Raw genomic sequence first — 140,067 nt, forward strand, 5'->3', positions numbered from 1 at the left:
TAGTGAAAACATGTTAAATGTACTAAAAAAAAACTATTACAATTTAAACATGATATACATATAATCAGAATGATTAAACAAATAATCCGTAAAATTGTTTCTTTTATTTTTGAATGGCGCTAACACACAACCTATTATATGCTATTAACTTGCTTATCACTCTGATACAGTATTGTACTTAACTAATAATAATAATAATAATAATAATAATAATAATAATAATAATAATAATAATAATAATAATAATAATAATAATCCGACATCCACACCGGTTAGTAAATGCGCGAACTGGTTCCTTTGAAATCTGCTACCAGGTTCTGCACCGAATGTCAAGGATCCGATTCCAGTGACATTATGCTTTTAATGAAAATGATTATTAAAAACAAAAAACCATTAGAATGATCAAATACTTTTTAATTTCTGTCAAAAACATATTTGATAACTATAATTGGCACGTTTATACATAGGTAAAAAAAGCACGCATTTAGCTAGACTATATATTTGCGTTTTGTTGTCCTTGTTTTGGACTACTGACTGATCGCGCTTATTTTAGTTTACTTATGTTTTGCTCTGTGATTGTTGTGGCCTTTGGTGTTCATGCTGAGTTATAAACTGTAGCACTGGTGTTTGTTTATATGTATATAAGATGCCCCCCCCCCCCCCCCCCTCCCACTGACATAAGGACATGTTTTCTAAATAGTTTAGGAACCGGAATCGGACTGAAAATAGCCGGTTACAAATACAGATACCCGGTTCGGACCCGATTCCAAAAATCTCCTCAAATGCTCATGATTACCGATTACCACGTCGAAAAGAGCAACGTCACCTTCGAAGCAGCATTTATAGAAGCATTTTAGCAGCATTTTATCACAGAGATAACAAAGGTTGCCTGGGCGTCCTGGCAGTGGCACGTGTGGAAACAGAACAGCCAGCTGCAAAATTATTTTTTAGTATAAATTACACAATTGATTTATTATTATTAAAAAAAAGAACAATAAATCACTGGACTTTTATTAAGAAGATAGAACAATAGTACACATGGGCAGAGGGGTAAGTGAAATACAGTTTTGAACTCTTTAAGGTCCACCTAATGGGACATTGACCAACAGTGTTCTGAAAATCTGCACCTCCCCTCCAAATGGGCTATCTCGATTGAAAAATAGGTAGGTTATTTTGGAGATGCAGAAATGGCAGCTCAAAATGGGGATCAAGCCTTTTGAGGACAATGTCAAGTGAAGTGCAGGGGTTTGTGCATACAAACCATGGCTAGTGCAGGTAGCGTTTGATTGTTTGGGTTCATACATGCTAGTCAGCATCTTGAGGAAGTCGAGTTGCATTTCTCATTGTTAAATTGAGAAGTCTGCCAGTCTGTTTGGTACTGGTCACTTTTGGCAGAATTTTAATTTAATATTTGAGAATCTGACAAATGTCCTTTGTCTAACTTTGTGAGCAGTATATATTATGTTCAGGTACTGTATTAACTCTTTACGTTACGGTAGGAGATTGACACACACACACACACACACACACACACACACACACACACACACACACACACACACACACACACACACACACACACACACACACACACACACACACACACTGTTTTATTACGCATTAAGTACACATTTGCTGCAGGTATATGTGACACATCATAATTTTTTTAGCTCAGGTAGTGTACTGTGCAACACAGCTCACTCTGCACCTAAAACTAATAAGCAACAGTAACACACATTTACTTTTTCAAAACTGTTCTCTCCTTATTAAACAAGTACATTACTTATCAATAAATGATACCAAAATGATACTTGTATTGTGGGAGATATACAATGTAATAAACATAAATATGAAATTATATGCTGTATTTGTATATGATAGCGGTGCTGCTTGATTGCGTGACCCTCGTGTTGCTGCTCAGACAGTATTCTTCTAGCTTACCTGTAAAAAGACAAACAAATGCAAGAAACTAAAACGTTCAAAACAATTCTGCCTTCATGAAATTAGTTTTTTTTTGTCTAAGACACTTAGAAATAGAACTAGTTCTGTGAACAATAAGTGTTCCTTGGTGCTATCATTAAATAACAAATAACTTATATTTAAAAAAAAAAAAAAAAAACGACAATCCAGGGATATCAACCTATTTAGAAAACAAGGAGACTTAGTGGTGTCATAAAGGTTTGAAAGGATGCTGCAAAACTTCTCTAAATTACACGAAGTAATATGGATGGATACTTCCAACAAAGTAGTGTAGTCAAATATACAGCCATACAAATATTGCAAATATAATAAATACTTTACACACGGCATGGGAGACAGTGACTTGACAGAGTCATAGTTGCCATATGTGGTTTGGTGCAGGACCGTTAGATCGTCCCTTTCTTATAAAACTGGGACATTTGTTACTGTTAGTGTAATCTGGTAACCTGTACAAAAGCTGCTACTGTAATGTTTTATTTTAATGTATTCATACGTGTTAAACATTTAAATGCAATGCCAAAGGCCTAAAATCACACTGTAACCTTAAAGTAGTTTTAAAGACTAGCAATATACAGATGATACAGTTTCTATACAGCAGCAGTTGTTTACAAAGGCAATGCTCACCTTGGTTTTCCATTAATAGGCAAGCAACCTCCAATCTTACACTTCCTATGCTGTTAGGCTGCACTCAACTAGATGGATTCATTCACTTGCAAGGTACTGTTCTACAAAAAAAAAAATAACAAAGTTAAAGATGTGATGTAAAGACAGTTGAAAGCTGAATAGAAAGGTTTGAAATTTTAACAGCAAAAGTATAATAAAGTGAGAGCCTTACCTTCAATATTAGCACAACGCAACTGCTACCATCCAGCCGGCGTTGGTGCTTTAAAGTTTGCAGTTTCCAAACAGCCCTGCTTCCTGTGTCTGTTATGAATATTAGGCAGATTCATTTCAGTGGCGCCACACGTTGTTGCTATTTATGTTTTTTCGTTTGTTTTCTGAGCTCATTGAAATGAAAGGGGAGCAGTTGAATAGGTTCCTATTGACGATGAGCCATGTTGGCTAGGCTGTGAGATACATGGTTTCAGTTGTAGTTGTATTAAATTGTTGCATTTCTCTGATGTTCAGAGCAGTGTGTGGGTAGTTATTGATGTCCTTGGAGAGAGTGCTCTGCTGTTCAAAATAACCATCTGATCTGACTGTGAAACATGAATGTGGGAAAGCTGTAAAGCTTACATGCTTCTGAAAAGCTCTTTCCCCTCCACTGACTCCCACAATTATACAAAAACCCATAATACTCCTTCCACAGTTCATCATGCTGTTGACTATTAAAAGGTCTTGTTCCAGAACAATTTCTACTCCATGTTCACTGAAGACATTTTAGACAGTTATGATTGTGGGCTGCTCTATAAGACTTCACTGTGAAACCTCACACCAAGCCCAGCATGTGTGAGGATGTCTGGTGGTGCAGCTTGCCATGAAGTCCGCTCTCATGCATTGCTGTAATATGTTGGAAGCATAGTGACTAGGAACGCTGTAGGTTACCGTGAGCATGCAGATACAGATCTAGATTATTAGAAGATGGATGTCTTTACCCCCATTACCCCCCCCCCCCCCCCCCCTGTTTTTCACTGTTGGCATTGTTTCTCCCATGTTCTAGGGTAGGACAAGAATAGTTTAAATCGACCCACTTTAGTCTAAACATTTACATTGGATTTCTTTTTCCGTATTAAATCAGTATTGATGTTTATGTACACGCCCAAAATGCTGTATGTTGGCATGAGAGTAAACACTTAATTTCTAATCCCTTTTAGACCTGGTGCTTCGCTAGCATTTGCTTGTCCCAGCAGTCCAGAACTGTAATTAAAGTCTTGCTGTGGAATATACAGTTAAAGGGGGGTTTGTTTTGTACAGGTTGTACAAGTTGCTTTTGTGCCTCTGTTTATTTCAGTAAAAGTCTACCATTCAAGTAATGCTAAAGTGTGCTGTGTTATTTTCACCAGCTGCTTGTACAAGTGGCATGAATTTGATAAGAGACAGAAGGTAAAGGTTGCCCTTGGTAGTACATAGTTAGGGGTAGGATATTTTGGAACTCTGTAACAGGTCCACTTTCGATTTTTTTCCCATAGTTTTGTTGACATAAAGTGAAACATTAAAAGCATATTGTCAAGATGGCCTAACAGTGAATTAATTGGTTATAAAGCCACAAATACTAGTAATTTGGTGTATTCAAAAGAAAGTTTGGCTGCCTTTGTAATTTCTGACTTTGTTTAGTATGAACTGTTGACCTTTCTTGATATGTGGTGGTTTAACATGCTTGATGACATAATGCGGTCCTGTAATGTCCATGGTGGACAAGCTAGACAGTAACCAAAAAATAATATCCAGTTAGATAGTTCTTGTTCAAGCTGTCTAACAATTCTGCCTACATCTCCAAAGAAATGTATTATTATTATTATTATTATTATTATTATTATTATTATTATTATTATTATTTTTTTTTTTTTTTTGCTATAGAATGTAGTTTAAAATGTTTCTTGCACTTGGTTTGAAAAATATTTCTCTTTGCAGGAAGATCAATATGAGTTGGCTGCAACGTCTGAGCATGGTGGAAAAAAGAAGGACAAGAAGAGGAAGAAGGATAGAGATCTGGATGAGCTGAAGAAAGAAGTAGATTTGGTAAAGACTTACCTGCACTTTTTAATGAGAAGCAAAGTGTAGATTCCAAATTAAGGGGGAGTTCTTGAACAATAAAACAATGGAACCCTGCTTAAAGAGCATTACTGTCTCATAGTTGACTGTCAGGAAGGTAAGAGTGCATGCCACTGGTGAGGTCAGATGTCAAGGTGATCCCCAATAATCTGAGTTTATTTTTTTTGCAGAGTTTTGCTAGAATTCTATCTACCATGTGGTAACGCCCTTCCTGGAGCTTCCTGGTTGGTAGATGAAAGCTCTGCAGTATTATCATGTGTTTGTAAACTTCCCATTTCAATCTTTGTTTCCATTGTAGGATGACCATAAACTCACTTTGGATGAACTGCATCAGAAGTATGGTACAGACCTCAGTCGGGTACGTTTTTGACTTGATTCACCAACTGCACTGTTCCCAGTTCTGACAGGGATGGGGGATGGATATAGTCCATGTCCACGAGTACCCCTAAACTGACTATGGGCTGAAATTTAGTCTATTCCAGAAATATTTAAGATTACATTTCCTAAACGGTTCATTTATCTTGAAATTCTAATTTGTTAAGGTAGCCTTAACAGGCCAAGCCCTATCTGTTAAATATGCATGTATTGCAAAGTGTGGTCTTTAAGATACAGTTTATTTCTTCTTGTATGAAGTATCTCAATTATGTAAAACAATCTTGATTCTGTATAGGACTTCAGGGTAAATTACTTTGCTCCATGGAAACAGTGAGCAACCAGGTACTGGTTAAACTCTGTCGGCCTTTAAGTCCCACTGGCAAAAACTGTAGTAAATCCTTTCATCTGTAAACAGGCTCTCTTACATTCAGGTAATTCTAATTGGGTAATGTTGGTGGTGGGGGGGTGAGGGGTATATATACATACTCTTAGCAGCTTAAGAGTGGTCTCTATAGACCGGTATAACTGTTTGTGTTCATAATTTCCAATTTACCTTCTGCAGGGTTTAACAGTTGCCCGTGCTGCAGAGATCCTGATTCGTGATGGTCCCAATTGCCTGACTCCTCCCCCTACAACCCCAGAATGGGTGAAGTTCTGTAAGCAGATGTTTGGAGGCTTCTCCATGTTGTTATGGGCAGGATCTCTTCTCTGTTTCTTGGCATACGGAATTCAGGCTGCCATGGATGATGAACCTGCTGCTGATAATGTAAGAAGCCAAATAAGGTTTTGTAGCCTGGAGGGCAACTTGATGTTTGTAGAACTAACTAGTTACTTCATGATGAATACAATGTCTGTATTTCTCTCCACAGTTGTATCTGGGTGTCGTGCTTGCTGCTGTTGTCATCATCACCGGCTGTTTCTCTTACTACCAAGAAGCCAAGAGCTCTAAGATCATGGAGTCCTTTAAGAACATGGTTCCTCAGGTACAGTAACACTCCCAATAAAAATACATTGATTATGCATGTCAGTTAAGAAACTAGGTATTATTCATTTAAATTTATTCTTGAATTTTTAAACTAATCTTTTCCCTGTATCTCTCCAGCAAGCCCTAGTTATCCGTGATGGTGAGAAGAAAAGGATTAATGCTGAGGAAGTTGTGGTTGGAGACCTAGTGGAAGTGAAGGGAGGAGACAGGATCCCAGCTGACTTGAGAATCATTTCTGCTAATGGCTGCAAGGTAGGTTTGAAGTAAAGGGCGATAAAACTGGAAGCAAACTCTGAATTTGGGGGTGTGGGGTGATGCTTATGCTTTCTATGTTTTTATTTATTTATTCTTTTATTCTGTAGGTTGACAATTCTTCCCTGACTGGTGAATCTGAACCTCAGACCAGGTCACCTGACTTCTCCAATGAAAACCCACTTGAGACAAGGAACATTGCCTTCTTCTCTACCAACTGTGTAGAAGGTACATACCTACTAATAGGCAGGGAGGTGGGGTATTATTTGTTTAAAGGTTGTTGATCTTGCATGATAGCATCCTTATTCTGAGTCTTCTGGGAAAATAAAAATGATGTAACAAAGGAATAAAAATAATAAATCCATGGAAGGTTTGACTGGTGTGTTTTTTTTGTTTACACTGTATCCAGCCACACCTCAAGTTCTAATTGAACACAAAGTAGCTCAATTTTCTCCCTCCTTTTTTTAGGTACTGCCTGCGGTATTGCCATTAACACTGGTGACCACACTGTGATTGGACGCATTGCCACACTAACCTCTGGCTTGGAGGTTGGACAGACTCCAATCTCCAAAGAGATTGAACACTTCATTCATATCATCACTGGAGTGGCGCTCTTCCTCAGTACAACCTTTTTCATCCTCTCCCTGATCCTTGGATACAGCTGGCTGGAGGCTGTCATCTTCCTTATAGGAATTATTGTTGCCAATGTGCCAGAAGGTCTGCTGGCTACTGTCACGGTATGGAAGGGAGATTTATTTCCTTGACTTTTAGAGAAACAAATACACAACCACCCACTGAATCTGTGAGGAATATTACAAAAAATAAGGAATGTCTGCCATAAAAATCTCATTGCAATGTTCTGATATCAAATGCGTTTCTTTTTGAAGAAGATACAAGAGGGTGGTGACTTGGCTGATTCATCTCTGTATTGCATGAACTCTTAGCAATTTTTGGGTGTTATTGCTCACCCTTTCATAAAGTGAAAAAAGACAGTTACTATAAAAATATTTAAAATAAGTTTCCCATCTCTTCTGCCACCACCTCAGGTCTGTCTCACACTCACAGCTAAGCGAATGGCCAGTAGGAATTGCCTGGTAAAGAACCTGGAAGCTGTAGAGACTCTGGGATCCACCTCCACTATCTGCTCTGATAAGACTGGCACCCTGACACAAAACAGAATGACTGTTGCTCACATGTGGTTTGACAACCAGATCCACGAAGCAGACACCACTGAGGACCAGAGTGGTAAGAGATCCACTTCTTGTGTTTTCCTTTCTTGACTGCATTTGTTTTCCCTCAGTGTATGCGTGTGGGATCATATTCTAATATCCTCTTTACAGGTGCTACCTTTGATAAGAGCTCTTCCACTTGGGCTGCCCTTGCTCGTGTTGCAGGACTCTGCAACCGCGCTGTATTCCAGGCTGGACAGGAGTCTGTACCAATTCTTAAGGTAGCATTGTTTTTAAAAGAGCTGCTTGAAGTGTTGTGTGTTTTGTTTTTCTTCTGAAATTCTGGCAGTAGCTTTCAATAACTGACATGGGGAGTCTTTAGTATGTAATGGTACTTTTCCCAAATGCTCTAGTGTATCCAGTTATTTAAATATGACTGCATGGGTCTTTTGCAGTGGCTGTTAAAACATTTCCTGACGAGCAACTTTCATTATTTCATAACTGCAGCTATCTGTGCTCCCTTGAGGTGGACTGAAAAAAGACTTTTGAAAGTGTTAACCCTATAAAAATTTTCAACCTGAAGGGATGCTACACCATGATGTACATTATTGCTCTAAATCCCAGTGTATGAGAATTCAGCTGCAGGAAACAGTCCTTGGCAAGGCCAGGATTACATGGTGTCTCACAGGCTGTCAAGGCCCAAAAGCAAGCGGTAGTTTATTTATTCTTTCTTAAATGTGTGTTTTATAAATCTACAGAGAGAGGTTGCTGGTGATGCTTCTGAATCTGCCCTGCTGAAATGTATTGAGCTGTGCTGTGGGTCTGTGATGGCCATGAGAGACAAGAATGCCAAAATTGAAGAGATCCCTTTCAACTCAACCAACAAGTACCAGGTAAATATGAGGGAATGGTTTTGTATGTTTCTGAAGCACCACACTAAGACTGGAATTCTCTGAAAAGCAATAAGATTTTTACTTTCTTCTTGATCACATTTTCTGGCAAGCATGAACTATATATACTATAAAGGGGTGTGTTGTCACTTGCAGAATTCACTTGCAGAATTAACACCTCTGTCCTTGTCATAAGCTCTCCATCCATCGTAATGCAAACCCCAATGAATCTCGCTATCTGCTGGTGATGAAGGGTGCCCCAGAAAGGATTCTTGATCGCTGCACCACCATCTTGATTCAAGGCAAAGAGCAGCCACTGGATTATAAGATGAAGGATGCTTTCCAAAATGCTTACCTTGAGCTGGGAGGACTGGGAGAGAGAGTTCTTGGTGAGAAAAATGCATTAACAAAATAGATGTTTATTAAAGTCTTTCCGATTACACTTGATGTTGTGTGAAAGTAACCAGGTGTAAAGCTAACTTTTATCCCCCCCCCCCCCCCCCCCCCCCCCATATCTTCCATGTAGGATTCTGTCATATGCTGCTTCCTGATGACCAGTTTCCTGAAGGATTCAAGTTTGATGTAGATGAGTTGAACTTCCCTACTGAGAAGCTGTGCTTTGTTGGTCTGATGGCCATGATCGATCCTCCTCGTGCTGCTGTACCCGATGCTGTTGGCAAGTGCAGAAGCGCTGGCATCAAGGTGATTTATATTGTATTAAGACTTTATAAGAAATGTCATACCTAACCATACTTTGTCTTCAGTCTCATTACCAAATGTGCACTTCTCAATTATTATTTTCTTCCTTCTACAGGTTATCATGGTTACTGGTGACCACCCTATTACAGCCAAAGCCATTGCTAAGGGTGTGGGAATCATCTCTGAAGGAAATGAAACTGTTGAGGACATTGCAACTCGCCTGAACATTCCTGTCAAAGAAGTCAACCCCAGGTATGAAATTTGATACAAAGATGTTTTAATAAAAATATGTATTTATACAGTATATATAATTGAATGTCTTAAAGCATCTTTGGAGATGTTATCTCTATAGTCCTTTCTAACATTTACAGAGATGCCAAGGCCTGTGTAATTCATGGTGGCGACCTGAAGGAACTGACTAGTGACCAGCTGGATGACCTGCTGAAGCACCACACTGAGATTGTGTTTGCCAGGACCTCTCCTCAACAGAAACTGATCATTGTGGAGGGATGTCAGCGACAGGTACAGTATTGGATTATTAATTAAAAAAAAAAAATAGTCTTGCTGTGTACACCATACTTGGAAAGCTGGGGTATCTTCTAGAATGCCACTTGAAATTGGAGCTCTGCTAGAAATATGAAATGCAAATTCCCAAATTCATATAAAAGTCTGGACAAATCCTTCTCCTTTTATACCTCAAGTTTTCAACTTAAGAGATGGGGTTTTTTTTGTATTCATGTATATAAATGCTCATGACGTCCTCCTGCTGCATGTCTGCAGGGTGCTATTGTAGCTGTGACTGGTGATGGCGTGAATGATTCCCCTGCCCTGAAGAAAGCAGATATTGGTGTTGCTATGGGTATTGCTGGATCTGACGTCTCCAAACAGGCTGCAGACATGATCCTTATGGATGACAACTTTGCCTCCATTGTGACTGGTGTAGAGGAAGGTAAGACAGACCATGCTGTACCACTGTCTTATTTATTTTGTGAACCGGAATTATCTGACTCTTATTCATCCTCTACTAGGTCGTCTGATCTTTGATAACCTGAAGAAGTCAATTGCTTACACCCTGACAAGTAACATCCCTGAAATGACACCGTTCCTAATCTTCATTATGGCCAACATCCCTCTGCCTCTGGGAACTGTAACCATCCTGTGTATTGACTTGGGCACTGACATGGTGAGAACGAAAGATTGTTATTGTTGTTATTATTATTATTATTATTATTATTATTATTATTATTATCAAGCTTCATAAATTGTCTTGGCAAAACATAATGTGCAATTTTTATTTGTTTTGTAGTAGTAATGAGCTGCTTGTAGCTGCTTGTAGCTATTAATAATATATATATATATATATATATATATATATATATATATATATATTGATTTTAAGAGATCTATTTTTATTGGTTGCAATGAAACCTATGTGACTGCATATTTAAGTCTTTTGGCTGTTCATTTCTAGCTTCCTGCTATCTCCCTGGCTTATGAAGGAGCAGAAAGTGACATCATGAAGAGACGGCCACGAAATCCCAAAACAGACAAGCTTGTGAATGAAAGGCTGATCAGTATGGCCTATGGGCAAATTGGTAAGCAGAAAAACGGTCTAGTTTAAGCTTAAGTGTTTCAGATAACCATGAAATGCTTACATTTGAGTCTTTTCCTTTTGTAATTGTTGGCCTTAATTTTAATTGCAAGTCTACAAATATTGGTACTATTTGTGATAGCAATCCCTTTTGGTGTCTAGAACTTATAATCCTCATAATGAAGAATTACTCGTTTTAAGTGTTGCGTCTTCCTGCAGTTGAAATCGTAGTAACACAGGTGCCTGATCTCTGGTAAAAATATGTTTATGGAAGGAATGACGCCTTTGTATTTTGCAACAAGGAACGCTTGAGAGTGGCACTACATGGGCAATTGCTAGCTATATTTTAGTTATCTCTACCAGCTCTTCCTCAAACGAGTGGGATTTTATAGCATAGTTAGCTCTGTTAAATGAGCTGAATGACACTCTTCAGCCTTTAAGCTCTCTGGAAATTGCCCTTGTAGCAATTCTTATTACTGACTGTAGTGAAGATGGGGCACATTTTCCTTGATCTCCCTGTGTCATAATAGGCATTCCCATTTACCCATTGGGTAGAGGCAGTCATCTGTGAGTGGGATCAAAAGTTTAACTAAAAGGTAACTGTGTCACTTCAGGTATGATCCAGGGTCTGGGAGGATTCTTCACATATTTTGTTGTTCTTGCTGAGAATGGTTTCCTGCCTATGAGACTACTGGGAATTCGTACTGACTGGGATGACAAAAGTCTCAATGACTTGGAAGACAGCTATGGACAGCAGTGGGTCAGTATGCCTCAACACTATTTTGGGGGGGTGGGGGACGGGGGGACAGAATATTAAATGAAAGCATTTCATACCAAACTTTTGCCTCCCTCTTGTCTTGCCTTTCACAGACCTTTGAACAGAGAAAGATTGTCGAGTTTACCTGCCAAACTGCTTTCTTTGTCAGTGTTGTGGTAGTTCAGTGGGCTGACTTGATCATCTGTAAAACTAGAAGAAACTCTGTCTTCCAGCAGGGAATGAAGTAAGTATTGAGACTGGTGACCGATTGATTTGGCACAAGCACCAACTACATTAAAGCTGTGACCAAAAGTCAATATTACTAAATGTGGTCTCTGTTAAAGGAATATGACGATTGGTATTGTAAAGTAGTCTCTGTGGATATATATTTTTTTTATTTGTATTTATTTTATTTAACAGGAACAAAATCCTTATCTTTGGGCTGTTTGAGGAAACCGCTTTGGCTGCCTTCTTGTCTTATTGCCCAGGAATGGATGTGGCCCTCAGAATGTACCCTCTGAAGTAAGTTGATCAGATTTTTAAAAAATTTTATTTTATGTTATTCTTTTAACATTTAACAATTTTAAAAGCTTGAGAAAAGTAATTGCAGCTTTTAAGCTCAAATAACCACTCCAAAATATGGTACATTTTTCATTTGACCCTGGCATCTTACTAATTTTATTTTTTCTCCTTAGACCAGCCTGGTGGTTCTGTGCCTTCCCCTACGCTCTCCTTATCTTTGTTTATGATGAAATCAGAAAGCTTATCATCCGACGCAGCCCAGGAGGTAAGGTTTACAAAATGAATGTTTTACATGTGTAGTACGTTAAATCCTTAGGGGTAGATGTAAGGAAATGTGTAAAGTGATTTGCAGGTGCAAACCCCCATAATGCTGCCATAAATCATGTTTAGCCACCGTAAAATTAGATTTTACTGGCCACAGGTTATCCTAGACCTAACAGCTGAATTGAGGGATGAGCTAGACCCCAGCATCAATCTAGGGACTGCTATCCCTGCACATGTGAAAGTGCTGTGCTCTCTGCACTGGTTCCTTTCAGACCACAGTTGGAATGTCTGGAGGGATAGGCCACTCCATCTTTTCCAGAGTGGTAGGCAAATTTCTGGATGTCATACTGTAAAGGGCAGGCCAACACATATAATTTCCTAAGGATACTAACATAACTGATGTTGGCTGAGGCTTTTCCAAACAACTCTGTTTCATGTTGAGTGACCTCAGATATAAGGACTCTCAGCTCCTCCTCAGAAAACTTTTATTTTCCGTGCGTCAAGGGGACTTTGCTACGTCCTCTGACATATTATTTTTTTGCTTTGTATTTTCGTGCTCCACAATGTCATACCTCGACTACTGCTCTCTGTACTCCTAACTCAAGTGCCAACTGCAAGTGCAGTCACTAAACAGACCGATGCAGTCATTGAGACCCTTATTATAATTGGAGATCATTATTTGTGTGTGTTGAGTAATTTGCATTGCTCTTAAGCTTACATAGGGTGCAGTGCAATTTGAATTTTGCATCCGCAAATATTTGCACTGTGCCCATACTTACATCTACCCCTTAAGTGTTCTGGAAAAATGCACTGTAATTATACCTTATGTTATATTCAAAATTTGTGTTACAATAAGAAAATGTCTTAATGCTTGATAGATTTGCACACGTCTACATGACTGCTTATCTAATTGTGATATTTACTAAGGACATTCTGTAGCATAATGTATTGAATGTATCAGAATCTTGGAGGCTGTATGTATTTATATTTTTACATTGATAGATCAGAGCTTGTATACTTTTTTTTTTTTTTAAATGATGTGGCACAATGACCCTGGTGATTTGGAAAGTGTATTTAATATTTCTTTTCTTTCCAGGTTGGGTGGAAAAGGAGACCTACTACTAAACTGTAGCTCTACATCAGAATTTCACTCATGTCCCTTTAGCCTCCAATCTTTGGATATGTGTTTTTATATAAATGCTTGAAGCTGCTGAAAGATACAGAACCAAGACGTTTTATGTGCCTTTGTTTTGTAGTGCAAATTTTATGTTTTTTTTTTTGTTGTTTTTTGAACATATGTGCAATTTTAAATAAACTTTCAGTGAAGTCAAGTTTTTGTTTTTTAGCTATTTTATTCCACAACATCAATATATCCTCTTCCAAACCGCCTATGGTCCAACTGTACTGTAGTTAAAAATTGTTAAATGAAATGGCTTAGATGGGAGCCCACTCTGCTGAGTCTGTTGCGGAAAGAAACAAGGTTGATTTGATTATATTACTAAACCATCTATCTCTCTCTCTCTCTCTCTCTCTCTCTCTCTCTCTCTCTATATATATATGTATATAATCTATATCTATCTATCTATCTATCTATCTATCTATCTATCTATCTATATATATATATATATATATATATATATATGCAGCGCAGGCTTTGCGTACATCCAACAAAACAGAGGATATCATAAAAGTCACTGATCTGAACAGGTTGGATGTTGAAGAATTTAAAATGTGGTCATTACTTTACACGACCGCCCCAACATTTATTTAGCCTAAAGCATGTATGTAAAGTTTAATTAATTAGAATCGTCAGGACAGAAAGTATTTAATGTTTACGACACCCAAAGCGTTACAATGCACCATTTATTTGAAGTATTAAAAACCAATCAAACTAACTTAAAAAAAAAAAAAAAAAACTAACTAACGACAATCAAATTTAAGTGCATTAACAATTAACTACATCGACACTGAAAGCGTACCCAAGAATCAAGCATCGCTAGCTAGAGTGCACGCTACACAATTTAAACATGAAAAAATGACGATAAACAGAAAACTTGAACATAAAAAAAAAAAAAAAAAATTACATAACACATAACGTGGAGCGCTTTACTGATAAAATTATTCACTGGACAGCAACAGTTGGTAATTTGAACCACGACCGCATTTTATCGTATACTTTCCATGTGCTCTTATTCGTTTATAAACTATAATGGACTCCAATAATGGCGCCTGTGACTTAAAACTCATAGAATTGCGGGTAAACCCGCTCGGAATTATGGGAGTCCGTCAAATCCTTCTTATCTTGAAGAGATGCGCCCAAGAGGCTGGCGGAGTGACGACGATTTCAATTGCGGGGATTCTGCGGTTCGATACAAACTGACAGGCTACGTACGGCTGCTGTGATTGGGCGCGGAGTTCTGAAGCAACGGGGTGAGGAAGGCGAGAGAGTAGATGTCAAGAGAATTTCCAATTGTACAAATACTACCTCAGAATCTAATACGTTGGATTGTTATCGTGACATTGTATTATTTACTTTGTATTGTTTACTTTATTTTATTATAGTCTAATAGATCGATCTGATATATGTATATTATTTTAATTTTCGATATTATAAAATATTCTTTCACAAGAGAATATTGTAGGACGCAAGTTATATAAATACCAATCAGTTTATGTATACTTAAGATGTTTATATAGAGTACCTTATTCTACATGTTCTATATAATAATAATAATAATAATAATAATAATAATAATAATAATAATAATAATATGAAATAATGAAGGTTATTATTATTATTATTATTATTATTATTATTATTATTATTATTATTATTATTATTATTTAAATGTTAAACGTCTTGAGTAACAAAACCCGATTGGTATTTACGCAATAATTCACCATAACAATCTAACTTATTAGATTCTGAGGTAAACACGAACTGTATTTATAAACTCTGTGTATGGCTTTTTAACAATGCTCTGTCTACACACTCGCCTCCCTCAGTGTTGCCAACTCCACAAAGCAGAAAGTCGCTAGAGAAACCACACAAAGTCACTAAAGTTGCTATTTAGACATCTTGAAGTCGCCAGAAATGTCGCCAGACAATTTACCACGACTTGGAATCGCTTAATCAGAGTAAACATCAATATAAGCAATATTAAATGTATTAATGATGGTTGATCATTTTTACACGTCCTATTTGTCTGGATGATCTATACAGCTAATCTATACAGAGTTAGTCTGATGTAATTGATTTTATTGTGACATTATACATCACTTATCACTGATTTAGTACGTGATGTTTGTTTAAATAACTGATTTCGTTCGCTTCCGCTAACAAGGGGCAGCAGTTGTAAGTTCTTTGCATTACGATTAGCCGGTCACTCGTGATCTCTATGGTTCACAGCCGCAACCAGCTCCACAGAACTTTTCGAAGCGGCGCTGGGCTGTGCAGCATCTGCAGATTTCTGCGGGTGGAGAAGAGTGACGTCACGGAGCAGCCCTCGAAGAACGCACAACTCTGCGATTATGTCCAGAACTGCAGATCTGTGGAAATCTGCACTACGTGAAAAACGGCATCACCGTACTACTTCAGGACGAGAGAAGCGTGGTGTATTGAGCTGCGTGTGACTTATGTTGTGATGATACAATTTGAGGACTTTTGCTAGGAAATCGGCACTGTCCCGACCATATAGGGATTGCTAGTATGTATGCAATTAATTCTGAATTATACATGGTTATGACTATTTTCATAAACAAAGTGCCAAAGCGTATCCAGCCCTGTGTGCTCTTCCCCCTGCTTTTGGGGGGGGGGGGGGGGGGGGGGGGGGGGGTACAAGGCTCTGAGGTTGACTGGCCTCTAGAAGAAGCAAAATGGACTTTAGTAGCCCCTTTAAAGGGATGTATTGCTGCAGATGACTATTTCTTGTTTTGAAATACGTTTTTGTTATCCTTCCCCTTCAGAAATCAACTATGTAAAAATATTTAAAGGTTTTTGCCCAATGTGTAAATGCTGTACAAAAAGTTATAAAAATGAACTAGAAAATGAAGGTGTGTCTGGCTAGTGAAAACTTCTGAATAATTAAGTACTAGTTATAGAAATAAAGTTCTCTCCTGATCCCATCCTACAGTGTGCAATTTAACAACCTACTGTATACATATCTGACAACACTTCCCAGACACTACTGCCACAGTAACATGTTCTGGTCTAAGCAGACACTGCAGCAGAAATGCATGTGAGAGCAAAGTCACAACTGGGAATTCAGTGTCACACAAAAGAACATGGTCAAGGTTGAGCCATTGAGAATAAACCTCTAAATGAAACAAGAGCAAAGGGACATTTTCAGAAAGAAATAAAATAACTGTAACTGTTACAACAACATTAGTCCCATCCTTCAGTTCTGCCAATGGTTTCATCATGATTTTTACTTAATTTTTGGCCCAGCAGATGGCACTATATCATAAATGTGCAGTATTTAACCTTGTACAGCAGTGACTGCTGTGCCATTGTAAAAACTACACTACTGCGGTAGATATGCAATTATAAAATGGCATGACAATCATCACACTAAAATACAATTTTATATTTCAAAAGTTTGCTTTGCATTTATAAAATGATTCGTTCAAACTAAATTCAGTTTTGATTTAAAATTGAAGTGCTTTGGACAAAAACAAAGTCATAAATGTTTTATATCCTGTATGTCCTCCATTGCTTACAAAAATCATTTGCTAATCATTTGCTATGAATCTTGTTCCTGTATTTTGTTTTTCTTTCTTTAGTGTTTATATACAAGAGGCGTTACAATGCTTTTAAAATATGGCCCACTATGATCCTAATATCAATATGCTGCATGTGACTTGTCAATTCTTAATTGTCCACACTCTTCCACTCAATCCAGCAATTCTGGAATCAGAACTGGAGATCTGGACTTGAACCATCAACATTGATGTTTGCACACCAGTGTTGAAACACTGAAATTAATCCACGTTTATGGCAAGTTACCACTCCCACATTGCAACACATTGGAGATTATTGTCAGTGTGTTCTTCTATATAGTAATTTATATGGAGGTAAAAGTGCTATTGTGGTTTGTAGCAGAGCAGCTGCACTTGAAACACTATGCTGCATTACCATGAACATTTCAAATGTAACAACAGCTGTGCTACCCTAACAATATAAAAGGCTGATATATTGTACAATAGTTGTATCAGTTGTATTGCATTAAAGAGAATAGACTTCATATCATCATTCAACTATGTCTGAAGATTAAAGTATTTTTCAACAGATTTCTGGAGTGATTAACTATGGTGTACAAACAATAGCTTTCAAGAAGCTAAACTCATTAGAGGCATCCTGTTTCTCCAACCTTCGAAAGCCACATTTTATTTAGTCTTTGCCTTACATATTCTTTCTTTTTTTATTTTTATATTGCTCCACTGCAAACTAGCATTTAACACAACATTTAATGGCCATCAAGCTCCATGAAATATATATATAATATATATTATATATACATATATATAGTATGTATGTACATTCATGTATGTGCAGGTATGGTCAAAAGGTTTTAAGATTGAGACATAATAAAAATAAAAATAAAAACATTTAGATCTTTATTTCACATCATGTAATCAAAGAAACTACAAAATGATATCGCAAGTCTCCCGGAAGTAATAATAGTAGTACAGTATTTAATGTTAGATTTAGAAATGTCACATTTTAAATTTTTTGTCAGTTTTTTGTTAAAAAACTGAAAGTTAAACTATTTCCAAGCAGGAGTGCCTTGAAGATATACCACCTACAGCCTTTGAAGTAGACCAGAGTTCACATAAACAAGTCGATTTGAAACAAGCTGACAAGAGACACTTCTAAATGCTCTGAGTGTTCTTTTTAAGAAAGGGGATCCTGAGAAAAGGAGAACATATGTCAGTTTCAGTCACCAAAACAGAAATAGTCACTTGGCAGAAAACAATGATGTAAACTTCTGTTTTTAAGACCCAAACAATTATACACTAATGCTGTTTTAGCTTTGTTACTGAAATAATCACCTGCCATTAGAAATAAATAAACAATTACTGACCCCAAATATGACTGCTTGTATTACTTTTTTGCAATTTTACTCATTAAACCCTGCTTAACAAAGTTGATAAAACTAAATCGTGAGAAAGGTGTCGTGGAACTTTTCAGGTCCGCAACTAAAAGAGCCAACTGCACCAGGTGTTCAGAGATATAAAGCTTTATTAGTTTGCGCAAACGAGAACCGCTCAACACATCAGTGCTAGGAAAACCCAAGCAGTGTTCTGCCATACAGAGTTAGCATACAGTTATTATACCTTTACAGAGAGACAGGGTCGTTTCCCTTTCAGCCAATAAGCTGGAGCCAGCTCAGTTGGGGTAATTAACAACAGGGGGGAGAGGTATTTACAGGTAACACAATAAAGATCAACAGATAAGCTGGAGCCAGCTCAGTTGTCACACCATCCACAGTTTGGTTTTCAGTGACATGTACCTGCAGTTTAATAAATTTCATAAACTCAAATTGCTTTAAAGCATACAACTCGGTGAATAATGGTAGTACAGAGTAGCAACAAACAGGTACAGGAATGGTTCTATGCAGTTATTCCCCTACAAAGGATACCTGCCACAGGTGTAACACATATTATTTCTAACAAAGAACAAATGGTGTGATTTAGATCATGGAGATTGTATATGACGATCAGTCTTTAGTTTTGAAATGTTAAAATATTTACAGGTTGTTTGTGTGGGTTATGAAATAAAAAAAAAAAAAAAAAAAACTTTTCTGAATAGAGTACATTTCATAAGTAATGGAAACCTCCATTAAGTAACTTCCATTTGAAAAAAAAAAACCCTCTAGAATTTTGTGCAGTATAAAAAAGGAAGTTTAGCTGATGCAAGGTAAATTGCTCAGAATGCTAAGACTGTCAGCTGGACATAAGAAAAGCATGGCCTTTGTGATAAGAATGCAGAATGTTTCATATGAACACTGGCATTATGTCAGTGTTTGCAAATATCTAGTACAGTGGCTGGGATATATGCATTTCCGGCTTTACGTTTCGTTTACTTCCCCTTACTTTCTCTCCAAAACAACTGAAACAAAAAATCTTAATAATAAATGTTTCTTTGCTACTCAAAGAAGGTAGGGAGTGCAGGATGTACATTTGAAATTCTTCAGAAGTTTCCCTCTCTGTGTGTGCAAACTGTCTGGGGGGAAAAAAAAAACAAAACATGATGTCATTTTGGGCGTTGTTGCAATTACACTTCCTGTGAAACAATATTTAAACTAGACTAGAAGGACACAGTTAACAGATAAATGCCTCACTCTCCCTGCATGGGAAGTAAATGTGCAGCTGATTTTGTTACAGGTTCTTCTCTGTTAATTGTGATTATGCATGTGTCATAATCCTGTTAACTACATGTATTCTATAAATCAATGTAAATCTACTCTTCAAGCTGCTTCCTTTTGGTTCTCAAATCAATTATAGGATTTAAAGAGACTGGTGTTTCATTTCCAACACCTAGAACATAGTAAAGGTTCAGAAAATATACTTCTAATCTGAATTCTGTACAGCTTGCGTTCTCCACTATTAATCCCAGTCACAGCCCTCCTGAAGTGCATGTGTTCTCAAGTATTTTTATGGGTGTCGGGGAACTGAACTTTCTATTTGATATGTCTCACTAAAAATATCTTTAGACATTTAAAGCATCTATTCCATGCTATACTGAGGGATATTTACCATGCAATACAGAGGGCTATTTACCATGCAGTACTGATGGGTATTTACCATGCATTACTGACGGGTATTTACCATGCAATATTGAGGGATATTTACCAATATCGGAATTCTGTATAGTATGGCCAGGGGATATTGGCGCATCACTTGTCCTCATCAGGGATTCTTACTTGGGGCAGAAAAAGCTGCCTGCGAGCTACCATGAGGCTTGCCAGGCTCCGGCCCAGGGCTTGTCCTTGGAAGCCGAAGATCTGGAGCAGCGTACTCGAAACCAGGCGCAGCTCTGAATCCACTGGTTCGGGTAGGAGCACCAACTGCAGTACTCCACCTAGGTACGTCGTCAAGAGGGCTGCCATATTGGCCAGGCGTGTGACTTGCACTTCCACCGAAAATACCTTCTTTAAATGGGTCTCCGTTACCCTGCATTGACCATTAGGACATGCAGGGTCTTTAGGGGATGGTTGAGTCTACTGGTGGAAATTCTGCCAAGCCCAGTACCCAGCATCTTCTAAGGAAGCAAGCAGGGCTGCCTGTTTAAGCACGCTCAGCCCCAAGGTTCCAAGCAGATCGTACTTCTTCTAAGAAGTGGACACTGGATATACACTTGAGCTGCTGGACATTTTAAATATTTTTGCACTTTTGTCTCCTCTTGTTTTTGTTTCAAAATGCCAATGTGTACGCTATCACAGACTTACAGGTCCTCTTAAAGGGAATGTTGAATTATTACTGGTGGTAACCTTACTTCCCCCACTGTTCTTTGAGTGGCTGGGCGCATGATTTTCTATTTGATGAGCGTTAGCCCATGCATGAGACCCAACTTCTAAATCACATTTTCTGTTGCCCTAGCGAAAGCGGCTGTGCACAAATTTGCTAAATAGGGATAAGAAGCCCCATCCACAATTAAAAAAAACCTTGTGCAGAAGGTGGCCATCTCCCTATTAATTCATTGTTGCATTTACTGCTAACTGAGATGGTCACCTGCATAAAAGCCTGCAGCTCTCTGCACTCCAGGTGGGCTGTTCAGAGGAGAGAACAGAGCAAGAGAAAGAGGAGAAAGAAATGAAACGGAAAGTAAAGTAAATTAAATCAAAGAACAGTGAAGGCGATTTGCCCAGCCTGACCTGGATCATATATTTGTAGCATTGTGTTCGTGATTTTTGTTTTTGTTTGAACCTTTTAGTTCGCTCGGTGAGCAAGTGTGTTTTTTTTGTTAAACCTTTTATTTTATTATTGTTGTTTACATAAACGGCGCCACAGCATCTTTTGCCCTGCAGAACTTGTTTGGTTTCTTTCCTGCTTCTGGCCTGACGTCACCACACAGCTACCCTGTCACAGGGCCCTATACATTTTGTTTTGTGATCAAATGCAGGTCATGATTAAACACAACACAAGCTCTGAAATTTATTTTTATTTAATTTATTTAATTTAATTATTTTATAATACACAGTACAAAAGCATGCTGGTTTGAATGGAAGCACATGCAGTATACACAGCATCATTTAAAACACATTAAACATGATTGAAAAAGTAGCATATTCCTTCGAATTTACAAAGATACAACCTGAATTAAGTATATAACAAAACCATGTATGGAGGCAGTTTGCAGCTATCTGCTATCACACAGAGCAATATCATTTCCAGTCGTGATCAGTCGCACCTATTTTATTCCTTTTTTGTGAACTGAGGTATTGCTTGGCATGTCGAAGAATACGGGTCTCTGATCAGCATTTCCTATTTATCCAAGCTGGTGCTGTTTGTTAGAACACAAACTAATGATGCTTCTTTGACAAATACTGCCTCTATGTCAAGGATGATTCGAGTAGTAACATTTTTTTTTTTTAATCTACCTACGAATTATCTTCCTCATCCCCATTAATAATAATATAAAAAAAACTCGTGCAGAAGGTGGCCATCTCCCAAATTAATTAGGGGATTAATTTGTTGCTAATCGGGAGATGCATAAAAGCCTGCAGCTCTCTGCACTTGGGGTGGGTGTTCAGCGGAGGAATGGGACAGCGAGAGGAGAGAGAAATTCAAAAACAAAACCAATATCGGATCATGAAGGCAATTGCCCAGCCCGACCTGGGTTTTGTTGTTTTAGTGTTAATGATTGTTTTTGCTTAAACTTTTATTTCACTCGGTGAGCAAGTGTTTTCTGTTTGTTTTTTAAAATAAACGGCGCACAGTACCTTGCTGTGTCGTTCTTCCTGCATCTGGCCTGATGTCACCACACATCATCCTGTCACAGGATCAAGGTACATGTTTAAACTTCAGGTTTCATTTTTTGGTCATGAAAACAAATGCAACTACAAGCTTCTTACTGCTTAAAGATATAAAAGGAATAGGCATGGATTGGATATGGTCAGAAGTGATATGCAGATTTATGGCATTGTATACACATCTTGGAGGTAAGAAGTAAGTAAGGTATACAGAGTTAGATATCTATTCTATAACTCTGTTACCTTGGTGATACAAGTGATTATATGCCATTATCAGTATGCCACACCTTTTCATTTAAAACGATGGATATCTCAAAGCATTAAGCACACACTCAGTAAGACTTCTGTTCATGTTTACATGTTATCACACTGTAGCCAGACAGCAATTATGGGGTTTCCATGCGGGCCAATTTACATGTGAAATGACGATGCACATTTGGGAGAATTACTCATGTAAATCAGGTTTGCGGCCGAAAAAAACATCCAAGGAGAGGGACAGGGTAAATCTCATTTACTCATGTAAATGACAAAACACACAGGAAAATCTAGGTTATGCCCTTGTTATAGTATCAAAGCTGCTGTTTGACAATAACCTTGCTTTAAAAAAACTATGCTAAACTTAAACACGAAGAGCAAGTGAGCTGTTGAAATGTCTAACTGAATTAACTCCCATCCTTTTTTTCCCCATTCCTTTTTGATCCCAGCTATGTCCAAAGACAACACGTGACTGCTCTCCACGTTAATAAATATGGTTGGTGAACTGGATGTCATGAGCCAGCTTGATCGCACAAAACAGTGCAACAAACATCCAACAAGTTGTTTATGCCTTCTCTGAACTGACCAAATACAATTACAAATGAACGTATTGATTGTGTTGTATTTGTTTGCATCATTAATATTCAACACAACGGTAAATCCAACACAACCTAAAAGAAAGGAGATAAACTCTGATAGCACGGGACTCCTCAGATCACTGCTGTCCAATTGAAACTGGCGGCTGAGGCAACCTTCACAGTGGCCAAGTCTGCTTATAATAAGTGGGTCTGGGCTTGTTTTCTTGAGAGTCGCAGGTTGGAATTTGCATAAACACCCACACTCTAACATGGATTTGCTTGTTTTGGGCTTGTTTCCAAAGGCGGTGCCGCTTTTTTTTTGTCATGAGACTTAGCAACACTGGTAACCTTCCCAGTCTGTCTCACAGGCAGCCACTGATTCTTGAAAATCTAATTTTGTTGTTGACAAGAGTTTGTACCTGTTGGTTAGTTTCACTTTATACCTCTGAGTTAATTTTTAATGAATGAGTCGTAAGATATATATATATATATATATATATATAAGATAAGTACAAGCCTTTGGATTCACTGTGTCCTAAAAGGAGTTCATTAAAAACTGGAGTAAATTATTTGAAAATATGGCCCAGTATGTCCTAATATCAATATGCTGCATATGAATTTAATTAAATTACACAGACTAATTTAAAATGGAACATACATGTACACTGCACCCAAGACAAAAATAAAACAAAGTGATTAGTAATTAGCAAGTGATTAGTAAGTGAATACCACACTGGGTCTTCTAATGTCATACTCCCCTTTACTATGCAGTACGTTCTTCAATGGCAATGGAATCCAATGGCAACTTCCCCAACGTTAAGTTACCTTAAATCCACTTCAATTTTTTCATTGGTCCTCATCTGAATCACGTTCTGAAAGAAAAACATTTAATTCCAAAAATCATTAGACATTCAAAGGGTTTAAACAAAAACAAAAGATCCCTATGGGCATAATGTGAGGGAATTGGTCTGTAAACATGATCTGTATTATTGACATGGCCAGAGGTTAAAACTAAGGTAATGGAACTGTATTGGGGGATTAATAGAATGCTTTTGTGAATTAACTCTAAAGTCACTACATCAAATTGTTTTCATTTCTCAAAGAATAGTGTAAATATAAACATATATTTTTTGTATTTAAAAATAAATACACCAAAAATTGACTTTACTGACACACTACCGGTCACATTTAGGACCCTGGCAGCTGGTTTAGTTTGCTTCCAGTTACCGATTAAACACATTGCATAGAGCTGCACTATTACTTTAAAATGTCTTCAATGAAAGATCGTTAACATTTCTGATAAAGATTGCTCTTTCCAGTACAACAAGGGAACATTTCACTGTCTGTTATTTTTATTTATGTTTTCTTTTCATTATTTTGTTTGAAAATGTATTGATGGTAAAGTAGAATGTCTTTAACCCTATAATGACCATGTAAACAAGCTCATACTGAAGTGTTGTTCTGGGCCCGTGATCAGGTAATAAAAACACACACTTTGTTTCTTTTACTTACTGGGCCACCATACTTTGCAGTACTGCTTGTTAACACATATCACTGGATAGGGGAGGGATTTGATTTCACTGACTGCTTGTTTTTTGTGTTTTTTGTGTGACGTCATTGAGACAGGCATTAACCCTTTGCGGTCCTACGTTGGACCAGGTCCGACATTAAAATGTTCTCTTTCCAGTTCAACATCATCAAAAAGACGTAAAGCATAGGTCTCTAGTCGGAAAACTTTTCAATGAACGAGTGAGACTGATAGGAGCCGAATGAAGTCAAAAAAAAAAAAATACATAAACAAAGGAGGTAGCTGCTTCTGCATTCAGTGCTCAAAGAATATCACGAACATTTGCAGAGCTTTTAGAGATATTATAGTAATACAAGAATGACTTGGATCGCATTACTGAGGAGTTTGGTGATAAAACGAGTGATTGGGAGGGGATTTATCAGTATGCACGTCTACGTGAAAAATACAGCAAACAAGGGGTGGGGCTTGGCTGGAGATACAGTACTGAGTGTCCTTTTGCGAGTCAATGCCTTTTAAACCTGTTTTACTCTGAGAAAAAATAATTAAACAGCGCATGTAAAATAAACAACGCCTTTGAAAATAAATTGGACCTGATGCGCCTGACAAGCACTGAATAAATGGACCGCAAAGGGTTAAGGAAAAAAAAAAAGGGTTTTTGCAGTTACCCATATTGTAAATGCCTATTATTCAGACCTCTTTCAGACCTCTTCTTCGCAACAGACTATTTTAAATCTGCTTTGTGATAACAAGAATATCAATCAATTTTCTGCTCAAAACATGTTAATATTATTATAATTTGTTTATTTAGCAGACACCTTTATCCAAGATGACTTACAGAGACTAGGGGGTACGAACTATACATCAGCTGCAGAGTCACTTACAACAACGTCTCACCCAAAAGATGGAGCACAGGGATGTTAAGTAACTTGCTCAGGGTCACACAATGAGTCAATTGACCAAACACCGACCACATAGCCTCCTTATTACTTTCACTCAGGGGCAACTAAAGCCCCTTTCACACTGGCACTCCTACCCGGGTCCTGGCTAACCAGGTTACAATCCGGTGTAGTGTGAAACCACGCACCTGGGTCGGACCCGGGTTAACCCACGCTGCGTGAGAGTTTCTGTTTATTCTGTTTAGCCATATTTTTGTTGCTTGAGACACATTGCAGCAGGGATGGAGAAACATTTGGGCCGACTGTTCAATCCAGAGTAGCTTGGATGGAAGCGTCAGTAACAAGCTGCTTCCGGGGCATTGATACGCGTATTGTGCACTTGCGTCTGTCACCTAGATCCCCTGCTTTATCAAAAGCAGTGTGAAATCGCGTACCCGACTGTGGCAGTGCGCTCCGCCCATGTGTATTTTGTGTTATATGTTGCGTGTGGTGTGTTAATGTAGGTGTTTAGATGTTGTTGCACGGGATATAAATGGGTCTGTGTAGCACGAGTGATTTAAAACATATAGTTGTATTTAGGCACAGGGATTTCACTATCACTTCACATGCATTTAAGCATTTAATAGTATGTGAGCACGGGGTTGCACAAATGAGTTTACGTGCTGGAGGGGGGAGCACGAGCATACATCTCCCAGACAGGGGAGCCTGAGCATCCAGCGCCCAGACAGGGGGCCGTGGGCCACTCACATGTCCTCACTTTATCGTGATGGTGCAGGATTGACCTCACTAAGAAGAGCGCCCCAAATTCTGTAAAATGGTCAGCTAAGTGTTTGACACGATAAAGCGGATACTTTTCCAAGCTCCTGCGCTACTGTCACTGGATTTCGATAGGGAATTCATCCTCCAGACAAACACCTCTGATGTACACTATACACTAGCAAGAAAATGGCTCAGAGAGAGTGCAAATACTCTGTCATTGAGGAGTGCCTTGCCATTAAATGGGCCATGAACTGTCTTCAATATTATCTCCTAGGGTGATCCTTCACTCTTGTCACATATCATGCTTGTCTTAAGTGGCTATACATGATGAGGGACACGAATGCCTGGATTACTCGGTGGATTCTGGCACTGCAACCCTTTAACTTCACTGTTACACATCGTGTGGGTAAGGACCATCAAAACGCTGACTTTTTTTCAAGAGTGGGAGTCAACTGGGTGAGTTAGGGTTGGCAGAGTGTACCTATGGCTCGACTCTGAGGGGGAGGGATGTGTGACGGGAGTAGGAGTCGCCCCTGTTGTAATTCGCCCTCCCGACCTCTGGCAGCACTGTGTAGGACTGACCGTGATTGGGTCAGGAGGCTGAACTCTGACCAGACTTGTAGTTCTGACGGCCATCTTGGCTTGATGCGGAACCACGCGGCTGAGTCCCATCATTGCAATCAGCTGTGCTGTGCTCGCCAATTGGCTGGCGTGGGGCAGCGTGCTGGTTGCAGGGGCGGGACTCAGCAGTATTTAGGCAGCGCGGTTTTGCCATTTGGACTCCCTGTCCTGAACTAAGACAAGACGTGCTTTTTTTTTTTTTTTTTTTTTATAGTCTGCTGTAATCCACAGAATACTGAAGCTGGTGGATTACCATGGTGAAGGAACCCAAGACTATCCTTTAATCCTCGGACGGCAGCTGAGGGGCAGTGAGAGGAAACCCATACAGCAGCACGGAGAAACTCAGCGCTTTCTTTGTTGTTGTTTTTGTGTAACCGCAATGTTTTTGTTTACCCTGTGTATTTTAAACCTGAGTTTACCATTGCTGGTATTCTATGTAGTTGTTTTTGTTTGTTTTCTGCTATACCGAATTATTTATTTTCGTTGTGTGTTTAAATAAAATCCTGCCCAGACACCATTGCTGGTACTGTGCTCCAGGACTGACCGTCACTTCCGGCTATGTGTGTTGTCATGTCCGGTCCTTCCCTAAGCTCTGCCCACTACCCTCCCACAGTAAGTAGAATAATTACTAAACATAAGTCATACTAATACTGTACCTTACTTTATAGAACACTGATGCTATCACTGTACACTTTCAATTTAGATGCTTTTTATATATTGTGAAGGAGTGTATATACCTGAATGGAAATTGCACTTTTCAGGACCCTTAAGTGTTTGGGAGGCCTGCAGCCATCTCGGCTCTGATACAATATGGAATGGTTCAGAGCCAACATGGACACGTGTTTCCAAACAATAGGAAACAGCTGTGAGCCACTGATCAATTGACTGGGCTATATAAACCCAGTCAAGTCATTCACTTAGGGACGTTACAAAAAATGATGGGTGATGACATGAAGGCCTACCTGCTTGCCTTGTCGTCTCGAGGGGGGGAGGAGCCGCTGTCATCTCCAGGGGGGGAGGAGCCGCTGCCCTCTCCAGGGGGGTAGGATCCACTGCCCTTTCCAGGGGGGGAGGGGCCCCTGTCATCTCCTGTGAGGAAGGAGCCACTGTCATCTCCAGGGGGGGAGAAGTCCCTGCCGTCTTCAGGGGGGAAGGATCCACTGCCGTCTCCAGGGGGGGAGGAGCCACTGCCGTCTCCAGGTGGGGAGGAGCCGCTGCTGTCTCCAGGGGGCAAGGAGCCCCTGCTGTCTCCAGTGAGGAAGGAGCCATTGTCGTCTCCAGGGTGGGAGGAGCCACTGTCATCTCCAGGGGGGGAGGAGCCGCTGCCGTCTCCAGGGGGGGAGGAGCTGATGTCATCTCCAGGGGGGGAGGAGCCGCTGCCCTCTCCAGGGGGGTAGGATCCACTGCCCTCTCCAGGGGGGGAGGGGCCCCTGTCATCTCCTGTGAGGAAGGAGCCACTGTCATCTCCAGGGGGGGAAAAGTCCCTGCCGTCTTCAGGGGGGAAGGATCCACTGCCGTCTCCAGGGGGGGAGGAGCCACTGCCGTCTCCAGGGGGGGAGGAGCCGCTGCCGTCTCCAGGGGGGGAGGAGCCCCTGCCGTCTCCAGTGAGGAAGGAGCCACTGCCGTCTCCAGGGGGGGAGGAGCCACTGTCGTCTCCAGGGGGGGAGGAGCCGCTGCCGTCTCCAGGGGGGGAGGAGCCACTGCCGTCTCCAGGGGGGGAGGAGCCGCTGCCGTCTCCAGGGGGGGAGGATCCACTGCCGTCTCCGGGGGGGAAGGATCCACTGCCGTCTCCAGTGAGGAAGGAGCCACTGTCATCTCCAGGGGGGAGGAGTCCCTGTCGTCTTCAGGGGGGAAGGATCCACTGCCGTCTCCAGGGGGGGAGGAGCCACTGCCGTCTCCAGGTGGGGAGGAGCCACTGCCGTCTCCAGGGGGCAAGGAGCCATTGTCATCTCCAGCGGGGGAGGAGCCCCTGTCATCTTCAGGAGGGGAGGAGCCCCTGCCGTCTTCAGGGGGGAAGGATCCACTGTCGTCTCCAGGGTGGGAGGAGTCCCTGCTGTCTCCAGTGAGGAAGGAGTCCCTGCCGTCTCCAGGGGGGGAGGAGCCACTGTTGTCTCCGGGGGGGAAGGATCCACTGCCGTCTCCAGTGAGGAAGGAGTCCCTGCCGTCTCCAGGGTGGGAGGAGTCCCTGCCGTCTCCAGGGGGGGAGGAGCCCCTGCCGTCTCCAGTGAGGAAGGAGTCCCTGCCGTCTCCAGGGGGGGAGGAGTCCACTGTTGTCTCCGGGGGGGAAGGATCCACTGCCGTCTCCAGTGAGGAAGGAGTCCCTGCCGTCTCCAGGGTGGGAGGAGTCCCTGCTGTCTCCAGTGAGGAAGGAGTCCCTGCCGTCTCCAGGGGGGGAGGATCCACTGTTGTCTCCGGGGGGGAAGGATCCACTGCCGTCTCCAGTGAGGAAGGAGCCCCTGCCATCTCCAGGAGGGGAGGATCCACTGTTGTCTCCAGGGGGGGAGGAGCCCCTGCCGTCTCCAGTGAGGAAGGAGTCCCTGCCGTCTCCAGGGGGGGGAGGAGCCTCTGCCGTCTCCAGGGGGGGGGGTCCACTGTCGTCTCCAGTGAGGGGAGGAGTTGCCGCCGTCTCCAGGGGGGAAGGAGGCGCTTGAGCCAGAAGGGGAGCAGTTGCCGTCCCTATATACAGTGATGAAAGAGGAGAAGCTGAGTCAACGAGGTGAGACGACAGCCCCGACCACCACCCCTGTGTACTAATCTGCTGCCCATAAGTCAGCTTTACAGTATGACATTACTCTATAGACTGAAGAACCCCATCCGCCAATTTTCCTATCGTGTACTTAAAAAATTACTCTCATTATTGAAGACCAAGGTGGACTTCATGTTATCCCTAGGGATTATTAATAGATTCAGCAGCAACTACAATAGCTCCATCTGGCTGGTCCCTAAGAGGCATAAAAGATTGAGATTTAGCATGGATTTCAGGAAGATTAATTGAATCTCAAAGTCTGACCTCTATTCTTACTGATCAATCGAACTTCAGGACTGCTCCGTCTCTCACTGCCTTCCGTTGCCTCCTCAATACCAACCACTTTAGACTGCACTTGTAGATCTTCTGATCTGCCCCTCCTACTAAGCACTGGACTTGCCTGACATAAGCACCACGTTACTGAATGTTCAGCTGATGCACTATCCTTGCAGGTATGAAGTATGGACTTTATATTATTTATGAAAAGTTTTTTTTTGTCAGATATTTAACATTTTAAGAAAGTTAAAATGTATGACGGCAGTAAGCTGCATGCACAGTATGATACAGGGGTGTAGTGAGCGGACCGGACCCTCGCTCTGGTACTGTTTTCTGTAGTGGGGTGCAGCTCTGTCACTTACTATTACCTATTACTAATTATGACAACTACTACTACTACTTATTATTATTATTATTATTATTATTATTATTATTATTATTATTATTATTATTATAGTATATAAAAGTAAACTAGTGTTCTTGTCATATTACTAATAAGAAATACCAATTATTGAAATATTTATTTATACCTGGATCCTTTTCACTGTCACATGTGTTTGTTTTTATCAATGGCACTGTAGTAAAAATGTATAAACACTCATTAGAAATACATATGAAAAAGCTGCTTAACATTAGCACTGCCATAGCCGCTTTTTGAATGGCTTTTGCAATTCAAATTTAAACATCTCCGCTTATGTGAATATCTTGTGCATGTCCATTAAGTGCTACTAAATATTTGAATTAAATACCCATAAAGTGTTTCAGCTGCAAAATTGTAAAAATGAATATGTTATAAGCACTGGTTTCTTCAACCGCCAGACGCGCAGTTTATGCAGAATATTGAAATCAATAAACTATAACCGACAATTTAGTCTGGGCTTTGTAATAAAATCAACATCATAGTGAAATATCGTATTATAATCCTGTTGAGTGCTTGAAACACTGATGATAATCATTCTACACATCATATATTATTATTATTATTTACACTACATTTCTCAGGCAGAACGACTGTGCCACCCTGAGTGTGACGGTGCAAAATAACAAAAAAATGTGAGTACTCTAAGCTCTCTGCACAGAGCAGTGACCATCGGGACTGATGCTAAACAAAAGCTAGAGATTGTTGCATTTTACAACACAACGAAGTACAGTGTGGATATACTGGATCAAATGACATGGCTGTGTCCTGTCAAAGGTGGTACTCGCAGGGGGCCTGTGGCTGTTTTTTTATAATGCTTTGGATCTGGCAGCCATCAACGCTTTGGTTTTGTGCACCGGCAACACAGTCACTCGGAGGGACCTCATTTTGCAGCTAGCCCTGGAGCTACGGCAGAAACATTTTGATAAGAGACACCAAAGCCGGCTGCCAAATGCCCCTGAACCTTCAGCCAGCTCTGTGCCCGCTGGCACACGGAATAAAAGACAATGCCAGGTTGCTAAATGCAATAAAAGCGTAACTTTTTATGTCTGCGCCCGGTGTGAAAAGGCAAGTCTGTGGTAAATGCACTGGTACCATTGAAAAGTGTGTTTTCTGTGTAGATTGTTATTAGAAAGCTATAATAGAACTCTGAATAGACAGACAGGGCCACTGAACTCTACTTCACTCAAAGCGTTGCATATTTTTGTTTTATGCTATTTATATAACTAGTTATTTATATTTTATAATTTTATATGTGCATACAGCTTTCTACATCTGTTTACACAGAAGGTTATTCTGTAAAGTTTATTTTATTACAGTTTTTCATGTTTATGTATATGTGCTCTTTTAGAAAAAATAAGAAAAAAGTTACATTTTCAATGTAAATACAGTGTTTCTGCTCTGAAAACGTTGTGTGTGATGTTGATAAATAAAAATATTAAGTTGTATCCGTTTGATGTTCTGTTTTTCAGTTTCATATCAAAGTTGTTTTTAAGTGGAGCAGCACATTTTTATGGGTGTGGCGGTTGTATGTAGTCCAAAATCTCGGCCGTTCTAGTGTTAAAGGATATGGGACATAATGTAAGCCACTGAGCAATCAGTGTTGCCAGATTGGGCTTGTAATTGTTTTACTGTGCTTGAAAAAATGGCTTTGGGCAGGTGCCTAATTTTTAGGTTAGTTTTGGTCATTTGTGTGGGTATTACATTTGGATATATTTTGAATAGTTTTAAAGTCTTAACAATATTTTTAAGCAACATACTAAGCTATGATACACAACCCTTCATGTTTACATAATTGTTGCTAAAAATTGTAACAATAACACTCATCAATATCTGTGGATATGACATACATTCCACTTTGGACTACAAACGTATTTTAATTTCCCAGAATGCACTTTCTTAAAGGCACAGTGTGGTAACAAGGCGTTATTGCAAATAAAAATGTGTTCTCGAGGGTTTTAATTGATTAAAGAAAATGAATGATTGGTTGGTTGATTTGTATTTCAGGTAAATGTTTAGTTATTAAGTGCATAAAACACAATAAAAAAAGTTAGAATTGCAAATAGTGTAGTTGCCATTTGTTACAACGGGGCACAACATCAGAGGTGATTGTGATGTCACAACATCAGCTCCAGATTCTCAGGAAGAAGTGTGCTGGTTTCTGTAAAAGCAGCTGGCAACCCTGTGAGCAATACTGTGTGGTCAGAATGGGTTCCTATTATTTTCTAGTGCTGTCATTATTTCCTGCCTAAGGGCACCAGCATGTTACTCCCAAATTGTGTGGCTCTCATTACCTATTACAAACATAACACCTTTTTATTTCAAACCTTTTAACTCCTTTTAAAGCTGAAAATATAGCATTTTAGTTCTTGTTGCCAAATGGGAGCTAATCTTCAGTGCTAGTGGCTTGTAATAGATATATGTAACATAGGGCTCTATTCAAAAAAATGTCTCGAGTAAAAACCGTAAAATTCGAACTGATTTAAAAAATATGTTTTATTACAGTCCAGCTATTTTTACATGTAGCAGAATATAGTTTTTCAGCCACACCCAGTACATACCTTAAAGTGGAATTCTTTACTTTCTTAGTTGGTGGAAGAGCCATGTGTCTGAGTAACTATGGTAAGTTTAATTAACTGTGAGGTGTTTCATAGGTTTGTTATAAAGTCCACCTTCTCTGCCTAAAACTGGCTTTTAAAAAAATCAATACTCAAAAGAAGTTTCCATTGTCATCCTTATTCTTTTCCATCAAATGAGCTGACGAGGACTCTATTACATAATCAAATAAAACAAGCATTCATTAGAAATGTAATTTTGATCACAGGGCAAAGCACAAACACCAAGGTTGTAACACTAATGATTATCAGAACTTGAATATGGGGCGCTAGGTGGGCACAAACAGATGCAATCAGACTTGTGAAATGATTTTGATACCATGTTTTGCCCCGAGATTTTACTCCTTCTCTAGTACAAGGTGTCAGACAAAAATTTGGGGAGTAACTTTATTATCATTTTCACCTAAGCAATTGTGAAGATGGGGCACAGGTTTGCCTTTGCAATCTAAACAGACATCCTTAAAGCATGTATTTTCAAAGAGCAAATGTTATTACAGGGAAGCTACTGAACACAAATACACAGCTTGTGAGGAGGAATACAGCTAAGGAGAACTAACAATTAACATAAATTAGGCCATTAAAAGCACAAACAGAATGCCATACTGTCCCCTAAAAACAGAAGAGAAAGGTGCTGAGAACAACATTACATAGCTACACAGGTCTAGGAAAAATGGTTTCATTCAAAACTGCAGACCATAGTATAGTACATCTTGTTGCCAGCTTAACTGAAGAGGCCTTGCTTTGCCTCCGTTTAATTACTCTGGAACAATGCAGGGACTATGGGGTTCCCCTTATGAGGTATTGTTGGCCTTGCTGTCAAGCTGTTTTATGAAGGGACCTGAAGTAAGCCTCGAGATGGGTCCTGTGCCAATCAAGGGAGGGTACAAGAGCCAGAAAGAGGTGAAAAGGCTATGGGGAGGGAAGCAATGAAGGAATGGCCTGGTGACATGATGATACTGGGATTTGACGGGATGGGCAGCTGGGAGGCCTTTGCCATGCAGCTCACAACACTTGCTCAGCTGCATGGCTGGACTGACAGTGAGAAGGCCAGCAGACAGACCGCTGCATTGAGGAGTGATGTGCAGCTTGTCCTCCTGAACCTTCCCCCAGACTGCTTGGGGAAAGCTCAGATTGCGGCAACGCCTGTACCAGAAGAGAGAAGGCCTGGACAGCTTGGCTTCGGAGCTCATGAGGGAGAGCTGGTGGGCCTACATGTCCTCCAATCCCACTGAACAGAAAGAGCAACCACGTCTACAATTTACTGAAGCGATGTACCCCAGGGAGATGTGGAAACACTGTACACTGTACTCTGCTTAACCCAAGAATGGGACAAAGTGACGGCCGAGGAGGAGACTTGCCCTGCGCACGCCTGTGTTGAAAGTGGTCAGCCAGGCCTTGCAACGCCAGTGTCCAGCAACCTCTGCTCCAATACCCGAAAACAAGCTGCCTCAGCTGTCAGGAAACGGTGTGGACCCCCTGCCGAGTACCCAACACCTGTACCAACCCGGTTGCGCTGCCCAATAGTTTTTGTTTATAGAAATTTTAAGAGCGAAAATGTATGACGACGGTAAGCCTATGTCATGCTGCCTGCACATGGGGTGTAGTGAGCGGACCGGTCCCTCGCTCTGGTACTGTTTTCTGTAGTGGTTGCAGCTCTGACACTTATTATTACCAAAGCCAGCAATTGTTTTTTGGTATTTAAGCTCATACTTCATAATTATTGGAGGTCTTTTATTGCAAAGCATTTTCATTTTTAATATACAGTAGCAGTCTCAATAATATAGTAAATCATTTTCTGTTAGTTTTGTAATGTAATGTGAACAACCTACAACTATCGTCAAACATTTTGCATCACCCTATATAATTAATTAATTTTGCTTCATAAAGTCGAATGAAACCTGCTGAATAATATTACGCTGACATATTGAATTACATACCGCTTTGTAGTTTTCCTTATACTTAACGAAAAACTGACAAATTAGAAAATGCGACATTTCAAAATCTAACATGAAATATCATATAACTATTATGGCTTCCATTAGACTTTTGCAATATCCTTTTGTAGTTTCTTTGAATATATGGTATTAAATAAAATATCTAAATTATGTTCAAATAGTTGTTTTTAAAATCGTGTTTCGATCTTAAAATTGTAGGTGATGCTAAACTTTTGGCCACAGCTGTAGCATACAGTAGCTACAACCCTAACCCTTCCAGAATGTATCTTTGCATCAGCACTATTCACAGAGTTCTGACTGGTGTTTCGGATTCACTTTACCATTTTAGCTGAACCCACATTTCGTAAATTCTTGAATTAAATAATAACATACCTTCGGTCGCACACACATCCCTTTGTTCCGTTTGAACCTTCTGGTAAGACTGCGAGGAAAGACAAGCTGCACCTGCGAGGGAAAACAAAATTTATAACCAAGTGAGGATGTATGTAAGGATTATTCTACAACTGATGTACAGCACCAGATTTTTTTTTATTTGTATTGCTTAAAAACGACAATTAAAACAAAAGTTTATTAATTTGCTGTGTGCGGTCTTTCGGAATATATGTGTGTATTTCAAACCCGACACAAGAAAAGATTCTCTTACAAAAATACATGCTCTGGAATACATAACTTCACACAGGTATCAAGTACGTACTTTATATTATTTAGGAAAAAAGTTTTTTTATTTTAATTTTAAGAAAGCTAAAATGTACGACGGCGCTAATCCTATGTCATACTGCATGCACAGTATGGTACAGGGGTGTAGTGAGCGGACCGGACCCTCGCTCTGGTACTGTTTCCTGTAGTGGGGTGCAGTTCTGTCACTTATTATTACCAAAGACAACATTTTATTTTGGTATTAAACTTATTAGACACATTTCCTGGATCCCTGCCTCAGCTTACATTCGTCAATGGTGCATAGCCTAATATTAACTACTATCACTCACTGGCAGACAGCTCACAGTGCATTACGCCTCAGTTACACAGCATAGGCTAGTGGGTTTGAATCTTTCACTCTAGAAGCGATGAGTTAAGCATCTTTCTTTCTGATAGCCTACCCTATGTAAAAAGAGCCATAGCTACATATCTGGTTTTATTTACTATACATGATTTATTATTAATAGTGTAGTCCACATCCACTCGATAAAAAATAAAAATCAGGATATTATTTTTTATAACCATGCTTTCCAATGCCCAAAGGCTGTGAAAGTCTTCCTTCATCACACATTCATGTCTTTTTATCCAACGATACCATATGAAGAATTGTTTAACCTTTCAGTTTTCACTTTCTTAATTATACTGTATCACAGCTGATGAAATTCAACCCATAATTTACTGTATGTGCTGTTAACACAGACTCCTTGAAATTAATAGTAAAGGCTAGATTTGTTCATTTTAATGCAATGCCTCCCTCACTTTGCTCCAGCTTCAGGAAACATTCAATGTCACGTCTGGTTAAAAGAAGTTAAAAAAGATTGTCTTAAATTCCAAAAGTTCTTCCAAATGCTGTGGAGATGACCTTTAGCATGTAGTGCTACACAGGTCACAACTCTGGCTTAATAATACATACTTATGAAAGAACATTATTTTATTTTATTTGGGGGGGGGGGGGGGGGTGAAACTGTGTTACTAATGGTGGGTCTTTGTTTAAATACAAGTTTGCTAAGATGTTTATTTATTTATTTATTTAATCACAAAGCTCAATATAAATCTGGGTTAGCACTCTGAACCTGTTTCCAGTCCTTTGTGTTACAATTACTTTTACTTTTATGACATTCCCATTTTGATAACAGTACAAATAAATGGTATGAAGCTGTATATGTTTGCATTACTTCTTTTTTATTGCAATCAGTAAAGTCACAAACGTTAGGCTGCAATGCATAGCAGGTTTTACTCCTTGTGTGATTCATATTTTTTAAACTTAACATAAAGTACATCAAGTACAATTCTTACCTAAGTTTATTACATGACTTTATATTTGATAATATCCATATGAAGACCCAGCTGTGCTACATGACTTGTTGTGGCGGCACTAGTTTGCAGGCCTGAATCAAAATGGTCTTAGGACAGACTTGTTAATGTGTTTAAGAAAATACTGTTGCATTAAAACAGCTGTACAAAATGTCAAAGACAACAAGATTTGCCTAACATTTTCAGATACTGGTTGACTTGATGAGGACGTGTTGGGTTCTCATAGTCAGAACCTTCATGTTACACAAAAGACAATTAAAATATTCCTACCTTTTGACTGTGAAAAATAGTTATAACCCAACAGTATCAGCGCTACCAGTACTGCCAGAAGCACCAGTATCAGTACCAATATATGGGAACGTCCACCTAAAAATAAACACAAGTAAAATAATTACTAATTAATCAAACAATACAAATAGCAGTTTAAAGTGCTTGTAATACAGACTGAGTTGGATTTGGAGCTTTTAGAGACTAAAACACCTCATCAAAGGCACCTGATTCACACCTGTAAAAGCCCCAGTGGTTACTGTAGCACCCCACCAAATTGGATCAGAATTTGCAATAACCCTTGTTCTTCACAAAGACCCCAGAATCCAGAGCAAGGCCTGAGGAACTGACATATCACCATGATGGGAGACCTTTTTTATATCTGCAGTTTTCCTGCCTGTGGAACATATTTCAAAAAGTCTTTCACTCGGGAGTCATTTTAAAGATTTTTTCATTATTTATTATTTTTTTTTTAATGAATGAAACTTTATTTAAAGATCAACTTGGGAGGGATCTGAAACTTGACAGTTATCTTGACTAATGTATTCTTCTTGTTGTTTAGAATCATTTTCAGTTTTGATAATTCTGTATATTCAACAGTAATCTTTATATAAGTGTGAATTACACAGTGTTTAGTTTTCTTTCATCTGGAATTCTATGAGAAAATCAATGTGCATGAAGCAGTATGGGAAGAGCCATTTACTGATATACAGCTCATCAACTGGATAAGAAGACCAGTGTGAGAGATTTGAAATGAGCATGAACCACTCTAGAGGGTTGTGCACTGTAGTCAAATAGTTCACATATGTTTATTTAAGGTTCAGACATTGGGCTCTGTGTACTAATATTACTTACATGTTCGTAAATACTGCGAATTCGTAGCCTCTGTCCTTCATATAATTTTTGAGTGCAATGTGCTAAACAGTTTTTTTTTTTTTTGTGAACAGCTACCGTAATATTACCGCAAGTTTCCAAACAGCATAAATTACTGCTCATTATACAGGAGAGATAGGAGTTTGCATCTGATCATAAATAGATTCGCAAAACCGAAAGTCAAGATTGAGAACTTCCTTCTGGCAAAGATAAGAAGGAAAACAAAAGTACCTGTTACTTAGTGAAATGGAAAAAAAAAAAATCATCTGGAAATATTATTTAACTCTTCGCAGGGACAAAAAAAAACATTTAAAAACTAAACATGGAAAGAAATAACTAACGAAATTAATTCACTGGGACCAGTGACACAGCGAGGATTTGCTGGGCCCTGGTGCAAGACTGCAAAATTACCCCCCCCCCCCCAACCGTTAATCAGGAATAAATGATAATACATCAAGGGTAAGCCCAGAACTTCGGTATTGCATACAAAAGTAGTTTGAAATGAACTGTCGTAACTAAATTACCGCAGAAGGGATGAAACTAAGTTACTGGAGTGAAATTGATTTCGATACATCGCAGAAGGTCTACAAAGTCACAAAAACCTACAAAAAGTCAAGACACGAAAGAAAAATCAATGATAGAGCCCATAATCAGAATACACAGATCAAATTATATATATATATATATATATATATATATATATATATATATATATATATATATATATATATTGTTTAGAGGTGTCAGAAAGTTTGGAGAAAAAAAAAAAACCTAACACTGTATCCTTCACATTTATATTTGTAGATGTTTTTATTCTCCCTCATTTCATCATGTACTGCTATTCTCTTAATTTAAAAAAAATGGTTGAATTAAAATTAGCTTCCTATTTTTTTTTTCTTCCCTCGTAACTGTTTTTGCATGGTGGCTGGTATGAGGCACTGTTTTATGATTAGCACACCTGCATTTCTGATTGAAAAAAGAAAAAGATTTTCTATGCCAGAAAATTTCTGTGAATTTCTGCAGACTCCTGGAGGGACTGGTGATTAAACATGTGAGCTTGTGATTAAAAAGAATGTAGTACTGGAAGTAAAGATGCATGCAAAATACAATTCAAGTCGGTGAGTAGCAAAGCTTCTTGTTACATGTAGTTGTATACTGTTTCATACATGCTAACATTCTAAGAATAAAATATTGTTAAATATTGAACACTTGACTTGGCATGTTTTATGTTTATAAAAGTATTACATAAAGGTTGGGCCCACAATAAGGTCCTACACCTGGGCCACCACCTCTTCTTCTGCCACTGATTGGGGGATAAAATGTCATTTCAGGTAGGATTTGATCGTAATCACTTTACCATGTGTGCTCCAGTATAAGTCAAGAAATTTAAACCCAAAACACAATCCTGAAGTTGGTGTGGTCAACTAATACACAAGCAAACATATGACCCGATCTATAATTTATAGTAAAAGCCTATATTTACTGATTGCGATGACTGGCGGCAGCATGAACGCTATGGAGGGGCATAATAATAATAATAATAATAATAATAATAATAATAATAATAATAATAATAATAATGTTACCTTTTCTAGTGCGTGACCCTGCAGCATACTGCTTCTGTGGGAAACAGCAGCACCTCCATTGCTGTGGGCAAATCCTTGTTGCCCTTGTTGCCAGAGCAAACAGTGACACTGTTTATATATATATATAAAAAAATGAATCCCGGGATTATTTACATCCAGGAGCTGTCACGTAAAACATAGACGCAGTTTCACTGAATTACAGCCAGACCACACCACCCCCCACATTCCACTGAAATACATACTTCCGTGTGGGCTAGGAAGGAGGTGGGGGTGGGTCTTGTATACTAAAATAATACAATTGTAAGCTATACATAAAAAACCAAAACATTAACATGTACTGTATTGTAATAGGCGTCAAAATTACGCGTCTGGCGGTTCTAGGTAGAAGTGGTTATAAAATTGTTATATTTGCAAATCTGCTCAAATGCCGTCAGGATATGTAATAAATATATTTATGGAAAAAAAATGTATACCCGAATCTCGCCCTCACAATGGGGGGGGGGGGGGGGGGGGTGGGGGGCGACTTTTACTTGAGCAAATACATTAAACTAAGGCCTAAGCTTTGCTATATTTCTAAAATGATAAAAGGAGAAGCTATAGTAGTATTATGTGAAGTAAGTTTCGTTTTATCTAAAATCTGATGATGCAAGCAAAGCAGAGACAGTACTGAGTACAACAGACAGAGAGTTTTGAATCTGTAAGTGCACCACATGATGCCAGGAATTGCTACCCAAGGCTGACATATGAATGTAAAACAGCAAGGCTCCCAAGTGGCACATCCAGTAAAGGCGCTCTGCGTGAGTGCAGAATGCACCCTATAGCCTGGACATCGCCAGTTCGAGTCTGGGGGGCTATTCCACAGCTGGCTGTGGGCGGGAGTTCCCAGGCCTGCGGGCTTGCCTGTTAGCTGCCAGGGAGCTGCGTTGTCCTAAGCTGTAGCTCCTGGGTGGCTGCATGGTGAATCCGCAGTGTGTAAAGAAGTGGTCAGCTGACAGCACACGCTTTGGAGGACAGCATGTGTTCATCTTTGCTGCTCCCAAGTCAGCACAGGGGTGGTAGCAGTGCACAGAGCCTAAATAATAATTGTCCATTTTCAAATTGGGAGAAAATAAAAATAATTGACTACAACTAAATTAAAAAAAAAATAATAATAATTTATGTAAAACAGCAAGGCACCCAAAACTGCAACAAAGAACTTTGATGATAAAGAATCTCCCATTGGTTCAACTACTTACCTGGGACAAAGCAGTTTTTAACAGGGTCACTTCTCTCCTCACTCTTGGGGTTGCTGAAAATGCATATGTATTCTATGTTACGGTTCTCTTCTTTTGAAAATGTCACATTTTTTTCCTCACTGATCCCACGATTGTTCTCACGATCTTCCCATCTGTAGTGGTTGCCCAGGCTCTCATCTCCCTCACAGAGCAGAGTGACATTAGAATCATTGACAGTGCAGATTACATTCGGTTTGGAAACACGTCCTGTAGAGAATTGGATTTTATATTATAATTATGTGTCAACAAATAACACTCAATCTTACATAACACACTTTATTGTCGTGAAATATATATTTTATATGGGAAAATAGTGGGAATGGACAGCTATTAAATAGATAATGAACAGTGTAAATTGATATAGATTTCATGAATCAACATATATTTTTTTCAATGTTAAGACTGTAGATTTTTGTGCACCATAATAAAATTATACAGAACTTGGCTTGATCTTGTTTTCCATTGTGTAATACCTGGCTACGACTCTCAGCTACATCACCTCTCAGCTACACCACCCCTCATCTACATCACCTCTCATCTACATCACCTCTCAGCTACACCACCCCTCATCTACATCACCCCTCATCTACATTACCCCTCATCTACATCACCTCTCAGCTACATCACCCCTCAATTACATCACCTCTCATCTACATCACCTCTCAGCTACATCACCTCTCAGCTACATTACCCCTCATCTACAATATCCCTCAGCTACATCACCCCTCAACTACATCACCCCTCAACTACATCACCCCTCAACTACATTACCCCTCATCTACATGACCTCTCAGCTACATCACCTCTCATCTACACCACCCCTCATCTACATCACCCCTCAACTACATCACCCCTCAACTACATCACCCCTCATCTACATCACCTCTCAGCTACATCACCCCTCATCTACATCACCCCTCATCTACATCACCTCTCAGCTACATCACCCCTCATCTACATCAACTCTCAGCTACTTCACCTCTCAGCTACATCACCCCTCATCTACATCACCTCTCATCTACATCAGTCCTACATTAGACAGACATTATAACATAAGATTCGGATTCACTCAATTTGTGCTAAAGATGATCCTTCAGCTTCAACACAAGTGGATAAGTAGTTTTCTAAATATATGTCAAAATGTAAATGAGACAAGCAGGCAGACAGGTGTAGAGAAAAAACAGCCTCTATTTCACCCAGTATAGTGGTCCTTCCAAAGCTGCATCACTGGAGGACTAGTCCTTCCGGATATTGAGCTATGGCCAAAAGTTTTAGGATTGAAACATAATTACAACTATATGAACATAATTTAGATTTTTTATTCTACATCATGTAATCAAAGAAACTACCAAACGATATCGTAAAAGTCTACCGGAAGCCATAATAATAGTACAGTATTTCATGTTAGACTTTGAAATGTCAATTTTTTTAATTTGTCAGTTTTTCATTAAGTATATGAAAAACTACAAAGCAGTATATAATTTAATATGTTAACGCAACATTATTCAGCAGGTTTCATTCAACTTTATGAAGAAAAACTTCTTAATTCTTCAGGGTGATGCAAAAGGTTTGGCCGTTTATGATGTACAATAGGTATTGGAAGGTTTACAACCAACAGGAGGTATACCCCCCTCCACTATATTTACCAGCCTGAATATGCATCGCAGGCTGGTAATAATTAGGGCCTGGTGGAGGAATGATGCGTGAAAGCTTTGCATATAGTGTTTTGTACCTCAAAACATCTTTCAAATATAAATGTTGCTGCTACGGATTCTTTTGACCAGGACACCAGGGTGCATTTATCATTTTACATTAAATTAAATAAACAAAACAAAACATAACAAACAAACAAACAAACAAACTTACTGTACACTTTTATTTTGAATTTCCAGTACTGGAGAAGTTCATTAATCTGTACTTCTGCTGTGTACAATCCATCCCACTTATCTGTGATATTATTCATTGTCAGACACCCATTTTCAATGTTTAATTCCATCTGATTCTTGAAATCCCCATAATACATTATTGTTTTAAATGAATCATATTCTGCAACTTTATTGTTGCCCAACTTCCATGAAATTTCTTCCAATTTGCCATTGAAGACTGGACATAAAACAATGTCATCATTCTGTAAGCCATCAATGTTTTTAATTTCACCTAAAACAAACAAAGAAACAAATAAATAGATAAACAATCAAGCATGTGCCACATACAGTCTGATGTGTTGTCATGAACAAATTTTGCAATGTGCTGATCAATTTAAATAAACTCATAATAAAGCTTTTACCACCCATGGATATGCACTTATTTTCAGGGGTAATCGTGGATAAACACGGGTACAACACAGGCTGAATTGCCATTGATGTAAAATGCTCAAAAAAAAAAATAAACCAGCTGTGGCTTATCACAGCAGAGTATAGCTTGATCAATTCAACCCCTGAGGTGTTAACAGTTTCTCATATTTTAAAATAATGAATACTTAAGAGCTCCAGGTAAAAGTAAGCACAGTTTGGAACTAATACAAATACCGTAAATTAGGGCCAGTAAATAAAACGAAAAAAAAAAAAAAAAAAAAAAAAAAGAGGACATGGGAAATTTAAGTGCAGCTGTCCCGGGTTTAGATTTACCTGTCTGCAGGCTGGCTGTTAAGTTAAAAACACCAATAGTTTAGTTCATTCGTTTATTTAATGATTGATATTTGGATTAAGAAGAACAAATATATTTTAAGTTCAATATATTTGGGATTCGTATTCTACGCAACTACCAGGGACCAAAAATTTCCGGACGTTTCCAAGGGGTCTAGGTTGTGCAGCTCGCTGACGCCCTGGTAATATGAAATTAGTTTAAAAAATAAAGAAAAACAAAAAAAAAAAATTAAAAAAAAAAATATATATATATATATCTATATATATATAATATATATATATCTATATATCTATATATATATATGTATATGTGTGTGTGTGTGTGTGTGTGTGTGTGTAATACGAAATATGTGTATAGTAAGCAGCAGAAATATTTTCAGTTGTTTAGTGTTTTTTTTTTTTTTTTTTAAAGAAATGTATCAAGTTAGAATTGTTCTAGTTAATAAATAAGGCAGTGTATTGTAGTGGAGTTGTAAATCTATCGGAGTGAAGGCTTTCGGCTTCAAACAGGAAAACTACACTTGAGCGTAGTTATTTTGAAGGTCCTTATTATCAGTGCAAATCTACTGCCAGTAAAATACCCTAAAAAGACTGCTGCCTGACAGTAATTTAACATCAGGGCAGAAGAGAAAGAGAACGTGCAGCTGCAGCTGAAAAGAAAACTCCTTATACTGGTACCTTATTGGAATTATTATGACATATTTTTACGACTACACGAAGTTACCATAATTTAACAACTAGCCAACTATATTTCACAACAATATTTATTTGTACACACACACACACACACACACACACACACACACACACACGTATATATGCCACGCCTAAAGCTTCCGTTTTTTCATCTCCGAAACAAGCGTTTGAGGTCTATTTTAATGGCATGGTCAAGTAGAACTTAACTAGATTTGAATGTTTACGACTACAAAAAAAAGTGTAACAACAGGTTTTCATAATTTGCAGTAAATACGTCGGTACAATAAAAACATATAAACGTACCTGTTATGTGCTGCACCAGCAGTAGTATGCAAAGGCTGACACGTAAGGTTCTTCTTAGCATTCTTTGTGTTTTTATTAATATAAAAATTTATATTTATGGCACTGCGCAGACGACTATTTACTGCTGTTCACTTGACAATGGCAAGTAATGCAAAATGGTCGATAGATCAATGTGAAAGTGAAAATGAAACCTTAACACACTGTCCTTCTGTCTTAATTGTTATTATTGTAGATTAATCTAATTTAATTTAGACAATACGCATTATTCAAAATATAGAACTCCGATGTTATAACATAAATGAATAAATAAAAATATCTACAATACCTCATCCTACATAATGGTCTGCCGTCTACTGTTTTATTAGTTTTGTTTTTAGTTCCTTTAGTGACCTCTTGTGACCAACAACCGCAATAAATAAAACATTTCTGTTATCAAACTCCTGAGTAGTAATAAGTGGGAGTATTGCGTGTGTGTGCGTGTTACTATGCTAGATCGTGATTGATTGTTGTTCAGTTAGTTCAGTAAAACGTATCGCATATCCTTCTCTTTGTTTTAATGTATTAATTGTAACAGGCAGAGGGAGCTGCGTGAAACAGGTGGGGGCATGGCCCTGAGACTGAACTGCTGTAAAAAAAATACTCTGGTTGTTTTGTTTGTCTGTGTATAACTGCACCGGTTGTTTATGATTTGATGTCTGCATATCTTCAACCAGGTCTGCCAAAACAATTTTAAAATAGCGCTATTGCCTGGTTGAGGTAGTCTGTCGTCGGTTCCAGTCTTGAGTGTGAGTTTAATAAAAACAAAGACCTTTGATTCATTTTATACACTGTTTCCTCTGACTTTCTTCTGCTGCTACTACAGTAAAGAATTACATATTATAAATGATATTGATAACAACAATATTTCCCTTACCCTATTTCCCACTCCCAGTGTCCTCTGCTGCTAAATAACACATTTGTCGAGGCCTGCTCTGGGCAGGGCGCACAATCCGCCAACAGGTAGCAGCAGCAACTCAGTCCAGCCATGCCCGTTACAATATATTAGCCTACCTTGAACTGCTCCAGCACACACAGAAGCAGCTCCATTACAGAAACTACAACTAAAATCTTGGATGTTGACATTATTACTCTGGATTAGAGTCCTTTATTTTACACTGTGAAATATACCTTAGTTTATATATGAAACAACACCACGTGGAGTCACTTGTGAAAACTGAACACCTAAAATCAATACTAACGGTTAACACTGGGATTTCAACACTGGCCAATTTGCTGTGTATGAATATTCCCAATCCCTACTGGCATTATTTATTTTATCAATTTAGACATTTTAGAGATTAGTTTGTAAAATCAATCAATCCTCCAGATTGGGTTAAAATTGCTGAAAACATTGCCCCCCCCCCCCAGACTTCTTACACGGCCTTCCCCTCCACTCGCTCTAAAGAATACATTAATCTTTACATTTGCACACAACATTTTCAAAAGATCAGTCCTAGTTTTAAAGGACTTTAAAATAATTTATTTCAGTTCAGGACTCTGGAATAACCCAAACATTTTGTACAACAAGAAACCTTTATTTAACCTCATTTGGATAAATACGCAAGTCAATAATGTGGGCGATTTGTTTGAAGAAAATGTATTCCCTTCTTTGATGTTTCTAAAGGATAGATGTCATATTCCAATTGGAGAAACTAGAATTTACAACCATATCAAAAAATCTTTCGCCAACCGAATCCTTCAACTTCGCTGTCCTAATCTGACTACACTGGAGATGTAGTATTAAATCCATTGAATTCCCTTGATTTTGTATCCAAGTTTAATCATTTGAACAGAATTTGTCATACAGTAATATTCGTTGAAAGTCAAAGTGGGAGATAATTAGGAAACAATTGCATTGCCCTTGAATAATATCTATAGCAATATTGCATTTCCTTCACCCAATGCCAAATTAAGATTCATTCAGTATGAAATTATAAATATAATTCATTATACTCTGTTAGATTATTAAAATGCAATTTGAAGCAGGATGACAAGTGCTGGAGATGTGACTCTGGTAAAGAAACTCTTTTCCATATGTTATGGGGTTGTAGTAAGCTACAGGATTACTGGACCACAATATTTAGGCATATTTCCAATAGTTTACAAATACATACCCCGTGCAACCCTTTAGTTGCAATCTTAGGATACATATTTACTCTTCCAGTTAGTAAACCACAGTCTAAATCTACTCTACTCCTGATAGTGAAAAGAAATTAGACTAACTTCCTAGAAGGATACAGAACCCCCAGTGTTAGCACTTTGAAAGAACTCTGTACTGGATGTTATTAGAGTGAGCTATGTTTTAGATAAGGACTCAGAATTTACTGAAATATGGAATAGAGCATCCTCTTATGTTATGGATATCGATTGTAACTACATTATATCAATATACCGTACCTATATGTATTAAAAAGTTAGTGTCACAAGACGATGGAAGGGGGGGGGGGGGGGGGGTAGGTGGCGTCACAAAAGACAGCAGTCCCTACCCACTTCTTGCTAGCAAAGCAATAATTTAAAGTAGCCAACTACGTCAGAATGGGTTCTAGCCATGCACACAAAAAAAATACAAAACATTAGGTTAAAAAAGAAAACTCTTTATATAGGTCTCTTCTCTTCCTAACAGCTATCCAATCCTGACGGGGTTACAACTATGGCCTCCCTTACCGTCTGGTAACGATAGGTGTCCTAGTCACTACTGTGCTATTCTCCAATTTATTTGGGCCTTAAAACAGGACTGGTGTTAATCAATTACCCCTATACCTGTCAGCACTAATTACACTATGGCCTTCCATACATTCCCCTAATTATACATAAATAGAATGAAAACTAATAAAATACAATTAAAAAGACCTATGCAATTAAAACACAGCACTAATAAAACAGCAAGCAAAGTTAGATACATACATACATACATACATGAGAACTAGAAAGGACAATACAGTAGACTGTCTACAGAGAGAGACAGTTTAAGCTTGTAAAGCGTCCAGCACCCTCCATGGGGGAAGGTCCAAGCAAGCCGCAACACGTCATCGTCAGGTCGTTCATTCGGGATTTCCTACCAGAAGGGAATTAACTTATAAAACAAAAAAGTGATTATTACGGTAAATATACAACAAATATCTTAATCCAAAATAAAACAAAGTAAAAACAAAAGTGCAGCTTTAACCAAATTCACTGGTGCAAACACAAAATTAATCAAGTGCAAACTAAATACAATGTGATAATTCAAAAGGAAAACATTCAGCTAAATACAACAAAACAAGCATTCATAACAAACAGTAAACCTCCAATCATCCCTACCAGTAACAACCACTTGCAAATATCTTATAAATGCAACTCAAATTCTAATATACAACAAGCACAAGAAAACAGCTTTTGTTACACGCAAAGCATGTGTATAAATTAAATGGAAACTTAGCTTCAATAGCAACTCTGATTTCTTTCTCTGGCTTCTTCGTTGCTTCCTCTGTAGCTCTCAGTCTCGTTTCCCTGTGGTAGCAGCCTGTAACAATAGTAACTCTGACTTCTTTCTCTGTAGTCCGCAGTCTTGTTTCCCTGTGGCAGTGTTTCGTTCTCGCTCTGATATGCCCTTTGTATTTTTTTCTCGTCTCCTTCAGTGCTTTTTCTCTGCTTTCCCGTCTCCTTCAGTCTTTTTCTGCTCTCGCTTTCAGTCTCCTACAGTCTCTACCTTTCTCTTTTCCCACCTTGCTTTCAGTCTTCTCCAATCCCCTTTTTTTATGCTCTCCAGTCTTTGCTTCTTTTTCCGCTTTTTTTCTCTCTCTCCTTGCTCTCCCCTGTCTCTCGTGGCAGCATTCCCATAATTCAGGCTAACGCTAATCCCCATCTAATCAGAATACGGGGCACTTCCTCAGCAATCCTAATCATATCTCCACTCATCCTCTCAAATGTTACAGCATTAATACTTGGTGTGAGATGTGGTACAAGACTGGAAATCTGTCTTTATTATGAGTTAAGGAGTTGCACTATTAAGAGAATAACTGGAGTTACGAAACCCAAATCTCTGAATGTAAGTTCACCTTTTCCATTTCAAGCAGACATGATAGTAGCAAACCGCTGATCGATCCCGTATTAACTAACACATAGAATGGCAGCATCTCATCTCTCTGCCCTCGTTTCTAGAATATGGGGTGCAAAGGCACCAAGCTTCCCCAGCAGCCAATTCATATGTTCGTTAAGTCCAGCTGCCACCTCAATCCTTCTGCCTCTACTTTCGATATCCAAGTTCAGTCAGCTGGTCCCATCTGCTTCCACAACCCCCATCCAGAATCCTCAAGTGCTATTTGACTGAATCCTACTCTCAGTAACCTCTTTCAATGTGCTCAGCATTACATGTCTGCAGTCCTCGCCCTTGTTCAAGAGCTCCTATTCTACAGCCTGCTCAGTGTCTTCAACCTTCTGCACCCAGAATCGAATAATCATATTCCTTCAATTAAAACCGGATCCTGGCTCTGATCGTTCATGCTAGGGATTCTCTCCATCTCCCTCAGTCTCTCCATACCAGCAGTTCGCCTGACCTTCCGTGGGATTAAGAGCTTTCCCCCTGCCTCACCTTCCTGTCTGTCTATATCAACGTACATTCTCCATTTGCTAATTTCCACTCTTCAGAAAAGCCGCTTCTCCCCCTACAAGGATCTACCTATGGAGATTAGCTGCCTCTCGGTCGCCTTTGATGCTTACTTGATCACTTAGCTGCATACCTCCAAGACGGATCAATTTCAGCACGGTCGATCCATTCACCTGTCAAGTATCAAGTCTCCAGCCGCCTTTTCAAGGTATCTCCCCAGCAGGAACCCCACACCCCCTCAGACCCTCTGTTCATTGATTCCTCTCACTCCTATCATGCCTCGACTCCACGCTCGCCTCTGAGCAGGTCTCCCTCCTTTCCACCCTTGCCTCCAGAGCAGGCCTCCCTCCTCTCATCCACCCTTGCCTCCGAGCAGACCTCCCTCCTCTCCACCCTTGCCTCCAGAGCAGGCCTCCACCCTCGCCTCTGAGCAGGCTTCCCTCCTCTCCACCCTTGCCTCCGGAGCAGGCCTCCCCCCTCGACTCCACCCTCGCCTCCGGAGCAGGCCTCCCTCCTCGCCTCCACCCTCGCCTCCTCGCAGGCTTCCCTCCTCTCCACCCTCCTCTCCAGGGCAGGCCTCCCCCCTCGACTCCACCCTCACCTCCGGAGCAGGCCTCCCTTCTCGACTCCAAACCTCCCTCCGCCTGATCACAAATGTGGGGGAGCTGGTCCTCCTCTGCAGTGGATTCCTACATTCATTCAACCTTCTCTGATATAGTTGCTGTTCCTTCTAAAATTGCTAATATGCCCGGAGTGGGGGCTTTCTGTCTGCCGGGGCCACTAGAAGGTTTCCCCTAATCGGCCTCAAGGGGTTTTTTCCTCTCCACTGAGCAGCAGGTATACACAGTCACATCCTACTAAATTACTAGCCATCTTCCTGTTTGTCCAGTTTGTCCTTCTGGTCTTTTGTTTGTTATGCGCTGGCATGTGCTGTTTTTTCTTTGTCTCATGGTGTGGGAGATTTCGTGAGGAGCCGGGGGTCCATCCTTTGGGGGGCAAGTGAGTCTCACTTCTCCGACCTCAGGGCTAGGCATCAGCCTCCCTTTATCTTCAGGGTGGTTCCCATGTGAGTCAGAGCAGACCCCTGGCCACAATCTGTCCTTTTGCAGCTCCTGCACTTATCTTACCTCATTTGAGGATGCCAACACCAGGTTGCACAAGAGGGCCACAGACAATACAGTTCCACACTGATAACATAAATGAAATCAATAAATAAATGCATAATTACACAAAGGAAAAAAAAAACAAAACAATTCACACAATCAAATTCAAACAAATAATCACAGCAAAAGTCACTATATCAGCCGGGTCAAAAGCTTTTGACTAAATCAATTCTCAATTATTCCAAGAGACAGCAAATGCTACATTTCTTTACACGGGTTTAAGTTGAACGACCTTGAAGTTATAAGATTTTTATAAAAAATAGAATTTATCTTACGTTACACCACCCCCCCCCCCCGGTGGGGGGGGGGGGGTAAAATTAATCTTTACCCCAAACATTTAAGTAATTCGTTCTTTCTGTTTTTTGGCATACAGACCCATTTTCCTGCGTTCATCAAGCAGAAGCAATCTGGACTATACTTATGCATTATACAGTTAAAAAATGTTACCGGCCAGGAATACAAAATAAAGCACCCTTTTTCCAAAAACGGATTACGGTTTCCTTCTGTGTATTATTCCTGCACTGCATCACCTCTGCACCTGTTCATGATCAGCAGCCATGTTGCCACAGGCACATATTCACAAATCCCATTAGTTATTTTAAAAATGTTTATTTTTTTTATTTTTTTTTTTATGAATAAAACAAAGCTTGATATTTGTAAAAGAGCCAACAACAATTTATTATATAAGTATAATTCTAAAGACAAAGAAAACAGTTTTATTTATATGTCAATAGTAAATAGCAACAGAATCAAAACAAAACAAATATATGCATCCATTTGTCTGGCGAATGGGGGTGAAAAAATGTGTTGTGGCTTTGTCTTGCTTGCAAACATATGTTTCAAATTAATTTTATTTCAGTTTCTACATTAAAAACATTATTAAAAAACCTTGCTAATTATAATTACCTAATTGTACAGGCTAAATGTATGTGGCATTTTCACATAGTCAGTCTCTGGAGTAATTTGTTCACATAGTCTGAAGTGATTTTGCAGCCAAATCTAAACAGCTGCATACTTTATGTAAATACAAATTATTCAAAGTTCATGAAAAGCGTGCATGTGAAACTTTTGCAAATTCCCATCTGCAAACAGAGATGGATTTTAATTGTACTTGTACTTGGTGTTTGCTGAAATTAAATACAACACAATTGAAATGTATTAAATAAACCAATATATTTAAGAAGATAAACACATGATATGCAACCTATATTTAGATATGGATACACCCAAGTTCACAAATAGTGGAATAAAAGTTTAATGCTGCACTGGGGAAGGCAGCAGCAGGGCTGGTAGGTGAGGTAATCAAAGACATAAGCCCGGGTTCCCGAGTTTGCGCTCCCCTCCCCCTGTGTGTGGATTGCCTCACCCTGTGTGATGCTCCTGCCTGCGTTAAACTAGATCGCTACATTGGTGTTAGTGGGATGCAGGTACCCCGGTACGCACTCGTCGGACTGTAGCCTGGTGAGCAAGTCTGGGGCAGACCTGAGGCTGGCAAGGGAGAGGGTTGCGTGCACGGGGGAAGGCAGTAGCAGGGCTGGTAGGTGACGTAATCATATACAAAGACATAAGCCCGATATACGCTCCTTGTAAAGCAACCAGCTCTTTTGTACAGCGGTATAGGCGCTATGCTTTAGTGCAGGGGTGCCCAATCCTGGTCCTGGAGGGCCGGTGTCTCTCCTGGTTTTTGTTCCAACTGTACAATAAATTGCTTAATTGAACCAATTAAGCTTATAATAACTGCTGGATTGGTCCAATTAACTAATTTAGGGGACAGTTGTGTTACAGATGGTTTAGGCATGTCCCTTTTGTGCTATAAGTCATTAGATCTTTTTGCATGGAAGGCCTTGGTTGCAAGGGTGTGCGGTTCTTTGATGGACCCAGATTCAGTTAAAATGTGTTTGCCCACTGACGATGGGAATGAGAATGCAGAGATGGGAGGCCAGCTAACAAGATTTGAGTTTTTGCAGGTATCAGGCTTTTAAAGACTGTCACCCACACGTGTGAGCAGAAATTGACTCACTGAGAGCAGAAACTGACCCAGGCATGTCACAGCTACCGGAAGTAGGCTGATCTTTGGGGAACAAATTGAACATTTGTGAAACTGCAACAAATACTGTAATGACTGTAATGTGTTTTTGCAAATGTTTTTTAGCAGATCTGCACAGGCCTGTCGTGTTGTTCGCAGAACCAGCCCGAGTGGATCCTGGCACAGAGTTAAAATCCTGTTGGGAACGTGCTGATTTGTTAAACATGAATTGGATGATCTAAATGAACATGTATTGGTTTAAATAATATGATATACTCTTAGTCAATAATCATAGTAATACTGTATGTACTCTGTTTCAAATAGACCTGTATACTTGGTAGAAAATATTAAGTAGCTGTTATGTACAGTCTGGGCTGACCAGCTTTTGGCGGACAGTGTTGGACAAATGTGATGGAACAGATTCCCTTGTCCATCACAAAGACGCTTATCAGAAGAAGGCAACTCTTGATTGAGGTGCCAGACCTTGGTAGCTTGGTAACTTTCTGAATAAAAAGGAAAAACATACTTTGAAATAAATCTGTACATGTTCTGTTAGTGTAGATGTTTAAAGTAGAAAAGTAACAAAAATATTGTAATGGAAAAACTAAAAAGACTTAGAAAATGAGTGTACAGGGTAACAGGTTAAAAGAGCAGACTTACAGTCAAGCCTCTTATTTAAAGAAAGGAGTCTGATTTAAAGACAGTCTCTGATTTAAAAGAAAGTATTCTAAAGTGATATAAACAGAATAATTGAATCAACAATTTAAAGTCTTAGAACTGCTGATATATTTCTGGGTGCTAAACAAATGTATATGTAGCTGGTGCTACTGATTTTACTACACTTAACCAACACTACTGACCCATATGCATCAAGCATGCTATTGATTTAATGTTCTTAAATATTACTGATCGTTATGTTTAATAAATGCTACTGCTTATTATATAAATACTACTGACTGAGATGTTTATGTACCATTGATCTAATAAGCTTAACAAGATCACGAAAATGTGTTGATTAGTTGGTTACACTTACCTTTTAAAAGCAGTGTGTTCCTTCATCATACGATAGTACACATTTCCCACGGTAGCTGTCTTCCCGGTTGTCTGTCCAGTGTGTGGCGAATTAAGTTCCGCTATCTGTAGGGCGGGCCATCAGATGATTTGAACGTGGACTCGACTGAGGACAAAGAGTGCCTTCCACTGTTTTTCTTAGATAGTTTTTATACTGTTTTCTATAGTAACTTTACAAATGTGTGTGACTCTTAATGGCTGCATGAGAATCCTAGGAATAGCTTTAGATACTATTTGTCCATAGCTTATATTGAAACTACCGTTTGTGGCGTTTTTGTGAGGGCGGTGCACTCCCGATTGCCTCAACAGTGATAGAGTCTCAGGGTGTTTTGCTTTGGATTTTGGTATTGGGTGGAGCACTTATTCTTTGTTGATTTATGCACGTTTGATAATTTTGTAGTATAAGTTTATTTCGTTTCCTTGTTTATGAGATTGTGGTCCAGTGTTTTGTACAGGTGTTAAACCTTAAATTGTTGGAATATCACTCCAATTAATTCTGACAAGTTGGCCGGATTGTTTAGCGATTGCTATTTGCCAAAAAGATAAGGACTGTCTAAGCAGATTGATGATTGAATTTAATTAAGGCTTCTCATGTATTCAATGGAGAGAAAATCTTATAAAAACCAAAGTAAAACTCCATTCCATATCGCTCAACTTTCTAACTACAAGTTGTGTGGTCCATGCTCTGAGGATCTCTGAAAAACTGATTGCTGTTTGGTCGAAGTCAAGTCTCTGCCTTTTGAAGACAGTTCTTATTTTTAAATATATCCTACACTACACTTCCATATACTGGAAGGAAAGCATATATTTGAATTTAATATCTCTTTTATATTGATGCATTGCTACAAGGTATATAAATTATGTTTTAGTCTTAAGAGAGTGACATTTTATATTATATATATATATATATATATATATATATATATATATATATATATATATATATATATATATATATATATAATATAAAAACCTGTAAAGCACTGGATCACCCAGACTGCTTTTTACTTGAGATGTACGGTGGTCTGCGCAACCAACCAATCAAATTTTTAGAGCATTTATGAAACCGAGAAGAGTACTAACACTGCTCTGATTCGTAAAACTTCTAAATAAAGTCTGTGTGATTTTCTTGATTAATTAATGGTTGTATGGACACGCAGCTTGTCCAGTGCTCGAACGTAAACTACTATTATATTACTTATATATAATCAGTACGTGAAAACTTGAACCGTGACAGTTGGAACAAAAGCAACGGGGACATCGGCCCTCCAGGACCAGGATTGCGTACCCGTGCTTTAGTGAGAGAGGTCCCCCGTTCGCACCCGCCCTCCGCCAGTGTGTGGATTGCCTCGACCTCTGAGATGCTCCTGCCTGCGTTAACCTAGATCTCTACAATATTAATCACTAATATTAAACAAAGCACAGTATTTCTGTGAACCAGAACTGGTTCTTGGTGTTCCATGGTGTCCAAGTCAGACAATGTTCTTCCATAAGGGATTTTGTTACGGTACAAAAATTCGATAAACTGCAAAATATATATTTTTTCCAAGTTCAACTGTTATCAAGACCAACTTTATTCAAATTATAGCGTTAAATATAATTCGACTTAATAATGTTACATTTTCACCGCAAACATACCGGTAAATCATTAACACTGCAGAAAGTAATATAATTAACTTACACTCTGATGTTCCGAGTAATAGAAGTCACACCAAATAAACACACACCAACATTAGGCAATCTGTTCATTGTTGACAAGAAAAAAAAAATCCAAACTCAGCATTGATGAAAAGTTCTTTCATATCATCGTATCCCTCTGTTCCTACTGTAAACCAGTTTACCAAAAAGTTATTCTAAAAAAACGAGTGAAAGAAAGCAATTGTCCATAGACCTGTTGGAAAAGCAGTGTAACCTTCTGTAATCTGTGCGTCACAGGTTTGCTCAGCCTCCGATTGGGTAGTTTACAGTGTGAGGAATGGGTTTGGAAGTCCTGTCTAAAAGCAGTCTGCCCAGGTGCTGCTACCCGTAAGGATGCAGCAGCAATGGTTATATTTACAACGCCCTTTTTTTTCAGCATACCTAAAGCTATATTCTGTTCCCATGATACCAAGAGAGTAGGTGAAGAGGTGTTTGTGGGGCTTGATGATAGGGCAAATCAATTCATATTTATACATTCACAGTTTAATAAAGTTTATTTATTGAACCGTTTTTCCTTATCAACAGGAACGCGCATTAAAAACTGACAGGCAAAAATACCAAATTCGTAAACTAACGGAAGGTAATTACAATACATACATTTGGAATGCACGCGAAGGGAATATATCATGTATGTAACTGCTTATGTAACTGGCCCATATTTACAACCCTATTAGATTTATTTGTATGTGCAATATTTAAAATTGCACATGCATTATTCTGTTCATTATGTTAATTTTGGCATGGTACTATATATTCATTTTTTTTCAGTTTGACATCTTTGTAATTTGGATATAGTACTGATATGAGATAGAATGCAAAAAATCATCCAACTTATATATATATATATATATATATATATATATATATATATATATATATATATATATATATATATATATATATAATATTTAACCCCTTTCATTCCAACTTAAGCTCTCAATTAACTTAATTGATAGAATATTTGTTCAATTGGACATGTTTAAATATTTCTTTTAATAATTTTTTTTTTTTTTTTTTTTTTTTTTTTTTTTTTAATGCACTTGATTTAAGGTACACAATAAAATGTTTTGAGGCCTGGAGAGTGTTAAATGTGTTCAATTAATCAAATAAGTAGACCAATTAAGTAACTGAGCACTCAGGTGTAAAGGAAGCCAGAAGACATTGCGGCCCCTCTAGGAACTGACTTTGACACCCCTTGGTTAGATTGACAGTATCTTACATTTATTACAGGCAATATTTAACCAAATGTTTTGCAGTAGTTCCTTTTGTATATATACCGATGGTTTTTACTTATAAATTTATACCACAAGATGTCAGTATAATCCAGGGAATAAATCAGATGACAAAACACTGAGCTCACAAAAAATTAAATGCTCAGAGAACCAGTAACTGAAGACTACTAGAAACTCAAGTCTGCTTTAGTCACCCAATAATAATAATAATAATAATAATAATAATAATAATAATAATAATAATAATAATAATAATAATAATAATAATAATAATTTCATCTTGAAAGTTTACTATCGGATTTTACGTTGGATAAAGCAATCTTATTTAAATCATTAGAGATGTACATTAAAGCATATGTGTCAATAGCTTCCTGTCAGTTATCCACTACAGCTAAATGCAATGGTTTCAGTTGTCAAAGACATCTAAGATTACATTGGTCACAGATCATAGTCCTTGCCAAGCACTGACTAACATCTTTGCATAGCTTTCTTGGGACGTTACATTTAGGTAAAGTCCATTTTGAGACGATGTGTTTCGTAATCCAGAAAGTGGTCATCTCATAAGTGGTCTGATCTTGAAAAGGGGAGTTGTTAAATACTTGCTTTGTAATAGCACATAGTTTCATCATTTTAAATAGGTGTACATCTGTATATCTAGAGAAACACCAGATGCTGAATGTCCCACACTTTTACAGAAAAAAATACATCAGATGTGTCTCATGTATAAAAAAAGATTTAAGACTACTTTTCTAAGGTCTGGTCACTCAGTTTGTTAGAATTCTACAAGAACCGGACAAGAGATTTGAATAATGTTAATGGAAAGAAGTGAGTACAATAAGAACGTTTACACAGGTGCTAAATATTGTGGTTTGTGATTACATTCAAAGAGTAAAATCAGTGTTTTAATAGACAAGCCTAATCTTAAAATGTAAAAATATCTATAAAGTTAGTTCTTGCAATCTTTCATCATACCAGTCTGTCCAACCAGATCAATAAGATTTAACTGTGTATCTCTGTGGCAGTTTGAAATATACATAACAGAACATTTTTAGAAAATGCCAAAGCCTGAAAAAGATTTGGGAATTCATTACCTGAGGTGGACCTGAAACATCTTTATCAGTGTTTTTATTTTTTTTCCTCTGTAAATCCCTGGGATGTTTTTCATGCCCTGATGATGTAGCTTCCCAAATGTGGCTCATACAGAACTGATGTTCTTCTTTTTTTACAAGCATCAAAACAGTAGGAAATTGCAGTAAATTTAATGAGCATGTGTTATGTGTTACTGGTTTACATTTTAGGAACTATGTATATACGTATACCGAACACTTACTTTCCCCTCTCCACCCCCAGGAAATGCATTCTCGTTTGCCTCCTCTACTCAGTACTGTATTCTGTTTGCTTCAAACAGATTCAACAACAGTGTAACAAAGCAATGGCTTTCAAAGAAACTACTTTAACTCTGCTTCTGATTTTTGTTCAATGCATTCCCTATTCTGGTAAGTATTTAAACTTGTATTTGCTGTTGAAATATGAAAGTTCAAAATACTTCTTTGTAAAGGAAGATATAATAATTTGAATACAATCATTGCATATGAGTGGCAAAATATGAGCACATTTGAGTGAAATTCATGATTTTTGAAAGTTGAAGTTTAATAGAATTTTAACCTTTATTTTTTACTCTTTATATAAAAAAAAAAACTTAAATATATTAAATACATCAATAGATTTTTCTTATGATTCAGAGAGTTTGTGTCCATTAAACCATTATTCGATATGGTAATTCAATTGTAACCTAGTTTTTAATCGCCTGTTTTTAGATGTTTATCTTTAAATTGTTTTCACAAACACTCATTAAGACTAGCCTTGGATTATCTTTTTAATTCTTTTCATTTCAATTCTTTCAATTCTCCATATGTAGTTTATGTGGGCGCAACACATTCAACAATTGTAGCTAAAGGTTAATTTTTTTTTTTCTTTTAGTTTTAAACAATGGTGTTTAGTTTTTTTTTTTTTTTTTTTTTGCTGAATTGCTGTATGATATAGTACATCTGGAGAGGCTTTTCCTGTCAGCTGCCTCAACCTTAGTTCAGATCATTATCAGCATAGAATGTTTTTGACTACGTTGATGTGCTCAATGCAGAAAGGAACAATAAGTGAGCAAAAAGAAAATTGTTGGTGGTAGAGGCATCTTACACTATTTCTGGTTCTGTTCTAATATACAAAGAGATGTGGTGTTTCCTTTATTAGGCTAAAAACGTTATAACCTAAAAGTTGAAATAATGCCGCAAAATAAAGCCAATATTAAGATCTGGATATTTGTGCACCGTTACATTTTTACATAATTCTGTAATTTAACTACCCAGAGTTGTTCTACTGTTTTTCTGCTTGCATCTTATTTGAGTTTGTTAATTGGCAATATATATGACACAGTCAAACTGCTGCTCATTTAGTTTTTGAATAATCTCATAATACAGCATTGGGTATCAGTCTTTATTCCTATAATATAGAGCAAGTTGGTTAAAAACAACATTTACACATTATTTAGAAATGTTGGCCTTTATTTGTTTACTCAGCTTGCCCTGTTTTAACAGACAAAAAAAAAAAAAAAAAAAAAAAAAAAAACAACCCACTGTATTATTCACGAATGTGACACCCTGATATACCCTGATGGGTCTTTGGCCCACACAACCCATGTTTGATTGTGATTTCACTTAAGACACAGTTCAGAGTAAATCTATAGGGATATTGGAGGCAGTATATTAATTTAACACATTTTTTTTTAATGTAAAAAAACATACTCAACATGAAGTTAACATAGCCTCAAACTGATATAATTTGACGAATAATGTATTCAGATACAATATATTAAACATGTAAGTAAGATGATCTTTAAAAATGACACATTCTCTGTTTAATTCTCTGTGATGCACACTGTGACTGCTCTGAACTGTACTATATTTCTTTTTGCACAATACATTTTTACTGGAACAACTTCATTTTCCATGGCCCATCCAGTAGGACAACACAGCCCACCTTTGGGTCCCAGCTGATATTGACCAAAAACTTTATAACTTTGAAAACCATTCATAGTTAGAGTTTGACATTATTAAAGATTGACATTTACTAAAATGAGATTACCAGTCTTCTTCTCAACAATTCATCAACAGTGACAATTCATCACGGAGGGTACATTATCATATCACAGCTGTTTAAAACACTACAGGTGAAAATGAACAGTGCGGCGCTTGTAACTCTAACCCTAACCTTAACCCTAACCGGTGAGTTATTGTCCATGATGAATTATTGCTGATGATGAATTGTCGGTGATGAATTGTCGCTGGTGATGAATTGTTGATGATGAAAAGTGGGATACCAAATGGGGCAATACTATAGACCAGTGTATACATGTACATGTTCGTGCATGTGATTGAATGAGAATCAGTTTGTACATTTTTTGTTATGTCCCATTTATGACAAGGTACTACAATCCAGTAGGGCTAAACAGCTGCCCTATGCCTTTTTTTATTTAAATGATCCGCTGTATCACCTCATCAGGTGGCAACTTCAGTCATGTATCCTGTAGTGGGGAGACATTCAATTACATCCGTACAACATGGTAGCTATACAAAGATGAGCCTTACTCCTTCATATTGCTCTTAGATTAGTTTTCTCAACAATTACAAAGGAATCCATGACACATGTGTCTGACTGAAAACATATGTTCTCTTTTTCTTCCATATGATACAGTATCAATAAAGGAAATAAATGAATATGAGCAAAGCGACGTTCAACTTCATCTGCAAAACATGATTCTACTAAACAGTTTTGATACTATTGAGTGGAAAAAAGTAGATACAAATAAAAAAATCTGTTTAATGAAACAAAAAGATTCATGTGCAAATGATGAACGCAGAAGTCTCAGCAAAAATGGAACTCTGACATTGAAGCACGTGACAAAAGATGATGCAGGACTATATTCACTAGAACTCTTCAAAAATGGAAAGAGTCTTATTAAAGAGGAAACACAGCTATACATAAAGGGTAAGTTGTTTTAATTAAGTGATAACGGTATGCTGAAAGAGAGAGAGAGAGAGAGAGAGAGAGAGAGAGAGAGAGAGAGAGAGAGAGAGAGAGAGAGATATAAAACAAACAATACAAAAAAAACATGTTACCTAGGATCCCACTCCCGCCATATTCATTTGCGTATGCACTTCTGAGAAGCCAACCTCAGCTGGCCTTGAGATGACTGGAAGCACCACCTTCCTACCTGTTATATTATTAGTAGAAACATACAATTCATGTTGCTGAATAAATGTGTGTGTTGTGTTTCTTTTCAGTCTGGGCACCTAAAGTAATGATCAAAGAGAATTGTACCAATGGAATTGTCCTTACTTGCAATTTGGACATAAATTCTGATAAGGCGTTTGAATGGACATTAAATGACAAATCTCTGAGTGACACCCAGGCACAATTCAGTGGGAACAACAAAACAGTGACATTGAAGATGGCATTTAAAACCACTGACAAGTTTAAGTGCATTGCTAAACATGCAAGTATGGAAGTAACAAGTGGGCCTAAAACACTTACATGTAATGGTAAGTTGTGTTAAATAAATTTTCCTTAAAAAAAACTTCCTTTTAAAAAACGAGCCTCTATTTATAGTGATGTACCATTTGCCAAAATGATGTCACCAGTTGCTAGGTAGGTTGCTCTGTCGGCACAGAATAAACTCCATCTCACTTCGTAATGACGAATGACTAGAAGCTACATCTTAACATTTTTCTGCAAATATTAAGTTATCAGCAAATATTACATTTGAACAAATATAAATACTGTCAGATTGTTACATCTCTCTGAGAGTAGGTGAATGGTCACAGTATATTAACCCTATATTACCCCTTTACAGGCGGGTGTAGCATACATTGTAGAAGGCTCCATTTTCACACTAGGTTTCCAATACAGTAGTGAGAGTGCCCTCTGTCTAACGCGCTGTCTAATACAGCACCTAATGTGTAAGCAGAGGTATTAACTGACAATTTCGTATTACCAATGTTATGTCAACGGTCTGTAAATTTTTTTGTTATCCTGATTGGCTAAACAATCCTTGAATAGTAACAGAAGCTGGACAGGGTTGTCAGATTGCACAATCCCCCTCCCCCCAATGAAGCTATTCTTGTTAATAAAATTTGTGATTGGCGAGTGTCAGTTTGTGGGGCCAAGTAACACTTTTTAAAGTGTATATTGGGTGCTCTTGACTTGAAATGTAATTGCATTTGTGCTACTTTATACAGGCCTAGCAACAGCCCAATTAAGTGTTTATATTAAAAAGGACATCAAGCCCAGTTAAATTAGGCAGTAAAGCATTATGCTTTTTTACATTTCAGATGGGAGTTTGTAAACTTGGTTGCTTTTCTGGAAGGAGAATCTGCCCATAACCAATACGTCATCAGCAAGCACATAAAAGCTCTGTGTACTATTCATTCTTGTCGCTTCTTTTTGTTTCGGCTGCTCAGTCAAGCTCTGGGAGGTCGAAACGGGAGTAAGGGCTGCCCTCAGCCATGGTTTTCCTGAGATTTCCTCCTAAAAAAATAAAAAATATGTGAGTAGGGAGTTTTTCCTTACCTGATTGCTGAGCGGTTCGTATTTAGTAGTTCTGCGGGGTGCGTGGTCGAGTTTGAGAGGCTGGGCTCTCTCCCTCGGTGCAGTCATGCTCTGGGGGACGGGCCGTGTCTTAGCTGCTGATTTTCATTAAATTCAATATTTGAGGATTAGGTGGCAGAGTGCCACTGTGGAGAGTGTTAAATATTTTTCATTATTCATTCATGGTTTGGCGGCCTCGTCATTTCGGGGAGAGGTGGCTACAGCCACTTCTTACCTGCGGACTCGGATGCATGTATCTGTTCATGTATTTCCAGCTGACCTTGAGCAGGTAGCCGTCGGGCATCCGTGGACGAGACCTCCAGCCAAATATATATTTCACTCGGGCCCTGAGCGCCTTTCACAGTCATAAATAATCTGCAATTGCAATTTCTGTCATCATCATTCATTCACTGCCATTCACTTAAGCGGATTCTCCGCGCTGAATCATCTGTTCATGGACGCAATGGAGCACCTAAATGCAAGTACTGCCAATCAGAATTGAGGAATCATTATACGGGCTTGATCAGTCGTTATATAACACAGTAGCACATTAAAAATAAAAATAAAGATGTTGGGCAACCCAACTTGAAAATAAATCGGGGAACCCTGTATCTGGAATGACTTTATGCACCACAAGCAGGAAAAAAAAGTTAGCTACTGTAGGTCTGTTTAACATTTATCCTTTAAATTTTTAAGTGCAATGAAATAAAATAATAATAATTACGGTTAAAATGGCCCTAACTCCATTGTTTCTCTAGCTTAGTCAGTCGGTTTACATGAAGCATGCATTATTACCGTAAAACCCACATATGTGGCTATGTGCGTGTTCAAGCTATGTTGAGAATCTCAATCATTCTGCATACCTTCAGTCTTCATTCTGCATACCGGCTGTCCCACATGCATTTTGCACTTCATTGCAGCTGACATGGTTGCTGTTGCATATCAGTGACTTTTTAAGTGACTTGTTCATTTTATAACTAAACAGTCTTACATATATATATATATATATATATATATATATATATATATATATATATATATATATATATATATATATATATATATATATATATATATATATATATGTATATATATATGTATATATATAGTATATATATGTGTTTATATTACCTATATCAATTATATATATATATATATATTATATTATTTATATATAGATATATATATATATACACCATCATATATAATATATATATTATATATATATATATATATAATTATATATATATATATATATAATCAGCTTTCCCTTGAAAACGATCAACAAACACCTAATTAAGGACAATTAGGTGTTCGCTGTTATAATTTGAAGAGAATAATTTCTTCAAGTTCCTTTTTTCATTTTTGTTTCTGCTGCTTTCTGAATTGATAAGCATTACACAAGACCAGTAGGACAGTTGTTTCTCATTTTAACTAACTGTGACCCATTGCTTACTACATTACGTCTTGGTTTCATTGACTTCATAATAATCCACTCTTGAAATATATACAAAAAACATTTTAACAGGTAAGCTGTCTCACAAATATTGTATTGTTGTACAAATACAATTACAAAAACACTTTACATTTTGTAATGACCTTTTAAGTAATTACATTTTAAACAGGCCAACATTTTTCATTTTACAATTAGACTAGTGGTTCCACTGTGTCAACACAATTATGGGTGTAATTGCTGCGTTATTACAGTGTATGTAAAGTGTTATCAAAATAGCAATACAGACTTCATTATGTCAGCCTGTCTGGGGTTGACTTTAGAGTTTGGAATTGAAGAAAGGATTTCACTTTGCATTTTCTGTTTAGTTGAAACAGTCATCGATTGGTTCCTGATTGGAGGCATAGCCGGAGGAGGACTCGTGGTGCTGGTCTTGTTGTTTGTGGTAATTTGCTGTATCTGCCGGAAAAAAAGACAACGACAACAAAATCTGGGTAATAATCCACTGCCTTCAACATAACACATGACACAGTGTTATATTAGATCAATTTGCTTGTCCTTAAGATCACAAACCAATTAGTTAAGAGATCTACAGATGTCTTTAATGTTATTTGCTTAAGGCAGAAAGCTATTTGTTTGCACAGCAATGAATACCAATAAAATGAGGACACTTCCTTTTAAATGTGCTACATTTCAAGCAACAAAAAACACTGGTGAAAATAAATCTAACACTCAATGCACTTATAAGTAACATATTGAAAATGAAAAGAATGTATATATATACATATAATAAGTTTATGTAAAACAGAATAACACAGATGAATACAAGAGAGGTAAACAGACTTCGCTTTGACAGGCAGCTGTGGCAGAGTGTGGAGATTTTCTTTCCTGGTTTCAAGGCAAATGACAAGTGGAGGTTCCTTTACTGTCTTAATTAATTGTTTGTGGTCTCATTTATTTTACTGTGCTCCAAAAATCAACTCCCAACCAGAACATTTAGGTTAGATTATTTATTGGCTTTTGTGACATTATTTCCAAGTCAAATTTAGAAAACCTAAATAAATGGTTATGTTTACTGCCTGCAGATCAGTTGTCGCTCAGTGTGATAAAGTGACACCTCTAAACACAGTGTAACACATATGTGCAAAACTGAATCAAATTCAGCAACAAAAAAAGTTTCAAATGTGTGAGGATATGACCATTTATACCAATAACAAACATATTGAATGCAACTTACTGGTGATGAATGTACAGTACCAGTCTATAGCAACATAGTAATATTTTACACCTGTACATTTGAAAAGGTCACTGCACTATAAAATAGAGAACTTTCCCTGATTATCAAGGCACCCACTGTATCAGCAGTTGCAAAGCACAATCTTTTCAATATTACACAAAACATTTAATTTTACAGAACCTCCAAAAAACATGCAATTTCCTTAATGCTACCAAAAAGTAAAATTCAATTGAATATGAGGTAAGAGGTAAATACTGTACACACTCACAATGCAAGCAGGATCAACTAGAAAAGAAAATAGAGTCTCAACTTACTATGAGCATTTAAGGGTCATTTTAAAATGCTGCTGTATCTGCATACCAGATACCGTTGACGGTTGTATAAGCAGTGTAGGCTATATCCGTCTCTGATCCAATATGGCAGATATTTTGAAACCATGTTATTTTATACTGTAGGTTTCTATAAACATCGCTTGCGATTTCTGTCTAAAATGATACCACTGAATCAGCATTTCAGTAATAGATACAAGTATTTGTACCATATTTTTAAGAGCAAGTGTAAAATGTAATTACTTTATTATTGTTAGCACATGTTTGCACAGAAATGTAAGTTTCACCAGTGCAAACAAAGTCCAAAACCTTTGTTCTCAGAAATACATGTACATGTGTCATATCCTGTTTTTTTTTTTGTTTTTTTTAAGCGCAGTTTACCATAAGAAAAGTTTTGTTTCTGGGAAATCACCAATGAACTGAAATTTATATATATATATATATATATATATATATATATATATATATATATATATATATATATATATATATATATATATATATACTGAGCTGTATTGATCAATAATTTGACTATCAACAATTAGAGTATGCTTTATCCTTTATCCTTTTTGCTCACCTGATTCACTGGCATAGTTTAGTCTTTCTTGAATAATTTTAAAAGCAGTAAAAGAAAGTGATCTTTAGGTCACAAAATATTCACACTTTCTCTGCCAGTTGTATAGTAGAAAAGAGGTATTGCTAGGCCACTGTGCTTTTAGTTTACCATTGCACATGTGCAGTTTCTTATATTTTCATGCTTATACAATGCATTTAATATATTTTGCATTACCATAAATTTAGATTTTTTTAAATTCATTTTCCACTGTGCTTACACTTTGCTCTGTTTAATTTGTTTACAATAGTATTAAAATGTGTGTATAAATGACTGGAAATTTAAAATGGAACCCTCAGTAGTTGAGATGATAAAGAGAGCAGCTTGTATGTGAAATAAAGGATTCTATGATTTATTAGAAATTATTTATCAATAATTAATAATTTCATTTACAATGATTAAATCTAAACAATAGTTTCATGGTGGTGATAACAGTCTTGGGAGTTTTTTTTTTTTTTTTTTTACTAGTGAGAGAGATGATTATCATTGGGGCAATTTGTGTTTCCATGTAGTTTTCTTTTAGCTGGAGAAATTCTCATTCAAAATGCAAATAACCTAATTAACCTAACACAAAGTCATATGTTTTGGTTCAGCACTGCAAGTGCAGCCTGTCTCATTTAGCCACAAAAAAATCTTATAAAAAAACTACAGGAAACAAAATAAAAACTAGGATAGCATTGCACAAATACAAAAAAATACAAAAAAATAATACAGGAGCAGAATTTCCCCTTTTAAGACATTTTTTTCTTTGATTTAATTAGTTTATTTATTTTTAGATGAGGAGCTTCCAACTATTCAGACTGAAGGAGAGCAAAGATTGCAGCCACCCCCAAGGTCGCATTCTCAGCCAAGGTCCCAAGCTCAGCCAAGGTCCCAAGCTCAGCCAAGATCAGGGCCAAGATCACAGCCAAGATCCCAGCCTCCAGCAAAATCCCAACTGCCTGGGCCTCGGTTTTTGATGGAATCTGAGGAGGAACAGCCACCACCCAGACCAAGACCAAGGCAAAAAGCTCCCGATCCAAATATGCAATATTAAAAGGCAGATTTGCTATTAGGCGCTAAACATGTATGTATGGAAATTTAGGGTATTAACAAACATGCAATTTTTATTACATGAAATAACTTAACAAAGGATTGTCCATATATGACACAAATTTGGTCCTACCTAAATACAGTCGATTTATGTTCAGATAACCCTTGATGATCAAGGCCGTAGCCAGCAATGTAAAATCACTGAGGCACTCTTGTATAGTAAGTTACAGTGTCTATTGGTGGCAAGCCCCCAAACCCCTACCTAAAATGACACAATAATATTCACAACCTGGCTCCTCTAAACTATTATTAATTGTTCAAACTTGCATAAACTGGGTTCAGTAAACTGCAGTTTACACATCGTTTCCACTAGCGGTTTAGAATTGGAATATTAATAAGCTGGGTTCACTAAACTGAGGGCTACCAAGGGAATTTATTATTCTGTATCATTAGGCTGATATATACTTCTTTTTAAATAACATTATTACTTTGCCTCACCTAGTAAAAAAGTCGGTAATAATCCTTGGATGTTTTGAAGCCAGTTGAACACCTTTAACTAGCTGTGGTAGGCCATACAGTGTCGCTGTAATCTGCAGTGACAGTAAAGGAGCACAGAGGCTGTAGATATCATTGAGACGTTTAATGTATGCACACAACAAGGGATGAAATGCATTTTACTTTGCGTCAAAGCAACATGTAAGAGAGCCTGAATAATTAATTACTAGTATGATTTTAACTGAGGCTCGAGTCTCGGGTGCCTCATAGCATTGGTGATAATAATAGTTTGCATTGTTTAGTTAAATCTAATTGGCAATACAGCCAGTTGACTGAGCATCATCTACCTGTTATAGACCAGATCTGATGTAGCAATGAGTTTGCCCTTCATATACAACATATATTGCCAAAACTTGATTAAATCACAATATTATATAAACAATTACTTTTTTTTTTAATGAATTTGCCTTTTCATCTCAATGTGGCTTTTGCACTTAAGCATACAGCTTTTTATATAGTTTTAAAATGCCAGCAGCAAAATAAATGTCATTAATACTGATTGTTTGAGCTTGAACAAAAGAAAAAGTATCAATCCATTTGGTTAAAATCAGACATGTTTCTCATCATCAGATATGTCATCTTCCAGCGGTAAGTCATTTTCTTTTGACTTTACTTGTATACAACATACTCCATAACTTTGTTACAACTTGCCACAGTCCTGTCAAGCAAATTAGAAAACTTTACTCGGTGCAGCAAAAACACACTGTCCATTTGTAAAGGCAATGTAACAAATGTCTTTGGCTACTTTGTCTATTAATTACAAAAATAAGACAAATGGAAAAAAAAGGTTGCTATAACAAAAAATGTGAGAAGCAATACATTAAGGTAGCTTCAAATCACAACAACTTGGCGCTTTTCCCCACGCATTGAGAATGGGCAGCAAACAGCTTGTCTCATACAGCCATTCAGAAACAATGCAAATATGCTGTTAATTCATTTTGAATTGTATCTGTAAAATTCTCATCAATATTCTATTACACTTGAAGGCGTTCTAATTAAATTGGACTGTATTTTAGAATTTGATTTAAATTATGTCCTCTATATGAGTAGAAATGTAAGTTTGTATTTTTCTGTTTTTTAAATGCATATTGTAAGCTTTTATATAGTTTAAATGTTTTTTTTAATTATTATTATTGAAGTGTCAGTGTTTTATTCATATAGTGGCTCTGGTAGTTTTTTTTTTTTTTTAATGTTATTTATGTTTTATAATTTGAACAGAAATTTGAATGACGAACCATGATATCTGGTGCTTTGTTTTCAAAGATGATGCTTTCAGACAGGGTTCAACTCCTGTGGTTATTTCACCTGTAGGTTGAAATTATTTTCACCCATTCAGGGGTTACTTTCCTTCCCCTGTTTGTCTGGATAATACAATCTGGATAATACCGATTGTCTGGATAATACTAAATCAGCAGAATTTTTAGGTGGTCTCAAAACCTAATTATTAATGTCACAATACCAACTCCAATGTCACTGTATATTAATGGAATTCACACATTCCAGGTTTTATAAGAACACAGTAGCACATTCCTGCTTTCATGTGTGCTCTGCGACTACAGAGTGGGTGTTTCTATATAATTAGCAGCTTTCACACATACAGACGCTCAGCATGTAGTTTAAGGTTGAGTTGGTTTTTTTTTCTTTTCCTGTTTAGCACAATGACTCTGAAGCCTGTGGTTAATGCAAGAGCAGCAACACGTAAGCACACTTTTGCTGACTGCACAAACACTCTTTTTTTTCTACAAAATGATGCATGAGACAGGGTATGTAAAAGCCAAGCGCTTTTTTCTAGACGTATTATTTCCATGCTCTCAACGATTGAGCTGTAGTGTTTTTACATCTGAGATTTTTCTCTTCATAATCATAGCTGAATACTGCAAGTGAAACCACCCATCAAACTTATAATGGAACAAATCAACTGACATTACATAAAACAGAAATCTGTTTAAAAAGTTAGATCCCATACTTATCTACCGCCATGATTTATAGGCTTAAGCAATATTTCTATTTTAATGACCATAATCAGAAACCATAGCACTTCCGTACACAAATCAGGAAAGCTCCAGTGCAGAATACTTCCACACAGCAGATGACCGCAGAAGTTTAAGATAGAATGCAAGCAAAACATTCCAAAAATGAATAAATCTTTAAAGGAGACATTAAAATACAATGTATTATCATCTTCATTACTGTAGCGTGCATGGGGTAAGGCAGCAGCAGGGCTGGTAGGTGATGTAATCACACACAAAGCTATTTTGTACAGCGGTATCGGCACTCTGCTTTAGTGCAAGAGGTCCCTAGTTCGCGCCCGCCTTCCCCGCTGTGTCTGGCTTGCCTTGTCCTTTGTGATGCGCCTGTCTGTGGGAACCGAAGTCCGCTGCATTACATTGGTAGTGGGCTTTCTCTGGACAGTAGCATCCCGATGCGATCGCCAGCCAGAAAGCAATGTCATTTAATCAGGGCTCTATATTATACTGAAATCGTGTTTTTTGTTCTCCCCGCCTGAAGTTGCAGAATTAACTTGGGCTAAGCTAATAAAAGTGTGCACAGACTAATTACATCACACAAGGGGGCGCTTGTTTTAGAAACATGAGGTGGATCGTCAGGATATCCTTTCACAAATGCTTTTACTAATGAGTCATTAAACAACATAGTCAATTACCAATTTTGCGAAGGTGGCTTTTATGAATCATTTATTTCGCTGTGAGAATGCCCATCATTTAAAAAGTAATCATTTTTGATTGCTTACCTCCAAATTAGAAAATGAATGCTAGCTTCATCAGAAAAACAGCGATAATGACCAGAGCCCGAAGAGCATTCTGAGAAGTTGCGAAATGCTTGTGCTGCTTTCCAGTTTGCGGTTTGTCTTACGCAACATTGGATTAAGAAGAAAATATAGCCTGGAACATTCCAATATACAAATAAAATAAACACTTAGAGATATATAAACATTAACAATGAATAGATCAGCTAATACGTGTGTATGATTCAAAGTCTACAAACTGTAAAACATGTTACTCGTCCTAATTCAACTTATTACAGAGTTTGTAGCCTCCAGTGTGTAGTAAAACCTGTCTAAGACAACATTGCATGGGAAAAGAGAAGTGCCAGATAATATGCTGGTATACAGCGGTAGCTACTGTAAAATCTAATACTGTACCAAGAAAAAAAAGGTATACATGACAAACTGTTTGAAAAACTGTATTACTGTACATACAGTTGTAGTACTGTCCAGTTGTACACAGCAGTTAAAGGATTGTATTAATTTTAATTTTACTCTCCATTATGTAAACATGTATCTTACTGCAGATGAAACATACCAGGGGTAATGCATGTATTTACGCAACATACGTGATTAGAAACTTAGAAAAGACTAATCACTGGACACGATGCCAGACTTCACAGTCAAGTTCACATTGGTTTTAGACAGATTGTAGAGGGTGTGGCACTGTTATTTAAGTACAGCTGGTGCATCAGAGTGAATCCATTAGCCTGTCTCCCTGCAACACTCTTCCTCTAGTAAGACATAGTAGATCAAATTTAGCAATTTGTACAATTTGTTTTTTACATGAATGATGATACTCTGTATGCTTGTATCTGGTTGCTCATTAAAGAGCATTGTCTTAAATTTCATAAAATTCAGTACCTGTGGGCCCATGTTGACTGTTTCTAAACAATGTGAAGAAAATTGGTTTTAGAAGAGACCAAGGCATATCTTGTATCTCTGACAGATAATAAATGACAAAGTAGCATCTCTAGACTGGGATGGATTCTATGTAATCCCCTGTATGTCTGTGCAAGCCAATTTCATTCAGTTGATCTTCTTTGGAATGATTTGGGTCACTTAAGAGCTTTGAATCAGTGATCCACATCTTTCAGGAACATAAAAATAACATTATATCATTGCACCTGCCACATGAGGATATATGTCTCCCCTATCTCATCTGGAGAACAGCTTGTGAAAAAGATGGTTGTGGTTTCAGTGCAGACAGGCCGGAGGTCAGAATGACTTTTGAAGCCATTTTTAACATGGTGTAGTGGAGTGGTTCAAAGGATCTTGATAGGGCTTAACAAGGGGGTGGTGCAAGCATGCGTGTTTGATAGCATATAATGAAATCACCAAGCAGAGACATGCAGTGGAAATAGATGGTTTCAGTTTCCTAGATTTACGAAAAACAAAGATTGTAATCAACAAAGACAATTTGCAGGAATTCACTGTAAAACCTTTGCAGATATCTATTTTAAATAGCTGATGCACTTTTCCCCCCAATTATATCACAAGAAACTTAAACCGTAATCAGTTTTTTTCTGTGATGCTTTAAACTCACCTACCACAACAAAAGATCTGAAATAGGGTTGTTAATATACTCTACCGCAAATTCCACCTTAAACCACAATCAGAAAAATAAATGCTAAATAAATTACAGGAAAAATGGAAAACTTTTCGAAAATGAGAACTGCATTATAGTCATGCACATAACCTTTGAAAAACAATGCATATACATTTCTATAGCACTTTCTGTGAAACCATCTCAAAACTCTTCACAAAAACAGCAGCCAGCGTTTACAGTTACATAATCAAAGAAGTGCATTTTCAGTAAAGAGTATAACAATTACAAAAGGGGAGGCTCAGTGGTTAAAGAAAAGGGCTTGATACCAGAGGTTCTCAGTCCAATTCCCAGGCCAGTCATTGACTCACTGTGTGTGACCCTGGAACAAGTTACTTAACCTCCTTGTGCTCCGTCCAGATAAGAAGTCAAACCGGGGACCTATTGTAAGCAACTCTGCAGCAGCAGTTGTGATGCATAGTTCAACCCCTAGTCTCTGTGAGTCGCTTTGAATAAAAGTGTCTGCTAAATGATTAATTCACGGGACGTGAACTGGGGGGTAGGGATAGGGCAGAAGAAGCAGAAGGGAGCGGTAAGTAGGACAGAGTGCTGGCAAGAAAGGACCGGACCTAGGATAGAAGAGCAGGCGAGGCCCACTCTAGTAGCAGACCAGTGAAGATGGACATGGAAACTAGGATAGAAGGTGGTCACTGACTGAGGGTGGCGATGCCGACACAACCCAGGGGCGAAGGACCCAGCAACCGAAACTGGATAGAAGGATGGTCACTGACTGAGGGCAGCGATGCCGACACAAGCCCAGGGGCGAAGGACCCAGCAACCGAAACCGGATAGAAGGATGGTCACTGACTGAGGGCAGCGATGCCGACACAAGCCCAGGGGCGAAGGACCCAGTAACCGAAGACAGGATACAGAAAGTGATAACTGACTGAGGGTGGCGATGCCGACACGACCCAGGGCTGAAGGACCCAGCAACTGAAAACACATATGAGGGTTATGACTCGGGGAGCCGCCCCTCAGAGGAAGACGGTCCTGGAAGACCGGGACACGAAAGGAGATAGAGAGGGAGAGGGACCCAGCATCTGAGACTTCTGTAAAGGGGTGCTCGTTAGACCCCCAACTGGCCGAGACTTCACGCTGCCTGGGACCTGAGATAAGAACAAGGCATAAAGGTTAATATGGGACTCGAGCATGAGTAGCCACGTCCCGAACTGAGACAGAGTATAGAACAGAGCCTTGAGTGAGGCAAGATAAGCGCAGGAGCTGCGAAAGAACAGAATGTGGCCGGAGGTCCACTCTGACTCACATGGTGAGAACCCCCTGAAGGTCAAGGGAGGCTGAAGCCTGCCCTTAGGTCGGGAAGTGAGATCACTTGCGCCCCAGAGACGACCAATGCGAAGGCATGTATGAGAAGGTGGAGGAGGGGAGGAGGAGGAAAATGAAACACTAGACAGTGAATGTGCAAGTGATCAGGGCTTAAATAGAAAATAGGTACTAATTGACAGGAAATTGGAAGCCCCCTGCTGCACGCCCCCCCGAACTACGCTAGCTAACATTTAATAAAAAAAAAAAGGGAAGAGCTATGTTCCCAAGTCCAAGACCTAAATATTAAAAGTCAGCCATAGCACTCAATCTAGTGCAAGGGACCAAACAGCGCTTGATTATTATGGTGAGAGTTCACTGGGATGGCTTTACAGTTACCCTGTTCGTCCCATGCACAGCCTCACACATCTAAAGTTCATTCCAGTTTTCAATATGCGAGTAGATGTATTGGATGTGATTTGGTAAGAATGTATGATTATGTCGGCTGCTGCAGCAGCCGTTTGCAACTGTTTTAATGATCATCAAATTACGCCATGTAGGTTTTCTGAAATTAGGTTTTCATTTTTAATTAGGTGGTTTTATACAGTCCTAGAAATTTTTACTCAGAAGAATAAGAATATCCACACCATTTGCATGGTAAAAAAAAGAAAAAATATAAAGCATGGTTAATGTATTATATAAACATAAGAACATTTCTAATTTGACATGCTAATTTATCACAGTGAACATTTATGAGGGTCATACTCTTGCCACACAAAGGGATAGAGCTGTAACAATGATTTAAACAGCTGCAGCATTTCGATCCACCACCCTCACCCCTTAAATAGGGCCCAATGTATTTATTTTCAACACTTCAATAAACTGATTATACCTTATACAGTCAAGCCAGTTTAATATTCCTCTTGTTAATGTCACCCTATATAAATTATCCTCATTAACTGAAACAAGTGGTTATACAATATGAACATGAAGAAACTTCATACACGCATAAAAGAGTCTTTGATAGCAGCTTTGATCAATGGTGTGGTAGAACTAGGACCTCACCCGAAGAAAAAAGATGACATTTTTTTGCGCTTGCATTCACACCTCGACCACTTTAGCTCTAGCAGTTAGTAGCCTAGTAATGCACTTCAGACATGTAAGAGTTTGTCAACTGTAAAGGGCACACATATTTTTCCAACATTTAAGATGGATAAAATAATTAAGAAATTATTACGTACAGTATAAATATATCTAGAGTATATCAATAGTGTTAATGTTTATTTCAGCTTTGTTTATAAAAGTATTTTTGAAACTTTAATTGTCATCAGCTTATCTAATTTATTTCACAGTATTCACCAGAGTGAGCAGCGGCCTAAAAGAGTGCCTTCCTCTGGGGGTCCAAAGGGGAGCCATTTCCTAATTGCTTTAATAGGAATCCATTCTATATTTATATATTTATGTTAGACAAATGTAAAGGAAATAAACAAAATGAGGCCCCCGGCTTTGACAGTAACACTAAAAAAACCACAAGGTGACTGTCAGGCCTGTACCTGTAGAGTCAGAAGTAGCACATTAAAGACAACCACAAAATCTCTCTCCCCTCTCTCTCTCTCGCTATATATATATATATATATATATATATATATATATATATATATATATATATATATATATAAATTGTATAATTATATATCTACACTTGTTATTGCCTTAGTTTATTAGGTTTCACTAGGTTCAACACTATTCAAGTTTACTCACTTTGGCCATTAAAGACACTGGTGTTTCAAAGTAGCAATGTTAAGTTGTTATACAAAGAGAATACTTCTTGATTGTTCATAGACAGCTGTGTTTATTTCACTCAGGAGCATGTCTGTAAACTACCCACTGGCCCACTCAAGCTTGCTCGTTATTTGTCCATCCATATTCATGGAACAGCTACAGTAGTCCAATCATGAAGTACCCACTATATACAATGAGGTGCATTTTATGCTTTATTATTCTTTTCAAATCAATATCACTCGTCACCCTATTTGACATATTTGAATACACTGGTCCCTTCGATGAGACCGAGGTCTTATTGTAGGTGACCCTGCTGAGGCAGTTATGAGGTCGCTTTGGATGAAAGTGTCTGCTAAATAACTAAATAAGAAGAAGATGAAAAACAGTTTTGTTTTTAGATACTAATAATTACCAACATTACCTCTATGTACAATATGTAATAGTTTCTGCGTAAGTAAGTGGCTCCTTTCAGATCAGTTTACAACTGCACATTACCAGAGATTATTATCTTTTTTACTTCTTGCTTCTTCTCTGTTCATCTGATAATAGTTATAATTTCCAATTGGAAGTGATAAAGTGTTCCGATGAAGGTTTACGAGTGACCTTGCACCACACGCTTCACAATTCTCTGGATGTCACACAATAAGGAGGGTCTTCATGTCCCCCCTCCCAAGAATGGATGTCCGCATGTGCTGTGCCTGCTTCAATGCACTGTTTCACATGTTAACACCCCTGTTGCTATTCAGGGGTGGTCGCTTTTCCTGCATATTTGAATTATCCAGTACAAGTCAAAAGAGCAGAAGAAACACAAAAGATAAACACAACCAACTAAATGTAAAATACATTTCTGAAACGTGGAGTCTTTCACCCCTTTCCCTTGGACCTGGTTGGTACATGCCAACATTCGGCTTTGGATTTGGTTTAAACTGAAGTAACAGGTTTCTTGGACAAGTCCAGGAGTGGTGGGAATTTCAAAACAAGGTAACCATTTTTTTTTTCTCTCATATTATTTTTTAGTTAAACTAAAGCTTATTGCATTATAATGTAATTTAAATTGTACTTATACCACATTGTATTAATGCTATGCCTTTTTTTAATATAACATGCTAGTGCAGCAATAGGGTCAACATTATACCAAACCTTGAAAAAATGTTTATACTGTATTAAAAGTATTTAAATGATTTAAATGAGATTTAAAAGAGTTTGAGTGGTTTAAATATACTTTAATGTACTGAGTGAGACTGCTTAAAAACACAAAATTAACGAGTCCCTCCATAAAATCAGAGGTTTGTTGAGTATGTATTATTTGGGAAGATTTTTTTAGCTTTTAAACAAAGAACAGGCATTATGCCTAAAGGAAAAAAAAGGAAGTTTAAAAAAACAAGATTGTTCTGTTGAGTCTTTAAGCCCATGGATCTCTAACCTCCTGTTTAAAAGATTAGCCATTGCAAGGGTCATGGTATAATTTAAAGCATGTGTCTGTGTTTGGACAGTGAATACCATGCCACAATTACAACAGCATTCTTTTCAAAAAGAAAATCGAATGTCAAGTAAATTAAAAAAGTAAAATGGTCTTTTTATTCCAAAAGTAGTAGTGCTTTTTTTCTAATTCACAAAGAGGGTTTGGTGGCATTTTAATTTGCATTGTGACAGTGGCACTTCAACGATGACAACACCTTTTTCTCATCTGCATACACTTCTAACTCATTTATATCACAATTTGAAGACAGTAAATGGTTTATATAGTCATGACAATGAACAATGCTCTCTGTGGGACATTTGAACACATTGTTATTTGTGTCTGTTCTGTTCTATAACTTCTAATATAGGTAGTATGTCTGTTATCGTTACACTGCTGTTTTTTTTTTTTGTTTGTTTGTTTGTTTTGGGAATAGTACATTTTCTGTTCACAGATTATGACTGCAGTAAAACAAACAATTAAAAAAATTTACATAGCCATGTATTTTATTTTTAAGTTAGTGACATGAAAGCAATAACACACAACATGGTGTTAAAATATAGTCCAATATTCTTAGTGTGTATGGACTTATTTTCAAGATAATAAGGTACTACCAGGGCGATGTGGAAACAATGTCTGGGTTTTATGCATAATACCACACCATTCTGGAAAACAAATGCTTGATGACACTAGAAGAGAGCGGACTGCACTTGACTGACCCCTAGTGGTGCTAAAATTCATAACAATCTCCCTGTAAGTGAACGTGCATGTTTAAACTGCAAACAGTACTGGTGAAATTGAAATACTACCTGAATAACATGATTACTTTGTCCTTATTAAAGTTTGAAAAGGTTATAGTATTGTTTAATGGAGTCCTATTATTAACTGATGAAGAAATATATAGCATAGTTAATCAAATAAAGAATATTAAATGAACTGTGGGTTGACAAAAATATAACATTCTGAAGTTTTCACATGACAGAGTTAAACCTTGTTAAAAAACAAACAAACAAACAAACAAAAAAAACACATTCCAGTAATTAATTACATAATTGGTCTAATTATTTGATTAATTGTATAAATTTAACACTTCTCTCCAGGCCTCAAAATGTTTTATAGGTCGTGTACCTTTAAATAATTAACTGTAAAAGACCTTGAAAACATATTAAACATGTCCAATTGAATAATTAGATCAATTAAGTTAATTGAGATGTTAAGTTGGAATGAAAACCAGAAGACCCTGGGGCACTCGAGGACTGGTGTTTGAAACCCATGATGCAGATCAACTTCAAAGTTATTTAAGAGTTGTTTAAAAAATATAGACCTCAAGTCTAAAATTAATAACAAACAAAACAACTGGTTAACATAAATCTTTGTTTAAATCCTGTGGGCCCAACTCAAGCAATCTGAAACACCATTTTGACTTGTAAATCACAAGTGGACTGACCACAAGTAAACCGATCTGCTCATCTTGAAGAAACATGGTTAAATACAGGTTAACATCAATGTAATTTATATACATCATTTACAGAAATGGTGGCGATGGCAAGGTGCAATGAGGAAACCATTTTTCTCAATTGTCAGAACCCCCCCCTGCATGTCTTTAACGTGTACTAACTTATTGCACCTCAGCAGTGTCTTCTGGGTCAAAAAGCATGTTCCTGACTGAAGTGTGTCAATTGAGGAAGCAGCTGGTAATGACAGAAAAGAAGGCCCTGAAGGGGGCGGGGGGGGTCACAACATTTTCACTGCAGGTGAAACAACCCCAAAAACTACAAAACTGTCAAAAAGCAAGGCCTGCAAACAGACATTTCTTTAACCTACTGTATGACCAGAAACCATGTTTTAAAATGAAAATACATGTTGAGACATGTAACCTGTGCAGTGAATAGATGTACATGATATGGGAATTGAACTGGGCCCACAGAATTTAAATTTATGTTAACTAACTGTTTGATATTTGTTTGGTGCAAAACACACAGAAACAAAAACAGATTTGATTTATAAAGACCAAAACTCACTGGAATGCATTAACAAGGGGGCTTATTAGTTTCATTTGAAACAACAGACTGTACTTATCACATTGTTAAACACTGTCTGCAGTAATCTCTCATTACCACTCTGCTGCTTGTAGAAATAACACAAAAAACCAACTCTAATATCAAATTAAACCACACTGAAACTGAAAACAAGATAAAAAGAGAGCTATTGTTGACCTGATATCTTCTAAAGACTTCCAAGATGAAAGGGATCCTGATAACATTCACAGGCACTCAAATAAGAATTGAAGCCTTTAGTTCATGCCACCTTTTAGGTTATAGTCTAAGATGGTTCCTTTTCAGATTGTCAATGCAGGGCAATGGTTGCCCACAATATGTAGTTCCGAGGTTTTTACTTGCCAGGACTTCAACCAGGTTATTTTAATTCTACTTGGTTTCCTCTGTACTTGAACTAAAGCTTAAGTTGATGTGTACTGCAGCTGCCTCATCAGTTAAAAATCTAAAGCTGGCTCTCTGTGTGACTTACTTTTGAGGCCTGATTTTTTAATTACATTCAGAATTACTTAATTTGGAAACCATTCAAATGCCTGTAGTTTACAAAACAATTTGATATGCATTTACTATATGAATCATAACAATATCGACAGTTCACATAATTTAGCAATTAAAGACATCAAAGCACAAGTCATCTGGCGTAATCAAAGCCGTGCAAATATGTGACTAAACAGTAGCCATAGAACTAATGTTTCAAGTGTCAAATCATGAATCATATCCCTCTGATCATTACTGTGAAAAAGTTCAAACACAGAACTTACTGACTTAATTAACTCTTTTTGACCAGTAAATGAAGCCATTGTACCACTGTGAAACTAGGCTTGTCAAATCACGACCGGATTAGCTATTACAAACAGCTTTAATCAAACTTTAAGCAACTTGTTGATACCTCCAATCATACAAGAAATCTCCTTGAGCCTATCTTTTTTATTTGCAACAGGTTTCATTGTCTCAAAGTACCCAGCCCTGCAAAGCTCCAGCTCTATAAAGTGTGCTGTGTGTGGAGGAGATACAGCAGAGTATTGCTGATTTCAGACTACAGTATGAAGATGTATGGTGATAAGGTTGACCTGATGTTTGCAGGCATTTTCTTCATGACATTTTGTGGTAAGTTATTGTTATCAATTATTTTTACCTTCTAAGTTGCATCACATGTATGTATTAGTTTATTTGGTGAAGTGTATTGTTGGCAGTTTTGAGATGTCCATTTAATTGCTTAACAATGTACAGTACACAACACAGTGCATCAGTTAAGGGTGTTATTTTGTGCAAAGGCAAATGCAGTTGCCTCTCATAACTGTAGAAATCTAGTAAGAAACAGTTTAGTATGTTGCAGTTATTTTTCTGAGTAATTTCTTGCAGAACAACACTGGAGAAATGTAACATGCACTTTTTTGGAGCAGCATAGGAAGAAATTAAAATGATGCATTTGAAAGTAAAATCCAAGGAAAGAAACAAGTTTATGTAAAAGTTGTATGGAGAACACATGCTTCCATTCTCTGTGCTTATAAGGTGTTTGGAATTGATCAGGGCTGTGGTTCTCAGCCTTTGTCTTGGTACAGACCACCTGTGTGTTGAGACCAGCCTAGGACAAAACCAGATATATTTATTCAACTATAGAAGTTTTAGTAGAATACTTTTAAAGAGTATAGTTATTACTGTCATAAAACTGCATCAAATTAACATTTAGGTACCAGTATATTTAACAGGATTATTATTATTATTATTATTATTATTATTATTATTATTATTATTATTATTATTATTATTATTATTAGTTTTAAATTAATTTAATTTGTTTTGCTTGCCATATGTTTTGCAAATTGATGTAAAATTGATGTGTAGGCAATTTATAGTTTCAAAAGAGTCACTATAAAGCAGCAAAATCAATTATCTGAGACAGCGCTATACTTGGTTACAATACACATAATTTTGAACGGTAAACATTTTATTGAATTTAAGAAACAATATGGTGCAAACTGGACATAGTGAAGCAGATGTTAAAGAGTAAGTAGCCGGGTTCTGAAAAATACAGCGTTCCACGTCCCCACATGTTGCTACAACTGTTCAAATAGGTACCATAATTTTTCCTTACATTAATAACACCCCGACAACTTTTTACACTTAGCGCTTTAAAGTCTATTTTAAAATGTTCACTCTAGTGCACTGATAGTGTAAGGATTATTGCCCACATTGTCAAACAGGTAACACAGCAATAACGATCCGTGATGTGGTACACTCTCCCTGTAGTGATTTCGAGGACAGATCTCAAACCCCAGCGATCTAGAGCGGCCATTTTGAAAAGAGCTTTGAAACAGATTTAAAAGTTGTGTGTAAAAAGTTCTCAGGATGTTAACAATGAAAAGAAAAATGACAGGTCCATTATTTACACGTTGGGATGTATAATGCAATATTTTTCGGAACCCCGCTACTTGCTCTTTAATCTGCCCCACTGGGTTTAGTTATTGCTAATAGGATTTCCCTAAAACAGGTAGCTTTGATTCAAAGGTGGTCCTGGAGGTATAGACTGGCATGAGTTAAGAGTCTAACAATTGCCAAGTACTATACAAGCCCTCTCCACAGACACAGCACATATGATTCAATATTGTGTTTTTCAGGTGTTCACTTTGGGCAGCGGGTGGTAGAAACACAGAGAGGCCCTCTTTTCCGCACAGAAAGCTCTCATATTACTCTGTCATGTAAAGTGAGAGGCTACGAAGGCACTCCAAAACAGAACTTCCATTGGTCCATTTATCGGCCTGCTTCCCCCAGTGTGGAGATCCATATTGTGAGCACAGCAGACCCTCACTTCACATACGCTCTCTATCGGCACAGAGTGAGAATGCAGGACATTTACATTGAGAGAACCAGCACAGACTCAGTGCTCTTGCACATAACCAAACTACAAGTGCACGACCAAGGAGAGTACGAGTGCTACACTCCCAATACAGACTCTGTCTACTACGGAGCCTACAGTGACAAGACAGTCCTCACAGGTATGGTGCTGAAATCAAGCCAGATTTTTCTTCATGTAGTTCCTTCTTGTCCATTGGATTTTGTTTATTTGTTTTAAAGCTGTAGTGTCCTGCAGGAAGGTTAATTTTCCTGCCTTTTTTTCTGTGTCAGGTGAATAAACAACATAGTATTTTCAGCTTGCTATAACAGCATTTTAAGTGCTGTTCTGCTGTAGTCTGCATTCTGCTGTGGTATAAAATTAGTTTATAGTACAGTATAGCCAAGCAAGATAAATCAGTCAAGTATGGAAAAACAACACAGTAAAGCACTGTAAACCAATACAAGTGTGAGAAATGCATGGTACACGTCAGCATTCTTGTGCATTTACCAGAGTGAGCTTTTTTATATAGGGATGATTTTGTTTTTCATCCTGAATTTCCCATTGTTTGCCATAGCTATGCAGCACAACTGACCTAAACAAACTCTAACTTATGATCCTGGCATCCTCATCAGCTTATGTGATGACAGAATACTGGGGTCATACACCAGCTGCCTGGCACATATTTCAACTACTATAGCTCTGCCCCAACCCACATTCCAATAGACACAGGGATATGATCACTGAGCCCAGAGATGAATATACATAAAAACCTAGTGTGTCAACAGCAGCCATAACCTCTTAGAATGACAGACAGTCAAGCTAAGGAAAAATGAGGTCATAAACTTCCAGTGATCCGGGTGCCTCAGTTTAAACAGCCTGACACAGCTGCCATACAGCTGCTCGCCATGGAAACAGAGCATAATTGTGATTAAGAATGTTTGGGATATTAAATCTCAGTAATCTCAGTTGGCATCTTAAATATTTGCAGAAGTCCTCTTTCTGTTTCTGTGTTGGCTTTACAGTGCAATATGTCTGTAGACGAGATGTTTATTTTCAACTCACCAAATGCATTGTAGCCCTCTTCCCCCCCTTTAAGCTCATTGATCCAAGACCCAGCATCAATGTAAGAACCAGGCTCGTCTACAGAGCTTTTAACCTCATCTCATCACATCGACAGGGGACACTGACCCTTATAGCAACATCTCTAATGGTGTTGCCTTCCTTACATTACAGGGTCGGAAACCAAGCAAGTTATCGTTGGAATATTTACTCAGTCTAGTAAAGCAGCCAACAGATTTTACTATTAATGTATGTCCGTTTTTCTAAATGATAGTGGTGAACATTGTATAAATACATTTAAAAAAAAAATCTCTTATACAAACATCTTTTAAATGGTTAAACCAAATTGCAGTATTTTCTTCTAAATAAAGCAAAACAACACTAGCCAGAACCTCTCTTTTGGTGAAACATTTTTTCCCAGCATATGCTGGGATTACATTTTAATTATGGCTTCACTACACCTGTATAGTGACTTTTAAAAAGTGCCAACGAATGTATTAGTTTTTTTGTAATGTATTATTATTATGGTAATAACGATGTATTATGTTCCGTATTATGAACGTTTAAATACTGCACACAAATACACACATTTACATTGTTAATCAGATGGCTATGTCTGTTTATTTAGTCATTCCAGATACACTTCAGGCCCGAATCTCAGCTCTATCAGTTCGGAGAGCTGCAGGAGAGTCCCTCAGTCTGTCCTGTGACGTGTCGAAGCGAACTTCCCAGCACACGCACCTGTCCATCTCCTGGTTCCTGCAGAGAGGAGGAGAGAACCTGGAGATCGTCACTCTCTCAAGAGAATTCATCCTGCGGGCTGGAACGGCTTTTCACCGCAGACTTGAATCAGGGCACCTGCGCATGGACAGAAGTGGTCTGACAACATACCAGCTGACCATCTTCCAGCTGCAGCATTCAGACCAGGGCGAGATTTACTGTGAGGCAACTGAGTGGATCCAGGATCCGGATGAGTCCTGGTATCCCTTATCAGTAAAACAGACAGAAAACACAAAGGTCACTGTGGAGCAGAGGCCGCCAATGGCAGATGTCCAAGAGTCAGGTAAATGTGTAGTATTGTATTTTCTTTTATTTAATTGCCTACTTCTCTACATGTTATTAAAATAACAAAGTGTATAAATGACTGTGATAGATGGCGCACAAATAAAGAAATACTGTAGCACTGGCCAAAAACACTATAGTTTTCTAAAATATTCTATAATATATACAGCAGTACATTATAGGAAGCTATAGTGTTTTTCGATGGCATATAATATTTTTCATTATTATTTTCTTTTTCCAAACCAAAACAGTTACTACTGAAATGAAATTTAACACATGTTACAATAGGAAACATCTGTCATGTCAGGTACCCTGTTTGTGTCTATACTGTTTTTTTTTTGTTTTGTTTTGTTTTGTTTTTCAAATTTTCTTTAGCCTACTTTTGAACCTGTTTGTCTTCAAACTGTTTCAATTGAAATTGTTAATCTCAATTGTTCCACGTTGTTTTCTCTAGAGTACACCACTGATTCGTCAGTCCCCAAAAAAACATTCCAGCCCCTGCATGCACATGGTAAGTCTTTTATAAATATGATAAACAGGGTTACAAGTGGTCCCTGCCAGGTCTTATCAGGTGTATCGAATTTCTGGATATTCTTACTGTGATTTGTTTTAAAAAAAAGAATAATCGGTACAATTAATATTGTGCATTTTTTTTCTACAGATTTTAATTAAACTTTTTTTTTTTTGCAGGTATTGTTCTTCAGGCTAGCAGTCTTTGCTCAGATGTTGTATCTTTAACAAGTTCTTGGGCCTACTATGTCTTGATCATCCTGTTCTTTGTGATCTAATACAAGCAGAACAAGGATGACAACAGGCAAAAACAACTAACACTGTGTGCAGTGGTCTCACATGCAGGGATTTAAACAGGACATTTAGGAGAAAGTGGGTTTGTTGTCACAGGATTTGTCCAAGTAATGTTTAGGTTTATAAGATACTACATTAATGTTTATGGAGTAGTGTAGTTATTCCACCCTCATGAATACAGAGTGGAATAAACACAGACCTCCGTGAACTTTCATGTTTAAAAAATATGCCATATTTTCAAAGTGTTACTTATGGTCTTTAATTAACTCCTATTTTCTTAAAGGAAAAAAAAAATCATGAGAAACAAACACCTTGAGTGTGCTTCAGAGAACTTGAAATATATTACTTAGTTGTTTGGTTCTAGTTTTGTAACATTAACAGACATTTGACCTCTTTAAAAAAATAGGACTTACTTAAAGACTGCAGTAAACATTGAAAAAATGATGGCGTAGTATGTTTAAATGTAAATAAACAGTTGAGTTCAAGCTCTGCATTTGCTTAGCGTGGCAGTGTTTTGGAATAGTGTGATTCTGTTGTTAATTTTGAATGAATGCAAGGAAGAATGACAAATGAGATCTGGTGAAAAGCATTGAATACGTTAAGCGTTGAATACTAAAAAAGTTATTCAATGTTAAACCCCCAAATATTACATTAAAAAACATGGAACCATGGGATAGCAAAGCTACTATTATGTGTTTATGTGCCTATACTGCTAACTCAGCTTCCTAGGTATCTTGTGGTTATTTTTTGATTAATGTATGTCCACCTAGACTTGTGTCATGAGAGGTAAATATATGCACAGTATACACACCTTATATTTTACAACTCATTTGTACTCCTTCCATAAGCAAGCCTTGTGTTTTGACAATGTGTTACTAAACCACTAGCTGTTTTCTATTATGTACATGATATGCTTGGCATTCCCTCAAGCTGTTGACAAAATAATATGGCACTGATGAGGATGAAAATATGTTATAGGATAACAAAACGTACATTGATGCCATGTGTAACTCGAAAGCATCCAGGTTTAAAACTCTTTTGTAAGAATAATTTTGTACAAGTTGTGTTTGTACTCATTAATGACATTTTTTTTTTTTTTTTAATAATTTTTGTATTCAAACTTTTTGAATTGCAGTTTTGTTGCATCTTGCTGCCCTCTTGAGTATGTGGGCATTGCCTCAACTTGTAAATAAAATGAAGAAATCCAAAACACTGCTCCTTGCTTTTTCGTTTGTTTGGTCACATGAAACAATCCACTGCCTTCTCCATTTAGAGATGTTTATTTATTATCCCTGAAGTACTTTTGTATACACTGTAATTACCACCCACTTTATTGGTGAGGATTCCCGGAATACAAATTCATGTGCATTGAAGCACATCAGAAAATCATGAAGTTTCCCTACAATTCTATATGGCTGTTAAACTCACAAAACACACGGAATAATGCTTACATGATTCCATCATTCTTGTGTTCCTTCTCACAAAAAACAGGCCATTAAGAAAACATTTGAATGAGAGCTTCTCTTTGACTGAGTCCTCTCACGCATTTGTTTTTGCTTTTTATAAATCACAAATCAATGTATCAGCCTTTAATGAGCTCATACAGCATCAAGGTAAAATCAAACCTCTTCATATATATTGTTATACAGTGCTGTTTTTTTTTATTTTTATTTTATTTTTTTATTGTACATTCTGTTCTATTTAATTCTCTATTAAATATATTTATTTGCCTTAAAATACAGTTGCATTATGTTCAATCACTACTGTTGACTGCCTAGCTCAGCCTTTTATCCTTTTGGATCTATTCTTGCCCAGCAGTCTATTTCTGTTTGTCTATAATGATAATCTGAGCCTTAAAACATAAGTGATGATTAATGGATAAGTTCTTAAAAAAGAACATAAAATGTTTTGTGTTCTTTGCACAGCATGCTATATCCACACTTTGACAAATCCAGAACATATTTTTATTTTTGTTACATTATATGTGTTACACATTTTTCACAAGACAAAAAGCTTAGTACTGTAAATCTGCCCCCGCTGCATTGTTCAGAGAGCACTACCATGCCTACAATGTGCCATCAATAAAATTAATTGCAAGGCGCTCTCATTGCTTTTCCTTCTTGTGACTCACACTGGGTCATTAAATTCATTTTAGACGGTAGTTATGTCCACCCCACGCAATGTATATTATGAGGCTGAATGGTTTGACGGTGCATTAAATTAGAGGTCTGAGTTCAGAGAGTCTCAATTACTCTTCCTCTCATTCTGTGCTTATGCGCATGCAGAGTCATGTAACATATGGACAGCAGGGGGCACTGCTGCTTAGACTAACTGCTTTCAAATATGTTTGGTTGTAGTGTGTTTAATTCATCACATTTGTACATATATTATCTCATGGATTTTCATAAGTTATAAAAAACAAAAAAAAGTGTATATATATATATAATATATATATATATATATATATATATATATATATATATATATATATACACATACACACACACACACACACACACACACACATATATATATATATATATATATATATATATATATATATATATATATATATATATATATATATATATATATATATTTATATATTTTTTTATATATCAGACTGTCGAAAGTTATCGTTAGGTCCGGTTAAATCACTAGCTGAACTTAAGATCTAAAATTAACCCCTAAGAAAGTTTGTTGACTTAGCAAACACTAAAAGCTTCAGCGCATGCCACCAACCACCTCTCACAACCTCCATAACAGTATTTATTATCTTAAGACCTCTGTTGCTAGCCATAAATTGCATGGGTTGTCAGCTACAATTTAAATGATCACCCTTTCTGTCAATGACTGTTGTGCATGACCATATAAACAGTGCCCACTATCTATATTGTAATGCAAACACCTATATATATATATATATATATATATATATATATATATATATATATATATATACACAAATGAGAAAGAGCAGGGAATCCTGCAGAATCCTACTGAGTACATGAGCCCTAAAAGTCTTGCTTCCTGTGTTTTAACCAGTTATGTTTTCACTTGTGCCACCTTGCAGTCCCTCTGATTTTGTATGGTAAAGGGAAGCAAACAATACATGTAATGTGAATTAGTCCTGGTGTTTGTGTTTCTGTACAACACTCAGCAATAGAGCAGCATACTCAAACCACGAGAAGTAATCATTCCCAGGAGTGAAACTTGAAGTTGCATTTTTTAATCATAGTCAGCACATGACAAATTGGCTTGCTTAATTACTTTTCCCGGAGATACTCATATACCGTACATGGCTCATAACATACTCCCTGTCTTAAAAACAGAAGGTACATCAGGACAGTAGCCAGCCATGAAAAACAACTGAGGCTAAGCAATGTGAAAGAAAGCATAAATAAATAATTATTTGTATGATTTTAACCAAGGCCCATGCCTTGGTCTCTCATAGCTGGCAATGGCCTTGTACATGCTTTGGGTGAAGAGCCTTTAGGATTTTGTTGTCTCAGACATGTTCATACTCAGTGTTGTGTCCATGCTTGAGGAGACCTTTCTTGACACAACATATAAGTGTAAACAAACATTCAGTGATTTAACCACAGTTGTAAAACCACTACCGGATTCACTGATATACAGTAAGTAACGCAGATGATTCTTTATCATAAAGAAGCCAAAAAAATGGTGATGCCTTTTTTTATTTTTACATGTACTGTAGTACAGTTCTACGACACTAGGCTTTACAAATTAGACCATTTCTATGTTTTTTAGAAACCAAAGAATCAGGTGCTCCTGCATTCAGCTGGGCTGATAAATGTATTAAGAGATGTTTTGCCTGTTTCTCTACAGTGAGAATATTGTTGGTTTGCAAGAGTTTAAAGTAGCTACTTTAATGGTATTTCTTGTGAAGACAGGTTCATTTAAATCACATTCCTGAAAAGTACATTTCTCGTAACACCTCTGTTTTATAAGTGACTGGTTAAAGTGCAGGATTCAGCTTTCAGTAAGTGTGTTGACACTTGTTGAACACTACTGTGTTATGTAATGTTAAGAGCTAAAATTGTTTGAGGTTTTTGCTCTTTCAATGATGTGGTCAATTATACATTTTTGGGCAGCGAGAAAAAAAAATTGGATTGCCAACATAAAAAAAAAAAGTTATTTTGTCTACATTTGCTATTATCTGTTGTTTATTACTAACCTTGATCATGAATGTATTATTAAGAATAATTTAAAAAATACAATAGCACCATGAGTTAAGACATATGCCTAAAAGTGCTTTGACATTGTCATCGCTTTCACTAACGTCTTTATATTTACGGTAAAACATTTATTAAATCTCTTTGATCACTATTACCACTGTGAAAGGAAATAATGTCTTTAATAAAACATTTTATCTGTAACAACCTTTATGAGGCATGCTTGGCTGGTACTGTGATATCTTAAAATAGTTTGGGTTTAAAAGCTTCTCCCTTGGCTGCCCTCCAGCTTGTTACCTTGGTATCAATATATTTCATTTTAGCATGGCCTTTCATTAGAGCTGAATAAAAAAAGCCATCATTATACAATTATAGGCACCTTGTACATCACAGCAAGTATCGTTATTCAACATGAAACAATTTAAGACAGAGAAATTTGAGTAATTTGCTAAAAAGTCTTATCATCCCGTTATATTCCATAAGGATCACTATGCATTAAAGTAGTGACATAAAAAAAAAAAAACAGATTGGAAGCAGTAAAGTCATTGTGTAAGATTGTCATACTGGTCTGCCTGTTGGTTGCCATCGGCAGCAAACCAAGATAAAACCAGTCTCAACTGGGACACTGTTAGCCCTAGTTAGCATTGCAATCTGGTTAAATGCAATCCTTCCAATTATCTCAAATGAACCTTCAAACTGAAACTGATGCAAAAGCATGCAAGCAGAACACTGTCATTTATGCAAAAGAGTAATACACACAGGTAATTCTTTGTGTGATGTCTGGTTAAAGACAGGATTGTAGACTACACATTGAACCAGTTTTGGAGCGTGATGTGATTTTAGTTTTACAGACTGGTTTCATGGTGCAGATGAAAATGTGTTATTAAGGCCTCCAGTTCTTCAAAGGGCAGCCTCCCACATGGTTCCAATCATTTCCACTGTGTTGCCCAACACTAAACATAGCTCACACTTAGACACTACATACTCTCCTTGGTAGACAGTGTATGTCTTACATTAGAACACCTGTTCTTCAAAAGAACTTGACTGACTGACATGTCCAAGTACCTTGCATTGAAGGGGCTGACTGTGCAGCAGGTTTATCTTTATTGTTCAACATTATGAAAGGAACTGTGAAGGATCCGCAAAAAATGCGTCAACGGTTATGAATGGGTTCTTTTGTTATTGAGAGTAAATGATACTTTGCAAAAAAGGAAGAGTTCCCAAGTACTAATTGTTGTACCAGTACTCCACTACAACTGGCAGCACATTCCCACGTCAGTGTATTTAATGGAAGTTATTAAAGTGCATGAAGAACCACTTATTGTGTGACTGTTTAACACTGCTCCCTGGTATTTATCCAGTGACCACTGATAATATGCATGCTTTGTGGGCTGTCAGACTTTTCTGATGGTTTTTATTTAAGTGTTGTTATGCTGTAGTTTCATACGTGTTGCTTTAATCTTCCTAAATCCACTTCAAATTGATATTTTATGCCATCTATATTTCCTAATATTAATGTTCTGTATAATTTATCCATTATTTGCCTTGCTTATTAAATATTCCAAAAATTGTTTTGAAAAGAACACTCAAACCTGATTGTGAAGAGGTGTGGTGGGGATGCCAAGACTTTAGTGCCCTGTGGCAAAAGATAAGCAAATTATTAAAATCAAAAGGACAATACAACACTTGTAATGATTTGGGGAGTTTGGAATTTCCCATACATTATGAATATATATTAATAATATTATATTAATCTTTAAACTTAACAGTGTTGTTGGACGAACATAACTAAACACCTATCAAATTATCTATATTTCTTTCTATATATATTATATTATTTATATCCCCATCTATTGGTCGTTTTGCACAAAACCTAACAATCACACAATTAATTAACAGTGTGACGTGGACCGATCGTAATCTTTAAGAATCTCACGGTGCCACCTGGGTAGCATTTGAGCCAGTTAATTAATTGTCACCTGCACCTGGCTAGCATTAGAAATTCGAGCCAGGTGCACGGTATAAAAAGAAAAGAAGCAGTCTATTCAGGGCTGCTGAAGACTGAAGAGCCCGGTTGGGAGTGTGTTCAACCGTAAGGAAAAATAATTTTTAGGTAGCGTTAAACCGATGTTTGTTGTGTGTATAACAGGTAAACAGCTTAGCTGTCCTGTTGTTACTTTAGAATTTGTTTTGTTTTAGTCAGTGCTCATAAGAGTTAGGTGTTTGTTTTGTTTATTTTGATTTTGTGTTATTAAAAGTGCGCACAAGTGCTGAAAAATCAATTTCTGTGTCCTGGGTCTGTTTTAAAGGGGCAACGAACCACAGAGAGTTGCAAGCTCGGTTACTATATATATATATAAAAATAAAATGGCACACACATTCTTAGCCTGCTTTAAAGAACTATGGAATGTGCTTTGAGAAATCTCAGTCAGACAGCTCTCTTCCACAAAACAAAGATTGATAGGGGGTATAGTGTCACCATGGCAACTGCTGGAATACCCCCCCTCCCCCTCCCCAGGGGCCATTACTATCTCCTTGACAAAGACCATCCCACCATTTTCTATGCAACTCATGTAACAGTCCATGAAATTCAAATACCACTGTAAAATGTTTTGGTGGCAGTTAAACTGAATGTCTGCTACTTTTTACCCCAGACAAATTTCAGTCAAGAAATGTATCATTAATGCTTTGGGTTTTACAACTGACAAAGCTTTACCAAATGTGGAGGAACTGGCCAAGTTCCATCTCCATGTCAGATAGGTAAAGTAATACCAATGGGAGCCAAAAAGGACAGTGGTCTTATAAAAATATAATATTATGATTGGTCATGAGAAAGAGTAAGGTTTTGGTAATTAAGTATTATTATTATTATTATTATTATTATTATTATTATTATTATTATTATTATTATTATTATTATTTAGTAAAATATTAAATGCAATGGTGTCTATTTACTACTTCAGTTGATTTGCTTTTGAGAGTGACACAAATTAAAACTAGCATGAATAAACTTGCAGCAATAGGATATTTCTTTAAGCTCCTTGGTAGTTTATATATACAAAGCAAAACCAAAATTATAAAATAGTGGATTACCTTTTTTTCCCAAAATGTTTTTTTTTTTGTTGTTGTTCAACTGACAGATGTTTTTTTTTTTTTTTTTTTTTAAAGAATGGGACGTTAGGCAGACGTTTAAAGTCAGCAAGATCTTTCATTCGAAATATAATTTCAACTCCAGTATATATGCTGAGAAGGCATCACCTGTGATTAGTCATAATGACCACTAGAGCCCCCTAAGTGTACTTGGGTATTCAGGGCATGTCTGTCAATTGGCTTTTCAGAAAGATAAGAAAATGCTAAGTGTGTGTAAGTTTATGTTTCTGAACAATTGCCTTCAGATTTAAAACACTGGTTATATCACCGGACCTTATTTGGAAAATATTTGTAATACAGAAATGATAATTGTTTGTGTCCCCACCCCACAAAGCCCCTTAAAAAAAAAAAAAAAAAAAAAAAAAAATATATATATATATATATATATATATATATATATATATATATATATATATATATATAAATTATATATATATTAAGTTTAATATTAACAAAGTAATTAACATCATTCCCATTCATAAGATGTGTGTGAATAATTAAACTCGACCCTCAAGGCTAACCCCCTGTCGGCATTATTTTGCGTTTTTAGCTTTAAAAGGCTGGTATGAGTGTAGACCTTACAGTTTTCACTAGTCATATATTTGACCGTTTCCATGTTCACTTTTTTCATCTAAGTGAAATCTGATTAGACTGATCCGTCTTATTTTGGGCTGGTCATCTGCACCACTCTAATCAAGAACCTTGGGTTGTTTCGTCTTTTCTATTAGTGTGCGCTTCGCCTTTAAGCCTGGTTGCACAATACTTTGACTTACCTGTACTATCAATGAAGGAAGAGGAAGAGAATGTTTTTCAATTGAGCAAAAAAGGAAAACCCCGTCTTCCACACTCGCTTCAGTCCTCCGATCCAAACTGGAAGAAGGAATAATGACTTTAGAAACATCTCTCAACAAAACAATATAGTACAGTACTCTACAACACTGCAACTCACTGAAGGGATTGTTTCGGTTTTTTTTTAAGTTTCTTTTTTTTAATTTTGAAAGTTTTGAAATCTGCCTGATTGTAATTTGAAACCAAACGCATTTGCATTGTCACCTACAGAGTGCTGGGAAACCCTCGGTGTTTTTTTTTTTTTTTTTAAGACAAGAAAGAGAAGAGCAACTTGACAACATGGAACGCTTTTTCGACAGCTTTTTTGTCCTATCTACAATTTTTGGTGAGTTTTTTTTTTTTTTTTTTTTTTTTAAATCCAGTACAATATATATTATGTGTGTGTGTGTACTTTTTATTCACTGTGTTTTTTTGTTAGTTTTATTATGCTGAAAAAAATGTGTTCGTTTTGCGGAAAGTCCAAATCAAATGCAAAATCCTTCTTGTCTCTAAAGGTACCGTTTGGTATACCCTCATGTACTGTATGTTGACCATCTGCTAAAGGCTTGAAGTACAATTTGCCGACCGAAAAAAAACTTTTTCGTTTACTCTGGTTTTGTGTGAAGCTTGTAAACCAGAATACAGTGAACGAGACAGCGAGCACATATACCCAATGACTGCGAAAAACTACCTTCACGTTGTTTATGCACATATTAAACACCAATCGCCATGTGGTAACATTTGAACAATTTAAACAGAGATAGGTGTTCATTGAGCGCTATTATAACACTTTTGTTGCAACTGAAAGTAATTTAACACAGTGCTAATAACACAACTAGATAACTGGATCTGATTTTTTTTTTTTTGGTACTAGGTTTGCAAGATTAACAAAGATTTTAAAGAGAACTGAAACAGGTACATGTTACATTGCGGTGCAGAATATGACAAAATACAAAACTGCGGGAAATATACCACGTTAATCATTTATAAAGGGTAGCGAGCCAGTTAAGAAATATAGGGGTAGTTTGTAAACTGTAAGGCATGTACAACGTTAATCATGGAAATAGAAGCTGGCAATCTGTAGATGATATTTCATGGAAACGAGTACAGTATTCCCTTTATTGTACCAGCTGTTTCTGCCAGTGTATGACATTTCAGAAAACTACAGTGCACGAATTATGTTTGTACTTGAAGCAGGTGTTATCCAGAGGGACTTTTAAGTTAATTAAAAAAAAAAAAAAAAATTCCAGATTAAAATTTCTGTGTTGGCTATTGTCTGTGGACTATGTATCATGTTAGATCACTATTTCGATACATTTAGTACATCTGGACTATTAACAGGGTAATTATACAACGGATTGCTCCATTATTGTTGGTATGATTAAACATTTCACCACTGTTTTCTAATATTTTATAACATATGTTAATCTGGGATATTAACACATATATCAATTATCTTGTATGATGGTTTGGGTGTATGTATTATTTATTTAGCAGATGCCTTTATCCAAGGTGACTTACAGAGACTAGGGTGTGTGAACTATGCATCAGCTGCAGTGTCATTTACAACCATGTCACACCCCTAAGACAGAGCACAAGGAGGTTAAGTGACTTGCTCAAGGCCACAGTGAGTCACTGGCTGAGCTGGGATTTGTACCAGTGACCTCCTGGTTACAAGCCCTTTTCTTTAACCACTGGACTCTCTCCCTGAATCTTAAAGATAATTGAATGCTGTTCTGTCACATATGTTTTCGGTTCAATAAAGAGTATGCATGTTCAACTTTAATATAAAGCTGCTCCCATTGCAAGTTAATGCACAAGGATAAAGCTATACTAGAACCCATTTGGCCTTTTCTCATTTAGTATAACACAGTAACAAGATCCTGAATGTGTATTGTCCCATATTGTCAGGGTTCTCCCGTCAAGCATCTCTATTGACAGGTGCTCTTTGGAGGCACACAAAGCCACAGACAAATGCTGGTCCGTGGGAGGATTTGGAGGAACAAAACACTTCAGGCCGGAGGATAATGGGGATTTTGTGTGGGTTTTTTTGAGGCGATTCCAGTTAATTGTCAAGTGACTGAACTGGAGAACAGTCTTAAGGGCAAGGCATCTTGGATATACTAGAGGAACCAAAGCTGCCTGTTCATTCCTGTTTTTAAGGGCTTGAATGTTTGTTGAAACTACCAAGTGCTAATTGGAAACTGTTGGTTGTAACAGCATGACTTGTTTTTGGCATTTTATGTTAGTTGGTACTCTAAGTTGTTTCATTGATGGGTTTAAATGCATAGTGTTTCCTTTAAGTTCTGCACTTGCAATGCTTTAGCAAACCAAGGAGGATATTTATTCCACACTGAGCAAGATAAAGTATCGCACCCTGCTATGGACTGTAAATGGATACATTTTCTACCCAGAGGAATAGTGGCGGTTATAAAGCTATGGGATGCACTATTTTGGTTTGTTTGGTCAGTGTGCCCTGCTGTTGGAGCCTGCATTGGGGGAGTACAGAGTGATCAGCTGCCTGTAGGCTTGAAACAAGTCTGTGTTTGATTATGATGGTTTGAAAATATCACATTCAAACAGCAGAAAAGCATATTTTGTAAAGGGTAAACAATTTATTTGAGATTAAAAGAAACCTTCCCACCCCCTCTCCTAGAGGCTGCAGTGCTGTGAAGTGCAGCTGCCTTGGAGGCAGTAGCAGATACTTTTAATGGATGTGTGACATTTTCTGCATGACATCTCCAAGTGGACAGGCTATGGACTGTCTTGTATTTAAATAGAGAATGGCTGACCTTTATCAATGCGGTATTGCTACATGCCATTTTATGTTTGAATTATTTATTCATTTAGGAACTACATAAACCCCCTCCAAACATCCTTAGTTAAACCTTGTAATGTCTTGCTCAGAATCTCAAAATACAAATACCCAGCCACATGGTTCAGTGTAACTAAAACAACAAAGTGGATTGAGTAAAGCACCATCTCCTCCTCCTACTGCTGCTGCACAACACAGTCCGATGTATTAATGTCTTCCAGTATCTGGTTTGTTTTTTATTTCATTTACATGTTGTTTTTTTTTTTTTACAAATGTATTTCCTCCATGTATCAAAATCCCCTATATTCTGACTTCCCTAATCTCAAAATTTTTGTGAATTCCAAACCTTCCACATCCCTTCCTGTCACCTTACACCATCTATTAATCTAAGCCTTCTGTACACTTCCATGCCTGCAAGGTGTGTCACCAAGAAGTTTTGCCACCAGGATTCTGGATTTTTTAGGAGGTCACAATGGTCTGCCGATGTAAGGAGTCACCTTTCTCTCTTTGCTTACATACTTATTTCACCCTTACACTTTTACATATTTATAGAGAACCATTTCTCCCATTGTGATAGTACTATGTAATGCCATTCTTTACCACACATGAGAATATTAGAATGTGGGTATCATACATGTATGGAGGTTTTGGTTATCTGATTTCCGGATTACTGTCTAGCTGTAGTTTTGCACTAACAGCTACGGTGGAGATTGTGTGTTAACAGACATGTTAAGTGCATGTTGTTAAGTCCTCACTGTAATTAAACGGTATAAATCACTTTCATAAATTATCGCTTGGAATTCTCTTTAGTGACAAAACAGTGAATGAAGAAACCGATTCCATAAAAGGGTAATGCTATTTTTATATTCCTTCAGTCACCTGTTCCAATCTTAAAACAGAGACTACACTCCTGCCTGGATGGTTTAGTTCTGCCTTGTTGTTCTTCACTTCAGTGAGGTTGCATCATGTCTCGGGGACTGTGTCTTATCCAAGTAAATAAATAAATGTATCATCTTTGTGACTCGTATAAGAAACATTACCAATCTTCCCCCCCCTCAGCTGTTTGTCTTGGACGGATAGTAAAGGTTCCTGCTGGTCCCCTGATCCGAGTGGAGGGTAGGGACGTTGTCATCCCCTGCAATGTCAGTCACTTTGACGGCCCCCCCGAGCAGGATTTCGACTGGGAGCTGACCCAGGGCCCAGGCTCTAAAGTGCAGGTGGTCAGCACACTTGACTCTTCCTTCACTGATAAGTCTTACGAAGACAGAGTGAACAGTGGAGAGATTGCTGTGGAGCGAACCAGTGGCAGCTCTGTAGCTCTCAGGATTAAACATGTGAGATTAACCGACAGTGGGAAATACAAGTGCCTCACTCCCAGCACAGACGCCTCAATTAGTGGAAACTATGACGCGGAAGTCGAACTAAGAGGTAGGCAAATGATTTACTGATGACTTAAAATTCCCAGTTGACCTACAGTATCTTCCCTCGGAATGCTTGCCATTTCACAGAGACACAATGGGAGTCGTGGCTGAGCAACTGTAGTCTTCCATATTTACTTTTATCTGGCTAAACTGAAACTTTTATCTAGTAAACTGAAAATGCCATAATCAGTTTCTGGTAAATGCACCAGGGTATAAAAGGGGTGTCTTACTGACTATTTAAAAAAAAAAAAAAGTGGTTTCTTTTATACAGACTACAAAATAAATGTACATTTTTACATGACTGTAAATAAAGGCAAATTTTAAAATGTAATTAACGCATCAAGTTCCTTGTTCTTTTCAAGATGCCTGAAGCCATTCTTGCAGTTGAAACTCCCTTTTAGGGTGTTCCAGGAACAGCTTCTAAAGTTATCATGTAAAATCTTTCAGCAAAACAGGATGGGATTTACAATGCAAACATATTAGATTTTGTCTACTCTTTTTGTAAAATCACATAACATTTAAACAAAAACTTTGCTGCACATTTTGAGTGACTTTATTTGAAGGGATTTTTTGTTTGTTTGTTTTTCTGATTCGAAGCTGGAATTACCAGTCTGAAATCCCCAAGTAATCTAAAAATAAAAATAAACATTGTGTTGACAACATTATTTGAGCTTGTGACCAACTGGCTTCAGGACAAATATCACTTGAACCCCTGCTATGTCATAATAAAACAAAATACAAAAATACAAATTATTCCTTGTTCTTTTTTTCTTATTTTTTTTCTGTAACAGTTATTTCAGACAGCCTGAAAGTAGCAGCACCAAAATATAGAAGTAAAACAGGAAGTATAACAGAAGGCAGCTTGTTCGACCTGCGTTGTGCAGCCTCACAAGATTTCGTGGAAGGCACCCATCTCTCGGTCACCTGGGAGGTGAGAAGAGGCGCTGCTTCTGAGAAGATCCTCTCCCTCAATCCAGATGGAGGGGTTACGGCTGGAAGTGGCTACAGCCAGCGATACCAGGCCGGTGGTGTGCGCTTGGAGCTGCTAGGCAACGGGGTATACCGCCTGGTGGTCTCGCATGCTCTGCCTACAGATGAAGGCACCTATGTCTGTGTGGTCGGCCAATGGGTGAAAGACGAGAGTGATGCCTGGAAAAGCATCCTGGAGAAGAGCACGGATGTGGGAGAGGTTAAAGTGATGCCCATTGGTGAGTGACACAAAGGTTTTTTTTGTGGTTCTAAACCACTAACACATTTGTACTATGAATACTTAAACCAATATGAGAGAGAACTCTACAAAGGAATGTGGAAAAATAACTAATTGTTTTACTTTTGCCACTAGTGTTTGAATGGCTGATATTTAAAATATCTAGTAGATTTGCTTCTTTCATTTACGGATATATAACCCTTAAACTATACTTTTTTTCCTGGTAAGTTCAGTTTGGGGCTGTTAGTAAGATGCAATGGTTTGGTTGAGCTAAGCACTGATTGACCGAGACTCATTTACAGTAGTAATCCCATCATGACCACACAAGTGGGATCTAAAGAAGTTACTTCCACTTCTTTGCCCAAGTCTATCTATTTTATAGGAGCAATGAACCAGACAGCATGGGTGTTTGTCTACCAGGAATATGCACACTTCCACAACAACCACTCTCCCCACCAGTGTTATTGCTTCAGTAAGGTGATTCACAGATGCACCTGCATACATTATTCAGTTATCTCCTCCTTGCTTTGTTGCTCTTGAACCCTCAAGTTGAAGTGAAAGTAGATTGTAATCGGGAAGGGTGCAGATACCATTTAGTTTGTGGTTCTGCTCAAGTTACAGCGTTTATCAGGAACTTCAGGTTTGGTGAAAGTCAGACACTGAGCGCGAGTCAAACCACCAGACTACGCATACCCTGCAAACTTATAGCTCTTCCACGTACAACACATTTTTTTTATTTTAAAGGCTTAGGAAAGAGAGGCAGTAACATGACAGGAGATAATTAACCCAGAGCTTCAATATCTGGGTGACGGCTCTCCTGTCTCTTGTAACATGGGAGAATCAGATACGCAGTTCAGTGGTGGAACGTTCTGCTACTGGCTGCACAGGAGGTATCCTCATTCTCATTCTGGAATTTAAGTAAGGCTAATTTAAGTACAGTGGTGCAAGCTCACGAACATGATTATGTGAAGTACATAGATAGGGGATATATATATATATATATATATATATATATATATATATATATATATATATATATATATATATATATATATATTAGTATTAGTATAAAAATAATAACTTTTAACTACTTTTTCTTCTTCGATTGAAGTGACATTATTTTGTGTTAACTTATGAAAGAGGATCATATAAGATATTTTGACTATACAGGTATTCTTTAAATGTTTGACATTCATCTTAGAGATCTAGGAAAAAAAAACAAAAAAAAAAAACTAGTGGAACAGAAAAGACCAGTAAACTAATCTAATATAATTTGTGTATATTTGTCAATTTTTATATATTTTTTAATACAAGACGCTGAAACTGTTAGTTACCTTAGGGTAGTGCGTCTATTAAGTTATTTTAGTGCTGAAAGAGTTAATTCAAAATGCACACAGAAATGTTTTTTAAGTCATTGTGAATAGAGTCTATGAAAGACAAAATGAAGCATTCAGAGAATTGTATTTTTGAACAAAGCCAACCTTCCAAATGTGTTATTAAATTGAGTACTGTAATTTCCCAGTTACAGCCTACAATTAACTTTGATACTAATGAGGTTTTTAACAGTGCATTGAAAGGACATATAAAATGACTGTCTTTTGAAGAACAGTAAATTTTGTTTTTTATAAAATGTTTGAAATAATCTAACTGGGTCAAAAGAACAAAATAAATAGAACTGGTGGTAACATTTGAAGATATTTTAATTGAACTTTGTCAGTTAACAGAGATTCTTGGGAATACAAGGGTTTAACACTGCTGTCTTAGACTTAGCTTGTTGTTTTTATTGTTTCAGCTGCATCCTTCATGGTTTCAGTTAGAGAAAGCAATGTTACCTTAAATGCAGACTCAACACTTGAATTAACCTGCAGTGTTGCAACAGCAAACAGTGACGCTGTCCGCATGGAGGTCGCATGGTATGTCAGCCCTACTCCCAGTGCAGACCAGGGAAACTCACGATTGCTGGTGCACATGGACCGTGACTCGGTGGTGAACAGATCAGTCGCCGTCACTGTCAGCCGTGTAAGTGCTGACACCACCCGACTGGTCTTCCGAGATGTTGGAAAGACGGACACAGGATATTACTTCTGCAAGGTGGTAGGGTGGATGCCACAGTCTGGCGAGACATGGTACAAAGTGGCAGAGAAGACTTCGACATCTGTCTGCGTGACAGTTACTTCGTTAGGTAAGTTGCTGTGTTTTCTTATATCACAGAAGCTGTTTTATCCACTGTATTCATTTGTTCTTGGGGTTTCGTTTGCCAATGTTTATTAAAGTTAATGATGAGATTAAGTTTATATGTCGATGGTTGCATGGAGGTTGTTTACTGTATATTAAACAGTAGTTTTGTCAAAGGCACTTAATCCTGCTGTCATGTCTCTGAAGACCAAAGCATGTCTGGTACCTCTGGGCAGGGTGTTCTCTAAAAGGGAAGTCCTCCCATTGTAACAATAGGCTTGTTTATATACTGAGCATCAAAAGAACCATCACTAAAATAAGGTATATAAATAAGACATTGACAAAATGTTTTTGGTTTCTTTTTAATCACTCGATCATGACACACTTGAATGACTGACTGAAGCATATGCATTAATCACTTAATTAATGAGACAGTTGATTGGACACTGGATATGGAGTGATTTCAGTTGTTGAATTGCAAGCTAGAATAAAAGCAATAAAGAAAATCACAGCAAAAAAACAATATGCCATGTCTGTCAAGAGAGCAGCGCCTTTGTGCAATCAGTACGTTGGACGCTGGACTAGGACAGCGTACTGTGGCTCGCTGTCTTGGGTGCGCACAGCAAGCAATTTCAAACCTGGAGAGACATTATAATCAGACACACTCTGTCAATGACAGGCCACGAACTGGGAGACCAAGAGTTGCAACACCTGCCCAAGATGGACAGATCATTTTGCAGCATCTTTGTGATGTGAATTGTTAATCTGTGCAATAAAAAGTCGCTGCACCTGCTCTAAAACAGATTTTCTAATTTTACGATCACATCTAGTGAATTTTATCAAAATTGGCAGATGCGTACTCGCCTCCATAGAGTACAATGCAGCAGTCAAACCGGAAGAAGTGTTATATTTTATTTTTATGTAGTACTATGTATATGCACTCATTATAAAAATAAACCATTTTATGTTTAATTGTACATTTAAATACAGTGTTTATGCGATGCAAATGTTATGTATGATGTTCATGAATACAACTTTTCAGTTGTATCCGATAGTATCTCTTTCATTTTCATAACAAAGCAGTTTAAAAGTGTATGGGTCAAAGTGACCTGCGTGGTGGTTCTGGGTAGTTAGAAAATCCGGTGGTTCTAGTGTTAACTAATGGACATCTGGCATGTGTCATTTACAGGCTGCTACCAACTGAACAGTACAGATGGAATCTGAGCAATGCACATTTTATTATGGGTCTTAATTAAACAGTAAATTCTGCTCTGAGCAGGACAGAATGGATTCAGTTGCAGATAAATAGACAGTGCATTTGGGAATTCACTTTCACTTTTTACATGCTGTCACTTCATGTAAAACAAGCTCCCCAGTATAACCATGTTCAATAAAAGAAAGCAAGGGATTTAATAGAATTGCTGTACTGTTAAAAAGCTGAACAAGATTTTTCTTCTACATACAAAACCAGTTGGTGTGCGTGCTTTTCTTTTCAATAATCTTTGTTGTTTAGTATATGTGCAGTACCGTACTTTCAGGTTTTACACACACTGCTGCTACTGAGTGAGCTGTGTTTACTTTTGATGGACAGATCTAAGTGTAACATTACTTTTACCATTCTGGTTCAGGTTGCATCCTGCAGACTGATTTCTAACATGATGAGAGCCATGCTACAGTACACACAGACAAAGCTAGGGTTTGAACGGTTAAGCCACATCAAAAAAGAGAGAATTCAAGATAAGAGAAGAGAGAGAGCTTATGCAAGCCAATGCAGCAGTCAGTCAGTCAGGAATTGAAAGGCCTGGGTTACACTTCCGTCAGAATTCAAGACAGCACAGTGTAGTTATTTGACAATGGAGAGCAGTGCCGTGCCCAGAGCATTTCCTTCATTTCAGATAAATAACCACAAAACCACCATATTGGTAAAGTATGTACTATGTTACTGTTAATGTTCATTAGTTAGTGCTATGTAAATCATAGTGAATTTGTGACAGTTTCACTTATTCTTCAAGCCTGCTTTCTATCAAGGAAGCACAATTATTTTCTCTATGTTCACCATTAGCCATGGCTGGACCAGAACTGATTTAATTTATTTTAATTGCTTGTGAGACGTTTCTTATTGTGAAAGTGATTCACTGATATTTTTGGGTACCCTTTCAAATGACTGAACTCTGCCAGGATAAAGAGTTCTGCTTTTTATTTCCCCCTTACACTTTTTAATGCGTTGCAGTACCTTGCTGTACACTTTGTAGTTTTAAACTATTAAAATGAGTGGTTTTAGTAAGCAGCCTGCAACTTTTGGCAGAAATTACAGTGACTGTGATTATATGTCATTATAGTGTCTGTGAATACTATAGCCTTCTTGGCTATTAAACACGCCCCGACCAAATGCATTTCAAGCTCTGTGCTTACCTGCAAGTATGCGTGGTATGTGTTGTAGAACCCCCCAGGAAGTAGTGTTGCTTATGCTGGAGGGAATGTAATGAATTTAGCCATATGGTTCCAGCCTTTTGGCTTGGTTTTAGGGCATTATTAATTAGGTGAGTGCTATTTAATGTCCTAGCTTGTAAAGCTGGGTCACCAGTTCAAACACCACCCCCTGCTTTATTTAATTACAGCAGGGAGGGTTTAAAAGACAACACAAACAAAACTGAAACTGTAGAATACGCCTCCTGAAAAATGTTTTCATTATAATATTAGCCTTACAGACTGTACACAAATACAATTACTGGAAAAAAAGTGAATCAAAGTTTAAGGATTGTTGATTGGGAGCAAGAATGGAGATGGAGGGATTATAGTCTGGTTTTGTGGTCAAGAGCAAGTCTGGTCTAGTGGTTGAATGGATTTGGGATTAAGGCTTGAAACCCAGTTTTGACACACTCTCACCTAGATTCTAGAGGAATTCACTTGATGTTACAATTCAACTGTGGTTAAGTCTAATGAAAATTGACAGTGTTTATAGAGTGGTGCATTTTTATATAATCTCAAGCATATGTTCAAAATCACATGGCAATACAATGTACAATCCTACGGTAACTGTCTGGCTAGATTAGGAATTTACTGCTGCTGCTGACCTTAAAATTTACGATGCGACGACACCATATATATTATATAATATATATATATATATATATATATATATATATATATATATATATATATATATATATATATCGTTCGTAAATTACTGAAATGATAGAATGATCGACACATTAGCTGTAAATACACTTCAATGATCTGGCCCGGACTATACATGTGCAGTATAAACAAAGAGTAGGTCAGTTGTCTCAAATTAAAGACAAATACAAATGCTCAACTTTGCAAGAATGTATCTGAAAACAGGGTTTTCGTATTGAAATGCAGGGGTTCTCGTGTGCTGCTTTACCTCGCTTGGCTGTCAGCAATGATGCTGAATCCAGTGCCGTCCAGCATCTTTCACCCTAAGTTGTGGTCTTACAGTGACAAACTCAATTCTTAACTGTCTTTACATCTGCTTCACGTAAAATAATTCTGTCTCGCATCTTCTTGGTGTTTCAAAAAATTTCAGAGAGCTACCACTTTTAGATGTCTTTGGGAAATGAACTGCAAATTACAATGTTTGATGGTTCTACAGTTTGTGAGAAGGCATTATGCAGGTTACCTACTGACAGGAAGAAAAACTAAAAGAAAAAAAATACATGGCATGGAAGATTAAAAGCTTTGTTAAAACACATGAACTTGCACATTATGGGCTGTGTGGTTCCAGTGCTCTCATATTTCTGTGCCTGGTTTTAAAGAATAGGAATGAGAACAATGGATCACTTCAAGCAGTGGCCTCCTGCCCCAAGGGGAGATAGACCCAGTCAATTCGGCCATACTTTTACAGACTTGCACATTAGTAATGGGCCAGTCAATATGTGCAGTTAATTCCAGTGTCTGTTTCCAGGGTGTTTTTCTAATAAGGGATTTAATTGTTATCTAAAAACTACCTGGCTTGACAAAGGACTATAATCATGTATTACGAAGTTTCAAATGGTAAGTTGAGAGATACATAAATGTATGCCTGTGTACAGCCTTTTTTGTCATTTGTATGGCGAAGCAAGAAAAAACTGACATTTAACCACAACAGGCAGACAAAACGAAACACATGAGAAGGATTGCAGTGTGTGTGGTTTGAAGTATGAAATGATAATGGGTGGATTACACTGCTGATCTTCTGTAAACTGTTTTGTAATATAATCTAGAAACGCTTGGCAGGCTTCCATTACAGCAGATCGTGTTTCAGTATATACCACACTTGCTGTTAATGATCTAGAAGGTCATTGTGCCAAATTCTGACTGGTTGGAGAGTCAGCCAAGATGCATGCATTTTGACAACACCCCCAATATGGCTTTCAGTGTGTTATGGATTATGCATTAAATTATGTCCCTGCTTTGGGAATCCCAAAGCCTCTTGTTGTAGGTCAGCATTGATTATTTAAGTGCTTTAGTCATCTTTCCCCTAAAAGCTTCACATCCTCAAGCACTGAAAAGGGACTTGTTTGAAAGGATCATGAAATGCCTGGGACTTCAGCCATCATCCTATGTGATCAATGAATCCATTTTAGCACTGAAGAATGCAAACAGGGAAACTGATTCATAGCGTCTTCACAAACAGATTGACCACAATGTTCTTACAAAAGAGAACTATACACAAATAAGAACATGCATATTTGAATGATTTGGTTATTTGCTTATAATTAATAGAATTCAGTGTAGAATGAAGTAAATTAAGTAATCTGAATAGTAGATGAGATCCACTAAACGTTAAACTATCGTAAAAGAAAGCATTTGTTGTACATCTTTTTACGTAAACTAACATGGAACATTCTACTATTATCAAGATTAATGAACTTGCTGTGCGATCACGGTTGTGTAATGGGATTGTGTCCATAATATCAATAATGATTTTACAATCTCTGTCTTCCCCAGAACCTACCTACGGTGTTCTCCTTAGCGCCCCTACCGCTCCACATTTCTCAGATGACCCCACAGAGCTGGAGTGTAAAGTGACTGATGTTCAAAATGCAAATGGTACCCAGATGACTGTTTCCTGGCACTACAGGAAACCCTCACCCGCTGACGTGCCAGTCAGTGACGATCTGATCGTCTCAGTGGACCAGAACTGGGACCTACAGGCTGGGGAAAAGTACAAGGAGCGGGTGGGGAAGGGACACATTGTTCTCACCAAGCTGGACCCAGCAGTTTTTAAACTTCAAATCCTGCACACCCGAGACACTGACAGGGGAGAGTATTTCTGTACTGTATCAGCATGGGCCCAAGCAAAAGATCACAGCTGGGTAAAGACCAAGGATGTCTCGTCCAGAAATCTCCCAATATCCTGGGAGCAAGAAGGTGTGTGTCTTTCAGATTGTGTCTTGAGTATTTTTTTTTGTTGTATACCTATTTTGTGTTTTAATGGTTTTATTGTTAGTCAATGACAGTTAGATATTATTTAAGAACAACTTTTTATATTCATACTGTGTTTTACAGAGTGCTACGCATGAAAGACGTTTAGGAATGCTGTATGACTTAAAAATCAGTGTATTACATGGTTTTATATCTGATGGAAATGTTAAATTAAGATTAGCTGTACAATTTAATTATTCTTATATAAGTCAAATCCTATACGATACTAAAAGCCTCTTATTGGAAAACAGCATATATATTTCAGTTTATTTGTTTTTAATCTCTCTTTTTTCATTCTACATTGTTGTCTGTAACTTTTAAACCATAGCCAGATAACTAAGATCATTTTCAGCCGTTCGAACAATGCAGTTACTGTGCTGTACTCAATTCGGCCTTTTTTCCTAAACAATACCTAGAAAGACGAGAGCAAATTAATTTTAGTTTTCAAGTAAAACTATTATTATTATTATTATTATTATTATTATTATTATTATTATTATTATTTTAAAGAGAAAGTAACATCAGTGTACAGATTTAGGAAAATAACAATACTCAAAACAACACACAGAGAATACTGTGTGTTCTTGTTAAAGGAAATCTAGTTTAGTCTGCTGTTAAATTACAAAAAAAAAGTTTTTGCTTTTGTTTGTACATTTTTTTTTTTTTTTTTTTTTTTTTTTTTTTACAGAGGTGTGCTATTTGACCTTTTGTTGGCTTTCAATATATTTGTGTCACCTCCTCAACCTGTGCTGTAAATCAGTTAGCAAAGTCCAACTTTTACCAGATAAGAGTTCTGGCATTTACAGTACAGCCCAAAAGGGTTGTTACATATACTTTTAATTAGGATGTTAAACAGGGTTCTTTTAGAAATATAATTTATAGAACACTCTAGAAATGTGATTCAAACAAGTCCAGTGTATACAGATTGCAAAGTGAAACACAAAAGTGTGACCATTTAACTTACCTGCTCCTGTAGTTTTTTACATTGTGTGAATTTCAAAAAGCACAAGTACAGCTGTTTTATTTATTTAGGGTTTTCCAGACCATTGCAGAGTTGAAACTAACACTAGTCCTTTTGTTGTCCCATGGAATACCAAAGAACCGTCAGTGGAAGAACGTCAGATGAAATAGTCCCTATGATTTTATCTCAAGTGTCAGGAAAACTTTTCGCACATTGCTGTCCCAATAGCTCATACTTAGCAGGAAAATCTCAAGTTCTTGATTTATGAAAACTACAAAAAAACAACAACTTTGTTTTCTAGGCCAGACAGAGAAATAATGGTTTAGGCATTTAAACTAACTCTAAAAATAGTCCTTGCATGATCAGCAACTGGAATCTTTAACATTTAGATTTACTTCAACCAAAGAATTCTTTCATAACTTATTCCTCATATAAATATTTTGCTGGAAAGCAATATTTTACTCAGATTTGGAAATTAGAATAACAAGTTGTGGTAACAGCAAACTTGGGCATGTTGTGCTTATTATTTACTTTTTAAAGCCAGAATTTGACATGTCTAGCATGTGTTTGGTTGACATTGGTGGAACTACCGTGCTTAAACAAAAACTGTATTACTTTTGAATTTATTGAGAATGCTAAACCTTGTAAGAGTAAGGGTTTGTATTTTTCTACAGGAAATGTGAATGACAAAATCACTGTCATATTATCCATTCCCTAATTAATAAAAAGGGAATGGTTTATTTAGTATCCTTTTACAAGAGGACGCAGGAAACAAGTTAATCTCTGTAGTAAGCGCCATACTGTGTGGTTTTACTTGACCTATTCAAGGATGGATGGGAGAGAGCGATGAAACTTGTCAGGTAGTAAGAGAAGACACTGGGTAAATGAGACAGCAAGGCAGAAACCTTGGATCGTAGGGGGCTGTGTCATGTAGCTCAGTCAGACCACACTATAGACCTAAAACGTTCCATTGCTCTGTGCTGCATGCCCTTGGCATAGTACAAACTGATCAAGTGGCTTTGAACTACACTCAATTTTTTATTCTATTAATGCAAAGACTGTCGTTGCCAAAGGGGAGTTTCACATGTGTTCAAGCCGTTAGATATATTTTACTTGCAGCCTGGTTGAAATATTTGTATCTGTTCTTTATTTGTCGACTTTAGATCCAAGTCTCACAGTTGTTGCTACCCCTCTTAAAGCTGTTTTTTCTGGGGGAGACACCTTTGAGATGGCTTGCAAGGTTACTGGCAAGAATCTGAAGAACCCAAAGTACTCCGTGCTCATTAGTGTGGAGGAGCCTTCCAGCAGGAAGATAAGGAAGATCATGTCTATGAGTCAGGACTCTGTGACTCGTCTAGAGGAGTGGAACAAAAAGGATCGCCTGGACAGCGTAATCCTGGAAAAATCCAGTGCGGACACGTTCCGCTTTAGGATGTATGGAACTCAGATCTCAGATGCTGGATACTACTACTGTGAGGTCACAGCCTGGACGTCTGATGCCGTGAACACATGGAGTGAGGCCACCAGAGGTATTTCAAACAAGGTGAAGATCGACTTTGAAAATACAGGTAATAAAAAACATTCCTCTTTTCGTTTCATTGTTTAATATTAATAGGCCAGAAATAGGCAAGCTTAATTTCTCAGAGTACCTTTGAACAACCTTTTACTCTCACACAGCAGTGTCTCGTGTATCACAAGGACCTGTTCAACCCTCTGCAGTCCATTTATTCAGCGCTTGTCAGGCGCGTCAGGTCCAATTTATTTTCACACGCGCTGTTTATTTTACACGCACTGTTTAAAATATACATTTTTTAAACAGGTTTAAAAGGCATTGAATCACAAAAGGACACTCTGTACTGTATCTACAGTTAAGCCCCATCCCTTGTTCGCTGTATTTTTCACATACCTCTTTATAGATGTGCATACTAATAAATCCTCTCCTGATCACTCGTTTTATCACCAAACTCCTCAATAATTTGATCCAAGTCATTATTTTATTACTATAACATCCCCAAAAAGCTCTGCAAATGTCTGTAACATTAGTTGAGCGCTGGATGCAGAAGCAGCTACCTCCTTTGTTATATGTTATATCCGTGTTATCTCTGCAGTGGATGGGGCTATGAGATACGACCTTTTTTTTTTTTCGGTTTCATTTGGCTCATATCGATCATTGAGAGGTTTTCTTTGCTTTTTCCGGAGAAAAAATGACTAGAGACCTGTGCTTTACTTCTTTTTGATGATGTCTAATAGGGTCCAACAACATTGGAAACGGAAAATTGTAATGTCGGACCTGGTCCGACATACGCCTGCAAAGGGTTAGTCATAGTAGCTTGAGTCATAAGTAGCACACAAGCATTGAGTAATGCACCATGATGCAGGCTGTGTCTTTCCTAGAACCACAATGACAGGACCCTATTCATGAATCTTGTACTTCCGCTCTATTTAAGAAATTGTGTTATTCATGAAATCAGACTTTGGGGGGGAGTTTTCATGATATTCAGGAAACTGTTTGACTTTTTAGAAAATCAACACAAGTTTTTCATAACTTTCATCTGTTGAGTTAGACAGAGGCTTTCAAAAAAGTGTTATGACAGTCAATGGGTTATACAGTAATCCGTTGTGTATCTGCCCGTCACATCTGCCCTAACAGTTTATCCGCCATGATCATACTCTACAGCAGCGTCACCCATGTGTACAGCGCTTATGCAAAATGGCTGCAGAAAAGCAAAAGCTAGTTGTGTCTACATTGATTTTTTTTTTCGTAAACTTGTGCATTTTGCTACTGTGTAAATTACCTGACACTAATGGAAGTGTATAGAGCACATGAAGAGGGTTTTGTTTGTAAATGTATATTGTAAATAGTGTGTATTTATTGTAATTAATTCATGAAGGACCTAATGCTTCTGGGAGAGCCTGCCTGCTGTTTGATTACCAGGTGTGGCATCTAATCAGCAGGTAGGTGTGTTCCAGCAGGTGTCAGGTATAAAAAGGTTATTTATTAACCTCAGGGTTGTTGCGTGTATGTGTGTGACAGTAAGTGAGAGAGAACCAGGTTTGGATACCAAAGAGTGAGTACACAAGTTGAAACTGCCAACAGCCAGGCAAGTAGCCATAGTTTGTCTATTATTGAACAGAGAAGATTAGTTCAGAGATTGTAGATCCCGTTTTCTTGCACTGTGTTGTGTGTACTCTGTGCGCTACCATTGCTGGTAGTGTCACATGAGCTGTTCAGTGTGTTGATATGTAAATAAATCCTGTTTGCCTTCAGGGCCTATCAACTTCATCCTCTGTCTCGATTGCCTGTCACTCAGCAGCGAATGCATGCACCCACACGGCAGACAGATACTCTGTCACAAGCATTAATACCCTGTATCTTTCTAAACAAGGGATTTAGGGGAGCTCCCTATTAAAAGCTGAATCTCAAAACAATAATTGTGTGAATTTAGTAATTGTTACAGATGTGTATAATGGTATTTAAAACAGGATTCATTTATCCAAATTTTTGCATATCCCCCTTGCTCTTGTGCCACTGTAATTGGATATGCAACAGACTACTGTACTTGCGAAATGAGATAATATGCAGAAACAAATTGGTGCAAATTTAACACAGTGGTAAATGCTGTGAATATGGTCTCACGCCTGGTAACAGTTACTGTAGTCTGCCTTAATAACTTGTGTGCCACAAAACAGAACCTCCTTCACAGCACTTTAAATCTAGTTGCTGGGGTTAAAAAAAACTGAACTGGAATTGCACCCTCACTAAGCTGAGTTATTGAGAGCTTTGCTGCTATTGATAAAATTGGTCACAGGACTCTCCCAGGACTAGTTCAGCAAGTTCTTACAAAGAGCCTGCTGTATAACGTTTTAGATGTAGTATCTTATCTGAGAAGCCTTTTGTTTCCAACATGCTCCTTCTTGTTTCATACACATCTGTGAGAAGCCGCAATGAAGTGACTGTTTAACAGCAGGTTCAAACAAGGATTTCTTGAGAGCTGATTCTTTGTCTGTCCTTGACAGTACGCAGTTCACACGAATGATATGCTAAAGAGCATTGGTCTGGATTAAATGGTAACGATTCTCAGCTCCCTGTCAATCAGCTTTAGGTTAGCGAACTGGGTGTGGACCTTTTTAAAAACAGTTTCTTTGTAATTGTCACAGATTCATCTCTACTTTTATTGCTGCGGGGCTTGCTTTTGTGGCATAAACTGCAGTGCGAACAGAAAGTGAAATAAATCATGTTGCTTCACAAATGCGTTCCCACGAAAGAAAACAAAAAGTGGTGTTAAAGAAACCCTTCATCTTCAGGACTAATTGAGCTGCTTTTAAATTTATTCTTCATGCTAATTTTACATTTTGTCAAAGGGTACACAAATGCAGGCTACAGCAAAAGTACAACATGCATAAGCTATGTCTAGCAAGGCAAAAACAAAAAAAAAAGTTCAGTGTACTGTATTATAGATCCTGGTTTTCAGATTATAATTTTGATAAACTAAATGTGGTGAAGGCTTTCTCGGATTCAGCTAAGGCCAAAAGTTTTGCATCACCTAGAATTTTAAGATTGAGACATTATTAAAAAAAAAAAAAAAAAAAAAAAAAAAAACTTTATGAACATAATTTTGATCTTATATTTAACATTGTGTAATCTAAGAAACTACAAAATTATATTGCAAAAGTTTGTAAGAAGCGATAATAGTAATACAGTATTTCATATTCGATTTCAAAATGTCAATTTTGAAATTTGTCAGTTTTTCGTTAAGTATATGGAAAACTACAAAGCTTATGTAATTCAACGTGTTAATGTAACATTATTCAGCAGGTTTCATTCGACTTTATGAAGCAACACTTGTTAATTCTATAGGACGATGCAAAACTTTTGTTCACAGAGGTGCCTGCTAATTGGAAATTTTAGATTTGCAAGTGTGTGTGTGTGTGTGTTGAACAGAGGTACAACACAAACACACAAATATCCCCTCTTCTTATTGTTTTCCACTCTAGGTCCAGCATTCAGTGTATCCCTTCGTTCAGCCAGACTGACAGTATACCCTGGGGAGACTGTGAAAATTGAGTGCATCATCAGTGTTCGCGGAGCAGCGGCTGGTGCAGGTACATTCCAGTGGTGTGATAACCGTATTGTTTGTTAGGCATTTTAAAGGATGTTCAGTCTCTTGATTTCTAGATGATTTCCATACTGTTGTTGCTCCCAGAAAGAGGGCGATGCAGAATACACTCCTGGTTAACAGGCTCCCAGGCAGAGGGCCCTGCAGAATATACTCCCTGGTAACAGGCTAGAACCAGAGCTGTCTCTTGCATTGTTAATAGTACATCCGTTATAAATAATGGTTAACAATTAAGTTACAGTTGATCTGCAATAAGAAAATATGTTTCAGTTCAGATTATATGTCCCCAAATTATTTAAGACAGACTTTGAGCTGTTAACTGTATCACTGCATTACATGTAATTCATTTTGTACAGAATGTGACAGTCTTAGATCTGTTATATTTTTTCTTGTTCTGTACTGGTTAAGCTAAATAACCGAACCCAGATTATTATTATTTTTTTGTTCTATTGTAGTGGTGTACTCTAGTCCCTGCTACCCTGGCCTAATAACTACTGCAAAAAATAGCTTGGCGATTGCCATCGGGAGACACTAAGCTTCCCACTCTGAAGTTCAATTATATACACGATTAATCAGTTACTTTTCATACCTTGGTATTTTTGTGTTCAACTGATACTGCAAATATAGCTGGCCAAGGTAACTACAAGTTTAGTTTGATCAGTGAGTAATGCATGTAGAACTTGCATTTGTGCAAGATGTATGGATTAGCGGTGTTCTTATTTTGCCCTTCTAATGACTGGTTGTAACAAGATACAATTTTTCACCTATGATGAATGATGGTATATAAAATCCATGTTGGCTTAAATCTCCCCATTGATTTATTCTGGTAGTTTCAACTACATCCAGGTACTTATGTATTTATTTATTTTTGTTGCTGCTGTTCTTAATAATAATACTTAAGAAAGCAGCTACAAGTGTTTCAAAGTTTTTAGAATCAACCTTAAAACATGTTTTTATTATAAACAGTTAGTCTCACTGAACCAGTTAATAATTGTTAAATTGCAAGGCTGGCAGCACACTGTCTAATGAAGCATCCTCTCTTATTCCTGGTAACAGGAACGTGGTTGAGGAAAACAGCTGCAGCTGATGTGTTTGTTTGCACACTTCAAGGATTAATTCATTTCACTGGAAGATAGGAATCTGGGGGGCGGGGGTATCATTTGGTAGTGGAGAAATATTGAATCTGGAGGGTCATTTTTTAGCTCATCCAAAAATAAAATACTCTGCCAAGCAAGTGGTCTAATTTAAATGATGTCTGTGGCAATGGTAATAGCATCAGTGGGGATTTTAATGTTTAGCTAGCTTTTTTTTTTTTTAAACTTGAGAATTTGTTTTCTAAAGACAGCAAGTTTCCGTGCTTTAGGCTCTTGTAAGAACGGCAGACGAATGACATCAGTTTCTGGAAATACAAGCCTTGCTTTGTCAATAGGATATAAAGACTCCATGACCCTAGCCTGAATCACACGAAAGCTTCTCATGATTTCGAATGAGTTGCTTGCTTAATACATTTGGAATTGTGTCATTACTATTGAGTAGATCCCTACAAACATAAACTGAGGAATGGGTGTCGTGCCAAGGCTTTCTGCACATGTGTAATACTGTACATGCTGTGAAGATGCTTGTTTAAGCTTGTACATTCAGAAAGCTTTATTCCAGCTGAAAGCCTCTGTTGTAAGACTTACTTTGGTTCAGGCAGAAACAATTATACTAAGAAAATGTGCTTTTTTGAGATGACACAGAAGTTCCTTTTTTTTTTTAATAAGGATTGGAAAGAAAAAAAGATTACTCAATGGCAAACACACTACATCATCACTTCAGGAAACTGAGCTGATTCTAATACTCCTGCTTTGTCACGGACACAGAAAATTGGTTCTAAAGGCCACCACTAAGAACAGGGGTGGCCAAAGTTGACCCTTTCACTCCTGGTGTTTGTTCCAACCCTGTTCTAAATTGTTTAATAGAACCAATTATACCTGCATTCAGACCCTGAAGTAGTAAGTCTCATTTTACCTGTTAAACCTGGAGTGGAATGGCCCTCCTAAAAGCATAAAATAAACTCCGAGCCTATAGATTTCATATGTGCTACAACTAAACTATACCATAAAATAGATTCCTAACCAACCTCCAGTGTACATTCATCCCTCCCCATTGCCCAGAATCTGTGGGCTGTGTTTTCAAAGTGTTTCTTCCATTCTTTACTTCACGCTTTTTTTTTGTTTTTTTACAAAGGAGAAAAAAACATGTTAATGTTAGAAAATGAAAACACCTTGAGCTTACGAGAACTTGAAATACCTTTTGGTTCTGAATGAACAGTGTATGAACAGTGCAGCGTGAATGTGCCTCTTTTCACAATGAATGCTGGTTCTTCTGGGCGTGGTTGTCAGTTTTTGTTCTTAATTTCTATCCTGCCTAAATGGAAAACTAAATGACCTGCTGAAATTCTATAAATTGAATTTCGTCAGCACTTCTGATTGAATTAAGCTCTCCAAATCGCTTTGCTTGTCTAGACGGAAAAGGTGCTCGGAGCCATAGTTTGTTTCTCACACTCCAGCACAAGCACATAATTGCCTTACTGGCTGAAACTGAAGTTATTATTTGATGTGCTATTGGCTCAGAAACCAAACTTCAGTACATTTGAAATTGATTCACCCAATTTTAACAGTAATAGATATAACAATTGAGTAACCTCCACTAATAGTGTCTTTTTTATTGTTTATGTGAGTCTTCTGGGTTTCCAATTAATTTGTCAGGAGATTGTATTTTGACAAATTAATAACAATGCTTTCGTGCTCTTTGGGATAATCTCACACAGAAGCAGCAGCCCAGAATCCACCCATGCATTCTTATCGTTAATTATGGATGACATTAAAATATGCTACTGTGTTTGCCACACCAGTAGAGATTTAACAGGACCCGAGGCCAGCAGAGCTGGTTATCTGTTAATAAGTTTCACTGTGATGAAGCCCTGGAAAGGATTCTTTTCAGGTTCTATTAAGCATATTCGATACTGAAAACACTTGCAACCTCATTAAAACGGTCTGTCATAGGTAAGGCACATTATTCTGCATTTGTACCGATTTTGGCTGAAAAAATTTCACAAAAGCTATAGGTTGATATTTACAGTTTTTTTTTTGCTCCACTCAAGCATGTGTGAGTTCTGATTTACACCAAGAAAATCCACTACATTCGGTAGATGCAGTGGGTTTGATGTAATATAGATATATCTGTTTAATATTCTGAACTTTACACTTTAGCAGAATTACACAGTGTGCATTCACAAAGAAGTAAAGGAGAGCTACTTATTTTCACAATTAAATTGTTTTGTATATTTTGATGTAAGAAAAACAAAAACAAAAAAACACCAGTGTAAAGTAGTTTGAAGATTTTCTGCATGCTTGATATTTAATCAGCATTAAAAAGCCCCTTATGTACTGTAATCATGTAAAATGTGACTGCTGTTTCGTAAGGGTTTAATTGACTGTTCCACATCTTTGTTTCCTGTCACTAATTGACTCTCTTTCTGTTATATACTCGTGGTTGATCATGTTGGCCCCATAATTCCACTCGGGAACCAGTTTTCAAGTTACAGCTCTGGTTTATCAAATGACTCAAAGTCAATCTATGCAGATTGGACAAAGTAGATTTTCTAATATATTTTTATTCTATTTTGTTTTTTAAATCAGTGTTATGTATTCTTTAAAAAATACAACCAGTAAAACTGACTAATTTAAATTTAAGATGACAGACATTTTTAAGTTAAACATTAAAACCGTTTGTGTAAGCAGTTGTTTAAATATGTCCAGTGAAAATGAATTCATGTTTTTCACGTGACATATTTAAATACATTGGTTTAAAATGCATCAAGATACAATAAATGATTAAACTTAGTCTGTGCAAGATCCTCATAAACCAGGATATTTTTTTTTTGTTTCTTCACTTTAAACGTTTACAGCCTCACTGTTACTACAATTCCATTCAGTTAGCATTATAATTGTTTTTTATTTAGTTATGTGTTACTGTTATTTATTTGTACTGCAGGAGTGAACCCCTTTACAAAATGCAACAGGCACACAAACTAAAACACAATTGAGCATGGGACTCTCTCTTGCCTCTTCTGGGGGTGGGGGGTAGGGTTTGCTGGGGTGGGCTTCTAGGGTCAGTACTCTTGCTCAAGCACCACTGTATCTTAAAAACTGGATAAAGTTGGCACATTTAAGGTATTTGCCCTTGCAAACCTGCAGAACGTTGATTTGAATAACCAAGCTGCATTTTGTTTGATATACTGTGTTATAAATTAAATGAGGGCAAAACTGCATTCACAGTTTTGAAATGATGTGTGTGTGTGTGTATGTCGCACAGTCAGTACAGCACAACTGTTTGTTTTTTTTTTAATAAATATTTAATCGTGCTGTTTACAGAAATAACAGAAAAGTCTTGCACGGTCTGAGCCCAGTGTTTCAAGTGTTGCAGTGTTTGAAAGTCACCCAGGTCCCATTGCTGAGGGGCGTAAAATGCAGAATGCTTCTGAATCTCGTTCAGTGGTCAGGGGGTTGCTGTCTGTCTTGATAACTGGGAACTTGAAAAACAAAACACCCAGCTGACCTGGGAGCAGCATTCTACGGGCTGTGACGGCACTCTTCAAAGCAGGTTATGCTGTCTGAGGAGTCCAGCGGTGTGGACAAGATAAGACAGAATTGTTTGCAAAAAATAAACACTTGTTGATAAGCTTCCAGCAGTATGTTGCTCTAACATCTCTCCTACTTCTCTCTTGGGAACTGTCAGGGCTAGAATAAAAAAGATAGTGGTTTCGATTCAGTGAGTTTCATTGTTAGACACATTCCAGTGGTAGATAAGCTGTCAGGATTCCAACAAAGACTCTGAACTATTTAAATCCTACAAGATAAGGTGCGCCACTCTAATTTATTACTGGAACTTGTGAATGAACAGAAGATTAGCGAGTTGCCCATTGCACAATTAATTTGTGATGGTTTTCAGTGTTTTTTGTGAACCTTGTTTTACTTTTTTGGATAACATATTTCTGTCATTTTATGTTTTAGTGTTATTCTCATGGTTTAGAAGTTGGCTTATGGTATGGAAGTACATACATATATTATTGCTCCAACAATGCAAAACTATGGGCAATACATTCCTCAGTTGAACCTGCTATTTGTAAAACTGAGCCTGTTAACTGTCATAGGGAACAAAGGAAGGATAATAGATCCTCAAAACTCCCATACAAGTAACTCTTAAATGTGTGTTTTCTATTTTAAGTATATTACACTGTTCACTTTAATTCAGTTTACATGGCTTAGTTTGACATAATAAACTCTATTCATGAAACTTCACTGTAGGGGGAGCATAACAGTATCTAATTGTCAAAAACTATTTGAGATGCCAACTTCATATTTTTAGTGTAGTAGAATTGACTAGCAAGCACCTTTCACTGTAACCAAAGAATGCTGACCTTTTGGTTTGTGTGTGTGTGTGTGTGTGTGTGCGGTACACAGCTGTATTCCATGAAACTCTAGGTCAGGTTGGATCATTGGTACATCACTGTATTCTATGATTTCTCGGTCCGGTTCTAAAATGAGCTGTTTCACGAACACGTTGTTTTAACCTCTGTCGGTGATATAGACCACACACTTCGAGATTTTGCATTTTGTAGTTGGCAAACAGCTATTTTCTATGATTTAATTTTTCAGTGAACTGCTTCACTGACACATTTTTTAACCACTGGTGCAAAATCAAACTCTTTACAATTTGTATGTGTTTAGTAACTCTTCTATCAGATATGCTTGACATAATACCGCTGGGGATACTATATTTTTGTTCTCACGTACATTTAGTTCGAGTTTATTCCTCTGTTTTTAATACCATCAAGTTTACAAACAAATGTGGTTTCAAGAGTATAGCCTATCTAGTCATGAGTAAAAAAGATGTAATGCATATCTCTTCTTCTAGCTGGCTGTGTTGAAAAGTGCATGTAGGAGCATTTCCTTGCAACCTAAGTAGTACTGACTCATGTTCTAGGTGTGGCAATGAGCTGAGGCAATGAAATACGTTGAGGTTCATACTAATTAGAGTGAGCTGGAAATGACCTTTACTAACTGTTCTGGAACGTCTCCAACCTGCTTCTGTTATAACCCTTTTTTTTTTTTTTTTTTTTTTTTTTTGGCTTCTTCCAAGGTTGTCGTCTTGATAACTGAAACCTTCACCACAGCTTTGAATCCCATTACAATAACATCAGACTTATCCATTGTTTAAATTAATATTGCACAATTTTTTATGACGAGACTGTTTTTGTTTTTTCTTTTTTTTTCTTAAAATAGCCACTTCGTCAACTGCAGTGTTCATTTTAATTTCTTCAGTGTTGTATCAAGCTGGAAGTAATACAAAAAAAATGGTATAAACAACACAAGCTATTTAAATATTGCTAGAATGCTCTGTTCATTTTCTTAATTCTAAAAGGTTGCGCTAAAGCAGCTGGAAGTTTCTAGATCTGCATAGTCTGGCATACATAGAAGACTATTTACAATATTACAATATTATGTTTCATTTACAGATGACATTTCCTATGATGTGAAATGGTCAGTGAGCACAGAAGACAAATCGGTCTTCCTGGTTTCAATGGATCGATGGGGTGTGATGAAGCTGGCTCCACGCAATGGCAGCAGCGATTGCAGTCTGGAGAGGATCAAACTCGGGACGTACCGCCTGAGTATTCACAACACCGAGGACATTGATCACGGGAACTATCATTGTTCCGTGACGCCCTGGCTCAGAACCTCAGACGGATCCTGGCAGCAATCGCTGGAGATCCAGCCTGAGCCTGTTCTTTTAAAAGTGGACTTTGCAAGTAAGCGAACCAACAGTGCAATAACATGTACTGTTTTGAAAGCCATTTGTAATTTGATTGTTTGTTTTTAATCATTTAATATATTAACTATAGGTTTACTTTATGACTTCGTATGACCTGTGCTACCTCCTGGATTACAGTGTGACTGGTGGCACTAGATGTTGCTGACACAGTTCACCAGCGACCCCTGTAGTCTGGCCAGGCGCCTGCGGGCTTGCCTGTTAGCTGCCCGGGAGCTGCGTTGTCCTCCGACGCTGTAGCTCCTGGGTGGCTGCATGGTGAATCTGACAGCACATGCTTCGGAGGACAGCGTGTGTTCGTCTTCGCCACTTCCGAGACAGAGCGGGGGTGGTAGTGGTGAGCAGAGCCTAATAATAATTGGGCATTTCAGATTCGGGGAAAAGAACAAAAAATAATTGCCAAGGACTAAAAATGAAAAAAAAAAAAAAAGTGTTGGTGACTTTGACCTCTGACCTAATATGCAGCAGCTGTATGCGTTTCTCAGTTAGGTTCCATTGCCCCTGTTGTGCAGTAAAAAAAAAAAAACATTTCACTGTAACCTTGTTTGAACTTCTGGCCATCTCAATGTCTTCATTTTTGCTACGTTACAGGTGGGTGTCAAGCAGAAATGAACCGTTACACTGACACATTGTTCTAACTTGTGAAGTACAATGGATAGGTGAAATAGATCTCTTAGATTTTACAAATCATTATTTCTGATGTGACATTCCCTGGGAGGCTTTGTTTTTGCTCACCGAAACTGTCATTTCTAGTTTTAAAACAAATCTATATAAAAAAGGTTATTCTTGTGCTTAGAGAGATGTGTGTTTTAGTAATTGCAAAAATGTTTGTTGTTGAACATAACAATTAAAAGAAGGCTGAAAATGTGTGTTTCTGTTTTCAGTGTTGGAATCCCTGAAGTACCCCTTGCTGTTTGGAGCTGCTGCTGCACTTTGTGTTGGGCTCCTAGCCATGCTGATTGGTTACATTGGTGCTCGATTCTGTTGTAAGAACACTTTGCAAGGTGACGTGAGGGGTAACCGGCGGTTAGTGTCCATGGAAATGGACTGAGCAGAAGAGAAAGAAGGCAAGAACTGGACAATCCTCATAGAGCCGTAGTAACCGTCTAAACAAAGTAACTCCTTTTAAACTGTAACCCTTCTCTCCAAGACGCTGGTGCAGAAAAACAGGCTCCTGCAAAAACGTGTTCCATTTGGTGTTGCAGAACTAGAGAGAGACGATATTCCAGTCCTTGAGTGCTGCATTGCTGAGAGCTACAGAAATGCAGATCGAATTAAAGCTGGTCACCAGCCTTCTATTTGCCTGCTGCTCTGCTTCTTTGTTACGGGGGGGAAAGAGAACCACTTATTGATTTAAAAGAGACTTCTGCCTATGAATGTATATTGCACAAGACTCAGGAACTGTTTCGATGGGAGTTTTAGAACTCCTCTCATTCGAAACAGACTAAATTACATTTTGTATCCAAAAGATTTATGGCCGGCTCCCCTTATCAGATCTTGCAAAGATATAGATACCTACCAAAGGGTATGGATTTGACTTTGGTTACAGTATTTTTTAGCCCTTTTTTGTAACAGAATTGTTAATCTGAGGAGAAAATGCAAAAGCATGACTATGAATGTTGAAGAATATTGTATTGTACGCCTGCTTTTGCAATACTGTACTAGTGTGAAAAAAAAACATACTGGAGACTATTATTCCTGTAGTCTGATCTCCACAGTAAAACATTTTCTTTGTGTTGATATTTATAATTATTTAGAGAATGGTCCTAAAACAGATATTTTAATACGATTCTACTTTTTAAGAGTGAAGACATTTATTTTTTTTACAGGTCTTTCTCTCTGTTTCAAAGACTCACTGGTGCAAGTAGGTGTTAGTCTTATAAACGTTGTGCCTTAGCGAGGCAGTTTTTTTTAAATGCAAAAAATGATTTGGCACAAAGATGTAAACTTTTGCTTCATGGTTTTAGTATAGTATTTTCATTTGAAGAAAAATGCTGCTGTGTTTCGCATCTGCAGGTAGACTGGGATTGAGTGCAGTTGTTTCAGAGCAGTTATTCATTTTTGACTATAGGCCAGTTGATTAAAATATAACAGTTTTAATACAAATATAGCAGAAGATTAGGTAGCTGAGTAGCCATGGCTCAAGTCAAATTGAAGTTATATTTATTACATTTTTTATTTTTTTTTTAAATGTGTTCAGATTACTGAGTTTTATTGTGTACAGCCCCTGAACAAAAAGCTTAATTCTAAAATGAACATCCGGTCAATAGCAATAGTGAAAAGCCATCTGGATATTCAAGCAATAAGTATGTAACTGAATGTTAATTTCGTATTGAGAGAGACATGCTTTTATATTGCCATCTGACCATGTAATATTAGGGGTTAAAGAGGGAAAACAAGCTTTAGAAACAAATTCATCTATTGATATGATTTTTTTTTATTTTTTTAACAAAGTTTGTTTTATTTAGAGCTTACTTTTTGTTGTTGTTGCTGTCTTTTAGATGTATTAAACAGGGTTTCCTATTCTTAACTTGTGAACTTGGGTGTGAGTGAGGCATTTTTTTTAGGTACTGGAGATAAAATGTGTCAAGCTATGAAAATGCAGAATCTCTGCAAATTTGGCCTCCTTGGTTCTAAGATCCAGACCCACTGCTGTGCCAGGTTTCAGTTACACCCAGCTGACTTCAGTGTTACTCTTTGTTAATTGTGAGTGTAACCTGTCAAATGTGGTGATGATTCTAGACCTGGGTCTGAGCTATGAGCTGCCTTTTGATGAAAATGTCTGGATTTCCTTTCATACCCTCACAGTGGGACAAGCCACAAAGCCACCCATTTCCCTTTTACTTCTTTTACACATGTTTTTTTTTTTCATTCTTTTAAGGAACAACTTGGTTTTGAACTACAGTTAACCAAAGTGAGACTTTTAAATATGTTGTTCGAGCCATGTACCAATATAAGGTTAAGTATTTTATACAAAGCATTGTCTTTTCGAAGGGACTTTATTGGGGGAGGGGGAATGGGGGTTGCCCGGTGATGGCCCTGAATGTGATGTAAATTATGATTTTTGTTTTCAGAAGTGTTTTTTATATTAGTGTTTAAAAAGGATACACTGATTTTTCTGAGCTTGGTGTGTTTTTTTTTTTTTTTTTTCTTTTTAAATGAACATTGGGTATTCTACTACTTGGCGTCAGATGTATAGTTCAGTTTTAAACCTGTTACTGTTCAAATAAACAACCTTATTTTTCTTGGAGATTCTGTACATTTAGAGGACAAGTTAGGTTCCAGCTCTTGGCAAACAAACACACAAAACCAAAAACATTCAAAGAGGAGATTAAATGTTTAAGAGATACAAATGGCAAAATCGTAGAGGAAGAAAAAAAAATAGCAAATATGTTAAATGATTACTTTTCACAAGTTTTTACAAAGGAAGATACTGACAACATGCCCCACATGTCATCCAGTTCCTATCCAGTTTTAAATAACTTTAGCATAACTGAGGCAGAAGTGTTAAAGGGACTAGGAGCTCTTAAAATAAACAAATCCCCTGGGCCGGATGAGATCCTCCCAGTAGTACTCAAAGAAATGAAAGAAGTAATTTACAAACCGCTAACCAAGATCATGCAGCAGTCTCTTGACACAGGGGTGGTACTTTGCAAACGTAATACCGATCCACAAAAAGGGAAACAAAACTGAACCAGGTAACTACAGACCAGTAAGCCTGACTTCTATTATATGCAAACTTATGGAAACTATAATAAGATCCAAAATGGAAAATTACCTATATGGTTACTGGGAGACAGTCAACATGGTTTTAGGAAAGGGAGATCGTGTGCTTGATTTTTTTGAGGATGCAACATCGATAATGGATAATTGCAAAGCATATGACATGGTTTATTTAGATTTCCAGAAAGCTTTTGACAAAGTCCCGCACAAAAGATTAATTCTCAAACTGAACGCAGTTGGGATTCAAGGAAACACATGTACATGGATTAGGGAGTGGTTAACTTGTAGAAAACAGAAAGTACTGATTAGAGGAAAAACCTCAGAATGGAGTGTGGTAACCAGCGGTGTACCACAGGGATCAGTATTAGGTCCTCTGCTATTCCTAATCTACATTAATGATTTAGATTCTGGTATAGTAAGCAAACTTGTTAAATTTGCAGACGACACAAAAGTAGGAGGAGTGGCAAACACTGTTGCAGCAGCAAAGGTCATTCAAAATGATCTAGACAAGATTCAGAACTGGGCAGATACATGGCAAATGACATTTAATAGAGAAAAGTGTAAGGTACTGCACGCAGGAAATAAAAATGTACATTATAAATATCATATGGGAGATACTGAAATTGGAGAAGGAATCTATGAAAAAGACCTAGGAGTTTTTGTTGACTCAGAAATGTCTTCATCTAGACAATGTGGGGAAGCTATAAAAAAGGCTAACAAGATACTCGGATACATTGTGAAAAGTGTTGAATTTAAATCAAGGGAAGTAATGTTAAAACTGTACAATGCACTAGTAAGACCTCATCTTGAATATTGTGTGCAGTTCTGGTCACCTCGCTATAAAAAAGATATTGCTGCTCTAGAAAGAGTGCAAAGAAGAGCGACCAGAATTATTCCGGGCTTAAAAGGCATGTCATATGCAGACAGGCTAAAAGAATTGAATCTGTTCAGTCTTGAACAAAGAAGACTACGTGGCGACCTAATTCAAGCATTCAAAATTCTAAAAGGTATTGACAGTGTCGACGCAAGGGACTTTTTCAGCCTGAAAAAAGAAACAAGGACCAGGGGTCACAAATGGAGTTTAGAAAAAGGGGCATTCAGAACAGAAAATAGGAGACACTTTTTTACACAGAGAATTGTGAGGGTCTGGAATCAACTCCCCAGTAATGTTGTTGAAGCTGACACCCTGGGATCCTTCAAGAAGCTGCTTGATGAGATTTTGGGATCAATAAGCTACTAACAACCAAACGAGCAAGATGGGCCGAATGGCCTCCTCTCGTTTGTAAACTTTCTTATGTTCTTATGTTCTTATGTTGAATTGGACTGGTGAAAAAATATACACAGCCTGCATCAGAGTCCTAGCCAGTGGAAATAAACATATTGGTACTTTACCCTTCAACTGTATGCACATGTATTGGTTCATATTATCAGTTGATTAAACCCAGAGATGTAACTTTTCAGTTTTTCGTTTCAAGATTCAGCTGTTGGTCTCCGTTACAGGGGTCTCTTGTGGAGAAACACGGGCCTTAGAACTCTCTGTGATTTGTGTCATGATGTGTGCTGGAAATGGAAATCAAACCAAACGCAAATAAAATAAACTTGTTTTCGTTTCCCTTCTAATAAGCTTCTTGTTTTCTGTCGTGTCGTACACCCCCCAAGTCGAAAGGGATTAAAAAATGTTCATAACAATTATGTGACGTCAGTCTGACCTTTCCCGTGCAGCTGCAATCTCCCAAAACCAGTAAGGTTTGTAGAGCACCAAACTTGTAATGGTGCATTAAATGCTATCCACGCCTTCGTGTTTTACAGTATACCAAAAGAATAGTAGTGGGCATAATTGTAGTAGTATATAGACACACATAATCTATAATTATATTCTGAAAACATGGTACTGTCCATATAGGGTTATGCGTGCCTGTGGCAAAATTCAGCAAAATTAATTTGGGAGTAGGCCACTAAATAGGCACTAGTGGAAACCTGATGTTATATTTAAAAAGCAATACATCAAGTTCAAGGCTATCTTTTTATTTTTTCAATATATTTATAACTTAGGATAAAAACCCACTTAGGTGGAACATCTCACGGTGGATTTTTTAGAGTAATTACTTTTCAGTTAGTTTTTACACACTTCTGCAATGTGCATCATGCATACTTTTAATCATATTCTAGTTTGGCGTGGTAGTGTGAGAAGGGTGATCTGACATATTCTCTTCTATTGTTCTGAAGAATATTGTTTCAGTACACCCTAGAGTGCTGGTATGCAGTTTTTTTTCATTACTGAAGTCGGGAATGGCACTGCAAAATCAACATTGCTTAGGTAAATATTTGAGTAACTGGACCAAACTATGGCAATCAGATTGGAAAGGGGGAAACCAAGAAAGAAAGAACAGTCATTTATCTAAAACTGTACTTGGTAAGGGCTGCTTATTGATACTATTGCTTATTTAAGTCTCACTAGAATCAGAACTGCGTTAGCTCTCTTTCTTGCTCTACTGTGAATACATCTGTCCCAGAGTTGGCTCACACTGGGGCACGGTAGGAGCAACCCCCGAAAACTGAAACCATGCAGATGCAAAAAATATATACTGCTGAAAAGTTCAAATATTTGTCATCATAGCTCATTTGCAACACTTGATTAATTTTAAATCTTAAATTATGAGGATTATATATACTATATATAGTATTCCAATGTATTTATTGAGGCCTGGGATTCCCTTGGAAAAGACATGAAGTGAGATCAAAGGGCTTATCTTTGTAAAGCAGAAAAGTATTTATTTATTGTATAATCCCCATAGCTGAGGGGTGATAGGGGATTTAGAATTTGCACAATTAACATCAGACTAATTGTCCATTTATTTATAATATTATTTCCCACTCAATGTGATTCTGTATTTTTCTCAACAATGTAGTCTTGTGCTGAACTTGCATGCCAGAACTCCAGACAAGTGTAATAAACAGCTCTACAATGGAGCAGTGAAGTGACGCTTGAGTGATGTTACTACACAAGCCAGTCCGTCTTGAATATCAGTACAACACTTACGGCACTTCAATATCCTTCTTCCAAACTAAAAAGATGTGTTTTTTTGTTTGTTTGTTTGTTTTGTTTTGTGTTTTTAAACAGGCAAGACAGCAGTGTAATAAATGGTAAGTCACATTTTCTTGAAACTGAGAAAAACATGTTTGAAGGTCTTGACATCCTGCTATTGTAATTTGTTTATTAGTCTGACAATCATAAATCCTGCTTACAGGAGTGTAACACTTTTACACTTGAAACTTCCTTTACAATAACGTGTACACCTTCTATTCAATTGTATTTTAATGTGCACTTGAATCAAGTGTACAGTATAACCCCACATTGAACAAATACCTATGGGATACAATGTTAAAATAAAATGTATTTTCTAAAATATATTTTTATTTTGTACCTTTTAGAGTTGTAGTGGCCCATTTTTAGTAAGTTTCTACTTTGCTAAAAGAACATGGATAGAAAGCACTATCAAAAGGCATAATGACAACAGACCCTGATGGAAACAGTTACTCAGTAAGCTTCTGTAATCTGTATTATGTCTCCTTTATGATTAAGTTATTATAGGGTTGCTACCTGTCTGTTTTTAACCAGCCTGGCTGGTTTTTATACTGCCCTACCTGTTGCCAATGAAAAGATTTAATGAGATGCTTTTTTCACTTGGAACAAGTTAAGCACATTGTGGCGTTTTTTTTTTTTTTTTTTTTTTTTTTTGTCTTGGAGGTGGCAATCCTAATTTATAATGCTACCTTAAGAACAAAATGTGACAGTGATTGAAGTTGTCACCTCCTTGTTCTGTTATGCTAAAATTTAGCTGCAACGTCTTGTGTTACCTCAGTATGAGAAGTTGGCAGGGATTTTAAGGTCAGCTGTGCCTCACCCGCTGAGGTTACAGTATTACACAACCAGACGGCTCAGTGAAGTGTTTACACTGTAGAAGATAAGAGACATGTAAAAGTAAGTATGTAAATGTTAAACTGTAAATGTCAACATCAGCAATGCCCAAAACGATGCAGATGGGTGTTCTAGCAGTGTGCTATATGACCTAATCCTGGAAAAGCTTCAGGGAGGTGTTAATAAGATGTAGTCATTCATAAAAACATAAAATATGAAAAGATAGGGTGTGTGTGTATATAGGTGATAGGGTTATATATATATATATTCATTTAAACTATGTGTTTTCTACTTACCAGCATTTTATAGCCAGTTTCCATGGTAACGTGCTAAGTTATTGTCATTTTGGTTGTCCCTTATGTTTACTGGCTTCTCAACTTGAGAGCTGGAGATTGCAGGAGCAGCTGTAATGGTCCTGCTCCTTCTCTTCATTCACTTTAGATTTAAGCTGAGATAAGTGATGTCAACAGCAGGATATAAGTGCCATAATTTCAGCAGGTGAGGAGCTTGCTCTGGTTTGCAGTTATATCTAATGATACCCAAAGACCAGATCACTTTGGAGGCCAAAAAAGAACCTGGCAGTTGCCATGGTTACCTGATTCCAAAGTTTCAGGTAAAACTTCTATTGCTTCTGACAGTAAGTGGGATCTGTCAATTTCTAGAACAATGATGCATATCTTTGGTAATACTATCACAATTATTTCTCTCAAATATGCAGTGATCACATTGGTAAATGCATGAGTCTACGTTATAAACAATCCATTGTCTTACTTCTTATTAGCACTAGCAACGTTATTTGGTCTCCATTTCTTGTCCTGGATATCTTACCTGGTTTCTACATTTATTTCAAGTTTCAAGTTTCAAGACAAAGTTAAAGTTCTGATACTTTAACTTATCCATAACTTCAAAACACTCCATCAAAAATACAAGTGAAAAACAAATAAGAAATTAAGTAGTTGGTTTCATCAACCTACAATATCATTTAGCTTACTGTAATTTCACAGAGCAATCACCTTGGATTTCATCAGCCACCTATCGTTGGTTATCCTGAGTTAACAATCTTGGGCGATTCCCTGTTACTGTAAAATGCTTTAAAGAAATCCAACTGTAGTTCAGTAAGCAGTGGTTTTAGAACAAATGTCATTTATTGGTATCTTTTTAGCCGTGCTTTATTTGCCATTCCATTATTGAGTAATAACAGAATGGCTGACTGCCTTAAATAATGGGAGGGTAATGTTTGATTTTTACACACACATGTTTATTTGTCTTGCGGGGATGCTTGTTGCAGAAGTAATTAATGCTACTATAATATGATTGTTATTGTTTTTTGTATTGGATTGTATTAAGCTTCTTTAAACTGTTCTAATGCTCAGAGGGCATGTATCGTAGGATAACGTGAAGTATGTTTGTCTGTCGGGCATCCTAACCAATCTGCAATGCTGAAAATCAGAATGCAGCTTGTTTTACAGTCCATTATCAAGCAATTAAACTTGATGCAGTAGGCATTACCTGCTGGGAAAAGGACTGTGGGGGTTATATTTAAGATCCCAGAGTCTGTAGGGTGTCCTCTTCACAGAATTATTTATTTTTTCTTTAAATACAAGAACATAAACTTTACAAACAAGCGGAGGCCATTCGGCCCATCTTACTCGTTTGGTTGTTAGTAGCTTATTGATCCCAGAATCTCATCAAGCAGCTTCTTGAAGGATCCCAGGGTGTCAGCTTCAACAACATTACTGGGGAGTTGGTTCCAGACTCCCACTATTCTCTGTTAAAAAAAAAAAAAAAAAAAAAAAAAAGTCCACCTTTATCTAATCTCCATTTGTGACCCCTGGTCCTTGTTTTTTTTTAGGTTGAAAAAGTCCCTTGGGTCGACATTGTCAATACCTTTTAGAATTTTGAATGCTTGAATCAAATCGCTGCATAGTCTTCTTTGTTCAAGACTGAATAGATTCAATTATTTTAGCCTGTCTGCATATGACATGCCTTTTAAACCTGGGATAATTCTGGTCACTCTTCTTTACACTCTTTCTAGAACAGCAATAACTTCTTTGTAGCAAGGTGACCAGTCCAGAACTGAACACAATATTCTAGATTAGGTGTTACTAATGCATTGTAAAGTTTTAACATTACTTAGCTTGATTTAAATTCAGCACTTTTCACTATATATCCTAGCCTTTTGTCTGCCTTTTTTATAGCTTCCCCGCATTGTCTATTTCATCATTTTCATAGATTCCTCCTTTAATTTCAGTATCTCCCATATGGTATTGATAATGCACATTTTTATTGCCTGCATTCAGTGCCTTACACTTTTCTATATTAAATGTCATTTGCCATGTGTCTGCCCAGTTCTGAATGCCATCTAAATCATTTTGAATGACCTTTGCTGCTGCAACGGTGTTTGCCACTCCTCCTGTGTTTGTGTTGTCTGTAAATTTAACAAGTTTGCTTACTATATCAGAATCCAAGTCATTAATTTAGATTAGGAAGAGCAGAGAACCTAATACTGATCCCTGTGGTACTCCACTGGTTACCACACTCCACTTTGAGGTTTTTCCTCTAATCAGTACTTCTTATTTTCTACTTGCTAACCACGCCCTAATCCATGTGCATGCATTTCCTTGACTCTCTACTGCATTCAATTTGAGAATTAATCTTTTATGCAGGACTTTGTCAAAAGCTTTCTGGAAATCTAAATAAATATACTTGTTCTTTTGGTCATTAGTAGTAGCTACTGTGTTTGAAGTTTGGAAAATGTCTCAGTTTCTCCTTAGTAAAGCCTGAGCTGTTTTTTTTGATATTTCAAATGCAACTGTCATCTAATAAGAATCTCAGTTGCTTTAATCCCTGGTAATTAGAATCTCACAACCTACTATTTTATGCACTTACCAAAGTTTAATACTGAGCAGGCTGGATCTGTATTTTAGTAGAATATTAAAATATCAAGTGCTGCTTGGATAAAACAGATGTTCTTCAATGTAAATAAAAAGCTCTATTCAAGGCTCTAAACTGTGCCACCTTGTCCTCTAGGTGTTCAAACCAAGTTCCCAAGACAACATTTGTTATATGTTACAAGTGATATTTCTGACAAACAGATCAAATCTGAGAAGTCATCAAGGTTTTTTACACTTACAAGGGAGATGGTTGTCTACAAGTACACTTGATGCGTCCTCTTAAGTTATAACTTTTATATGGCAAGTGTTTCTTTTTTCAGGGTCCTGGATTTTAATACAAAATGTAATTATTTATGCTCTGACATAAACAAACAAATCAGCACGTCGGCCTGGCAACAGTCTGTTGTCAATAGGACTTTTGTTTATCCAAACTGTTGTGTTGTTGCAGGGCAACACATTTTGAAATCCCACTGACAGCCAATGGCAGATAAATTCCACTGAACACATAATATACAATAAACACCTAAATGTCTGATATTTAAAGTGATGCCAATTGACAGTAGTTCCTCGCAGGAACTGACACAAAATCAATTCACTCGCTGCTTGGCAAAAGATGAAAAGTACTGTCTGACTATTGTAAAATGATACATCTGAAAAACTGTTCAGTAATACTATCCATACAGTACTTTGTAACACACCAAACAAATGGACATGTCCTACAGCTAACTGGAAAAAAACAACCTTTTATGAAAATACACTCAATTGATTGCATTTAGTGTTTTTAAAGTTTACAGAAGTTCCATTAGTTTCTTAACAGCTTCCGTAGAAAATATGCTTGAATCCATTGCGGAAAACCAACAGCTTGTCCAAAACCACAACTCATTTTTAATGATGGAAAAACATTTTGTTTCCTAGGTAACCAAGACAGTTGCTGAGTCCCTCCAAGTGGGAGGGAAGTTCTGGTAATGCTTCATTTGGATAAATAATTGTAAGTAGTCATGAAGTTCAGCAGAAGTGGTGCTTGTGTGTATACACCATTAGTCTGCATGTAACTAATATTTAGTTACATGCATAAACCCACATCAATGAGATACTTATTTAGACACACAAAATAAAGTGTTACCTCTGATTTTGTATTCTGTGACCTGTTCTAAATGTTTAGCAGTAGTGTAGACTTACAGAGCTGAGAAAAAGTTTGTGAACATGTTAGGATTTTTACATATTTCACATATTTCAAACCTAAAATGTCATTAGATCTTAATCTAATTCCTAATAATAGATAAAGATAACCTGATTAAACAAATAACACAAAACATGATATTTTTTTTCAACATTTATTTATCCATAAATGATTCAACATTCAATATCCATGTCTGAAAAAGTATGTGAACCTTTAGATTCAGTAACTGGTGGCACCCCCTTGAGCAGCAATGACTTCAACTAAACGTTTTCTGTAACTGTTGGTCAATCTCTCACATCGGTTTTGAGGAATTCAGACCATTCTAAAATGCGGAATTTCTTCTTCTGTAGCCATTCTTTTGTAGATCTGCTTGTATGTTTAGGATCATTGTCTTGCTGCATGACCCACTTTCGGTTCAGCTTGAGCTCACGGACGGATGACCTGACATTCTCCTCTAGAATATTCTGATACAATGCAGAATTCATGGTTGTGTCAATGTTGGCAAGCCGTCCAGGTCCTGAGGCAGCAAAGCAGCCTTAAACCATTACGCAGTTGGGATGAGGTTCTTCTGTTTGAATTGAGTGTTTGGTTTTTGCCAAGCATAACATTTCTCATTGAAGACACAAAGTTCTACCTTTGACTTGTCTTTCCAGAAAACATTGTTCCAGAAGTCTGTGGATCATCTATGTGCTCTTTGGTGAACTTCAGACAGGCAGCAAAGTTCTATTTATTAATTTCTTCCTGAACGCCATTCTTGTTCAGTCTTTTTCTGATTAGCTGAGTCATGAACACTCACATTAGCCAAGGCAAAGGTGGCCTGTAGATCCTTGGATTTTACTCTGGGGTTCTTTGTGACTTCCTTAATGATTTTCCGGTTTGTTCTTGGAGAGATTTTGGTAGGATGAACGCTCCTTGGTAGAGTGACTGTGGTCTTGAACTTTCTCCATTTGTAGACTATCTGTCTGACAGTGGACTGGTGGAGCCCCAAATCCTTAGAAATGGTTTTGTATTATATTACATTATATGAGCATTAATAACTGTTTTTCTGAGGTCCTCACAGATTTCTTTTGATCGTGCATGATGTGTTTCCACACACCTCTATGGTGAAGACCGAACTCACAAAGTTTCTGATCTTTATATAGGGTGGGGCCTCCCAAACTCACCCCTGAAGATCTACCTAATTATTTAAACATCTGATTCTAATGATCCCCTTAATTCAGCTGATAAAACCAGGGGTTCACTTACTTTTTCACATACCCTGAATCTTAATTACTCATTGTTTGACTAATTCATACATCATTTTGTTTCAATGGAATTAGTTAATATAAACACCATTGGACATTTAAGAAAAGTGGTTTTGATTATTATTTAATAACATTATTTAATAAAATTTATGGATTTTTCATAATTATCATTGGGGTTGACAAACCTTTACTCGGCACTGTATATGTAAGCTTCATGTCAATGATTTTAACTGCCAAACGCTCCTAAACTGTACGTTTGTAATACATTTGTATACTTGTCTTTCTCAGCTGGAACAAAACATGTATTTCTCATATATGAAAATGCTATGGGTCCATGAGTGGCTCACCTGGTAAAGAGGTGTGCATACAGTCAGGGGAGCACAGAGTGTAAACAGTCAACTGACTTGGTCGTGGGATCGAGGACATTGCTGTGGTGAGGAAATGTAATTGGACATTCTAAATTGGGGAGAAGAATTTGATATAAAATAACTGGGCCCTCTAAAAATATATATGTATATGAAAATACTATTGGTAAACCTATGTAAACTGTATCCTAGCTCCCCAATTAAAATTGAAGAATTGATAAATGACTGAAACCTACAAATTAACTTTAGTTACTGCATGGATAACATGTTCATAGCACATACATACTAAAGCACATTGGATCTTCATTAGCAAGGTAACAAAACAAGTTTTTTTCACTTCACATTGTCACCATGGAAATGAGCTAGGTAGTCAAAAACAATCATAGTACTGTGTCTATAAATGTACGCCCATTCTTGTTTTAATTGCATTCAAAATGATAGAACAAAAGGAACAAAAAACAGTACAGAACCAATAGGAAGATAGGTCTTTTAAAATTCACAATAAATTTAATTAAATAGAACATAATTACAGATAATTGTTGAAGGCGGGTGAGGAGTACCTTGTCATATTGCATTTACACTTTGATCTGCATGAGAATAGTTTTTAAAAGGAAGGCTGAGTAAGTTTTACTTTGCAGAATGCAAACCTTTTACTTCTCTCTATGTTGGTCATGCTGGAAAAAAAGAGGGGGAAATTCTGTCTAGCTGGCCTGGTTTCAACATATGGTAAAGTTGAGAGAACGTTCTATAAAACTGAACAGCCGAATGACTGTTTATGATTGTATGATTCAGTATCTCTGTGCAGGAAGTTATTATAAAATGTGGTCGGTAATTTAATATTGTCTCATATTACGTGGAATCCATCTGAAATAGAACTACAGATTATACAGATTGTTGAAACGTCTATAAACAGGAATATGTGAGTGATCAAAGGATTTAATCAATGAGCTATGGCCTTACACTACTGTAAGAAGGCAGTTGTATTGTAGACACTCAAATACAAAACTTGTATTATAGTAATGATTTTTTGTATAATATAATAAATAATGCTTTCTTTATGTACATTCAATTTCAAAAACAATAAAATATTTTATTCACAAAAAAGAGCTACAGACGATGAGCTTTATGTTGTAGTTTTGCTTGTTAAAAGTAGCGAGACATTTAAAATGTACAAAAAGAAGTTTAGCTTAAGTAGTTTATTTAATAAAGATTTTCTTTTGCACATAAACCTACAGAATGTTTATTTTTTACAGATACATAACAGATATTAGATTAAGTAAATATACTGTATCGTGTGTACAAAGCAATAACATTGCTAAACATAACTGATGGAATAATTATAGCATATTATTGAACCTTTTAGCTATTATAGGCATAAGATCACCATAGTTAAAATGTAATCGTAAGGTATGTAATAAATACATTGAATAAATAAATACAAGTCAAGTCATATATATATATATATATATATATATATATATATATATATATATATATATATATATATATATATGAGAGAGAGTATATGTACAGCTTTTTGAAAATTCAGTATAGTGTGTGTGTGTGTGTATATATATATATATATATATATATATATATATATATATATATATATATATATATATATATATATATATATATAATTATAATATAATTAGTAATTTTAATGGTAATACTTATTTTTTTCACCAGATGGTGCTAATTGCACAATGCAGGATTTAGACATGATATACATCTTTAGATTGTTATACAAACTTGCTATCGTTGAATGTTTTAGAGCTAAATTGTTGAAAGATACTTGGATGCAGTGCAAAAAGCATTCAATGTGATGACACGGTACAGTAGAACAGTACAGTTTCAAGACAATCAGAAAGTTATCATGTTGATAATACAAAGCAAGCACTTCATGAACAGGTGAAGTGGGTGTAGATCAGACCAGCTCTGGCATTATGTCCTATTTTGATATTCTGTAAGTGCCAAGGTCAAGGCAACAATTTCCCTCTTGGGAAAGAAAAGGATTAGCATAGCATGGGTTACCTAATAGCATTTTAACAAGGGCACACACTGCTGAATTAGGAGATTAGCCGGCAGGGAATGTAGGGCAATTCATTGCCTTTCCAGTCTTAAAAGCCTTAACAGGTAGATTTTAGGCAGTGGTGTGTGGTAAACTGGGAAGACAATAAAACAAGAAAAACTGGCTGGCTGTGATCACTGCCTGCTCTCCATTGCAAACCATGCATCTGCTTCCTGTCGTTTACTGACTTGCTGCAATGCAAACCTAAATTTGTCATTTCCTCTTGCAGCTAAAAGACACTTGTCTGTCTCACAAGTTGGTGTGAAGTCTAGACACTTCAATGAGGCGTCAGGATGGCACAGTTCAATATGAATCATCAGAGAGCCTCGCTGTTGTGTTTCCTTACTTTCCTTCTGCTATGGGGTAAGTCCTGTACCTTTGTTTTTTAGTTGGTATCTATTAAGCGTAAGCACACGTCAAAGACTTTTTTTTGTCACTGTGATTACCAATTGGATGACAGACTGCAATTTTAGCTGTATAACACCAATATTGTAACTGCCATTTGACATTACCATTACCACACTGCAAATACAATGTATGCTAGTTATGTACTAAGTGAATTACTTTTTGCATCTATTTACCTGAAGCTGCTATTCTTTTTATTTTATTTATTTTTTTTATTCCGAAGTGAATCAATCCATTTGTTTGGTTTGACATTCTACTTTCATTTGCTGCCTTTTATTGGACTAAGTAAACAATAATTAATCACAAGCTTTCTTCTTAGGGTAAAAGTTGGTGCTTTCCTACTTACATCTGAAGAAGAGGCTTGAGGTCTTGAAAGCTTGTGATTAATAATTATTTAGTTAGTACAGTAACAGGTATCGCTTCTCCTTCTCTTTGTCTAAACATATGTTAAAATAAGTAATACATGATGAGGTTAATTATTCCAGGAAGAAGCAACTCTAACTGCAAAAGACACATTTTCAAAATTGGTTTAACAGGAGGGAGTTGCCAGGACAGTCTCAGCACTAATATTAGTAGATCATTTTCAGGTCCTTTTGTCATTAGAACAGCTAACCAAATGGAGATCTCACTGATATTTTAAACAATCTAATCTTAAAAGCATTTCACAGTATTGTGTCTTTACTAGGTGTACCTTTGAACAAAATATAGAGATACTGAACAACTTTTCATTGGTTATACTGAAATAGACCAAATTAATATGGTAACAAAAATATTGTTTATGATGATTTTTTTCAGTGTAAAATCACTATTCGATTTGCCTGCAATCTATCTTTCTTTTTTTTTGACATTATCACTATGCTCCTGTAATATTTCCCTAAATAATGACTAGTCTACTAGCACTGTTATTGGATATAGATGTTTTAATGTTCATCATTTGTCTCTCAGTGTCTCTATAGTTTTGGACCTCAATACATGAATGCTTGATTTCTTAGACAATATTGGATTCACAGTATTTGTGATTTGCTGATTTTCACACATACCGGTTTGTAAGTAGGATTATTTACCAGATTTTTCTCTGATTGGCAAGTTTAATTTTTTTGCTATGTTTTGTTTTAACAGATTACTCTGCTAGCCAGAGAACTGTCCAAATACAACAAGGACAGCTTTACAGAGCAAAGGGCTATCCAGTGACCATAGCGTGTAATGTAAGTGGATATGAAACAAACACACAACAGGATTTTGAGTTCTCTTTCTTCAGCCCTGACAATCCACAACAAGAAATAAACATAATCAGCACAAAGAACACCAACTTTGCCTATGCTAAATATAGAGGAAGAGTTGGGCAAAAAGACATTTTCATTGAGAGACGCTCCAGAGACAAAGTTTTGCTCCACATCAGAAAACTAGTAGATGATGATACAGGAGAATATGAATGTCATACTCCAAACACTGATTTGAAATACTTTGGAACCTACAACGACAAAATGAGCCTTACAGGTAGGATAGTAACTTCCTACAGTATTTGTAATCCCCAAAATGATCTTTTCCCCTTGACAGATAACTTGTTTAGTCTTCTATGATTCTTCTTGTGTCTTGAAAATGTAAAACTAAACCTGCTTTTAGTTTAGAAATTGGTGTATGAGGTCTCATTTTGTCAAACTCATATATTGGTCAAAGGAAGGGTTGGTACCAGAAAAAAAAAGAAAATTTACAATGCAAAATAATATAATAATAATAATAATAATAAAATAATAATAATAATAATAATAATAATAATAATAACATTATCTGCCAATGGGGCAATATAATTATCTTGCTAATATATATTTTTATGCAGTTTATCTTATTTAAAACAATAGTTTTAGTCTCAGTCCACTCTCTCTTACAGGTTCCAGACATTTATTTCAGTCATAATCTTAAACTTATAGTTGTTGCTTCTGTTAATTACTATTTTATCTGTAGGACATTAGACAACAGGTTGCCTTCTAAAACAATAATTGCCTGTTAATCTGCTGCTGATATCTTTGGCGCTTTTGCGATATGCATCATATACAGTATCTGCAGCTCCAGTGAGAACACCATTTTGGCATGATTCTTTGGATTCTCTTACATTCCTGCTTCTGAATGTAGAGCTGTAGACCAGGGGTAGCACTGGACAGTCGGCCTCATTAACTGGTAGTTGACTAATCGCACACATCACATTCAAAGCAGCAGCAGCACCATAGTATCTGGATGTTAGAATTATATATAAATATATATATATTTTTCCCAAGTGTGCACAACAGCTTCTCTGTATATGACAATGTAAAGGGCAATCCTGTAACAGTTTGGTAACTTTCTTTACAGATCATATACAGTATAGCATATTCATTACTGGGGAATTGTTCTACATTACAGTGCAATTACGTGATCATTATAGTCCAATATGTAGATAGTTATTGTAGCATTACTTGTAATTATCATTGAACTCACAATATGGTCTAATGTAGTTATGCTGCTGCTGCATGGTAGTGTATGAGCAGGTACGCTGGAACAGAAGGCTTAATTACACATTTACACTGATCACTAAGTTGTTACCAAGTTATACTAAAATAATAGTAACATTAATAAAACTTTATTTATGTGCCCACTAATTGATAGTGTTGTCTTTTACTAATAAGCATGGTCAAATAGATCCGTACATCACTATTACATCTTTGACTATATGTACCATTCATAGTCCAATTTGAGAAATGCAAAAATATCTTGACGTACGGCTCAATTATCTTTTTTAATGTGATTATTGTTATTATTATGCATATATAATTAAACAGGTAATATATTTTCTAAGGAATTTGACCTTATACAGCATTAATAACTTTTTGCAGTTATCGAAGACACACTTGAGGCAACACTGGTTAAGGAGACTCTTAATAAATTTGAAGGGGACCCACTGCAGTTGAAATGTGAGGTATCAAAACAAACCCTCCAGCACACGCATATATCGGTGACCTGGTATCTTAATAAGACAGAGGACCTGAGACTTCCAATCATCTCACTGATGAGGGATTTTCTCTTGAACCCTGGAAGTGAATACAGAGTCAGATATGAAGCAGGACACATCGGATTGGATAAGATTGGGGAGACAACCTACAGGCTGAGTATCTCCCAGCTGCAGCAATCAGACCAGGGACACATCTACTGTGAAGCCAGCGAATGGATCCAGGATCCAGACAGATCCTGGTACCAAATTGCTTCAAAAACAACAGCAACCACTACTGTTAATGTTCAGGGTGTGGGTGAGTTGTTGTTTTGTTTTTATTTTTATTATGATATATTTTATGTTCATGGGACAGGAGCAAGGGGTGTGGACAAAGAACCTCATGAATTGAAGTAGAAGAGTAGTGCTTATGACTTAGAAAAGAGGACAGAAGTGAGAGTGTTTTACCTGAAGTAAACACTTTGAAAATATTTATCAATAAGTCTTAAGGACTCAGATGGTAATGCTACTGGCTTGGTGTTGACCAAGTGTATTATTCAGGCACATTGCTTATTAGATGTTGGTTAGCATTTTAAATTGACAAAGACTGGTATAAGTTAGGTGATTTTGAAAATGTAAATTATATGTATTATTCTCTTCCAGGGAAAGATTTCAATACACAGATTGTGACCAACCAAGGACCACTTATAGAAGGAGACACTTTAGAGATAAGATGCATGGTGGAAGCCCAAAATATTCCAGACCGCTACTTCTCAGTGGTTTGGTTAAGAAACAATGAGGAAATGGCCAGCTTCGGACCCACTGGTGTACCAGACATTGGGGATAACTACAGAGCCAGAGAGAGCAATAGGCAGCTGAAAGTCGTCAAAAAAAGTAACAGCGACTACTTATTTATAGTCTACCGTGTCAGCAAAGAGGACAGTGGGTCATATCAATGCAGAGTTACCGAAATGGAGAAAGGATCAGGGGAAAATTTCATAGGCAAGACACCAAAATTCTCAGTTGAAGTAGTGCTTGATATCCGCCCTTTACGTAAGTATTGCATGACTCCTTTTCACTAAGTGATAAACAATCAATAATTGAAATCAATAGTTTGTCCTGAACTTCTTAATGTGTTTGTGATAGCCATGGCAATATCTGAATATATTCATCCCAACAAGTTACAGAAGACTAAAAATAAGTAATCAAAAATATATATATATAATGATAATAATTTCCAAGGTCTTTAGTCCTGTAAATCTATAGTATGATAGTTATAAAATTAGTGTGTGTGTGTGTGAAGAAACTATTATATATATATTACTTGTGTTGTTTTTTTTTTTTTTTTCAATATCCAACCACGGAATGATTCTGAACCAATATTACAGTTTTTATTTTATTCTTATTCCTTAGCCCTGGAATGTATTATTTCAAATGATCACTGGATGTAACCACTGAAGAGTGCAGTGTTGTATGATAGATTTTAAACATGTATGAAGACACTTTGCATTTGACTAACTATGTTATATAACCTTCCACACTGATTGTCAGTGTTTGACAACTGAAGGCGTGTTAGATCATGTATGTTTCAATTCCAGTTGGTTGGAGAGATCATGTATGTTTCAATTCCAGTTGGTTGGAGAAGTACATTGACATGTATGTTGACTGAGAGCTGACCAGAAAAATGATAGAGAATCGCTATAATGCTTTACTAAAAAGTAGTGATGTGATTTTAAAAAAAAGGATGTGTTGTCATTCAGCATTGTAAAACGGGCTGAATAAAGAGCAAATGTCCCACCCAGTCCTTATGCATTTTGCATGTTGTAGATCTGAAATATCTAGTGAGCAGAGGAACTTGTGATTTATACAGGGCAGTAAATTCCTTAATCACAGTCATTCTCCATTTATTTATTTTTATTCCATTTTTTTCAGGGTCACTCCTAACTGCAGACCTGAAGAGTCGCACAATAAATGTCAGAGACAATAACAGTATAATTCTGCAATGCAAAGTCAAAGGACCCAAGGTTCCACTAAGCATTACCTGGACATTCATGGCCAAGGATTCACAAACAGAGAACATAGTGGTGATCCACTATGATGGTAAAATCACCTGGGGGGAAAAAACCAGTAACTTTAAATTCAAAACCATAGTGGAGAAGACAGAAAGTGACTCTAATTTAAAAATCACCAGGGCCAGCTTGACAGAGATGGGGAAATATCAATGTGTGGCAGAGGCGTGGATAAATGAAGTACAGTTGGCAAGTGTGTCTTCCAATCAATTAGAAGTGATTGTCAGTAAACCAGGTACGATACAAAAGGTTTAACCCTAACAAGCATGTTACATTTTCTAGTCCAGAGTTCTGGTAGAGTATGCATGTGTTTTCATTAGTTAATTGAATGTTAACATGAGTTTGAAACTTAGGTATTTAGGTGCACACTATGGAGAGCCAAGAACAATGTGGTAGAATCATTTTGCAAAGCTGTACACAGTTTTTGAGGATTTGGGAGACCAACATCCAAATAACTATTTCCTAGAAATAGTATTTTATTTATTCTGTTATGGTTTATATGTCATGTGTTCCACAAGATACTATATATGTGTTGTTTACAATTGGTACATTTATTCTACAGCATGACAGGAAGCTTGAAGTTTAAGCTGTGTCTATAAATTGCATTAAACTGTGCTTTTTTGTTCCACGCTGCGTCAGTGTTATCTGTAGCTGCCCGGCATCTGTGCAAATTTCAAGTGAAATGTTAAGAGATATGAATTATAAACCATCAAGAAGAGGAAATGCTTGATGTTAGGTCACAAATGTAAGGCTACTTAAATGCTGCAGAATCATTTTAACCCTTAAACCCAATGACCCCTTTTTTCATTTGTAGTCAGCAAGCTGTCCATCTCCAATGAGCCTTTGACTATTAAAAGTAAAGTGAATGCTAACGTGGAGATAGAATGTAAGATTAAAGCCAGTACCTATGAGGACTCCCAGTTTGAAGTGTCCTGGTACGCCAATAAGTATGACAAGGATGTCGGCAATAAAACAATTCTGATAACCGACCGCAACAACATCCTAATGCCAGGAGAACTGATGAACTCACACCAGATGAAGAATAAATACCAAAGCAAGAGGTGCTCCAAAAGTTCCTACAAGCTGATCATCCTGCAGACTGATCTTGCCGACTCTGGAAAATACTACTGTGTTGTAGAAGAGTGGCTGCAGGATGCCAACAACATCTGGTACTCTATGGATAAAAAGAGTGTTGAAATAGAAGTCGACATTGT

The 140,067-nt window shown here is 37.3% G+C and overlaps 7 protein-coding genes and 1 long non-coding RNA gene across 10 annotated transcripts in view; 5 read left to right on the forward strand and 3 right to left on the reverse strand.

The window, feature by feature from the left end:
• Window positions 1-859: 859 nt before the first annotated feature.
• On the forward strand, window positions 860-13,495 carry LOC121320727 (sodium/potassium-transporting ATPase subunit alpha-1-like). 2 transcript variants are annotated; one of them, XM_041259308.1, is made up of 24 exons: window positions 860-1,050; window positions 2,624-2,697; window positions 4,552-4,659; window positions 4,991-5,050; window positions 5,630-5,833; window positions 5,937-6,050; window positions 6,170-6,304; window positions 6,415-6,532; window positions 6,773-7,041; window positions 7,351-7,549; window positions 7,645-7,754; window positions 8,232-8,366; window positions 8,560-8,752; window positions 8,890-9,065; window positions 9,178-9,314; window positions 9,434-9,584; window positions 9,843-10,011; window positions 10,091-10,245; window positions 10,534-10,657; window positions 11,268-11,413; window positions 11,524-11,654; window positions 11,831-11,932; window positions 12,106-12,197; window positions 13,293-13,495. In XM_041259308.1, the coding sequence occupies exons 2-24, from the start codon at window positions 2,677-2,679 to the stop codon at window positions 13,319-13,321; spliced, it is 3,078 nt and encodes a 1,025-aa protein (XP_041115242.1). In that variant the 5' UTR covers window positions 860-1,050; window positions 2,624-2,676; the 3' UTR covers window positions 13,322-13,495. The 2 variants fall into 2 exon arrangements, with proteins under 2 accessions (XP_041115242.1, XP_041115243.1); XM_041259309.1 differs by lacking the exon at window positions 2,624-2,697 and having other exon boundaries at window positions 13,293-13,494.
• Window positions 13,496-23,343: 9,848 nt separating this feature from the next.
• LOC121321083 (basic salivary proline-rich protein 1-like) lies at window positions 23,344-28,783 on the reverse strand. Its single transcript, XM_041259991.1, has 3 exons — window positions 28,741-28,783; window positions 27,770-28,487; window positions 23,344-23,875 (listed from the first exon to the last, which is right to left on the reverse strand). The coding sequence occupies exons 1-3, from the start codon at window positions 28,781-28,783 to the stop codon at window positions 23,869-23,871; spliced, it is 768 nt and encodes a 255-aa protein (XP_041115925.1). The 3' UTR covers window positions 23,344-23,868.
• Window positions 28,719-44,792, reverse strand: LOC121320728. Its single transcript, XM_041259310.1, has 6 exons — window positions 44,472-44,792; window positions 42,694-42,984; window positions 40,789-41,034; window positions 37,098-37,193; window positions 35,190-35,261; window positions 28,719-29,483 (listed from the first exon to the last, which is right to left on the reverse strand). Exons 1-6 carry the CDS (start codon window positions 44,530-44,532, stop codon window positions 28,813-28,815), a joined length of 1,437 nt encoding a protein of 478 aa, XP_041115244.1. The 5' UTR covers window positions 44,533-44,792; the 3' UTR covers window positions 28,719-28,812.
• Window positions 44,793-57,667: 12,875 nt separating this feature from the next.
• LOC121320733 (T-cell surface antigen CD2-like) lies at window positions 57,668-67,740 on the forward strand. Its single transcript, XM_041259318.1, has 5 exons — window positions 57,668-57,781; window positions 60,033-60,326; window positions 60,623-60,880; window positions 63,747-63,872; window positions 66,334-67,740. The coding sequence occupies exons 1-5, from the start codon at window positions 57,718-57,720 to the stop codon at window positions 66,591-66,593; spliced, it is 1,002 nt and encodes a 333-aa protein (XP_041115252.1). The 5' UTR covers window positions 57,668-57,717; the 3' UTR covers window positions 66,594-67,740.
• Window positions 67,741-77,667: 9,927 nt separating this feature from the next.
• LOC121320732 (immunoglobulin superfamily member 3-like) lies at window positions 77,668-86,174 on the forward strand. The gene is made up of 5 exons (XM_041259317.1): window positions 77,668-79,194; window positions 80,706-81,083; window positions 82,611-83,045; window positions 83,499-83,555; window positions 83,735-86,174. The coding sequence occupies exons 1-5, from the start codon at window positions 79,131-79,133 to the stop codon at window positions 83,830-83,832; spliced, it is 1,032 nt and encodes a 343-aa protein (XP_041115251.1). The 5' UTR covers window positions 77,668-79,130; the 3' UTR covers window positions 83,833-86,174.
• Window positions 82,658-92,053, reverse strand: LOC121320734. Its single transcript, XR_005950872.1, has 3 exons — window positions 91,968-92,053; window positions 82,874-82,968; window positions 82,658-82,741 (listed from the first exon to the last, which is right to left on the reverse strand). It is a non-coding gene; the product is annotated as an uncharacterized LOC121320734 (long non-coding RNA).
• On the forward strand, window positions 91,974-121,330 carry LOC121320731 (prostaglandin F2 receptor negative regulator-like). 2 transcript variants are annotated; one of them, XM_041259315.1, is made up of 9 exons: window positions 91,976-92,368; window positions 95,897-96,265; window positions 97,050-97,466; window positions 99,258-99,647; window positions 104,591-105,013; window positions 107,192-107,596; window positions 111,024-111,131; window positions 117,708-118,001; window positions 118,906-121,330. In XM_041259315.1, the coding sequence occupies exons 1-9, from the start codon at window positions 92,323-92,325 to the stop codon at window positions 119,070-119,072; spliced, it is 2,619 nt and encodes an 872-aa protein (XP_041115249.1). In that variant the 5' UTR covers window positions 91,976-92,322; the 3' UTR covers window positions 119,073-121,330. The 2 variants fall into 2 exon arrangements, with proteins under 2 accessions (XP_041115250.1, XP_041115249.1); XM_041259316.1 differs by lacking the exon at window positions 95,897-96,265 and having other exon boundaries at window positions 91,974-92,368.
• Window positions 121,331-133,677: 12,347 nt separating this feature from the next.
• Window positions 133,678-140,067, forward strand: part of LOC121320730 (immunoglobulin superfamily member 3-like) — a 16,058-nt gene continuing 9,668 nt past the window's right edge. The window contains exons 1-6 of the mRNA XM_041259314.1: window positions 133,678-133,783; window positions 134,945-135,322; window positions 136,693-137,103; window positions 137,448-137,837; window positions 138,717-139,088; window positions 139,668-140,067. The exon at window positions 139,668-140,067 is cut by the window's right edge and continues 8 nt beyond it. Of these exons, the coding sequence (XP_041115248.1) occupies window positions 133,714-133,783; window positions 134,945-135,322; window positions 136,693-137,103; window positions 137,448-137,837; window positions 138,717-139,088; window positions 139,668-140,067 (2,021 nt within the window). The 5' untranslated portion in view covers window positions 133,678-133,713. The remainder of the gene's footprint in view (window positions 133,784-134,944; window positions 135,323-136,692; window positions 137,104-137,447; window positions 137,838-138,716; window positions 139,089-139,667) is intronic.

Source organism: Polyodon spathula, chromosome 9, assembly GCF_017654505.1.
Source record: "Polyodon spathula isolate WHYD16114869_AA chromosome 9, ASM1765450v1, whole genome shotgun sequence".
NCBI classification, from domain to species: Eukaryota; Metazoa; Chordata; class Actinopteri; order Acipenseriformes; family Polyodontidae; genus Polyodon; species Polyodon spathula.

Bases quoted from the DNA above. Each gene is read 5' to 3' on its own strand.
- LOC121321083 (XM_041259991.1), bottom strand. From the start codon at position 28,783: ATGACAGGGGCTCCTCCCCCGCTGGAGATGACAATGGCTCCTT. The intron at 28,488-28,740 runs GCCCCCTGGAGA...CCCCCCCTGGAG, and splicing joins GGAGATGACAATGGCTCCTT to ACGGCAGCGGCTCCTCCCCC.
- LOC121320732 (XM_041259317.1), top strand. From the start codon at position 79,131: ATGAAGATGTATGGTGATAAGGTTGACCTGATGTTTGCAGGCATTTTC. The intron at 79,195-80,705 runs GTAAGTTATTGT...TGTGTTTTTCAG, and splicing joins TTTCTTCATGACATTTTGTG to GTGTTCACTTTGGGCAGCGG. The intron at 83,046-83,498 runs GTAAATGTGTAG...TGTTTTCTCTAG, and splicing joins GGCAGATGTCCAAGAGTCAG to AGTACACCACTGATTCGTCA.
- LOC121320728 (XM_041259310.1), bottom strand. From the start codon at position 44,532: ATGCTAAGAAGAACCTTACGTGTCAGCCTTTGCATACTACTGCTGGTG. The intron at 37,194-40,788 runs GTAAGTAGTTGA...GTTTATTTTTAG, and splicing joins TAAAAACTGCTTTGTCCCAG to GTGGACGTTCCCATATATTG. The intron at 29,484-35,189 runs GTATGTTATTAT...CACTGTATATAG, and splicing joins GGATGTGTGTGCGACCGAAG to GGACGGCAACTGCTCCCCTT.
- LOC121320731 (XM_041259315.1), top strand. From the start codon at position 92,323: ATGGAACGCTTTTTCGACAGCTTTTTTGTCCTATCTACAATTTTTG. The intron at 92,369-95,896 runs GTGAGTTTTTTT...CCCCCCCCTCAG, and splicing joins TGTCCTATCTACAATTTTTG to CTGTTTGTCTTGGACGGATA. The intron at 107,597-111,023 runs GTAATAAAAAAC...TTTCCACTCTAG, and splicing joins GATCGACTTTGAAAATACAG to GTCCAGCATTCAGTGTATCC.
- LOC121320733 (XM_041259318.1), top strand. From the start codon at position 57,718: ATGGCTTTCAAAGAAACTACTTTAACTCTGCTTCTGATTTTTGTTCAA. The intron at 60,881-63,746 runs GTAAGTTGTGTT...TTTTCTGTTTAG, and splicing joins TAAAACACTTACATGTAATG to TTGAAACAGTCATCGATTGG. The intron at 63,873-66,333 runs GTAATAATCCAC...ATTTATTTTTAG, and splicing joins ACAACGACAACAAAATCTGG to ATGAGGAGCTTCCAACTATT.
- LOC121320727 (XM_041259308.1), top strand. From the start codon at position 2,677: ATGGATTCATTCACTTGCAAG. The intron at 8,367-8,559 runs GTAAATATGAGG...CCTTGTCATAAG, and splicing joins ACTCAACCAACAAGTACCAG to CTCTCCATCCATCGTAATGC. The intron at 11,655-11,830 runs GTAAGTATTGAG...TTTATTTAACAG, and splicing joins GTCTTCCAGCAGGGAATGAA to GAACAAAATCCTTATCTTTG.